Here is a 144,179-nt window from a genome sequence, read left to right on the forward strand (position 1 = left end):
CATTCTCACTAACTCCTGAGCTTGGCTCCAGAGTGGGGCCTGGTAACCCCTATCCGGACAAGGGCCAGTCCATCAGCATTCTTCTGAATGACACAGTCTGGCACCTGACCCAGGACCAGTTTGCCTTGGAGGACCCTACCAGGGGCAATATAGCTCCTGAGATCACTAAGACACACAAACCCCTCCACCATGATAAGGTGGTGTTTTATTGAGGAGGACTTTATCCATCCATCCATCCATCCATCCATCCATCCATCCATCCATCCATCCATCCATCCATCCATCCATCCATCCATCTTTTAGATGTTAGATTCAACTCACTGTCACTGTGCACACAAGGCACACAACGAAATGAGCGTTTCCGATCACTCATCCAGAGATGAGCATCTGCGGTCATGCAGCCAGAGACCGGCGCTACCGTTTGCCATCTATCCAGGGTCAGGACATAGGGGCAGCATCATAAGCAGAGAAGCACCTCCTCCAGCTCATCCTGGGGAACACTAAGGCGTTCTCAGGCCAGCCAAGAGAGGTAGTCTCTACAGCTTGTCCTGGCTGTACCCCAGCAAGGCGGAGAGGAGGCGACTTTATAATGTCAAATTTTTTTTTATGTTTTCCAGTCTGCAGTAGAACTGCAAACTGGAACAGAAATGGTTAATTTTCCTTCCACTTTTAACTTTTCTTCCATGACTTGCTCTGTGGTTTCAGAACACCAAAAATTCTCTCTCTCTTAAAAATAGTCTCTCTTGACCACACCACCTTTGATGCTTTATAATCTCACAAGATATCCCCCTATAAATGTACAACTTTAAGCTTGGAAATTAAGAGCATTTTCTCAGGCTATCACCCCTCTTTTTTTTCCTTTTTTTTTTAGTATTTTACCTAGAATTCTACTGGTGGCTTCATGATGTAGTGGTTAACACATTAACCTTACATGCAAAAGCTCCCCAATTTGAGACTGGGAAGAGACACAAACCCAGCCTCTGGAGTTCATGATGAGTCTAGTCTAGCCCCAAATAAATGGGAGGACTGTGTCAGGAAGGGCATCCAGTGTAAAAATGTGCTAAATCAAACATGTTGGATACATCTGCTGTGGCAGCCCTTTGGGAAATAAAGGGTCAGAAAGTACCTAGAATTGCTCTAATATAGGTCTGTAGCATAAAAACAAGGATTTGCCATTTGTCAAAGTGTTATTTGCTGAACTATTTTCTTGCAAACAAGCAAATGAATGTTTTCAGCCTTTGGTTCAATGTATTTTTAAAAAAGTCATACAAGGTGTTAATCACTGAGGTTGAGAAGCCCTAAAACAGGCTAAGCTCCAGGTGCATTTTTACTGATGAGACATTAAAGCCTTATTGATCCTATGAACACACTCTCACTAAACACTTATTCCCACAAATTATTCCTTTAAGCTGCTTCTCCTCATGTTTTTGATTTTTGTTTTGGTTTGGTTTTTTTTTGTCATGGTTATAAGTTTGCCGCCATCCTCCCAAGTCTCTAATGCCTCACAGAAAATCATCCATCATGCACAGACAAGCGAATTCACCCAAACACACACAGAAACACCACTGTGATGCTTAAGTATTGCCGAGGGAGAGCTCACGATACAAATGGCGGCTCCAAGCCCTGTTATGATGCCCCTGTTCCTGATTAATTGCTTTAATTTGCTCTTCCAGCTGCGGCACACAGACAGCACGAATGATTAATCATTCTCCTCCGAGTCTGACGACTGGTAGCACAAAGCTCAACAACCCACAGCTTCACAAGTGCACTGCTATAAAACTTTTTGTTTGCTTGCCCTAAATAAAATCATGCTGGCTCATGTCTAAAATGCTCTGTGGTGCTGGTAATCAATAGGAAACCATGAAGTGTCGACAGCAGATTGTTTGCACCAGCATCTAAAAGCTCCTTCTGTGGCTCTTCCTTCTTTTGAGGGAAATCACTGGCCCCCCCGAGGGAAGCAAAGTGCCGCCTGCTTGTTTGTTTACTTGGATAGAAGTACCCGCAGGCCTCAACAGAGCAAGGAAGGGTTTTTTTGTGTGGGACCCTCATATCTGTATCAGACACACAGGCCAAGGCTGGAGTGCAATGAGGGAGGCGAGGACAAAACAATGAAAAGGCCTTCAGTGAGGCTGGCCTGAGTGATGACACTTGCTGTTCAGGGACTTGACAGTCTTGGTCTGCAGAGAGCAAAGCCTTTCAGACAGTTTTACAACACATAAGGAGCTCCTCTCAGATATCCTTTACAACCTCAATTTCACTGCTCTGCACTGCATTGAGGAGCAGGTTTGGTTTTCCTGCAGGTGATTTTCGTCTGTCTGGCATCAAAACAATGAAAAAAATTCTCCTACTTTGTGTTGTTTCAGGGATTTTTCACAGCATCTGAGGGAGATAGGAAAGAATCTGCCTTTGCGGACAAAGTCATATTCTATATATGTAAATATGAGGTATGAGGGACAACTTTTTATATATGGGGAACACGTGACAGACACAAAAGGTTTTTTCCTCATGTTTTCCTATGAACCAAAAAAAAAAAAAAGATGCAGAGTGTGACGAGGTTATTTTTCACATTTATCTGCTGCGAAAGTAATTTTCTGATAGCGCAACCATTTTGAAGCCAGTTTGGGTTACACTGGTGTGATGTGGCGATGTCTCCACTGCACACACACTGAAATTTCAAAAGTAAGGAAGGAGACATCCTGCACATCCAGCAGTTAAACCTTTCAAATGGACAGTGTTTCTATTATCATGGATTGTAAAAAAGGATTTAAAAAAAAAATACCATCAGATGCATATAATTGTTATAATGTGTATCTGATGGATAAATGATTACACTGTTGTGCAAAAGTTTTGAGTCACCCCTCATTTTGCTATTTTTACTTCCAAGGATGAGTGATGAATTCAAATGGGAAAGTTTTGGTTCAAATTGTCAGCATGTACGGAGGAGGTCAGGAGAGAGGTGCAACAGTGAGTGTCTACAGCCATCTGTAAAACATGGTGGAGGCTCTGTCATGGTTTGGGGCTGCATTTCAGCCAGTGGTGTTGGGAATCTTGTCAAAATTGATGAAATTATGAATGCAGAAAAGCACCTTCAGATTTTGATCCACAGTTTCATTTTTCAGCAATGACAACAACCTCAAACATACTGCCAGTGCAGTAAAATCATACCTCGATAGAAAAAACACACAGTGCAACACTGTCAGTCGTGGATTGGCCTCCCACAGCTCAGACCTCAACATTATCGAATTAGTGTGTCTTTGTAGATGTTTCAATAAATCGCTGCACCTACTTCCCATTTTTCTAGCAAACATAAAGAAGTGAGGGGTAGATCAAAATTTATTTGTATTTAATGTTTCTTTTATGTAATATATTTATAATGTATTAATAAGAAAAGTCAGGCTTTGACCTGATGAGGACTGAAATGACCCCCACTCAAAACAATGTCTGTTGTAAATAGCTATTTTGGAAAGATTAAATAAGTTAAGATGGTGTAATTTTACTGTTCTTAAGTGAATTTATTTATTTAATTTTTTTTTTTTGGGGGGGGGGGGGGGGGGGGGGCACTGTGTGTGTGTTGCTTACATTTGTTTAAAATTAACTGCAATCTCCAGAATTACTACAACTGCTTTCACAGATAAACAGCTAAATGACTAATCCATACAAACAGTGTCGTGCTGTAAATAATCATCCAAGTGGGTGACACCGAAATTACTGCCAATAAGAGTGAGTCACCTGAAGCATTTTCTTGTCTTACAAACACATCAGCACTCTGAGTCTCTTGGGCTGCTCGTATCTTCTCTTCATGAAATCATCATCAGATGTTACGAGGCAAACAGGAGGCTGGTTTTGATGAAAAAGCTCCTCAGCTGAGCTGCTCAGCAGCTTGCATAGGCAGCTGTTGTGATGTGGACTGAAGGTGAATAAAACCAAAGGTTATGGTGTGAAGCAGCATGGGCCTAAATCCAGCTCAGTGCACCCTCTGACCTCTCATCTGAAAGTCCTGGTACACAATGTAGGGACCATCGAGCACAAAATAAGAGTTAATGTTTTAAAGAGGCAGTAAAACTATTACAAAATGCAAAGTTTCTGGCTGTGAAACTCAACATGCTGCTACAGCATGAATTTTAATTACAGATTTGGGAAACCAGGCCCACTCTGGTGGTATGCGATCATGTTGCTGTTATTTTGTTGTGACAGCTTCTGAGGAGGTCAGGGAGGCTGCTGGGAAAAGCTGGGCCTGCTGACAAAGGCAACATTGACTCTCTCAACCACAGAAATAAATCACGTCTTTTAATTGTGTTTAGAAGATGATAATAAACTGTGGCTGTTTACACTTAGATAGAAAGTGGGTTTATGGGTCTGCTTATTACAAAGACTGAAGCCAGGCTGCGTCCAAAGGTAAGTAAACCAACCAGCATCTTCAACACCTAACTCCATCAGAGTATGGCTAAAATCGTCCTTTCCTAATTTGTAAAGTTCATAACAATTTAAATTTGTAGTTTCACTGGTAAAATGTGTCTTCCTGGGAACAATGGATGGAGAGAAAGTACTTGTAGGAAAATGGTTGATACCGGATCTAACTCTAGTTCTATGAGTAAGGGTGTAGCTCCCTAATGGGCTCAGGGTTTGTTGGGAGTGATGGCAAGCCCTTGCCTCCACGTGTGCATTGTGGGACTGAGTTAATATGTTGAGTCTAGGTTTTTGGGCAATTGTGCACTTTTTTTTCTATCAATATGTGATTGAAGTGCAGACTTTCAGCTTTAATTCAAGAGGTATTGGGAAAAAATTGCATTAACTATTTAGGAATTAAAGTTATACAGAGTCCCTCATCTTCAGAGGCTCAAAAGTAAATGTACAAACAATTTGAAGTATAAGAATTGTTTTTAATACTTGGATGAAAAAACTTTGCAGCAAGTGACTTCCTGAAGTCTATAATCCATGGACATCACCAGATGTTGTGTTTCCTCCCTTGAGATGCTCTGCTATGACTTTACTCAGCCACCTTCAGTTGTTGCTTTTTTGTGGGTCTCTCTTCCTTCGGTTTTGTATTTCATAACTGAAAAGCTGCTCTGTTGGGCTGAGATCAGGCAACTGACTTGGACATTGAACAATATCCCATTTCTTTGCCTTGAGAAACTCTTGGGTTGCTTTTGCAGTATGTTTTGGGTCATTATTCATTTGCACTGTGAAGTGCTGTCTGATCAGTTTTCCAGTATTTGGCTGAATCTGAGAAGAGAGTGTAGAACTGTACACTTCACAGTTCATCCTGCTGCTTCTATCAGCAGTCACATCATCAATAAACACCAGTGACTGGGCTCCACTGACAGCTGTACATGCCCATACTATTACACCTACTCCATCATGTTAGACAGATAATGTGGTATGTTTCCGATCATGAGCCGTTTCTCTCCTTCTCCATACTTTTCTCTTCCCATCATTTTGGTACAAGTTCATCTTGGGTTCGTCTGTCAAAACCTTTTTCCAGAACTGTGCCAATGATGTTTTCTGGCAAAGTCTAATCTTGCCTTCTTGTTCTTGAGTGTAATCAGTGGATTTCACCTTGTTGTAAACTCTATTTCCATTCATGAAGGTATTTTTGACCATGTGACCTCAAGAGTGTTCTTGACTTGGTTAGATATGAAGTTGTTTTTCTTAACCATGGAAAAATATTCTTTTCATCCACTTCAGTCTTCTTCTGTGGTCTTTCAGGCCTTTTGGTGTTGCTGAGCTGCTCAGTGCAATAATGACCTCCCTCACTTGTGTCAACATCTCTTTGGACTTCATAATGAGAATTCCATTGAACAATTACAAGTTCAACACTTGAATTAAACTCCTGATATAAAATCCATTGAATTTGTCCAAAAAAACAAACAAAAAAAAGCATGACATTAGTGAACACTGTGTCATTGCCACAATTAGCCTTTGACACTTGAATAGTTTAAAGCTTATTTTAAACGCAGATAAATCCAAGCTGATGTTGCTCTCCAATTCAAAGGCTAAGTCATCTGATGATCCAGCAATCACTTTTCAAGGCATTCAAATTGAACAGGTATTTCAGTATAAATATATTAGGTTTTATAATTGATGATTTCCTTTGCACCACATATTGAGCAACTTGTTAGAAGACTCAAATTAAAGTTGGGTTTTTATTTGAGAGTCAAGTCTTGCCTCTCCTTCGAGGCAAAAAAGCTTCTTGTTGCAGCTACTTTTATGCCAGTACTAGACTATGGTGATGTCTTATACATGCGTGCATCTTTTCAGTGGTTACAGTCACTGGACTCTGTCTACCATGGAGGTCTGCCTTTCATCACCAGTTTTAAAACCTTGACACATCTCTGTGTGTTGTGTGGCCCTCCTTGTCCACCCACAGACTAAATCACTGGTATATTCTCATATACAAGGCTGTTGTGGGTGTGCTCCTTTCTTATCTTTTATCATACATCCATCAGACATCCACAGGAGGATACTATCTTCGCTCCCATGACTATAGCTTTATTGGCAGTACCTAAAGTCTGGACAGAGCTTGGGAAAAAATCATTTCAGTTTGATGATCCATCTTCATGGAATAAATTACAAACTGATCTGAATCTGAAGGAGCTGGTCTCATTAAATGCTGTTAAGACCATTTTAAAAAACTCTGAGGTACAGATGTCTGGTTGTAAGTGTCTTAACTGATAGGATATTCTGGTTAAATACAGATTTTTTCATTTTCAAGTCTAATGATTTTAAGGGTCTTTCCGTCAGTAGAACCTCAGATTTAAGAGGAACAATGGGGTTTTCGTCCTGGTCGTGGAACGCTGAACCAGCTTTTTATCCTTTTGAGGATATTCGAGTGCCCGTGAGAGTTTGCCCATCCAATCTACATGTGCTTTGTGGGCTTGGAGAAGGCATTTGACTGCATCCCTCGGGGTGTCCTGTGGGAGGCCCTGCGGGAGTATGGGGTATCTGGCTTGTTGTTGTGGGCCATTCAGACCCTGTATAACCACTGTGAGAGCTTGGTCCGTATAGACGGCAATAAGTCAGACTTGTTTTCTGTGGGTGTTGGACTTCGCCAGGGTTGCCCTTTGTCACCGATTCTGTTCATAATTTTTATGGACAGAATTTCTAGGCATAGCCAAGTGGCGGAAGGCTTCTGCCTTGGTGGCCTCAGAATCTCGTCTCTGCTCTTTGCGGATGATGCGGTCCTGTTGGCTTCATCAGGTGGTGGCCTCAAGCTCTCAGTGGAACGGTTAGCAGCCGAGTGTGAAGCGGCTGGCATGAGAATCAGCACCTCTAAGTCTGAGGCCATGGTCCTCAGCCGGAATAGGGTGGAGTGCCCACTCCAGCTCAGGGACGAGTTGCTGCCCCAGGTGGAGGCATTCAAGTATCTCGAGGTCTTGTTCACGAGTGACAGGAGACAGGAACGGGAGATTGACAGACGGATCGGTGCAGCGTCTGCAGTGATGTAGACGCTGCACCAATCTGTCGTGGTGAAGAGGGAGCTGAGCGTAAAAGTGAAGTTTTTGATTTACTGGTCGATCTACATCCCTACTATCACCTATGGTCACAAGCTCTGGGTAGTGACTGAAAGAATAAGATTGCGAATACAAGCGGAAGAAATGAGCTGGGGTGGCTGGCCTCTCCCTTAGAGATAGGGTGAGGAGTGCAGCCATTCGGGAGGGGCTCAAAATAGAGCCGCTGCTCCTTCACATTGAAAGGAGCCAGTTGAGGTGGCTGGGGCATCTGACTAGTATTCCTCCTGAGCGCCTCTTGGGTGAGGTGTTCCGGGTATGTCCCACTGGGAGGAGGCCCCGGGGCAGACCCAGGACACGCTGGAGAGATTATATCTCTCAGCTGGCCTGGGAAGGCCTTGGGGTTCCTCCGGATGAGCTGGTGGAGGTGGCTGGGGAGAGGGAGGTCTGGGCTTCTTGGCTTGGGCTGCTGCCCCCGTGACCCGGCCCCACCCAGACAAGCGGAAGATGATGGATGGATGGATGGGATGATTTTAATTCACTTCTCTCTTAACTGTTGTTGTATATGTTTGTTTTTATGTATATTGCCCAGTCTTGGCCAGGACTCCCTTGTAAAAGAGATTTTAAATCTCAGTTGGATTTTCCTGGTAAAATAAAGTTAAAAATTAAAAAAAAATAAAAAGGATTTAAAATCCACTATGTTGTGTACAGAGGCAAAACTACAAAAAAGTGTCATTATCCAAACATCTATGGACCTAACTGCATGTAATGTGCACAAGATAAGAACAGGTTTGTACAAGACCAAAAACATTACAGTAAAAACCATCTTTCATAGCTTAACTCTAACCTCTGGTCAAACACAAATGAGTTACAACAATCCACTGTGAAGATGCAGCTTCAAGGGAGAGGTCTGCATGTGGCCTTTAAATGAGAAGTTAATGAAACACATTAGTAAAGCAAACATATAAACACACAACACATATAAAGAAGAAAACTCAAATCTCCACCAGTTGTACAGGGGACAGCAGTGAGCTGCCGTCTTTAGTCTGATGTGTGACGGATGGATGCAGTTATCGTGTCATCAGCAGCTGTTTAAACCAAAAAGAAGTTCTGCCACAATCACTGATGTGTTTACTAGTTACCCTTCTTGCTGGTTTTGAGCTTTATTCCCTCCCGTATAACCTACTATTGTTCCATTTATTTCTGTCTGAGTGAACAGTCATGCTGAACCTGTCGGTGTAAACACTGATCTAAAGATGCTGGATATGTGGGGCCGCTGGGTCCCTGCTGAATCCTCAGACGGAGGCTGTGCTACTGCTGCTGCCGCCGCCAGGAGACCTGTTGTAAAAGACTGCAGAGACTATAAATAGCTCAGCCCGTCTTTCTCACAGGCACCACCCACCACATAACCCATGTGACAGAGCAGCAGCACAGAGTAAAACAGTACAGCACTGCTGCACACTGTGCCACATTTTAAATCAGTTCTCTGGTAACCTACTCACTGCTGATTGATGCAATACTGACTCACTGAGAGAGAAGTGGAACAACATGTACTGATGGAGGGCTCTTCAAAGAGAAGGGCTGCTTTAATGAAATCTCTTAGTCTGTAGAGTAAGTGTAACATGTTTTTTTTTGTGTGAATTTAAGTGTCCTTTTGCAGCTTTATTGCCATGGTAACTACTAATGCTGACAATAATAAGTGACTCAATGTGTTATCTGTAACAGTAATGTTGAGCAACTTTTAAGAGGTTTAAAGACTTTTGGAAAGTCCTTTAATGTGCATCAGTCATCAACGGCGTGTTTTTTCTGTCTGTGTTCTCAATGAAATCGGCCTCCAGGACATTTTTAATTAAAGTGGAGGTCACCAAAGCGTGCAGACAGACAGAAGAGTCACTTTTCTCACACACCTTTTTAAGATATCTAGAAACATATTTTGCACACCTGATGAAAACATCTTTATGCACACTGTCCTTTGATCTACAATGCTGCTGCTTTTCTGCCCTAATTGTGTTCACCACATTTGATTGATCCTCAGATGTCACGTGTCACAATCTGCAGTTCCTCAGTCTGTTGTTGTTGTTGCTCAATAACCTCAGCTTATGAGATTTACAGACCTACAAAAGGATTACTGCCGTTTTGGGCCCTGAGTCCTGCAGGTTTACAGTCTCTGCTGACAGTAAACAAAGCACACCTGCGGCCGCTCTCTACCCAACTGCAGCTGTGACTGTCACAGAGGGGTGATGCATTTCTGTGGCACACCTGCACAGTTTAAAATTATATGAATGGGTGAATTACACTCAGATTAGGTACATCTCACTAGCACTGGAGGGTTTTTTTTGGTGGGGTGTTGCCTTCAGAGCTGCCTTAATTTTTAATGGCACAGATTCAACAAGGTGCTGGAAACTTTCCTGAGATTTTTGGTGCATACTGACGTGACAGCATTGAACAGTCGCCGCAGATTTGTCGGCTGCACATCCATGATGTCAATCTCCCGTTCTATCACATCCCAAAGGTGCTCTGTTGGGTTAGGATCTGGTGTCATTTGAGCACAGTGAACTCACTGTCATGTTCAAGAAACCAGTTTGCCATGATGTGCCATGGTGTGGCATCCTGGTGGAAGCAGCCATTAGAATATGGGTACACTGTGGTTATTAAGGGATGGACATGGTCACCCCAAAGTATCAAGAAAATATCCCCTACACTTTAACACTATCACCAGCAGCCTGAACTGTTGAAGCAGGGTGGCTCCATTCTTTCACGCTGTTTACACCAAATTCTGACCCTACCATCTGAATGTTGCGAGACTCATCAGACCATACAACTTGTTTCCAATCTTCGGTTGTCTCACTTTGATGAGCCCGTGTGAACTGTAGTCTCAGTTTTCTGACAGGAGCAGCACCTGGTGTGGTCTTCTGCTGCTGGAGCCCATCTGCTTCAAGGTCCGACGTGTTGTGTGTTCAGAGATGCTCTTCTGCATATCCTGGTTGAGTGACCGTTGCCTTCCTATCAGCTTGAAACAATCTGGCCATTCTCCTCTGACCTCTGGTATCAACAAGGTATTTTCTCCCAGAGAACTGCAGCTCACTTGATTTTTTTTTTTTCCTTCATACCATTCTCTGTAAACCCTAGAAATGGTTGTGGGAGAATCCCAGCAGATCAGTCATTTCTGAAATAGCCTGACCAATAACGGTGCAATGTTCAAAATCACCTTTCTTCCTCATTCTGAACTTCACGTCATCTTCACCATGTCTACATACCTAAATGCATCAAGTTGCTGATTAGAACTGGTGTACCTGATAAAACAGTCGCTGTATGTTTGCAACTGAAGTAACTTCTAATTTTAACTCTGGTGTTGTGATTAAAAGATGCAAGTAGGGTTTCTAACTAAGACATCACCACCAGGGGTTAATAATGATCTGCTGCCATGAGGTGTTGACTGTATTTTCTGTGTTTCTGCCTCAGCAGCTGTATTGCAGTTAGGAGCATTTAAGGCTCTCATCAGGAGACACATTTGATCCTGGAGCAGCCCAGATTAGGGATTTATGTAATCTCAGCACAGTGGTTTTAGATTACACTGATTCATTTACTCACAAGTCCCACAGCGCCTCCAACCATATCTCTGTGTGGGGGGAGGGTGCGGTGTGTCCCGATTCATTTGCAGTTCTCTCTCTTTTGCCTCTCATTGGACAACATTTTAGTGGAAGATAAACGCTAACAAAGCACTTGAATCTGCTCGAGTCGATCCTTTTACTGGAAAAGAATCCCCAGCACTCCCTTCCCCAAAAAAAAGAAAATCAATTAGGTGCATTAGGATTTGATCTAACGCACATAAAGGGGTTACTGCTGCTGCAAAAGATAGTTATTGAGCCTACACCCACTTCACTCTCCCGCCTCCTGCTCTCACGCACATAAGGATTCTATTGTTTGCACTGTCTCCATCCCATCTCCACCAGTTATTCATTTACTTCTTGGAAATCAAGATTTGTCTAATGAGTGCCACATTATCAGGTAAAAGGATTAATGGCGCAATGACTGAAGCAATTCATCAATACAAATTTTTATGCAACCAACTTTTTCCAAGAATAATAATGAAGATTTTCAGAGGAAAACTAAAAAACAGTGCTCATATACATGCTGAATGATCTGAAAATAGCTCCCCACTTTGTTTTCGTCTCAGATCAAGGAAAGCATGAAGAAGACGCAGTCACGCTATGGTCTGTATTAATGAGCTGAAATATTTATTTTTAAAAACTGAAAAAATAAAAACAAACCCACCAACATAGTTTTAGTATATCATACAAAGACATATTTCAATGTTGCTATGTGAGTATCTGTTTCTCTTTGACTACAGTGTGAGGCAGTTTGAAAGGCTGGCTGAGATGGTAGGACTAAACAGACACGAACCGTAGAGACAAAGAGAGAAAGGTTAATTTAAAAAAAAAAAAAAAAAAAGTATTTGGGCAAAAATTTAAAACCAAACGTCAGTCAAGGTGCGATCGATTCATCTTTCAAGACACTAGAAAAATCCACGAAAAGTTAATGCTCCCTTCTTTAATGGAGTTTTTTTTGTGTGTGTGTTTTGTTGTCATTTAATAGTCCCAACTTCTAATGAAATTTCTACCAGATGTTTTTCCAGGTGTGGAAGAAGTGACAGACTACAACTAAAATAATTTTAGTACAAAGACTTGGACTCAACAGCACTGCAAATAATACTCGCTGTTTGTTTTTTTTAAGGGTGGTTTCAGCTTAAGAATTATTGGCAAATACTATTTGACCAGCAGCTGTTAAATACCCAGTGTCACAACCTTATAGAGATACGCAGCTGAAGCAGAGCGTCCAAACTAAGTATGTTAAGACACAGGGAAAGACGAACCCCAAGAGTCATCGAACAGAAAGAGGGTTGAAAATAAATGCCTGCTCGTCTCATGTTTCCCCACGAAGGCTGACCGTGCCTTTTCTCAGAGTCCAGACAGCTCATCGGGTTCAGCAGGAAGTTAAGAAACTATTAGTTACTGGGGGGGGTCCTTGAGTGCACCGTTTCATTTCAATTAAACTGAATCCTCACTTGGAGATTAAAAGAAAAGCAAAATATTATTTCCAACAACAGAAGGCTTGTAGTTTATGTACACAGCTACTTGGTCTTTAGGAAGCTATTAAAAACACTGCAGTCTGCGTACTTCAGCGTCCCCTGTGACCCCAGCACTGCAGTCCATCAGTCAGCAAAGGATTCGGGAAAACAGCAGTCAGTCCCGCTGGCAGGGTCACGTGATAAATCCAGGTCCATCTAAAGGTTTGCGCAGTGGAGTGGCCTCAAGTCCTCATCTAAGTTTGATTTCAAAAGGTCAAACTCATATGGATATTGCTTCTTCTGCAGAATTATCTGATCTCCAGGAACAGAAGACATGTTTACAGCTTGTGATGAAACAACAGAGGGTCTCCAACTTCACTGAACCGTGCCAGAGCTGAACCGAGGAGCAAACCTTGTGTTAATGAACAGAAGAAGACATCAGAGCGAGCTCTATATAAAACAGAGGACTGCCTCTCGCTACCCTGTTCCCCAGTTTAAGCAGTAAAAGAGAAAATCTGAAAAATGAAACCCATATTATTAGTGTTTTGAGCAAACCTACTCATCTAAACCTTCCCCCCGATGAACAGCTACCTCCAACGATGTAGCATGAGGTAGTCGGCAGTCTCAAAGTTCACAGGGAGAAGACTGTTGTTTCTTGTGTGCTACTTTGCTGTTCTGATAATAATCTCTGACCCATCTGCACATGGATAGTTGTGAGAGTTTCCAAGAGAGCGGCTGTTAAAATAAAAAAAAAAAAAAAAAACAACAGACAAAAAAAGCACAGGGGTGTGTGGGTGCTTAAGTTAACAGTCACGGTCATTACAATGGTGAGGAGGTGAAAGGCAGAAAGTCCAGCGAAGCGGCCACTTCAGGCAGCCTGGACTCAATAAGGTGATACCTCACAGTGAGAAAAGAACAGGAAGAAACCAGGGAGGGAAGAGAACATCCGACAGATGAAGAGCAGCTCAGGCTCCCGCGGCTTTACACGCTCAGGGCACAGAACAAAAACATCTGTTTTAGTAGGAGAGTATGCACGCCATCTATGTTACAGAGACACCCCCCCCCTGCTGCTCAGCGTTTGGCCCTTGTGCAGTGCATCCTGTGGATGTCTAGAGTAGGACTTGTGCTTGCGGCGCGCCGCTTTTGAAAACCAGGAAGGGGAAAAACGATAATAAATACTCGGCAGAGCAGGGAGAGACCTTGTTGCTGTGTTTCGCCGACAGTCTTGGAGGAGCAGCGAGGGGACATGAGGCAGTGAAGCTGGGCTGCAGGTCGTCTTTCACTCCGCTCCTTGTGTGCATTTGTTCATCCCTCTGATACCACCCCCTCCCCCCTATCGCTAAGCCCTTGGTGCTGTCCTTTATGGAAGCTTCTGGACATGGGTGAAGAAGCGTGTTTAGAAAAGAAGCACCTTTTCATTTGGCTTAGATAACAAACAATTTAAAAAAAAAAATAAAATTAAACAAACAAGGGAGAAACAGGTTGAAAAGTGTGTCTATAAATAGAAAGAGGCAGACAGAAGCCAGTCTTCAGGCTGAGGAGGGGGATGACACTGGCAGCGGGTCTCAACCTGTGCCTGCGGAGAAAGAGGAGGAGAAATATTTTTATCCGTTTTGTTGCAATTTTCAAGTATGCATGAATCTTAACGTGGCTGCCCTTTGTCCCCACCCTCCTCTTCCTCGCCCCAGCCCTCTGCTACTCCGGCCAGTTCGTAATGCTTCTTCCTCAGCTCGCCGAGACGCTCTCGCTCCTTCTGCAGACGAGCCTCCAGCTCCAGAACCAGAACCTGAGGAAACCCAGACACATTCAGAGGACTGTCGCTTTTTCATTTTGTCATTCTTCCCTCATAAATCCTGGAAAAGGCCTTTCACTGCACAACAACTGATGATATATTCAATTTAAAAACTATGTAATGCAGACAAAGCTACCAACGGGTCATAGCATGTCATGTCATAGCATGAATGTAGCAGCCAGTTGTCATAAGATGCTACTTTTTATATACAGCTGGTTTAGGTCTTCTCAAACATGGAAAATCAAACTGTCATCCAGGCTAAATTACATCAGAGCAGTAAATACTCTTGCATCTTATAAACTGTTACTTAAACAAGGCTGACTTAGACTAAAAAAAACACACTGGATAATCTTCAAATAGGAGCCCAGTGTGCATTTCCAACAATGAGCCGTGTGCGTGTGAGAGAAGGTCCACACCTTCCAGTGTTTTTGTTTCAGTGTGGGTGAAGCCGAGCCACAACACAGACTCAAGTGTTCACGGGAACTTCAGCTTCACTGAGGATGAAAAATGAACCTTCAGAGTCTCGTAACAATCAGCGCCTGCCCAAACCGCTCGCTCCTAAAATAAGACTCCCTGATTTTGTGGGCCAAAGGGGAGAGACTATTTTTATTCTACGCCCGATGAAAGGCACCTTGTGAGAAGTTTCTTGGATGAAGTTACAGTCACCTCTTGAATTAATTAAGACTCGCAGTGCAACCATTTGCTGCTTACCTGTGCATCCATTTCTTGTCGTTTGATCTGGGTGAGAGTCATGCTGGAGAAGTCCATAGTATCTAGAAAGACGACCATACATTAGTCCAGGTAACTTTTCTGATAGGAGGGATGCAGGAAATTAAAAAAAAGTAAAAAATGATGTGCTGCTCTCACCAGTCTCTTCAATCTGGGATTTCCCAGACTTGGTGGAGGCAACGACGGCTGCAGTGGCCTGTGTGACGCCTCGGGATGCGTGCTGCAGACGGTGCAGGTTGGTGCTGTCTTTGTCTGCTTTTACCTGGAGAAGAAGAGCAGCAAAATGCAAGACATGAAATCTTTAACAAGGTTCAACTGCTTTGTACCTCTTTTCCCTGCTCCCTGCTAATGCCAAACATCTCAGTTGTAAGTCTTTAGCCATTTCAGCATAAAATGTCTCTATTTAGTCATCCCTTTTAAGATCAGGATTCAAGAAAGTATAATATACTGCTGGGGGTGTGGCATATTGCTCACCTTGGAGGCAGCCACTAGCTGTGCTGTGCTGGCAGCAATTTCGTGTGAACACACCATAAGCTCTTCAAACTTCCCTTTTCCCTGAACCACCAGGTCAGCAGCATCCCTGCAAAGACAATACAGTGCAAAACAAACTCAAGGGAAGCTCTTCTTCTAATATAAAAGTTAAGAAGAAGCAGAAAGAAACCATCTCTTTTCTGCTGCGTATCCAGATCTGTGTCATGAGATGCCCAGACCTCTCTCTCTCTCTCCCTGGCCACAACCTCCAGCTCATCGAGGGAACACCAAGGCATTCCCAAGCCAGCTGAGAGATATAATCTCTCCAGCGTGTCCTGGGTCTGCACTGGGGCCTCCTCCCGGTAAGACATTCCCAGGACACCTCACCTAGGAGGTTCCCAGGATGCCTGAACCACCTCAACTGGCTCCTTTTGATATTGAGGAGTAGCAGCTCTGCTCTGAACCCCTCCTGAATGACCAACCTCCTTGCCCTAATTTAAAGGGAGAACCCAGACACCCTTCGGAGGAAGCTCAATTGAGCCCTTTGCATCTGCGATTTCATCCTTTCTGTCACTACCCAGAGGTCCTGGCCGTGGGTGAGGGTAGGAGCATCAGCAGCTTCCCCTTCACGCTCAGAAAGAAACTAAAGATTTATAAATGACCTCACATGTCTCAAAGATTTCCTGCTTTTGTTTGTTTCATTAATTTAAGATTCAGAGTAAACACTCTGCTTTCCCATCACTTTTCCACTGCAAACTTTTTGGATAAGCACTTTAATACTCTGCTGTGAGGAAGAGCCACTGAGGAGACGAAGGCTACCTACACCATGACTGTAGCGCCCCATCCCACCGCTTTGGAGGCAGAGATCAGGCCCTCGGTCCAGCGTGAGTTCTTGGCATAAAATTCCTTCATGGAGGCTGCCCCCTAGTGGACAGATAGAAAACAATGGAATATATGCAGCATGTTACACGATGACACACTTTTTAATAAACACAGTAGTTAATAATTATTTTCATTTCCCATTAACCAGCCAGCTACAGTTAATTAACTGTTTGGTCTGTAACACATTAGAAAATACTTGTTTTAAGGTTCATAACATTCTGCAGAGGTTAGATGTTGGATTTAGTTAAAGCACGCTAATGCAAAAACAGATAACATTAACATAAAGCCGCCGTATAATTCACCCTTCCACTCTCCACGATGTCCCTTTGCAGCTCTTTGGAAGACAAAACAAGTTCCTTGATCGCCTGCATGAGCTCCGTGCAGGAGGCCAGGATCCTGCAGAGGGCGACAGAACAGAGGACACAGACACTTGACTGCAGCTCTGCAGCTGATGTAACCCTGAGGAAGGGCAGAGCATCATGAGGTGTACCTGCAAATATCTTGAACGCAACTTGTTCTAGTCTGGACTCCATAGCTTGTGGCAAGAGTTAATGCATGACCGATGCGCCATTAACCTAAATCCTCCGTGCAGTTTTTCATTTTTGTTTTACCTGCAGTAGTTGTTTGTTTCTTTTCATAATTATCTCCCACAGCAGTTACAGAAAAAAAACACTCAGAACACACTTTTTTTTTTTTTTTACATGAATAATTCAGTGGGAGGGATGGGAGAAAGTTTAATTGGCTTAATTTGCACACAAAGAGAATCACTAACACAGTCCGCATGAATAGCAAATAAGTTTGTCCTTATATTTTAAAAATAAAAAGGTACAAAAATAATCATTTCTAACACGTACACTAACAACTGAGTAATAATTTACCGTGAACTGATATCCCAGTTGCTTGGATTTGTGTGCACGCAACAAACGACCCCGACGGCTGTTTGTTGTGTCTGTTCTTTTTGCCCCGGAGCATCGTCATAAACTATTACAGTGAAGGGGTTTATTTGCACTGTGTTAATGGGGCTAAAACTACAGAATACTGCAGAATTTTCCCGTTCGCATCAAATACAACTGCCACACTGGCTTCAAACTTTGCTTTGAAAAAAAGTTTGTGACTGAATTAATGAAATTCTTCACACATCAGCACTCAGCGTGTGACTATCTGAAGCTGCACTGATGTAACGTGGTTGATGAAAAGTGTCTCCACTTCATTTCCTCAGATTTCACCCATCAGAATACATTTCCAGACAAATAACCGGAGGGTTTCTCTCTGTGTTATTTATTCAAAATGAGATGGAGGAATTCTGCGAGTTCTCCAGTCTTTGAGGAATAATTGTTCTTGCATTGAAGGAGTTTCTTCTACAATTTAAAAGCAACTTGCTGCTATGCAGAAGAGAGAAACCAAAAGAAAAAAGCCACTGGAAGTTAAAAAAAAAGTTTGAGGTTGAAGTTTGTTTCCACTTAGGGGGAAATGTGGCTTTGTTGTCTGTGTGATGTTTGGTAGATGTAGATCAATTCTTCAGTGCATGGAGCATGCAGCAGCAGAGTGACTGTGTCGGACTCACTACTGGAAATACGGTGTATGCTTTAGGAGAGGGGTGCTGCCTGGTGAGAGCGTCCAGAAGCCAGAGCATAACACCCACTAACTCACTTTAAGGCAGCTCACTTGGACATTACATGACTCTGACCTAACGATTTGATCATTTAAAGACCGCTCAATGTCCAATCTGGCTGAGATTTAGACTCTTGCATGTGTGAAACTGCTTTAAAACACAGATTTATCCAGTGTTTGGATTTTTGGAAGATGTTAAACTCCACATTAAGACATTTTCTCCTGCATTTAACTAAAAATGATGCTATAGGATGAAGTTAATCTGCTCCATTTCCCAAGCCCCAATCTGTGTTTTACCTCTCGTTGACCTCCATCTTGATTCCTGTATCAACTGCTCGAGACTTGTTGAGCATTTCCTGTCAAAATACACAGAGAAATGGGAGGGGGGGGCTTTGAAGTTAATACTGCTGCAAAGTCAAACAGGGGACAATATTTTCACACTGCACAAACATCTGCTGTCTGATAACCACAGCCAGAAAACACACAAACACACTTATGCACCTCTATCCTGGCAGCTGCTGATTCCACAGCAGCAGAAGTGGCAGCCATTTCCTGCTCCACGAGGTCTCCCAGCTCCCCCTGCTGCAGCTCCAAACCCCGAGGACGCAGTTTCTGAAACAGTGAAAGAACAGGATCGACTGAAAGGGAGAACGGCATCAAATATTTACGTTATAGTCTAACTTAATTAGCAAAAAAAAAAAAAAAAGCATCAGCAAACAGCAGCTCTGGGGACAGAGTGACTCTTTAACTCTACAAACATTAGTATGTATGAAATACAGACCTCTGCGGTGGCCAGGACGGCCTCCAGAGCTGCCTTCAGCTTGCTGTTGTCCGCTGCAGCGAGGCTGTCCTGCTGTTTCATCTGTCCCAGGAGAGCCAAAGCTTCAGCCCCGCACACCTTCACACTCTCTGACAGGGCTGACACACACACACACACACACACACACACACACACACACACACACACACACACACACACACACACACACACACACACACACACACACACACAGGGACAGGAAGGATGCATGTGCTATCACTGAAATAACTGATAATAAATATGCAAAACATACAGCAAACATGCAGATGGATGGGTACTGAAAGTATTTGAGTTATCAGATTTGAAACTCTGATGAATTCTGATCTCTGAAACAGCCACTCTGATGGGAGGAAGCAAACTGTAACTCTGCAGCAGCCGACTGCCAGATGACTGGCTGTACAAAGGGTCCAGCAATGTATGGAAAAACACACAGAGTCAAAGCAAAGTGCTCCTCATTGATCCTTAGACTCTACAGACTGCGGCTTTGACCCAGTGTTTATTTTTTGGTTGCAATAATATGACTGCTGGCCAGACCTCCATTATATTTGGCCATGTTTAGACTTGCCATCTCCCAAGAGGGCAAAAACATTACATCTGCATGAAGTCAGCACTTTTGTTCTATTCAGGCATGTTTTGGTTCACATTCTGTATTGAAAACATGACTAAAGAACTATTTCTGGTTGCAATGTGAACGCCCTGGAAGGGCATTCAGTCATACACTCACCAGTCACTTTATTAGGTACATCTGTTCAACTGCAAGTTAATGCAGTCTAAGCAGCCAGTCACATAGGCATTGTCGAGATGACCTGCTGAAGTTCAACCCGAGCATCAGAATGGAGAAGAAAGGTGATTTAAGTGTCTTTGAACAGACGGGCTGCTCTGAGTATTTCAGAAACTGCTGATCAACTTGGATTTTCCCACACAACCCAATCTCTAGGGTTTACAGAGAATGGTCCAAAAAAGGAAATTATTCAGTGAGCAGCAGTTCTCTGGGGGAAAATGCCTTGTTGATCCCAGAGGTCAGAGTAGAATGGCCAGTTTGCTTTGAGCTGACAGGAAGGCAACGGTAACTCAAATAACCACCCATAAGAACCAAAGTACGCAGAACAGCATCTCTGGGTCACAATTTGGTGTAAACAACATGCAAACATGGATCCATCCTGCTTTGCATCAACAGTGCAATCTGCTGGTGGTGTAATGGTGGGAGTGGTACTAAGGGGCCAAAGTGTGCCGAGCATCATGTCATGAAGCTCAAATAATCTGAAACTGGTTTCTTGAACACGACAATGAGTTCACTGCACTCAAACAGCCTCCGCAGTCACCAGACTTCAATCCAACAGAGCACCTTTGGGATGCGTTGGAACGTGAGATTCTAATCTGCAGCAACTGTGTGATGCTGTCATGTCAATATGGACCAAAATCTCTGAGGAATGTTTCCAGCACCTTGTTGAATCTGTGCCACAAAGAATGAAAGCAGCTCTGAAGGCAAAAGGACATTCAACCCCGTATTAGCAAGGTGTAACTAATGAAGTGACCATGAGTGTAAATCAGGATGTAAAAATCTTGATAAATTGATATCATGAGAGAAAAGACACTGTTATCCATTCATCTCTCACTCTCTGTGTAAATCTCTCTGACTACAAACTTACCGTCAGCCTGCTCCACAGGCACCATGTGGGAGGTGGCACTGCCCTGAACTACGGTGTCACCCACCAGGTGGCCACACTGGGTCACTGCTCGTACTAGCTCAGACACACCTGCACAAAACAGCAGGGGGGGGGAACAGTAAAAATGATTCCAAATATTCAGCAGCATTTATTAAAACAGCAATTACACCATGTGTCAATCTTGCTTTAAAAGATAACAATAACAATACAGCTGTTTTTACTCTTCACATTCTGATTTCCTCTCACCTGTGTTGTCAGCCAAGAAGGCCACTCTGGTAGAATTTAATCTCTCCATACAGTCTAAAGAGGCCTGACATCTGGATGCAAGGTAGTCTGCAGAGACGGAGCGACATATGTTATGAGAGCATGCACATGAAAATGACTACACCCGGGGCTAATTATCATCCCATCCCATCACTGCACTGCATAGAATCCAGACAGGGTCTGACCCGCAGAGCTGGTGCAGCTGATGTGTGCCGGGTCGTCTATCTGAGCCAGAGAGTCCCGGATGATCTTCTCTGCCTCCTCCACGGCTCCTTGCAAGCTGGACCAACGAGCCGCCACCAACTGGCTCTCTAACGCCTGCTCCCTGCTCTCCTGTGGACAAACACACACGGTCAAACATACGCACACACATCGCGCTCCTATTTCTCTGTCTCTGCTTGACTTAAAGCAGCTATAATTAAGAGTTAATGAGGAAGATAATGTAATTCTTCACCTTCTCATTGAGTTGATTTTGCAGGGTTTCTGCCGTCTTCACCCTGCCCTCCCTCTCCGTCACCAGTGAGCTTTGGACCCTCTCTAGCTCCTCCCCCCGGACCACAAGCTCTGCCTCCACCTTCGTCAAGGACTGAACCAGCTCGGCTTTCTCAGACTCCAGTGTGGCCAGCTGAGTGCTGAGCACCTCGCTCGACTGCATCGAAGAAGAAAAACATGGAGGGATTTAAAAAAAAAAGAAAACAATGAAGAAAGAGGATTGTTAACAACAGACGGAAATGATTTTGGTGGTTAGGATAATTCATAGCTGTCAGGAAGTGCTCTGACCTCAAAATAAAAAAAAACACTTTATCTTTAGTCACTGACTATAACCATGCCCTCTCAGACTGCAGAGCTTTGGGTTGAGGTCGACCTTACAATGAAGAAACTCTGGGAATTTGTGGTTTTGCAATTTAGCTACAAACAAAAAGTAGTACAGTTACATCGTTGTGTCTTTGGTGGAGAGTAGCAGAATTTGGGGCGAGCGGCTAGACCTCTTATTTGCAGGTAGATAATAAAGTGTAAAGCCCAAAAAGATGAAAGACTTACAGCCTGTGTGCCAGCAGGTCCGACAGACAGAGGAGGAAATGAAAAAGAAACGGGATTGTTAAGCTTTTCGTGCTGCAGCAGCCAGTGAAAGCTGCACATTGGAAAAATGTGACAAGAGCGATAAAATGTGGGCTGTGTGAACGAAGAGGGCTAGAGAGAGAGAGAGAGAGATGGAGGAGGACAGAAAGAGTGACAGAGCCGATAAGTAGAAGTTGCAAAAAATAGGACGTCGGGAGTGGGAGGCTGAGAGACGGATGAAAGGTACAGGGAACAGAGCATGTGCAGAGAAACGTCTGAAATTGGACACAGGGAGCTATAATCAATCAGTGTAGTCGTCAGAGATATCTGAGGGCTAACTGCATGATTCAGGGCTTATTAAACTCATTCTCCAGTTATGAATATTCCTGCAAATGATCTTGTTTAGCTACAGCTTTTTACACAAAAACATCCATAGATAAGATCCTGGAATGAAATGCTTCACTAATGTAAGGGACTAAATATCTGTATTTACATAAGCAGCTCAGATTTGTACAGGATTCTTACTGCCCCCCCACCCCCAGAAAGTTTCTAAATGACTCAGCAATGGCAAAAACAAACCGAGAGGCAGTTAAGAAAAGGAAGGAAAAAAAAAAAAGCTTTGCTACTGTTTAAATAATTTCTCCACTCTGAAAACCAATTTATTCAATCACTGATGTCAAACAAACGAATTAGCATATCAATTCTGTCAGAAGCTTCGGTTTGAGTGCCTGAAACGATTCGTGTGCAAGAACAGTCGGTGACTAAGAGGGGAGCTGACATGAAAAAGCAGCAGTGAAACGGAGGGCGTGACAGTGCGGATGATGGACGGGGACTGAGTGTGTTTTTAATGGAGCGCCATTGTGGCAGAAAATGAAAACAGTCATTTAATTTTTGACGGAAAGCTCAGAGTCAGGATCCAGGATCTGTTGTTAGCATTTCAAAGTGTGACTTAGTCTTTGCTCTTGTTCTTAATACTGACAACAGCTGCAAAAGTCTTGAGCCGCTCCAAATTTCTTTCTCAAGATGATCCCACACCGCTTCAGTAATATTGAGGTCCGAGGCTCTGGGGTAAAACCACACAATGGAAAACTATCCAGGGGTGTTTTTATTGTACTGACAGAGAGTTTAGGGTCATTTTAATGCTGAAAAATGAAGCTGTTGCCAATCTGATGGTACTTCCATCAAAGATTTCCAACACCACTGGCTGATGAGGCTTCAGTGAACAGTAGATGGATCAGCTGAAGATGCAGATACATCTCTCAGGTCCTGTGTCGGGTCTTTGCTAGATTTTTTTTTCCCTATTTCCTAAGAACATGACTTTCAGATACTGTTCAGCTGCTAAGTTTTTTTTTTTTTTGGGCTGCTGCTTCTTTTGTCCTGCAACAGGCTGACAATTTAAAACAGGTTTTCTGCCATCAGACTTTATCCAGAATTAAATCCGTAAAGACCATCCAGGTCGTTAATCTTTTTGCACACTCTTGTATCAGCTGGCATTTTTTAAAATGACGTAATGTTGAAGGGTGGTGGTGGTGGTGGTTTATAAATTAGTTCTGTAACTTTTCACAACAACTCTGGGATCTAGATTTAAGATCTGTGTGTAAAAGGAGAGAGAGAGAGAGAGACCTGCTGCGATGAGGCCATGGTGGTCTTCAGAGAGTCCAGCTCTGCCCGGCTTGAGACTAGCTCTCTCTGGAGCTCCTGAAGCTGCTCGAGCTGCTCCCGCTCCTGAGCAAGTAAAGTTCAAATTAAACTTTAGACATTTATTTTTTTTTTTAAAAAGCCTGTACGATGACTTTGCAGCTGCACAGTCACTGTGCAGTGGCCAGAAAAATCCAATCTTTACCCCCACTATGCAAATCATTTGGATTGAAACCACCTAGCTGACAGCACAATGCCAACTTTCCATACATGTTAGGCAGTGATAACCAAAAGGGATCTCACTCTCACCTGTCTGTCTGCAGCCTCCTGAGTGCCCTTCACCTTCTCCTGCATCTCTTTCCTCACTGCCTCCACTTCATCCTGTGCTGCCCGAGCTACCGTCATTTGCCGGGTCACCTCTGCGTTCTGCACACACAAAAACACACCCACAGATGCAGACACACAAAGAAACAACACCATAATTAGAACAGTGCGTGCTTTGATTCTGAGCTGGGGGGGGGGGGGGGGGGGGGGCATAAAACCACAACAGGAAAACCGATTGTGGGCTAACTTGGTACAAGCAACCCAGAGGGCGATCTCATGAAGTACAATGTCTCACCTTTCTCAGCAGGTCTGCATGGCTCTGAACCAGCTCAGTGTACTTCTCCTTCAGTTTGGTGTAACGCTGCTCGTTGGCCTGAGCTTTTCCTGGTAAAAGATATATGAACACACAAACGCGGCAGGTGAAACAACAATTATGACCATCAAATCACTGCTACAGTAAAGGGCTGCTTTTAAAATTTCTGTACAACTTTTCACATTATCCTTTTTCATTTCAGAAGCTTGTTCATGATTAAATTAGATTAGACAATGTGTCCAAGTTCTGCCTAACTTCCGCGCAGTATAAATGAAACCTTACTCTCAATCTCTGTGAGGCTCCGCTGCTCCTTCTCCGTGTCCTCCCTGACCCTCCGCAGGTCGTCCAGCTCCGCCTTCAGGAACTCGCTCTCTCCTACAGCCTGCAGCCTCAGGTGGCTCTGCTCCGCGAGCTCCGCCTCCAGCTCGCTGACCCGACCCCGCAGAGCCTGACACAACCGACCACTCTGGAGACGGACAGGAGAACAGAAGGAAACAGGAGAAAAGGTCACTCGTTTCTGTAGAGGCCATACAGATAACATTCAAAAGGAAAAAAATGCTCTTGTTTTTACCTCCAGTCTGAACGACTCCAGCTCTTCTTTGAGGGCTTGGATCTCCCTCGTCAGCTGTTCGATCAGTCTGTCTCTGATGAGATAATTAATAATTAATTATTTCTTTCTCCACATCGGCATTTAGCACTGCTGCCCCTAAGCTTGAATGTGCGTTTCCTCCTGCAGCCCAAAGACATGCTGGTCAGGTTAGTTGGTGTGAAAGCCAAAGTGTGTAGCTTTCGGTTTCTCCACATTAGCCCTGTCCACAGTGCAACCTGCCTTTCACCTATGACAGCTGGCATAGCCTCCAGCTAACCCCCCCACCCCCACCCCAGGACCCTGAACTGGATAAGCAGTTTAGATGAACGCATGGGCGGACGGTGTTGCTGTCATTAACGTCAAATCAAAAACATAATAAAAATGAAAAACATATTTTGGTAGTCTGGATATTTTTCCATCTTACAAGATTGTTAACATGAGAAAAACTTTGGCTATTAGGGGTGTGACAGCACACGTGTTTGAAATGGCCGCATCTTAGTGAGTTCATCTCTGCTGCTGTACATGAAGCCTCGGGAATTATATATTTAAACGATTATGCCACCCATAACCACAGCAGACAAATGCCTTTATGCTCCTGTGATGATGCTCACTTGTCATCTTTGCGCATGCCGTTCTGACTGTTGAAGTTGAATGGGTCGATAGCAGCCGAGGTGCCAAACAGGTCGTCAAATTTGGTCTCCAAAGGAGCCTGAAAAGGATAAATTACACAAATCAAATGAAAAATACAAAGCTGAAATATTTAGCAATTTTTTTCACTTTAATGGTCCTTTTCGAAGAAATGTAACCCTAACCCCTATTAATCTCCTAATAAACTTTATACTGATGTATCTCAACATTAGAATATTGTGGGAAAAGTTCATAACTTTTTTTTTTTTATTTAATTTAATCTAATTCATCTCTTCTATATTCATAAAGTGAAATATTTCACATCTTTTGTGTTTTAGTTTTGATAATTGTGACAGCTCATGAAAATCAGAAATGCAGCATCTCGAATTACTAGAATATTAAATTCAAGTTTGTGTAAATTACAATTCATGCTATGTCTGTGGTAGGAAACGGTGCATGAGCAGAGGGGATGACCGCAGCCCTGAGAGCACTGTCAAAAAAAAAAAAAGTCAACTGAAGAACTTTAGAGAGCTTTACAAGGAACGGACTGAGGCTGGAGTCAGAGCATCAAAAGCCACCACACACAGGAAAGCTGCAACTGTTGCATTCCTAATATCAAACCACTCCTGAACCAGAGGCCAGCATCTTACCTGGGCTGACAGGAACTGAGCTCTTCCTCTGTGGTCTAAAGTCCTCTTTTCAGATGAAAGTAAATGATGCATTTCATTTGTAAATCAATGGCCGAGAGTGTGGAGGAACAGTGGAAAGGCACAGAATCCAAGGTGCTTGCAGCCCAGTGTGAGCACCTGACCACAGTGACAAAACCACTATCTAATGGTTTATTGAATGCGTTATTAGTTTGCTTGACTGGCCAGAAAACTCACCTGACTTCAACTCAGAATCTATGGGTGCTGTCAAGAGGAAGACACGAAACGTCTTCTCCAAATATACAGACAAGCTGAAGGCTTCTATCAAAGCAGCCTGGGCCTCGTTAACACCCGAGCACTGCCACGAGCTGATCACCTCCATTCCACACCATACTGATACAGTAATTCATGCCAAAGTACTAACTGAACTCATGAAATATTCTAATAATTGAGACACTGGATTTCTGGTTTATGTGAGCATCAACATAATTAACACTATAAATATAAAGTAGATGTACAGAGTGGCATTACTTGGATGCAAGATAAAAGACGCACATTTAAATGTAATGCAGCTCAGTATGCGACTACCACTTAAACAAAAAAAAAAAATGTAGATGATGAGGCAGAACAGTCGCACTGGATCGCTTTTGAGTTCACAGGTGTTCCTAATAATTTGGTCTGTGAGCATATAAAACAGAAAGCCAGCCAGCTACACAAACATATGGGCTGCATTTAAGAGGAGACCACTCAGAGACATTTGTCTCGTGTAGTTACCGGCAGCACGGGGACGTCCGTGTCCACCAGGTCGTCTGTTTCCACTACATGCTCTGACTCTGGGGACGATGACTCGGCGGGGATCACGACCACGGGGCTGATGTGCTCTGACAGAGCAGACGCACGCAGGAAGTTGGGAGGGTTCTGCAACAATCAGAAAGCAGAAGATTATTCATTGTGTTATTTCAAAGCTGTATGGAAGTGTATCTTTCTGGTTTAGACACACATCCAACACAGATTTGAACAGTGAAATCCTTTCTCCTACATTTTCATGAAAACATGTCATTCGTTGACCTCCAAGTCAAGATTTTAATGTCTATGGCAAGTTGTCAAACGAGATGTGCTCCAACAAGAAAGATAAAAAGCTTTGAACCGAAACTTTAAAAGTTGAGGCTTAGGTGCGGCTTGAATGCGGTCAGTCCTCACCTCAGGCAACTGTGGGATTTGAATCAGCCTCTTAAAATACTGCAGGTTACTGGAGCGATAAAACAGACTCTTTAGCCTGAAACCAAGAAGAGGAGAGATATGAAAATGAAAAAGAGGAAGAGAGAAACTCTTACTAAGAAGAGCAGACAGTGCAGAAAGGTCTGACACTAAAAATTCATTCAGCATGGTAATAAGAGTTCACTCAGAGAAACTGTGACTGCATGACTGTGTGTGTGACTGCAAGTGAACTTCATACTTCTTAAACTGTTCCTGGAAGCGATCTCTGTGGCCCTGGAGAGTGTCAGCTGGAAGGCCTGCGAGCACACACAAAACATAAACACCTCAGCCCGAGGAGAAGTGCTCAGGAATTACAGTCAGGTAGATACGGGATACTCTGACACGTCTGAATGCACACACATATGGAAGGATTTGATGAAGAACATTTCAAAGTTGGAAATTTCCAAAACATCTACCTTTCCAGACCGTAAGAAAAGGCTTTTTGAAACTGAGCTGCTGGTTAAAAGTTTTTCCAGCGAGGCTTCAAAAGGTTTCATGAGCCTGAGGGGTCTGAGAAATTATTCAATCCAGAGAAGAGAAAATCATCACTGAATCTCTGAAGATAACTCTCAGAGACTTTAAATATTCACATGTCTGAGGAGTATTAAGAGCTAAAAGTAAAGCTAGAAACTCTACAGCTAATTCCAGTACGGCTCAGGAGACAGTGGGCTTCATCCAAAGTGAGACTTTGTGGCTTTTACCAATAAGAGTACATGGTCATGCTACAGTATTGATTGGGCTGTGATTTTTGAGCCACCCAGAGTTCGTACAGTTCTAAGAAACTTGAAAGTCAACATCTGTTGTGACCACCTTTATTCTTCGACACAACCTGAACTCTCTTTGGCAGCTTTCTTGTAATTTCTTTAAGGAGTCTTCGGGATTTTTTTGTCCTGTTTCTTAAGGAGATGTCTTTCAGATACTTAAGCACACTCTGCACACCATGCTGAGATATGTCAAGTTTTAATAGCCTTTTAGGAATCACACTGTTGGTGCAAAAATAATTTCTTTGCCAGTCAAGCTGAGTTACCTTTGGCATTTTTCACAGATTCGACTAAAGAAATGAGAATAAATTATGTGTTTTTGTGACAGGCTGCTAATAAAGTGCCTAAAGATACAAATTTAAAATTGGTTCTTTGCTAAGTTGTCTGTTGTATGCATCTTGAGTTAGGTGGCTTATTATGCTTGAATGATTCATAGGTAAGTAGCTTAACAAACAAAAACATTCCTCTGAAAATGGTCAGAAAAAGCAACCAATGTCCAAAGGAAAAGTCTGCAGAACTGCTGCTCAAGATGGTTTTAAAAATTGCCCAGTAACTTCAGAAATATTCAAAAAGTGCACAATATTTGCATTTAGTAACAAAAAAAAAAACACTGAGCACTGCTGTTCTTATTAAGCCTGTAGCAGTGTGTTTAACCGGCAGTGGTGTGTGTGACTCACAGGAGTGCAGCTTAAACAGCAGCTTGACGGTGTAGTCATACAGGTGGCTGCAGTCAAGGATAACTTGGATGAGGGGAGCCAGACGGCACTGACCCGCCGCCGTCACCGACACCGACCGAGACATGTCTAGAGAGCTGAATACTGTGAGGAGGGAGAGACAGTCAGTAAATGCAGTCCCAAAAATCAATACACACACACAGACACAGACACACACGTGATTATTACTGCAAACAGAGGGAGACTCATCAATCATACATTTTTCATGACTCAATCAGCTCGTGCTGCTGCACTCTTCATTTTACAGTCTCTGCCACAATTAAGTCAGTGTATGAGAGCAACACACCTCTCACTTTCTTTAAACAAAACCAAAATTAAAAAAAAAAAAATTAAAAAGGCAGGAAAAAGGTTTAAAATGGCTCAGGGAGGGAGCAGCAACCTGAACACTAACAAGATTGTGTGACTCGCTCTCTGCCTCCATCATTACGCCCCTTCTTTCATTTCCCCGCTGCCCTGCTCACAATATCCCCAAAGTCAGTCGCTGAGAGCCTCTGTGCAAGGCAGAGGTGTGGTTTCCTGCTCCGCCACAGTGCACACACATACAAGCACCTAAAGGTCTGGCCTCTTCACCCCCCACATGACGTGATGCTTTTAGAATCTAACAGACCGCAGGAGGAAGCTGACGACAGCTTAGAGATTTGGGTGCGAGGCGCTCAGCCAGCAAACTAAATTTGTCATTTGACAAAGAGCGATATGTCATCAAAGTAATGCAGAGATATGGTTTAGCCATACAGCTCTGTTTCTCTAAAAGGAGGGGGGGGGGGGGGGGGGGGGGGGGATGAGGAGCAAGAGGAGGCGAAAGTGGAGGTGTGGGTGGTAGGGGTTTGATAACATCACCAGGATGCTGAATGAAGGCCATGATAAATAGATAGCAGAATGTAATTTCCTCTTGATCATTCACAAATGGAGGCACACAGCCTTCCCGGCATTTCTTCCGAGCTCCCGGTCACATCGCAGCGGTCTATTTTTAGCTCGACCCACACTTCAAGAGACATTAACCTGCCATGACTCACCCAGACAACAACGCGACTAAAGTACAACATGAATCCACTAACAGCCTGGCAGTCAATTGAATCAGAAGAGGTGGAGCTCCGACGTAACATCTGATGTCATCAGTCCACATCTCTGTGCCTGTGCGTCATAATGTAGAGACCTCATATCATTCAGACTGCGTCTTCCTGTCTGTGAAAGTGTGAACTCGGGTGCATTCATCTGTGTGTGACAGTGTTAATGTGCATGGGCTCAGAGAAGCACAGCTGGCCGCTCAGTCAGACCAGAATAACTTACCACCCAGGAAGAGGGTGAGCTCACACTCCAGGTAGTCAAACATTTCTACAGTCAGCTGGAAGCTAGAGGAGAGCAGAGACACACAGGTCTGTTTTTAATATATCACAGTAGCTCAAAAGTAAAATCACAGAGTGTAAAGCTAGGTACACATCATGGGAGTTTGGGCTGACCAACATGAAAGAACTGCTTTGAAATCATTGAGATCCATGAACTGACAGGTTTCTATGGATTGTAGGCTCTTTACCCTTAAATATACAAAGTGACGACTATTGTTGTGAATTAGTGCTGCATATATGACAATCTTGTAACCAAAGGTAGCCTGTGACCAAAATTGAGACAGTGTCAGAAAATTAGGATAACCTTCGCCCAATATGGCAGCTGCTACGAACTACCTGACCCAACCTGACTGAAGCAAAATGCTGTGGCGGGACCTTAAGAGAGACAAACCTCAATGAATTGAAGTAACACTGTAAAGAAAAGTGGGTTAAAATTGCTCCAAAATGATGTGAGACTGATAAAGTCACACTGAAAACAGTTCAAGTTTTGCTGCTAAAGGTGGTTCTAGAAACTAGAATCATGGAGATGCAGCAGGAATGACGCACTGCCTGACACTGAATGGCTCCATTATGCAACCCCCCCCCCCCCCCCCCCCCCCCAAAAAAAAAAAAAACAAAAAACAGAAGGGAATAAATTGTGCTAAATAAAATGTTTGCTGTGTTTATATGCCGTCTTTTATGTCTTTCTTTTGCCCATGTTTATTAAATCCATGTGGCTTCCAGTAAACTAATAAGATAACGGAAACCTCTCTCTGTGTCCGTGAGATGGCTGACACTGATATAAATGCCTCATATTACATCACTGGCAAATCTAACAATTTTAATTTTTCCACATACAGATGAGTGTTTTCCAGTTCTTTTTTCCCCTCAGACTCAATGATACAGATTCCTTCCAGCATTTTAATTGGCTAAAAAATGTTTAAAGCAAGTCAAATAACAAATTTGAGAATAGATTCAAAGCACTGTAAGGCAATTTAAGTGAGAGAAAAAAATAAAATAAAATATACTTTTGTTACACAATTCTTTTGAATGTATCTAAGTTTTCTCAAACTTGTGCTCTTTGGGAAAATCTAAAAAAAAACAAAACAAAACAAAAAAGCAAAAAACTTTACAGTCCACACTAAAGCCCAAATCTGCAGGAGCTCACTCTGGTTTGTCCTGAAGAACTACAGATTAAAAAAAACACACACACACACACACACACACACACACACACACACACACACACACACACACACACACACACACACACACACACACACACACAAAAAACTAACATATGACCTACTAGCAAAGTAGTGAGGAAGTCGATATTTCATTTAGTGTGTGATGGAAATCTAAATATATAAAGATCATTGGAAACCTGTTTCAACAGGCTAGTGCCCGGCCCCCCCACACTGCCAGAGTAGCACAGGCCTTTCTGGATGAGGAGCCTATCCAGACACTTCCTTGGCCAGCATTTATTCCCCAAGTCTTCTATTGACAAATGACCGCTACATGTTGGGTCAATGTGTTCACCAGAGGCAGCCGCAATCAGTAACCACTGCACAGCTGCAGGCTGCACTCGTCCAGGAATGGAGAGCAATTCCTCAACAACATCCGGGCACTCGTGCAGTCCATGCACGGATGGGTGACTGCTTGCATCACATCCAGAGGAGGCTACAGTATATCTCGTATTGAACATTTTCTGTGCACATATATTATAGTGTTGGTCTATAACATCTTGTTTTTTTCTTTTGCTTTTGTTTTTTGACTAGTACATGTCAAAGTAAAGAACGAACACCACGAACAGCCTCATTATTCATGTCTGCCTGTCGGGTAATGACTGACGTGTTTTGCATTTCACACTTTCGCGCCACAAAGCTGAGAAGAAAGCAACGCTGGGACCTGGCCAGCACAGCAGTCCTGCCTGCGCAACAAAAACAATACGAGCAGCCAAACCAGCGGCCCGCCACACTCACAAGTTGTTGACGTCGTTCTCTCCCGCCTCGTCGAGCTGTCTGTTTGACATCTGAAGGTTCCCTGGAAAACGAGGGTTCTGGAAAAGAAGACAAAAGGAAACCAAACTTGAAACCTAAATTTCAGAAGTTTGTCTGAGACTGGATTACGCTTCTATACCAGAAGAATCTGCTGTGCTATTGAAAATAGGATTTAGTAATTAGCATGAGTGCAAAGTCAAAAGCTTTACTTTGAAATGCCTCCCCCCTTGAGTATTTCACCCTACTCCGTACTTCCACTCTACTAGTTTTACTTCATTTTAATACTTGTTATGGAATCACAGCAGCCCCAAAACCTAAAATGTCAGCTGAAAAAAAAAAACAGGAGTCTGCATATACTGATCCATTATTAATAGAAACAACTGATCAGAGCAGCTCCCACCACTGCTGATCCAGATTTTTACATTTTTTAAATTTTAGATGAAACCCTTTGGATGCCTGCAGTAAATTTGTTTGATTTTTTCAGACTTTGTCCTTGTTGATCACCGTATCAAACAGGTTGTTGATGTCTGCTCCAAAAGCTTAGCAGTAAAACCCAAGCAAACTCTTATAAACCTTGTTACCTACTGCCTGAAGGGTTAACTACTCACCAACACCTTTTAAAGCAATGCCATCTCTTCACGAAGATGTCTTTATACTGAATATTTTACACATAATGTGATTTTGTTAAGGAAATAATCCAAAAAAGGAAGAAACTGTGCCTTATATTCTACTAATATGGATGCATGGTGCACATGTTTATTAGTTTAATATTTTTTCTAGCTTGATTGTACTGAACAGGTGCTGATTGTTCATTAACTGACCTTTAAGGAGTGTATGCCTGAAACTCAACCTGCATGTTGGTGTATGATCATATAACAATACATTAAAAAAAGGGGGGGAAATAATAGCAGACCAAAAGATTAATATGCCAAAGTGTCACATTAGTTTTTTGAATACCCTCAAACTCGGCACCCCCCCCCAAAACTTCCTGTCTTCATCAGAGCAACAGCTACCCACACCTTCTGGGACAGCATCCACACTGTTTTCCGGTCCCTCCTTAACTCTGCTCAGATGTCTCATAAAAAAATAATAATAATAATAAAAAAAGGTAGATTACAGATTCTTGAGAGGCCGTTAATGTAAAAGCTGGAATTTTCTCTGAAGCCACCCGCAGAGACCTGCTGGCACTAAAAGGAGAGTCTGAGACAAAGATAATGAGAGACGAGGGAGAGTGGCGATGGGTTTTATAGGTCAGGCCAACTCACTTTGATGTGAAACTCCATTTTGGTGATGAGCAGTTTGAGGTAGATGCTGCACAGCTTCCCATAGCCTTCACTCAGGTGACCCTGATGTAAGACAGAAGAGCAGGTGAAGAAACATCAAGGAAACAAAGGCGAAACAGCTTCCTCATGTCCGTCCTACTGAAGGACATGTGGAAGCGGCAAAGTCACTCTCATAGAATATGGGTGGATGCCATAAACCAGTTGAAAGCGTCCTTGCTCTGCTAGGGAGGAAAAAATAGAATAGCTCTAGCTATTTGATCAACTGCTCCTTTTTACTTGAGCCTGGGAGTGAGGGTGGTAATGACTTAACAGGAAAGAGATGGGCCACAACCTCTGTCACACTGACCATGCTTCCTGTATCCCCCTCCCTAGTGACATCAGCAAAAACTGAGTTAGTATAACAAGGAATATCTTAGCCCTCCACCCCAGTCACTGTTGCTTAAGACACAACTGAGAAGCATCTCTTGAGATCTGCGGCTAAATGTATTGCAGTTGAAGCATGCTTACACTTGCATTTCATCAGCGGTCTTGGCATTAATAATATGAAGAGAAATGTGCTCACTCAGATCAGATGGTTCCCAGCACTTTCCTTCCACACCCCATTCAGATGGACTCAACACTGCTTCATCAACACTACATTACATTTATGCATATGTTATGTGTGTGTTTCCAGCTTTACATTCAGGATTTATTCAGCTTAACATTTATTGCCTATTGCTGGCATATTGTCTCGATCATTTAAATATTGACTTACTATTTAAACCAATCATCCACTACTTTAAAGAGCCGTGACTCCATAGACAGCTACTCATTACATTTAGTGACCATCTTTAATGGTTATTCATTATGTTCAGTTAGCAGGCAAAATCTCGAAATAGATATTTTAACCATTATACTTTCTTTTGGTTGTCAATGGTTAACAAAGTGCAGTACCAACAACAATGGCACTCAAACCTATTCAGGTCCAAAAATTATTTAATGTTTCCATGTACCCCGAGACTCCTACAGAAACACCCAGAGAGCAGACTTTGGAGTCTTTAGAGTATAAATACAAATATCATTAAATTTTAATATTGTTTCAACATCTTTTTAGAGGACATTTCTCCAACAGACGTTACTGACTGTGCCATGAAGTCTAAACAGGTGCAAGCATATATTCCCCAAACCAGACAGACATCAGCTTCAGTGACATTAATGTTTCATGAGGGTGGTAGATGATGCAACATGAGCTCATGTGGCTTTTCTCCATTATGTCTGTCACTCCACTGTGATGGCAGCAGGCTAACAACACATAATGATGACTATAACCTATGGACAAGATACAAGAAATCAGCAAAAATTGCTGCTGTATATGTTGAACTACTAGAATGATCATTTTAAAGAGTCGCTGCCTGCCTGGGCAGCTTGTTAATGCTTTTTCAGTAAGTACAGTTTGTGCCTTCAATGCTTCACCTGGCCTGAGGTTCAGCATTGTTTCAGACTTTCAGACTTCAGATAGTTTATTCCATGTGAACTCTGGTGTGCCAACACCTTGTAAATGTAGCCTATCTTAGCTCTGTATGTTTAACAACTCTGCCGCCTATTTATTTTTACAACTGTGTGATTGTTTCGGTGGCTTTCTTGGTCTCTCAACATGACTTTAAAAGGAAAATTATGTACTTTGAAAGTGCTGTTCAGCTCTGCAGCGATTCAGTCCCCAGGAAGCGTCGCTGCTAAGAAGCTACTGCCGCCATAAATTACTTGACAAGATTTACTTTGTTCATTTACCGAGCACCTCTACAGTACCCTGCACTTCTGCACACACTCCAATTGCGATGCCAAAATAAAAGGGTCACCACAGCGGATGGCTCCGCATATTGGATTTGGCAGATTTCTATGCCGGATGCCCATCCTGATGCAACCCCAGAGGGATTTGTGTCTCCACCCAGCCTCAAACTGAGGATCTTTCACATGCCAGGCAAACATGTAAACCACTACACTGTGGAGCCACTGTAAATAGTACAGGACTAACAGACCACCTCAGGTTATACTGACATAACTGACTACATTAAATGGTTTGATTTGCTCCTCCTGTGTTCACTTCTGATTCATGAAAATATGTTTCGTTCATATTATAGTTCAGTTGATTTTTAGCGTTACAGTAAAAAAAGAAAAAAAAAATTAGTCATGAGTAAGGAAGATTAAATGTGACATATGGTCATATTCCCTAGACTTGTGACTGCATGAGATGATTTAATGTATGACATAATCATTCTTGTGGCCTTACCCACATCCTGCTCATATCAGTTAAATCAGCCTTGTTCCTCATCGAGTCCTTTATCACCTGAAGGAACAACAGCAGAAACAAAGAGAAGACACAAAGCAGGAAAAACCTTAATATAGAGTATATGAAGACACGAATATGATCATTCTCCAAACTTGAATTGCACAGTTTTTCAAACAATTCCAAGAAGCAGACAAAGTTTTTGACACCATATATATATATATATATATATATATATATATATATATATATATATATATATATATGAGAGGAAATGGTCACATTGTAAACGTTTACGTACGTTTGGATGCCCGTCCCGCAGCAGCTTGTGGAAGACGTGGCAGAACTTCCAGCAGAGCACGGCGTTGCTGGAGAGAGGAAGCCGGTTGACTGCTGCCCAGAAGGTGTGGGCACCTTTCTCATGATGAGTCCCCAAGATGCAAGGTGAGAGCGGCAGTCAAGGACCCCTCTGCCTTACAGCGTTTGTGTGGTGGGAGCCTGGCTGATGTACAGTTCATCATCACACTCTCTTTGTCTTTGGCCTCTAATTTCTTTTTGCGTCTGCAAATTATGTTTTTCTTTCTCTATATATTTATTTAAGAAGTATTTACCAATCTTAATACAGAAAAACTCAGGTTTCAAATCTGATCTGATCTGTTTTGTCTCCTTTCCGCATTTTTTTTTTTTTGAAATCTCCTTTTGAAATCTGAGACCTTTACTTAGCTCTGTCTCTCTGCAGGATTTTAAAAATCACTGTTTGGTGCTTTCAAGGCTGTCAGATAAAAACAGAAATAGGACCGTCTGCAGCGTCTGTCTAGTTTTCTGTTTGCTTTCACACATGACTAAATTAGCTCTGCAGCAGGGCCGCGTGCAGGAGATGAGGTTATACCATGTTTGTTGTTTTGCACTAACACAGTCCTCCAGCTACGGAAGGAAGGTTCTCCGCACACAATGAAGTCAAAATAAATGTACAACTTCTCCTCAAACACACACACACACACACACACACACACACACACACACACACACAGATAATGTTAGGATATTCCTGGCATGCTTCTCTTTGACAGCGACCTCCTGTGTGTTGATGGCCTTATTGATGCTGACAGCCTGTGAAGAGGAGTAAAGAAAGGGCAGAAGAGAAGAGAAACAGAGGAAATATATCAGCCCACAACTTTTTACTCACAGTTTACAAAAAAAAAAAAAAAAAAAAACCCATCAGGTGTCAAGTGTTTCATTTTATAACCTGACATCCTTCCACCTTTCAGAAAGTTGCCGTTTCCCTTTTCTAACCACCTGGGGAATGTGAAGCAGCCAAAGTTTTTTTTATAACGCGCTGATTGACCCATTTTCTGCAGAGTTGGTATTCAAGGCAGCAGCTGAGAGGCCTCCTCTTTGCTGTTGAGATCTGCAGCCTCTCAGGCTGAAAAGACACATGCCGTCAAATCTGAGCGCAGAGCACAGTCGGTAACTTGAATTGCAAACGTGTGACGGAGTGTGTAAGAGGGCTGAGACGGTGCAGGTGTTTCTTATGCTCCTGTTTGTGGCTAATTCACAGAAATCATTAATTATAAAGAATAGAAAACAAACATGCGCAGAGGATTGACAGAAAGCCACCACTGAACCAGGCCCTTTTGAAGCCAGCAGACTGAGCTCACATGTTCAAGGGAGCTATTCTTGAGCAAGCACAGTTTACACTGAGACTGTAACCAGACAGACTTGATGAGATGGCACCAGCAACTACACATGTGCTGATAGACAGGGGAGTATCTGTCTGCGCTGTGGAATGTTGGCCAGCCTGAATCTGAACCCCCTCCAACTCCAGCTCATATTTTAAGCATCATCAGACCTGAAACACTAGGAAAAAGTCCCGACTTTTAATTTCTGTTACAATCGCAATGTTTTACCCAGTGTGACCCCATCACCAGGCTGAAAATGCTACCAACAGTAGTTTGGACAAATCTAAAATTAGTTAGTTACTTCAGATTTGTCTGTTTTGTGGGGTTTTCTGATTGTGCTATCAAACATTTTTACCTACAGGAGGTACTCAAGACACTCTCTCTCTCAATCTCAAACTTTCCTTTTGATAAAGCTCGTGGTTCAGGCTGGCTTAAGTGAGCCAGGCCCATCCTTTAGTTATGCTGCTATAGGCCCAGGTTGCTGGGGGACCTCCCATTTTCCATGCGATTCTTTGCTAAGGCAGCATGTCAATTACTTTTTGTGCTCTCTTTCTCTCCATGTGTGGCCTACCTTTCTGCAGATTCTGCAGCTACTGACCCACCAAAGTAGCAAATGCATCTCAAATGATCATCTTCTCTCTCTCCGCTTCGCCCCACATTTGAGGCAGAAGCCACCCATCCCAAGAGCGGCTCTGTTTGGGGTTTTGTTTCAGGTAAAAGGGAGCTTCTCCCTCTTGACTCTAACTTTCTATACAGGACACAGTTTCTTTCTCTGTATCAGTGTAAGGTCACCCATACAATATTATGCTCCAAGATAACTAATATTATGAACTGCTGCAAAATTAATAAAGTGCTATTTCAATTAAAACATGCATTAAAAAAAAAAACCCAAATATTTAGTAGAACAAACTGAGTCTACAGCATGCTAGCATGCAAATAATAAATATGAGGAAAAATTCTTCATTCATCCCATTTTTGGAAAATTCTTTTGTTACAGCCGTTGAAATTAATAACATAAGCAAATGTAAAAGCAGTTACAGACATAATCATACTTTAACACAGGAACTCCTCATACGCAATCAGGAGTTGACAACCAAACCTCATCTATATCTGGCATCATGATGTCATTGCACTGCCTAGCAACCAACTACCAATGGGCTAAAATGACCCATTTGTAATGTTTATGCACCTGTAACACTTTATAAAAGCGTGGCATCATTTTAATTTCATGCCAACAACATCTGATTTACAGGCACAAAACCTGGATTAGGCGTCTTATATTATGAAGTCATCATGTGGCCCAGCAACCCCTAAAAACAGATCAAACAATGCTGTAACATGGGCACCTATGAGTAATAGTAATAAAAGTAAAATGAATAATAACTGCCGTCTCTTCCAGACAGATATATTGCATGGACTGATAGCATGTGGTATCAAACATTTCCAACATCTGTCCTCATTTTCATTATTTTTGTTTTGCTGATCAAAATTAAACACAGATTACAGATCGGGTCTGAGTGGAATGGCATTAGTTTAGGAACCTGCTCAGAAATCAGAATGTTGAAGTTATCAGCCAGAAATTAAAACCAGAAACTGAGACGATCACCTGATGACGGCGCCAGGGGAAAAGTTGCTAGCCCGCTGGCATTTTGGATTTGGGCTATAAAACGGTCTGACTCAGAATACAGGAGTCTATCCCAGCTGCCGTAGGGCGAGAGGCAGGGTACACCCCAGACAGGTCGCCAGCCTGTCGCAGGGATATCACAGAGAGACAGTCAAACCTAACCACATGTTTTTGGACTGTGGGAGGAAGCCGAAGTACCCGGAGGGAACCCACGCAGATACGGAGAACATGCAAACTCCACACAGAAAAGTCCTGGCCAGACGGTAGATTCAAACCGAGGACCTTCTTGCTGTGAGGCAACAGCTCACTTCCTTTGGAGATGTTTTTCATTTTCGAGTAAATTACACTCCACCCCTCGCCGGTGCAGACTCGGCTGACACAACGTGAGTCATAACTGGTTTTGTGCAATCCCATTCACTATCACAAAAATCTTCACGAATTCAGCGGCGCTTTCTGCGATGTGGAAACAGACCCTGTAAGAACAGTGGAGTTCCTCTTTCGTGTAGCGTCTGGAGACCACAGATATGCGGACATTTACTGATAAGCTGTTTAAAGTCTGTTGAAGAATTTCATACATATTTCACTAAAGATTAAAAAAAAAAAAAAAAACACAACAGAGATCACCACATTTATTTGGATTCATCCTCTGGGGACCATGAATATCTATACAGTCCAATATAAGGGGTGGCTGTGTCTCAGTAGAGCAGGTCATCTACTAATCAGAAGGTTAGTGGTTTGAGCCCTGGCTCTCCAAGTCTGCATGTACAAGTACCCTTGGGCAAGATACCGATAAGCCCTCCAGAGTGTGTGTGAAGCACCAGTATGAATGTGTGTGAATGGGTGAACGAGGCTGGTAGTGAGAAAGGGCTATATTGGTACAGTCTAATTACAGCCCATTTATCCTATTTCAATTTGGACTGACAGAAATTTGCATCCACAGACGGATGCTGCGAGAAAGGCTCAAAGGACCACTAGCTCTCGTGTGAAAGCTTTTATGATGGTTGAAGGCTGTGTCAGGCAGTCAGCCAGAAAAATGTACAAGTACAAATAAAGATGAAAATAAACTAAAAACATCCAGGCACACATTGCCCGAGAGTTTGAGCCGTTTCAGACGGTCTTTAAAACAAGGTGCTCCGAAGCAGCATCTGGCTGGCATTACACACGAGGGAAAAATAAAACCGGGAAAGTTCTACATCCCAACCACTGACTCAAACAGAGCCCGAAATGCCAGTCTTCCATACACACAGCCAAACAGGATAGCCTATCCTGTCGCTATCGTTTGCAGGGCATCTCAAACACAGAGAGAACGAGGGGGGCCGGGGGGTCAGCAGAGGACGGGAGGCCTGTTTCATAATCTCACTTCCCACAGATGTTCTGAGAGTGCTCCTCCTCTTCCAGTATGTGAGCCGTCGGGACTGGAAGTTTACCGTGAGGAATCGTTGGAGGAGGAGCAGACCAGAAGGAGGAGGAAGAGGAGGAGGACTGGGGAAGAGAATGAGGCAGGGACGAAGGCGAGAGGAAAGGGGAAATGATCTGGGAGCAGGAATTTCTGTCGAGTCTCTCTAGATTAGCAAACAAGTGTACTACAAGAGTGATGGGAAATTTTAAGATTACACTCTTCTGTGTGTGACCTGACCTTGCTGAATGAAAGGCTCCATAATGTCTTATTCTGTCTTTGCGTAATCTTTCAGATGTACCACATGTTAATGTTTGAGTTATCTATTACACGATGTTCAGACAGCATCCTGTGTCCGTGGCAAATAGATAACTAGCCTCTATAAATATTCAAGGTTTACAATCCCCTCTCAATCAAAAAAACAAAACAAAACAAAAACATGCAACCTGCTGCAATTTGCAAAAGTAAATAAAACTCAAAGACAGCCTAGTTGTGTGCACTTTGATTTATTTCAGATTTCTACAACACTACCAGGTGTCATATACTGCTGAGAACAAAAAAAGTCTGAGAGTGTCATCGAGAAAATATTTTCTTTAAAACCATAATCCCATTTAAAAACACAGCCTCAAACAAAAACATGAAGCTGGGATTGAAGAAAAAAAAAAAAATGTGGCTCTGCCTTGTCATATCAACAGCAAACAATAGACTGCCTCCTCCACACACGCCCTCACTCTGAGTGACATGTCATCAACAGCTCGAGCAAGCGGGGACACATGAGTTTAGTGTTGGGAGAAATCTAATTTATGAGTTCAATTCAGTCACAGGAGCGATTCAGTGATTATGAGAAGACGGGAGGAATTCAGGAGCCGGCTGCTGTTTCCACACCATCCACCCTCTGTGCTCAGGTTGTAATCCTGTCGATGGCAAAAAGGCACCGCTGTGCGTCATAAACACGGATGGTGTTCAACAAACATGAGCACCAGCATCGCAACCTGAGCCAGGACCCTGGCTCCACGTGTAAAGGTCAAACACAGTGGGGGTCTTATGCAATCCTGCCCAGGCTTCTGTGATTAAGCCCTAAGCTGTTTTCACGCATGAAATTGGGAAAATGTTGGGATTATCAGATCTGGACATTAGCCCAAGTTGTCTTTTCTCACATGTAGCACACAGTAGCACATAGTCCTCATTAGTCACCTTCTCACATCAGCTCTGTTTCATTTAGGTGAGGGTGTAGCCCGTGCAGAGCGTGCTACATGATGACCATTCGTGGCTGTTCTCACATCACAACCCGACTTTTTTACTAACGAGCCGGCAGGTTAAAGACCTGCGTCAGATGTTTACATTCTGACACGCAACGCTGGATAAGATCTAGAAAAGTCCAGAGCTGCAGTGTGTGTGTGTGAAAAGGCCCCCAGGGCCTGCTTCTTCTGACAGAGGTTTTTTTTTTCATTTAAATAAAACAACCTTGAAGATTCTGGTAGTTGTGAGCTTTTATACATCAGTGAATAGTGTTACCGGCAGAGTATCATTTACATTCACAAAAAGAGACTCCATGCAGCTGAAAAACCCAGATTTCTTGCACCACCTGAGGCTAATAGAAAGCTCCCAGAAAGGCTGTCAATGATGGAGCACATTCAGTTTTGCTTATATGTGAAATAAACAGGAAACCTTTTTTTTTATACAGAAACATTTAGCATTAACTTTTTATTTACCCTCTTTCCAATTGTAAGCCTTAAAAAGGTACAGTCAGTCGTTTTCTGAGCTTATTTAAAAAAAAAAAAAAAGAATACTGTACTCATAAATATACACTGACAGTGTATAAAGTGTGTAATTTTGCCTTCCATAAAATTGATGCAGTCTCATAAACTCTGATTTAATCAATGAAGAATAAATAGGAGTGGGCGCTCGTTTGTGGAAGCCAGCATGTTCCACCACCATCTTGAACACAGTGACTGAGATCGACATCCCCGCTCCGCCTAATCGTGTTTTCATGTATGTGGCTGAAGACCGGCCACATACATGAAAACAGCAGCGTTTACAGACAGAAAAGTTCAGGATGTCCTCAACAACTGACCTCAGTATCGCTGTCATTGGTCAGAAGCGAGCTTCACTGACTCATCGACTCGTATCAGACTCCTTTCGAGTTTTACAGCCTCCTCTGGGGTAAGTAAACATTGACGCTTCTCACCCGACAATGACAGATGAGGTAAACAGCGGACCAGCAGCCTACACAACAGGGAAAAACTCCGGCGCCACTTTGCTATCTGAATGCACTCACTACAGATGAACGGCAGCTAGAAAGTTTGAGGGGTAAAAACGTACAATTCAGCAAACTATTTGACACTATTTTTTCCTCGTTTATTCCTAAGTGTTGATGATATTCAAATATGTTAAAATATAGCTTCTTTTTTTTTTTTTTTTTTTTTTTTACACAAACATTAGTAGAAACATGCTGGCTGTCCACAGTCATTATGGGGCACAGTCTAAATGTAATGTTTTTGATCTCTCATGGCTGACTAAAACATGTTTGTCCTACAGGAGCCACCGTAGATGAGATTGTGCCCACAAATTGGGAGGCGTAAGAAAACAGGACTCAGTTGACTGAAGACGGCTTGTGGACGTTTCTCTTGAGCAGCCACTTAATTTGGGGTGGCTGTAGCTCAGTAGGTAGAGCAGGTCACCTACTGATCAGAAGGTCAGTGGTTCAATTCCTGGCTACTGCTGGCTGCATGCCAATGTATCCTTGGGCAAGATACTTAACCCCAAGTTGCTCTCCGACCATTCTGTTGGAGTATGAATGTGAGTGAATGTTACATAATTAAAAAAGCACTTAGCTTAGTTAATTAATCATGGAAGTGCTTGTATGAATGAGTGTGCATGGGTAAATGTAAAAACGTGTTGTATAAGCGCTTTGAGTGCTCATATCTGAGTAGAAAAGCGCTATATAAGAACTAGTCCATTTACCATTTACCATTAATGTTTTAATGTTTTATATTATGGGTATTTTATACTGATTATTGCTGTGACTTATATTGTTGCATTTACAGTATTTTGAGATGTTTTTGAGTTCATATGGCTTCTATTTTGGCCAGGTCTCCCTTTTAAAAGAGATTGCAATCTCAATGGGTCTTCCTGGTAAAATAAAGGTAATTATAATAATAAGAAGAATAATCTGCAATTCTCTGATATTTAATATGGAAGTCCAGAGTTTGAATGCAATCTGTAGACTCTTGCAGCATTTTTATTTTTAAACAGAACTCATATTTCCAAAAACTAAATTCAGAGTACAGCTTAGCCCAAAAGATGATGTCTACACTTCAGCCACATCTGCCTTATATTAGTAATGAGGGAAGTGACTTTTGTGCCATTTCCTGTCACGGTCACTGGCTGTTAATCTGTCAAAACACTGAAATGGTGACACTGTCATGTCATCTGTGTGGGAGTTCACACAGCCTTTAGGAAATGAGGCTTTGAGTTAAAACATCAGCTGGTGCTGGGCGTTAGTGTCACATTTAGCTCACAATATTTTTAATGCTGCATCGATTAAATTCACTTTGCTCTTCCTTTTCTCTCCATCACACGCACAAGAAAAAAAAAAAAAAAAAAAAAAAAATCAAGGGATGATTGAGCAAAGGCCAGTACAACTGGTTCCCACATGAGGATGACCCAATTAGCCAACAGTGAGACTTTGTACTTTGTGTTAGTGTTGAATGAGAGTGCCAGCTGCCTAGAACTCCTGGCATTGGCCGAGGCAGCTTGCCGGCATCAATAAATCAACGGCCTATTAGCCCCTCACAGTGCAGCCACTCTGACCAGCTGACAAAGTCAAATGACGAGCAATTAAATCACAGGTAAGAAGAAAGTGATCAGAAGGCCAAAGAGCAAAGATCCACCTCGAGGGAGTCTTTAAATTGGGGAACCTCCGTCACTGCATCCGCGGAGGGGGGGGGGGGCAGCATCCTTTGCGCTTCCCTTTTCCACACTGAACCAAAGCGTTATAACAAGCCCTCAATCAATTACTTGCCAGCGCGGCACAGAAATCCTTTCTGCTTCTTGGTATCTACAGAAACATCTTCTTTTCCACAGACTTGCTTTCAAACAAAGTGTTATTGATACAGTGTTGAAAGCATGTGAAGTTCGGCCTGGCAAGCCCCAATCAGCTCTTCTGTGGAAAGTGCAGCATTGATATGCTGATCGTAGTCTGGCTGTGTCCACTGAAGGCCCAGTGCACAGCGCTCAGGGGGAGAAAGAGAGGAAGCATCTTCTGCCTGCTAAATGAAACGACCCTCACTCAGCGACTCCCGTCCCCATCCTCCGCCTCGCTTCAGCGTGAGACTAAAGCATTCTTGGCAATTTGGTTCCCATGTCAGTCCTGGAGACATGTCATCTTCTGGTCACTTCATGACGGTGGCCGAGAAAAGACAGTGCTCTTGGATATTTCTGTCTCTGCCGCGCTGTCGCACATTTCATTTCAACATTAGTGCTGAGAATAACTCAAAGCCAGTGATGTTCAATCATGAGAAAATGACTGTGGAAAACCTCAGCAGGGCCAAATGAGAAGGGGCAGAGTAAATTCGGCAACTCTTGTCCTCACTGGATTTAAAAGCGTCGTGGGTTGAGGAGGCATCCTTAGTATGGGAGTGGAGCAATTAATCTTAGTTACAGTACTATGATTATCTGACACCAGTTATTTAGGTGTGGACAGAGGACGGAGCTGGGAGCACTCATGACAGACCATAGTGTCTGCTTAAGCTTCACCCATGTTTCCAATGATCCTGACTCTGGCACGATATCCACTGTTGCCTTTGGTCCTAAAAGTCTTTTTTTTTTGTTTGTTTTTTTTTTTTAATTAGAGCAGAGCTAAGAAGCAGCACCACCTTAAAGATGGAGTTTAAGAATGTATTTAAAAGCTGTATGTTGTCCCAATCCTTTTGCAATATTTCCTTCCTTTAATTCAACCTCTAAGCAAACCCAACAGAGGACAAGAACCCAGAATCTACATCTGCCACTTTCCCCAAGCAACACAGCAGACATAAAAACTGCTGTTCTCACTTTGGAGCTACCAGTATAAATGAATCACGATTCAGACGCCAGCGACAGGGGCTGGAGCCGCTGCTGAGACCTGTCCAGCTATTCTACTATAAAAGGGTAAACAGCCATGGGATGGAGGAAGGAATGAAAACAGGAAACACGCAGGCTGTGAATGCAGCAGCACTGTTAATGCTGAGGTGAGGCAGAGGAGGCACGGTCATTGTGGCTGACGCTCTCCGGGGGGGTGGGGGGTTGCGGGGGCAGGCGCTCAGTCAGGCTTCCTGTCTTGGCACACCCTGCACTGCCCATTTCCTGCCTGCCTGCTGAAAAATGCCCAAATCCACTGCATCCCCGCCTTCAGCTAAAACCTTGCTCAGTCAAGCCAGACAGGGAGCAGCTCAGACTGAACACTTCACTCTGTCTCCGTTTCCTGCCAGATCCCTCCAGGTGTCTTTGTGTGAATACACTCAGACCTTTAGGAATACTGATAATTAAAATCAGTGATATAAATGCTAATGAATGATCTAAAACAACAACAAACAGGATCAAACGCTCTTGTGCAAAAGTCATGAGCCACCCCTCATTTTTATCCCATCTGGCAAATTTATACATAATTTATGTCACATACTTTAAGCCAGTTAATGCTGACATTTACTTTATGACTTTTTAAACATTTTGTTTTTAAGTCTCTGGGGAGTTTTTAAAATGTATTTATTTTTGGTAGTTTGTGTCCTCGACAGGTAACAACTGCATCTGCTGCTGACAGTTTTAAAACTATAGTAAAGTCAAACAGTAAAGTCGTGGGCTAGTAAATGAAACCGATGAGCTGACAGAAGTGAAGGGGAAGTGCAGATTTGGAGATAAGTTTTTGTGGGTTTGTCCTTATAAGAAACCCCTGTTACATACACATATAATTTGATCCAATTGTTTAATCCAAAAATACAGATTACGGCAAGTTTAAAGTTTGCATGCAGCAGTATGATGCAGTGATGTGTAAACACCTTTTTTTGTAAATCATCATTTGGACTATACCTCCAGTCAGCATGGTTCTTGTGCAGCTGGTACGTGACTTCAGGTTTCACTGACTAAAAATACCCACCTGTTTTAGTAAAAATACAACTCCCCTCACGGTTCAATACGCACAACCAAAAACTGTAAGCTAGCCCTACCATGGTGCATTTCACACAAACAAGCAGCCTCCACAAAAGGTCACAACAGCATGAAATAACACTTTTTACAAATCCATTCAAAACTTGGATAATAACTGGAAAAGCATTTTTGGCTCAGACATTTTTCCAAGTGCGACTCCACCCGACCGAAAAGGTCACTGCTCTGAACAGAGCCCTCTGTGTTGCTTGTTTCAGGACCATTTTATGTGTTGCATCGGACATGAAAATTGGCTCCCGTGCAACGGTCCCTCCACGGCTCTCGAAATTCAGCCCAGCTTGCACTGAAGCAAGGAAGGTATTGTGCGCTTGGGTGTACACGCAAGGAAAGACGGAAATTACAAACCCATGCGTGTCACACAGGTGTCACCGGAGGCACTGGGGAAGTGCGCATATTGATCTGCACCATTATCAACCCAGTGAGCTGAATCTGGAATGCAATTTACAATTTTGTCATTGAGTGAAGGTGGAACCAGCCATCAGCCTGGTAAGGACATGTCAGTCATGTGCAGGCCTCTGAGGGTGTAAATGGGAGTTTGTTTTCCACTGAATGCACCGAGTATCCACTGTCCCAATAATAACAGGGCATTTGGTGATGCAGATGAGCCCAGTGGGATGACGCGGTCTCATAAGAGCCTATTAAAAAACATGCAAACATACAGCTCCGGGATGTTAGGGGAGTGTGATCTAACAGCACTGGGCTTCTGTCGCTGAGGGCAAAGGTGGAGGGCAACAGCTGGTAAAGTCACACATACGCTGAAGGCCAGGCTCCAGCATAATTAAGCTCTCAGTTCTCTTCATCCCCATGGCAGGTTTATGAGCCCCTGCTAAACTGCTCACCAGCCCTCTGTGAAAACGTGTCAGCTACTCAGCTCAACTTCCTCGAGGCTGGTGACATCATGAAGACGCATCATAAAAGCCACATCTGCGCACCTCAGCTCAGCCCACCTGCTCACAATGCATGAGCATCGCAGTGTTCGTTTGTGTGGGTGTGTTTAACCTGAAGAAGGTGACTTATGCAGAGATTTAACACCAATTATTAAATATCCTCAAGCAAAAACATTTACATTTGTTCAAGAAATCTTTCTACCAAAACTTTAAAAATTAGGCACAGATTACATCACCTAATCAATAATACGAAAGAGTGACATTATCTGTGATGTGTTGTTTACTTTTTCCAATCCCCGAAGGGTTAATGGGAATGTCAATGGGAATAAATCACTAAATCAGTTAATAAATATCAAAATAGATGACAAATGATTAATAATTTCCGCTCTAGTCACACAATTAACTGTGTTTTTAAGACTCTTCTGATAATTAAAGCTAATAAATTTGCCATTTTTTGATGTTATCAGAAAAAAAAAGTTTGACCCTCAGCAACAATGGGACATTTATTCAACTGCTTGTCAACACAAATTTCTAATCAGCATTAGGCATGTAGACATGGTCAAGATGAACTGCTGAAGTTGAAACTGAACATCAGAATGGAGAAGAAAGGTGATTTAAGTGATTTTGAATGCAGCATGGTTGTTGGTCTGAGTATGTCAGAAACTGTTGATCTGCTGGGATTTTCCCCACATAACCATCTCTAGGTTTTACAGAGAATGGTCTGAAAAAGAGAAAATATCCAGTGGGCAGCAGCTCTCTGGCTGAAAATGTCAATGTCAGAGGAGAATGGCCAGACTGCTTCTAGCTGAGGTGACAGTAACTCAGATAACTACTGTTATAACCAGGATATGCAGAAGAGCATCTCTAAATTCAGAACATTCGGATGCAGCAGAAGAGCACACCAGGTGTCACTCCTGTCAGCTAAGAACAGGAAATTGAGGCTTGGGCTCTTAAAAATTGGACAACAGCAGACTGGAAAAACGTTTTCAGATCTGATGAGTCTCGATTTCTTTTCTTTTTTTTTGCGTTTTTAGCCACAGCTGCTTTTGTAGACAGTGGAGAGAGACAGGAACTGGGGGAAAGACAGAGGGGAAGACACACGGGCAAATTGGCGACGGGCTGGGATGCAAACCCGCGCCACCCGCACCACAACATGGCATGTGCACGTGGTCGCCGGCCTCACCACCAAGCCACCCAGGCGCCCATGAGTCTCGATTTCTGCTGCAATATTCAGACGGTAGGGTCAGAATTTGGTGTAAACATGTATGCATGGATCCATTGTGCCATGTATCAACTGTTCAGGCTGCCGTTGGGGGTGTGGGGGATATTTTCTCTGTACACATTGGGCTCATTAGTACCAACTGAGTATTGTTGCCGACTGTGTTCACCCCTTTATAACCACAGTGCAATGATCTTCTGATGGCTGCTTCCAGCAGGATAACACACCATGTCACAAAGCTCAGATAATCTTAAACTGGTTTCTTGGACATGACAATGAGATCAGTGTACTCAAATGCCTTCCACAGTCACCAGCTTAAGGAGATTCGTATCATGGATGTGAAGCAACTGTGTGATACCATCATGTCAACATGAACTAAAATCTCTGAGGTTGCTGAATCTGTGCCATGAAGAATCAGGGCAGTTCTGAAGGCAAAAGGAGGTCCAACCTGGTATAAGCAAGGTGTACCCAATAAAGTGGCCAGTGAGTGTATATTCATCTGAAGAATAAAAGCTGATATTTCTATAACTTCATCAGAAATTTTACTCCCTAACTCTACCGTGCATCACCACATTAGCTATAGTGGCAACGTACAGTCTGCAGACTGGGAGTCTCATTTATCTTGAATTTGTTTTCATACCACTACATGCCAAAGAACCACAACACAGTGGACAATAATATGCAGAAAATCCTTGCGGGGAATACATTACACTTTCCCACTATTTTTTTTAAGGGGTTCATCTAAAATAACCTGTTAAATGCAACTGAATGATGATCCACTAGGAGACTTTCCATCACTACACCTACACCATGTCTGCAGTGTGTGTGCCCTGACTGACTTCATGTAGGCAGCTGAGTTTTTTCCACCCTCACAACTGAGAGAGTGATTTTCCTGTTCAGGTTATCACGAGCCCATGAGGATCTGGTGCATCTTTACACCATCAACTCTCTCTGTGCTTATTGTTCTTTCAGATGTTTCCTCAACAAACCTCTCAACAGTCTCACCTGGTTGAGGATTACTGGAGAGTGGACTCTGGCTGGGGTTTCACCAGACACCCTCCCCCACTTCTATACAAAGGCTAAAAGTGCAACCCCTCCATCCATCCGTGCTGGCTGTGAAAGGACCTCTGTGACATCATTCACATCACTCTGAGTTAAAGGAAGGTGAGCAGATAAAATGTGGAATTGACTCCACATCCACAAACAGTTTTTAAACTCATCTGCTTGTGATGAAAATGGCCAAAAATCTCAGTGGACTTTAAATTCACACTTGTTGCCACCTGTCCGTTGACTGCACACTGACACACTCAGTCTTGCTTTTAGGTTTGTCTCCACATGGGGTGTCAGCAAGATCCCATAACTGACATTTATGGCACATTTAAAGTATGCCTGCAGAACTTTTTCCACTAACCTGCACAAGGAGACTGACAGAGTAGACATTTGCAGGTCTCAGAAGCACAATATTTTAAAGCCATATGTGTCAGTGCTTTCCTTTTCTTACAGCTCTTGCACTAGAAATTTAAACTGTCCACAGAGTAGGCTACATTAAAAAGAAACGTGTTCTCAGGCTCTTATTCTCACCATTTCCCAACTAAATGCAGCTCTTCTTCCACTCAGCAGACCCCCCCCCCCACCACCACCACCACCACCCCTCCCTTCCCCCTTCAAGGACCCTACGACCCCAGTTTGCAAACCACTGGAATAAACACCGGAGACCTCCAAGCCTTCACAACAAAACCCAAACTTCCCACGGCCACTCTGAGCTGCTATGTAACGGCAGACAGCAAGCCCCTGCTTGCACTGAGGCTAACTTGCATGTATTCACCCTGGTGTGCGTGTTCAGGAGGACTTCTTGGACACCACCCCCCACCTCCACAAAAACATGCAAACCCGTGTATCTGTTGCTTTCTCCCCCCCCCCCACCAGGCCTTAGCTTAAATAAAGAAAACCTAAACGGGACTTACGATTTTGCTCAGATCCATGATCGTCCTTTCAAGACGGCGAGCGGAGATCCTCGGAGCCGAAGAGGGCTCTGCTGGCTCTATCCTAACACGCAGTAATTAGTAACGGGGAAGCGACGGAGGCAACGAATGCATTTGGGAGGAGAAGGGGGAAGGTGGAGAGGGCCGTTAGCTCAACATGTGTCCAGATTTGGTATTAAAATGCTCCTCTATTCTTCCTTCCTTCCTTCCGCACCCCGTCTCCTTTTCTCTGCGAGAACTACGTGATCTCTAATCGGCGAGGACTTCCAGCATCCGACCCGGCGAGGAGCTGAAGCTGTCTGGGAGGAAAAACCCGGAGGACTACCGCTGACAATAGGCGCTCATTTCACCGCTGCTTCACTTTAAAAAAAACAAACCCACCCTGCTCATATGAATCAGCCCACATAGCTGCAAACACCGAGACAGTGGGCTACCTTTATTTTGCAAATAGCCCGCTCTCTTGTTAGACAATAGTAGCATGGAGCCTGCAGAGTGGGATGGCTCAAACACGGTGGTTTTCAAGCTGGGGTCCGGGGAACCGCCGGGGGTCCTAACAAAAAAGAGGGGGAGAGTGGGGGGGTGCAAGGAGACTCCAGGAAATGAGAAAACGGCACAACTTGCACTGTCTCCCTTCACTAGTAGGAGTAACAAATGATCACCTGATCTCAGCTGCAGCAGGAGACAAAAGACCATCTACCCCCCCCGGTTAAAGCATCATCTTCCTCAGTTTGATGATCAGGTCATTTGCAAGAAAAGGTGTGGGAACAACAACAAACAATGCATGTGCACTTACATGTAACCAAAATCACAAACGGTTGTAGAAAAAAAAAAAAAAAAAACATATTAGGAAACATGGCATTATACTGTAGAGCCACTACTGTGACAATATTTCCATCTGTTCCCATTAGTAGTGAAGCCTTTTTCTTTGACTGCAATGATGGTGAGGCCTGGAAAAAAAGAGCAACTTTCAGAGATGAAAAAGTGGGAAAACAGCTCAGCTTCCACCAGGAGAGCAATCCTGGGTAACTGATGCCCCCATCTGGCGTCTCTGAGAGTTATTCTGTGTTTGTGTCAGTCTGGGGGGATTTGAGCCTTATAAGAGTTTACAGTTTTGCCACATTTCTCTACATACATTGCCTAAATGTTGCACACTATTGCTGTTACACTACAACACACGCTACACTTTATTTTAATTTATTAGATTTTGTATATTGTATAGTTCTTAAATTACACTGCATCTTCCCTTCCTAGCTTTGTATTTGTATATTGTATTGTATACTGAATATATTGTATAGCATTTAAGTTGAATTATATGACACTGTATAGTACTAGAGAGACACCATCAACCAGAATCAAATTCCTTGTGTGTGTAAACATACTTGGCCAAAATAAACCTGATTCTGATTCTGAAATGACAGAAAAATGTCATTCTGACGTGACATAGGAAGTAAAATACAGGTGTTACTAATCCCATGAATTAAGGCTATGCACCAAACCAGTTTCTCTTATAAAAACAGCAATAAGCCAAAACTTTTTTTTAAGAGGTTCATCTAAAATAACCTGTTAAATGCAACTGAATGATGATCCACTAGGAGACTTTCCATCACTACACCTACACCATGTCTGCAGAACCATGCCCACACCTGACTAACTCCATGTGGGCAGCTGAGTTTTTTTCCCCTTCACAACAGAGAGCGATTTTCCTGTTCAGGTTCTCACGAGCCCATGAGGATCTGGTGCATCTTTACTGTGCTTATTGTTCTTTCAGATGTTTCCTCCACAAACCTCTCAACAGTCTCACCTGGTTGAGGATTACTAGAGAGTGGACTCTGGCTGGGGTTTCATCAAACACGCTACCCCACTTCTATACAAAGGCTAAAAGTGCAACCCCTCCATCCATCCATCCATCCATCCCGAAGGTGCTCTGTTGGATTGAGATCTGGTGACTGTGGGGGCCATTTGACTACAGTGAACTAATTGTCCTGTTTAAGATGATCTGAGTTTTGTGACATGTCACAATGTCACAATAATGGAAGGATCAATGCATTCAAGTTGTTCACACCAATTTCTGACCTAAACATCTGAATGTCACAGCAGAAATCAAGACTCAGTAGGCCAGATGTTTTTTTCCCAATCTTCCGTTGTCCAATTTTGGTGAGCCTGTGTGAACTGTAGTCTCGGTTTCCTATTCTTAGCTGACAGGAGTGGCACCTGGTGTGGTCTTCTGCTGCTGTAGCCCATCTGCTTCAAGGTCTGACATGTTGTGCATTCACAGATGCTCTTCTGCATACCTTGGTTTTAACAAGTGGTTATTTGAGTTACTGTTTCCTTCCTATCAACTTGAAACAGTCTGGCCATTCTCCTCTGACCTCTGACATCATCAAGGTATTTTCACCCAGAGAACTGCCGCTATACATAGCTACGTGCATCGAGTTGCTGCCATTTGATTGGTTCATTAGATAGTTGCATTAACAAACTGTTGCACAGGTGTACCTAATGAAGTGGTTGGTAAGTGTATATAAACAGCCTATTTTTCAACTTCAATTCATATTTTGGGAACAAGTGTGCACTCAGCCACAGTCGTACAAAGTGTCAGTTTGATGCCAATAACTAGATTGTATATGTGCATCTAATAAACTGGCCAGTGTGTGCATGATACTGTGCACTTAGTCTCTTATCAACATGTAATACCATTAGGGAGGCATCTGATTGGTCCCTAATTCATTTTGCTTCATAACAACAACAACACAAAAACATCCAGCCAGAGTCATAAAGAACAATCTTCAGTGAAAAGAAGCACAGTGCAGGCCCCACAGAGCCCTGCTCCCAACATCAACGAGTCAGTCTGGGATTACATGACAGAAGACCAGGAAACAGCCAATAAACCCACAAGATCCATTTTTAAATCCAGGCCAGGCTTTCAATCACAGGGCATCAGCTGACCAACCATGGCCAGGACAGGACAGCCACGATAATCAATATGTTACTCATTAGTCTACTGGGTGTGCGCATTATACCTCCAGGCTGTCTAAAAAAAAATGCCGGCTATTTTCCACTAAGTCTCTTCACTTCCTGGTACGGCGTGGGCCCTTCGCCGAGCATTTCTCACATACAGGAGTCCCACTCTGTCTCTGCCTTCATTTTCACTCAGCAACACTCCTCTCCATTTTATACAGTCTGACCTGCATTAAAAGACATCTCTCTGAGTTTCAGTCATTGCCTTACCTTAGGCGTATGAAGTAGGTGTTTTGTCAAATAAATCAGATGGGGGATAGAACTGCTGACTAAGTGCAGTTCAATAAGGGCAGGCTGGTTTGTGCTGTCAGCATACATCATGTGCCATCTTTTCTCCTACATTATCCTGTTCCATAAACCTCCCACAGTCCACTTCAGCCATGATGTCACTTTGCACCTTCCATACTAAGGTGAAGGACAAAAAGTAAAGGTTTGACTAGCCTGCTGATTATTTGTGTTAAGCTTACTAATCAGACTCCTTCACATAAGAATCACATGATACAGTCCAAATGCCTTTTAATAAATATCTTCTTTCACAAGTCTTTTTTTTTTTTTAGTTCTGTCAAAAAAAAAAAAAAGTCAGTTAATATATAGGAAGTAAAAATGTGTATTATCTCTTTTCAAGCAGGTGTAGCATGGAAGAAATAGTTGAGAGTTCTTTGGAGTTGCAAAACCAAAAAACAGTCAGGGGTTAAAGTCCTCTAAATTACTCTTCTTTGTGTTACGACACAACACTTCCTGGAATAACTGTCCTGAGCGGGAAAAAAAAAATCCCTACATAGAGTGGCTGTTTATTAAAATTCAGGAGTTTGTGGTGCGTTGCATTTATTGCCAAAGTCATATATATTTAACTAGAAACTTATTTGATTTCAGTGAAATTCAAAATGGACTGAAAAAAAAAAAATGTAACAGCATTTGTCACTCGTTCACAATAACGCATTGTGACTCATGCGCTATTAACGAAACAGGAGACTGGAGCCTACCACCCACATCTTCATCATGTGTACGTATTCTTGGAGCAGTAACCTGGGAGATTTTTAAGCACATCAATTCAGAGGGGCGTACTATGAAGTGAGATCAATGGGTTATCGAGCTAAGCTTTCGGTGTCACCGGGGCAACATATGCTCAACACACAATCCAGGTGGGAGCAGGTTATGGTCCAAGGTTTGGTTTAAAATCATGCTAGAAATCAGCAGCACTCAGCATTAAAATAAATATATTAACTCGAGCTAAAATGTTTCATTTTACGACTCTGTGTGATTAATAATTTTCTGCAGCATTATTTTCGTCTTATTTGGCAACAGTGTGACAATTTTACTGCTACATTTTTTTTGAGGTTCTTTTTAAATTTTTGTTACCATTTTATCATCATTATCATCTGCTAATGCTGCTGACTGGAGTATGCGGCACTCATAGGGTCCACTTTGTGCAGAATAAGAGTCGTATAACGCGCGGAACGCCCTTTTTTATGTGAGTGACGCACAGAACCTGAAGCAGAAAACACGGCTTAACAGAGAAAGATGATAATCACTGTCAACACGTCATCTCGGACTGGGGTTTTAGGTTTTGTCAAGCTAGCTAATGCCAATAAAGCCTGACTTTGTTGAACTTTCTTCAGGTTCACAGAGAATTTTCAGCCTCAGACATTTAGGCCCAGTTTCCCGTACAGGGATTAAGTCTAATCCTGGACTAAATATTTTTTCCTATTGTCGTCTTCATTGACTTTTTCCTTTTAGTCTAGGACCATGCTTAATCCATGAACGGGAAACCGGCCACTTGTCTATAGGAGACCTTTGTTATTGTGTCAGCCATAAATAAGCTTTCATTTTCATTCTGACACCTGGCATGTGAGTTGGCATGGTGAGCATTAGTGCTGGACCTTTATTGAGGCTTTATTGTTGTTCTCCTGATAATATTATGTAATTTAAGCAATTAACCAAACATGAGGAAGAATTGACAATGTCATTTTATTTAATTTTTTTCCAGAAGAAGAAGATCATATTTCAACCATATCATTGCCTCAGTGCAGAATGTTTTTATCGCATATCCGGACAGTGTTGCATTACCTGACCATTAAAAATTAGACAGCTCAAGCTGAAGCGGGCCAATTTCCACACCACGCTCTTCCACCAATGATGTAGTTTTCAGTCTGACTTCTGACCTCTGCTGCGACTGAAACAAACAAACACTCCGTCCCAGCCTTCCCCCTTTTCACTTTACTGTGCCGTAAAACACAGAAGGAAACTCCAAAACAACCTGTAACTCAGAGCCATTGTTAATGCCACCAGAAACTCATCGGTGCACTTTGTTCCACTTACTAACCTGTCACTCACGTCCAGCTCTATTATTCCACGCAGTCAGTGCAATGAGGCCACAAACCACCACCTGCTGTTTCTGCTGCTTCAGTGCTTTTAATGGTCTCGCTTTCATGCTTGTCTGCGCGTATGCCACATGCATGCGGATATCCCTCGATAACTTCCCGTGCATTTTGAATTGCAGGAAGTCAAAAAAAAAGGCACGCAGGACTCAAGACAATGAGGAGCTGAGGGGAGGAGAAGGAGGCAAAGACAAAAGACAAGGGAGAAAGAGAAGCAGGAAGACAGTGATTTAAAAAACAAATGCCTGTCTACAGCCACCCCTGCTGAGTCCTGCTTGTGCCCAAGGGCCATGATCTTGGGCCTTCCCTGAATTCCAAAGCTGCTATAACACCAAACTGCATTAAAAAAAAGTCTGCAGGCCTAGGAAAGAGGACTTGTGTATTAGAGCAGGTTATTTACTCCCTAGAAATAAACCCAGTATTGCTCAGGCTCTACTAAAAAAGTAGCTCAAGGTAACAGCTAAGTGATGCAAACGTCCAGCTTCTATTACTCCAAATACCAGGAATAGGATTGCAAACTTAACCAAATCAACCTTCACACTGGCAGTTCGGTTTGACTGAAAATAAAGGAAACAGTAGTGTACACAGCCCAATCAACAGTCAAACATGCATGCACTTTAATATTCAGATACAAACAGGAGTGCCCTCAGTACAGACAATTAGAGGGGAAGGAGGAGGCAGGCAGACAGTCTGATTTTAAGGCCTTCATTATGCAACATGCGTACAATGTGGTGTCACTCAGTGGCTCACTCTGCATAACCCAACTGAGGAGCTGGTGGCCCAGAAATGTTCCTCAAGCACTAATTATGGTTCCTATTGGTCCATAGATTACTACCTACACCAGCTTTCAAAGGAAAAACCTCTTCTGGCCTCTGGGAGCTCAGAGACTTAGAGCTGGCATCTTGGATATTTTGGAGCCTCAAGATAAAAGATTTTAAAAATGCATACTGGTGTTCATCTTGTCATTTACTCGCTTGTTTTCCCCACAGCTTTGAGAATACCACTCAACTCAAACCAAAACACAGAATGATGTTTCAGACGAACTCCCCGGAGATTTAATCCGCCTAAACTCTAAATGAAAGAGTCAGCTGCTGTTATGAGGCTAAACATGTCATTAAAAGTGCCATGTGGTATCAGGTTGCCCTGGTTCGTGCTTTTTATAACTCTGAGTGGACATGATAGAGAGGATTTTGCACACAACAGAAGAGATAGGGCAGGAAGTTCTCAGGATGAGTGCGGTTTGAAATCCACAAAATTCATTCACGTAAAAAAAAAAAAAAAAAAGAAAAAAAAGAAGCAGCTTTTAATTTATGCCTGAACTTGTCTAAATTAACAGCAGATGATTATGGAGTCATTTTTTAAGATGTTGTTTAACTCACTGATTCCCAGCCAGGGTAACAAGTACCCCTTGGGGTTCCTTCTGCAATAGAAAGGGGTTACATGGCTGGATAAATTCAACTAGTCTGGAAAAAACAGAAGTTCTCATTTAATTAAATAGCTGAGTGGATCAGTGCAGAATTTAGCTGAAGGGTTAAATGTCAGTTTAAAGTAATGGATAAGCTGTAGAAAATGGACAGAAAAATCAATCCGTGAGGGTCAAATGGTGAATAAATGGTTGCTAACAATTGGAAATAGCTGTATGGCTAACAATTGAAATTTTAAGCCTGTTGCATGAACAAACTGCTGAACCTGCTAACAGTTTGAGCAGCACTTAAATGTATGTTAGCCAACAGTGTGGATAAACCACTGAAAGTATTTGCTAAATATAACAGCGAGCTAAAAATATGAAAAGGCTTTTACATTATTTAACTAAAATTATGGCTAGTTAAACTTTTAGCCAACATTATGATAAAAGCATGGATAAACCGTTGAGATTGTTAGCTATAGTGCTGTGCAAAAGTCTTGAGTCACCCCTCATTTCTTTATATTTTGCTTCCAAGCAGCCAGACTTGCTTGTAATTTTTTTTTTTTTAAAAGTGCTCTTGAGCAACAGTTCTCCAGGCTTTCTGAAGGTCGTTCAAAGGTTTCGTTGGACATCGGCTGCTTTTTCACTCATTTTCAGTCCAGTCCTTGTAGCTGACCATTTTAACATGTGAATGATTCAAGCATTAAAAAAAAGGGGCATAACACAACAGATGAACCAATTTAAATTGTATCTTTAGGCACTTTGTTACTTGCAGCCTGTCGTAAAAACATGTCATTTGTTCACAATTATTTAGTTGAATCTATGAAAATCCCATAAGATAACAGTTTGACTGGCATAAAATAGTAATTTAATTTTGTCCAAAGAGCGATTAGCCAGAAACTTGACATATCTCACAGTGGCCTGCAGTGTGCCCTTAAAAACTGTGGGGAAACTGGACGAGTGGAGGACAAAAGAAGACGTGGAAGGCCTACAAAACTATCTACAGCAGATGAACAGGACCTGAAAGTCATGCCTGTAAGAAACATGAAAAATGCAGCAAAGAGCTGATACAGTATATGAGAGATGCCTCTGGCCCTTCAGTTGATCTATCTGCTGTTCACTGAAGCCTCATCAGAAATGGTCTCAGTGCAAGGGTGGCTGTCAAGAAGCCATTCTTACGGAAAGGAAACGGGGAAAGGCTGAAGTACATTACAGTACACATTACATGTGAACTGGACTAAAAATCAGTGGCAACAGGTCTGATGGGAGTGATGAATCCAAATTTGTCATGGTTTGGGGCTGCATTTCAGCAGCCCCAAACAGAGAACAGAACAAAAGGCAGCCAACAGCCAAAGAAGAGCTTTGAATGTCCTTCAAGAAGCCTGGAGAACTCTTCCTGAAGACTACTAAAAGAAATTACAAGAAAGCTGCCAAAGAGAGTTCAGGCTGTGTTGAAGAATAGAAGGTGGTCACACCAAATATTGACTTTCAAGCTTGTTAGAACTGTACAGGCTCCGGTTTTGCCTTATATACTGCGGACGATTCTTTTTGATACACACTGCATAACGAAATGAGGGGTGGCTCCAGACTTTTGCACAGTACTGTATATTATGGATAAACTAATGAAAAATGTTGCCAAACGTAGATACAATTCTCCAGTTTCTCTGTGAAATGAAGCTTTACATTTAACATGGGCTCATTAGTACAAACATCAAGGGTTTCCCCAAGTGCACTGCCTGCTGGGAAAAGCTGGTGAAGAGAAATAGAAATATCCAAGTCAAGGCAGGCGGAGAAATACGGCAGGCAGACTGTTGGTTTTCCATAGAGGTGAAAGCCAGCCACCCAGCAGATTTAGGCAGCTTTAGAGCACAACAGATCAGATGAGATTATCTCTCGTTGATCCGCTGTAAAGCAGACAGCAGATTCATTGATTCCTGCACCTCCTGCTGCAGCTCTGGATCCTGAATCCAAACTCAAAACTCACAGCTTTACAGGGCGGAAACTGACACCCTTACTATGAAAACAGATGAGAGCGTCACGCTTCAGGCTAGTCACTGCTGACAACAGATCAAACTTGGGCTTGTTAAAGCTTGCCTGAATATTTTCACCCTCCTTAATGGCAGATACATTAGAGCGGGACAAAAATACTTTTCTGCTCAGACACATTTCCTTTCCCTTCAGTTTCCTCGGAAGCTGGAGAAACTATGTGCATGTATTATGTTGCGATGCTGGCACCTTCCAGAGGATGTGACCTCAGGAGCCTGACAGTGGCCCAGTGACCAGGCTTGGCTCGAGATGCACAAGACTACGCATGCGTCTCTCCCCAACTCTAATCCATGCTGCTGCTGCTGCCGTGATGGGTTGGGGTGGGGGGGGTCAAACTGGCTGAGACCATCTAGAAGCAGTGAGGTCAAATACCTGCTGTGCACATTTAGGCTGAGTTGACTGTACTGTCCGATTTTAGCAGCAGCAGCAGCGGCTGTGGATGGGAAAAGCATGTTGCGGCACTACCATGCTGCCTTGATTCATCTGACCTACTTTCTCCCCCCTTCCCTCTCCTGTGCCTGGTCTGGGGTGAGGGGAGGGGAGACCACCAGGCAGGAAGCAGAGGGCTCCATAGCATAACAGTAGCGTGCATCTATTATATTATATTATATTACATTATATTGCTGACGCAACATTCATTATTCATTAGCTGCCATGAAAACTAAACACAAGAATGGAACAGATATCATCTATCCATCATCATCATCATCATCATTCCTGGTCCTACCTTGACTGTAGGTCTGCACTTTGCATACATGATACATCTCCACTGAGGCCCCTCATGTGTGTACTTAATGCAGCAGATAGGCTAAACAGCAGAGTTATCTGAATTCAAAAGGCCACTGACCCACATTTCAACAGCTCTTTTGTTGTACAGTGGGCTCATTTGTATCTGCTGATCTCAGACAGACGTGTGGGAAAGAGGCAACAATGTGAATCAAAAGCATGCACAGGGTAGGCCTGATTGAACTGTCACATAATGAGTCATGTAAAAATAAAGGAAAATCTGGCTCCTGTGTCATTTCTTCTCTCACGTCAGATAATTCTTTTTTTTTAATTACAATGCTTTTTAGTTTAAGCTGACGCGACTTTTTAAACCTCCCACCAGCGGCATAAAGCGGCTCTCAGCCCGGACCTCCATCCCACGCTGTCGGCAGAATGATGTTGTTATATGATTGACCTCCTGAGATCCCTACCTGCACTCTCTCAAAGTTTTCCCTCTCCAGCTCCAGGCTGTTGGCCCCTCCAGTCCGTCGGATCACTTTGGGGATAGCGTTGGGGACTTGCTGCATGGAGCTTTTTACTCGATCCATTGTCGTCTGTGACAGAAGCGAGGAGGAAGAAAAACACAGCAGCGAAAGAAAGAAAGGATTTTAGCTTATTAACAGGCTCCAGTGAACTAAACTCCGAAACTGCGCTAACTATGGCGGGCAGCCGTCCATGCTGCGCTGCTGGACCCGTCGCCCCCCGTTCACAGGAGCATTTGGCCTCTGCGTCCACCACCCCACCAGGCAATGACAGAAGCAGCCTGTACCGCACCAGCGTAAAGTCCGCACAGGGTCAACAAGAAGCGCTTACTTCCGCTTTCACTTTTCAAAGTAAAGTTTCCAAATTACCACATTCCAGAGAGAACGTAAATTACACGTGATGTGGTGCAGGGAAATAAATTCAGCTGTTACATGTGTTTAAAATCACAAATAGTGCAGGGAATACAGCCTTTTTGCGTGACGATACACTCACAGGCCACTTTATTAGATACACATTTCTGCCAAGATTTTTACCTGCTTTAGCAGGTAAAAATTTCATGGCACAAATTCAACAAGGTGCTGGAAACATTCCCAGGTCATTTTTGATCCATGTTGACATGATAGCCTCACACAGTTGCTGCAGATTTGTCAGCTGCACATGATGGGAATCTCCCGTTTCATCACATCCCAAAGCTGCTCTATAGGATTTAGATCTGGTGACTGTGGAGACCATTTGAGTACAGTGAACTCATTGTCATTTTCAAGAAACCAGTTTGAGATTATTTGAGCTTTGTGACATGGTGCATTATCCTGCTGGAAGCAGCCATCAGAAGATGTGTACGCTGTGATCATAAAGGGATGGACATGGTTAGCAACAATACTCAGGTAGGCTGTGGTGTTTAAATAACGCTCAGTTGGTACTAAGGGCCCCAAAGTCTGCTAAGACAATATACCCCACACTATTGCACCACCAGCAGCCTGAGCTGTTGATACAAGGCAGGATGTGTCCGTGCTTTCATGTTATTTATACTAAATTGTGACCCTACCATCCGAACATCACAGAAAAAAAAAAAAAAAAAATCAAGATTCATCACACCAGGCAACGTATTTCCAGTCTTCTGTTGCCCAAGTTTGATGAGCCTTTGTAAATTGTTGCCTCAGTTTCCTGTTCTTAGCTGACAGGAGTGGCACTCTACTGCATCACAGATGCTCTTCTGCATACCTTGGTTGTGGCTGTAACAAGTGGTTATTTGATTTATTGTTGCCTTCCTATTAGCTTGAAACAGTCTGGTCATTTGCCTCTGACCTCTCATCAAGGCATTTTCACCCAGAGAACTGCCACTCACTGGATATTTTCTCTTTTTTTTCTGGCCATTCTCTGTAAACCTTAGAGATGGTTGTGTGAGAAAATGCCAGTAGATCAGCAGCTTCTGAAATATGAAGACCAGCCTGTCTGGCACCAACAACCATGCCACAATCAGAGTCACTTAAATCACGTTTCTTAACCAGTCTGATGATCGGTTTGAACTTCAGCAGGTCCTCTTGACCATGACTACATTTTAAATGCACTGAGTTGCTGCCATGTGATTAGATGATTAGATACATTAACAAGCCGAACAAGCATACCTAATGAAGTGACCAGTGAGTGTACATGATCAAATATCTTTTAGTTGTACTTTTCAAAATTGATATTTCTTCAGCCACTGACTTGTCATGTTTGTGCTTTTAAGAAACATTAAAGAAAATTAAATATAAAGCATGTCAATAAACTGCATACCCCCCCCCCCCCCCCCCCCCCCCCTCGGTGTGTTCCACACCCCTGGATCATAACATCTTTGAGAAAACTGATGGCTATCCAGGGTGATGTGTGCAAATAAATGCACAAAATCCACCTAACTCACAGTGTCTGTCATCGACGCTGTACGCTAAACTCGCAACCTCTGTGAAATGAAAAGCCATTAATTACAAAGTCTCCACAGGAAGCTGCTGCTGTTGCAGGTACCCTGACACCTTTCAGCTGCATGCTGAGCTGTTATTTGTATATTTCCTCTAGTAACGGCCTCCAGACTCCTCCCAGTGCTGTCAGCCACTGGCTGAAGCTCCAGCAGGGCCCGCCCACGCCGTCAGTATGTTGACCTTTTTCTTTTTCTGTGGCCTTCACCAGATCCAGCTGTCTGATCATGTTCTGTCAGATAGATAAACAAGATCTACAAGAATATACCAAATATGCTGATTCTGGAAACATCAGCCACAGTAATATTCAGTCCTGGCTGAGACTTAGACACACTGATTTTTCATCATTGGAATTTTTTTTTTTCCCTTTTCTAGGGCGCACCTACTTTATTGTAACTATCTCAGTCACTGGTCTAATATGATCGGAAAAGGGCTTTAATCTTTTTGTGTTCATTCTTTTTTTTAATTATACAATTATTTGTGGCAAATTAAAAATAGTACCAGTCCTTAAATGTTTGAATGCAAAGTGTTACATGCCATGAACTCTGCAGGAGATGAAGAACGAGATTCATCGCTGTACGCTGCACCACCTTCCAATTAAAGAGTGATACCGAATGCTGCTAATAGAGCCTCACAAAAACCCTGGCCTGTGCCTGCTTCTGTACTATCTGGAGAATAAAAGCAAGCAAAGGATAATTTCCTTTTAGCAACTGCTGCTATCTCACCAATAAATCAACAGGCTGCCAACCTTTGCTCTGAGTCCCTGAGGGCCAGGAGGAGGAGGAGGTCTGCTTTGCTTAATGCTGCCCTCTGTTGGGCACACATATACAAAGGCGATAACCCAGTTCACAAAAATACAGCAAAATAAATATAAAAGCAAGGAAAATAGTTTTAGGTGATATGAACTTAATTATTGACTGCAGTAAATCCCCTCCAGACAATCACAAGATAGTTTTGTTGTGGTCCTCCTGAGAGCATTTTAAAGTAGGAAGGAAGAAACCATGTTCTGCTGGACAAGTCTGTATGTGTGTTTGCTTTATTTGTAATTTGGCCTATTAAGTGTTTGGTCCTCAAACAATTATGTAAAGAAAATCATCTGAGAAATTTAGCTGTATCATTTCTATATATTTTGCTAGGAAAACGGGAAATAAGTGCAACGATTTATTGAAACATCTGCGAACAGATGTGGAAATACAGCATGTAAGGCAAAAGCAGAGTTTGTGCAATTCTAAAGAGCTTGAAAGTCAATATTTGAACTCTCTTTGGCAGCTTTCTTGTAACTTCTTTAAGTAGTCTTCAGGAATAGTTCTCCAAGCTTCTTGAAGGACATTCAAAGCTCTTCTTTGGATGCTGGCTGCCATTTCTTATGTTGCCAATCAGATGGTATTGCACGGTGGATAAAAATCTGATGGTACTTTTCTGCGTTCATAATTCCATCAGTTTTGACAAGACCTCCAACACCATTGGCTGAAATGCAGCTCCAAACCATGACAGAGCCTCCACCATGTTTTACAGATGGCTGTAGACACTCACCTCTGACCTCTTCCATACATCCTGACGACATACTCCATCACACCTGTTACCACTGATTTTCAGTCCAGTTCTTGTGTAATTTAGCATGCCTCAGCCTTTTCTCCCTGTTTTCCTTCCTTGAGAATGACTTCTTGACAGCCACTCTTCCACTGAGGACATTTCCGATGAGGCTTCAGTGAACAGTAGATGTCTCAGGGCCTGTGTCCTTCACTTGTTCGACTCAATTTTTTTAAGGACACACAATGTCGAGAAATGCCAAGGTTCTGGCAAATAACTCTTTAGGAATCACATGGTTGGTGAAAGACCTTCAGAAAACCTGTGAGTGTGTGTGTGTGGGGGGGTTGTTGGGTTTATTTTTTAGAACACCATGATTTTATGTGAAAACACAATCTGGATGGAAACAAAGCTTCACATGTCTCACATGTCTCAGAAAATGCAGTAAAAAGTGCAATATTGCTTCATTTTACAGCCTTCAAAACTGTAAATAAGTACAGAATTTGAATAAATAGCAAATCAAATAGAAACTTTCAGTGAAGTCAAAGGGGGTGAATAAGTATAAAATGAAGAAAATGAAACCAAATATCTTTACAGCAGATTATATATAGTTTGACCACAGGGTGTAAAGTGAAGCTAAAAAAAATAGAGAGGAAAAAAATGTGACGAAGGAATCTCGCGAGATTACCAGTGTAACGGAGGACTGGGGCTTGGTCTTGAAGTTTTCAGATGCATCTGTAGATGAATCATAACAGCATCAAGATGTCGGGACGATCAGGCCGCGCTGAAACGCGAAGTCGGGCTAAAGACGACATTAAAAAGGTCTTAGCGGCCATCGAGAAAGTGCGCAAATGGTATGTAAGCGGTCTGAGGAGGGGGGGAGAGCACAATATGGAGGGAAATGTATTAGTAGACCGAAGCCCGATATCTGCTGCGTCGCACAACAAACTTCAGTCGGAAAAGTTAGATGATTGACGGAGCTGCCGACCAACCCGTGCCCCTGTTTGACAGTGGGGGCGGGGCTAGCTGAGTTTTTCCGCCGAGAGCTGTCAATATGGCTTCAGCCTGACATGCGGCGCGGCGCTAATTCAGACGCCTGTCCCGTTAGTCACGTAACAGTGTAATTAATAAACACCTGCGGACATTTTCCTTGTGGTTTAAACACTCCTGTACTGTGGGCGAAGGCTGTTAGTGGGCATGTTGTGATATGTGTGCAGCTGTCCATTGTCTGCTGTGGAAAGAGAGGGACGTGAGCGCGTATACTGTGTGTCATGATAGAGATTAATGCTGTGAAAGCAGATGGCATCATTAGACGTATGCTGACCTCCTCTCTGAAATTAATCAAACTAATTATATCCCCAGGGAGAAGAAATGGGTGACAGTTGGAGACACATCTTTACGCATATTCAAGTGGGTGCCAGTAACAGAAACAAAGCAGGTGTGGGCCCTTGTCATGTATAGCTTATTTTTTTTAATCTTTTTGTTTCCGCCTCTTGAATTGAACAGTGCCTTTCCATTGTCAGATCTATCGCACCAAATCCACCAGTGGGGAAGTTAGAGGCTTGAAAGACGTGGTCCTGGAGAACACTAACTCTTTACTGGATTTTACTGGTATGTTTAAAATAAATAAATAAGATTTGTTTTATCTTTAATTATGCCTGAATGAGACACAGGCAAAAATATTTTATGAATAAACTAGTCACAGTGCTGTGCAAAAGTATTGAGCCACCCCTCACTTCTTTGTATTTTGCTTCCAAGCAGCCAGACTTTGTTGTAATTTTTTTTTTTTAAAGTGCTCTTGAGCAATAGTTCTCCAGGCTTTCTGGAGGTCTTTCAGAGTTTTTCTTTGGACATTGGCTGTTTTTTTTTTTTCACACCTTTTCAGTCCAGTGGAATCAGAATTCAGGGGAATATTTTGTTTGTTAAGCCACTTAACACTGACCTATTCAAGCATGATGAAGGCACCTAATTGAAGATAAACCAGCGTTGTGTCTACACATAACAGGCAACTTAGCAAATAACCAATTTTAAATCTTTAGGCATTTTTGCTAGCAGCCTGTCACCTAACATATCATTTGTTCTCATTTCTTTAGTGGAATTAGTAGAAAATACCAAAGATTAATTTGACAGGTATAAAATTTTTACACCAACAAGATGATTCCCAAAGTGCTATTACCTGAAAATTCTGTGTGCACGCTTAAAGAAATTTGAGCAAACTGGACAAACGGAGGACAAAAGAAGGAGTTGCAGGCCTAAAAACAGCAGATGAACAGTATCTGAAAGTCATGTATTTAGGAAACACACAAAAAACGTCCTGACACATGTTGGAGGAGGTCAGGAGAGAGGTACAATAGCCATGTGTAAAACACACTGGAGGCTCTGTCATGGTTTGGGGGCAACTATTCAGCCAGTGGTGTTGGGGATCTTGTTAAAATTGATCAAATTGTGAAAACAAAAGTACCATCGGATTTAAAATCACCATGCAATACCATCTGGAAAGTATCTGATTGGAAACAGCTTCATTTTTCAGCATGGCAATGATCCCAAACACACTGCCAATGCAGTAAAAGCATACCTGGATAGAAGAACACACAGTGGAGCACTATCAGTCATGGACTCCTCCTCAGAGCCCGGACCTCAGCATTACTGAAGCAGTGTGGGATCATCTTGACAGAGAACAAACGGCAGCCGACATCCAAAGAAGAGCTTTGAATGTCCTTCAATAAGCCTGTTCCTGTGTTGAAAATAAAGGTCATACCAAGTATTGACTTTCAAGCTCATTAGAATTGCACAAACTCTGTTTTTGCCTTACATACTGTATTTCCATGTATGTTTGCACATGTTTCAATGAATCACTGTAACCTGATGATCTGTGCCTCAGATGAAAACAGCAACCAGAGTTTTCTGTCGGATGTTTATCAGCCTAAAATGGACAACAGCAGCAGCACTTCCAGCTCACAGCAGGTCAGCCCTCCACATAGCTCTAGCCTGCGCACTGAAGACTCTCAGCCTCCAATGCTCGGCCAGGAGAGCGTGGACGGTATGTGCATGATGCTCTCTGAATCACATTTTTTTTTTTTACACTTTTAGTGCTGCCATTTCTGACAAGGTAAAAACCATAGGTACTATAGTCTGTGGAAGTTAATTTACATATATGACATCACTTATAGTTGTGAAAGCTTCAGTATAATGAAGATATAATTCCTTGTCTGCTTGATAATGCAGAGCCAGTTCACTCAGGACAGGAGGGCACAGATGAGCCACCTACTCTCATCAAAGAGGACCTTCTTTCATCAGGAACTGTTAGACAGAGCACCCCAGACACCCAGGTTTACTCTGTTTGAATAAGTTTGAGGAAGACCAAACGCCTAAAATAATTGCAAACTAATTAAATATGTTTCGTTTCATTGAACAGGAGGAACTGGATGAATCAGGAGCGCCTCCTTTAAAGAAGATTTGCACAGGAGAGAATGCTGTTCTGAGATAGCTTATTTATGATCATTTTTGTCAAAATGCACACAAAACATGTCCTCAGTTGTTGTGAGATTAGCAAAGCTTTGACAGTTATTCTGGCTCTCTTCACATATTTGTGCAAATATTGCCCATTTTAATTTCAGCTTATAATAAAATGTGTTTCATCTGCTGAATCTTTTTTTTTTCCCCACTTTTAGTGATATTTGAAATCTTGTTGTGTTTTGTTTTTCCTTTTGAAAGGTATAGGGAGCATTTTGAACTGTATTTTGCGGGCCTTGTGTATTTTCATTCAATTGCTTTAAATGTCTGTTTTTTTCTGGCAGCTGCAGCTTAAATTTTGCATGTTTCCATATACTGTTGCTTTATTTGGAAGGTTTACCGGTGATTTTGAAAAGGTGTTTATATGTGAAGCTTTATGCAAATTGCTGTTTTAGATGTGCCATTGTGTATTAAATACAATGCCCTCCTTTAACAGAGCTTCTTCTGGCTTATCACATGCAAGAATACATTTCCCTTTTTTTAAAAAAAATATCTATATATATAATTTGCCCATGTTTGTAACTGAAAACATTTTGTAAATCATAATAAATGCAACTGTTCATTTTAACTCACCGATGTATGGTTTGGAGATGGTGACTCTAACAAAAAGAAAGTAGGGATATGCTCAGATTTTCATTGGGAGTGAGCAGAATGGACAGGATCAGAGAGACAGCTCAGGCTGAGTGGTTTAGAGACAGAAAGGCAAAGCTGAAATGGACAAATGATGCTAAATGTGGAGCTGCCAGGCAGAAGGAAAAGCAGAAGACCACAGAGGTTCATTAATGTAGCGAAGGAAGACATGCAGAGGATTGGTGTCACAAAGGAGGGTGTTAGGGATAGGGTGAGATGAAGCAGCTGAAAGAAGAAGAAGCTGCTGGAAGTTAGTGTTTATTCACCAAAAGGAATCCCAGTATTGGGTAACCTATTGTTTAATGAGCATATTCAAAATGGAGTCCAGACAATGGGTTTAAAAATTAATTTGACAGTTGAAGGATAAGATAATTCCTCGTTAGATATCAACAAATGATTCTCGAGTCTATTGAAACATGATTTAAGAGCGCTGATTTGAATGGGTTATATCATTTTTATTGTCATCAGCTGACCCCCTTGCCTCCGATTTATATTGTGTGAGGGCGTGGTTTATTGTAAGCGGCTACCGCCCCCCTCCACCAGTGACTGACAATAGACAGGACAAATCGACGAATGAGAGACCAGCATGCTAATTTGACGCTGGCGCTTCAGCAAGACATCCAATGGGAGTGGAGAGAGGGCGGGACATGCGTGCGACGCTGCTTGCTACCGGGGAAACGGAGTTCTAAGGGTATGAGGCACAGTGCCGGTGGACTGAAAACTCCCGCCATTTCGACAGGGAATTAACCTCCTCTTAGCTGATTCGGGTTACTCTCTCGCAACGCTTTGCTCACGCTGTTATCTGACGCCGAGAAGCTTCAGCAGTGCGAGTATGCAGGCCTGATTTGCGAATATTTGGTTGGGACCGTACAACGCGCCAGACCTGCCGCTGACTGGGCTCTTACTGTGGCCGCGAGTTTCATTTTGGTGTGGTTCGCATCCCTTTCGCGTCCATCCGAAGGAGCTTAAGTTCAACAACTGTTCACGGGGACACGTCTGCTATCGTCAGTTAACGTCAGTCTGACACCACTTCCAGAAGAACGGAGGATGGTGCCATGAGGCCGACGGCGAGAAGCGGCGCAGTGTTATTGTTTTGCAACGAGATAATCCAGCCTGCTAGCTAAGTCAGCTAGCTGCTACACGCCGAGAGCCGGGCCTGCCGGCGGTAACGTGAGACGCGCTATCTTTCGGCTCTGACATTTTGAGTATTTGGATACATGCAAAGGACACACTATTGTATGTTATTGTGCTAGTTTGTTGCTAGAATATCCATTTTTGCCTTCGGCACTCGTGCCGTCTCTGGATTTGAAATGGCACCGCTTTTGGGCCGGAAACCGTACCCGCTGGCTAAGCCACTAGCCGAGCCACCAGGCCCGGGAGAGGAGGTCTACATCATTGAGCACACCAAGGAGGCCTTCAGGAACAAAGAGTATCCTTTAACGTGATGCTGGTGCTCAGTCTCGACTTATCGAGCCAGCCGGTATGCTGGATAGCGGGCTTTGTCTACGTGGTTAGCTGGATTGATGCCCCCACAGTCACGCGTAGAGGGCTGTAAAGCTGGCTAAAGCACGGAATTTAATGTTACCTGACATTTCTCCCCTGATAAGGGTTTCCCCGCATGTACACGGTTTACTCTGGGTGACAGGCTTGCTAGCTAACGTTTTTGGTAACTAACTAATTTTGTTCGTCAGTTAGCTGTTTAATTAACATAGCTAAATATATGACTTTAAGCGGCACATAACTGTAGAGAAGGGCTAAATGGCGTCTTTCACTTTCATCTTTTACGGCTCCGCTGGCAATGCTAACAGGGTGAGCTAGCCAGTTGCTAACGTTAGGTATCCCATTATGTCACAATAGCTCAGTCTGACGCCGCTCCTCGGCTGGTAATGTGTTAGCTGGTAATGCTAGCATACAAGCTTCTCAGAGTTCGTTTCGCTTTAGCTGTCTTTTGTATTTCGGGCTGACTGACAGCTAGTCACTGATTTGACAGCATTTTTTGTTAGCTGGGTTTCTTCTGTTATCACAGTTGTTAAAACGCTTTAAGCTCTTAAAAGTTAACACCTGTCAGGGAGGTTATGAAGCCTGTTGTGGCTGAAAGTGGTCATATGGATAGGTGCTGATGATATTTAGTTTTATGCTGGTGTCTTAGACACAAGAACCTGTTTTTATTGTTTGAATAAAGCTTCGTGAAACAGTACGCTTTCACACAGTCCCATCTATGGAAATTTGACTGGGTATGCTGTTAGTGCCCGTGGAAATATACTATACACTATCACACAGTGGTTTTATTCAACTGATCTTTGATTTTCTTTTAAATCATTATTTTTTTTTCTCATTCCTAACCCTTTCCTTGTCCAGTATGACCATTCACTGAAGGTTTGTTTTGAAATGTGTGTTTATGCTGGGTGTCGCCTTGACCCCTCATTTCTCATCAGTGACACTAAATGTCATGACACAATTTGAGTGATTTGCAGCTTAGTTGTTGTGTAAACAGAAAACTGAATATGGGAGTGGTTTATATTTGTATTATGTAACTTCCTTGACTGAATGTATACAGAGAGTATGAGGCCCGCTTGCAGAGGTATAATGAACGGATCTGGACATGTAAGAGCACTGGAAGCAACCAGCTCACACACAAAGAGGCATGGGAGGAGGAACAAGAAGTCACCGAACTGTTAGTATTACATCCACAATTTTGCATGTGCACATTTATAATTCCATGTTAACTTGTTAACTAATATCTTGGTCTACTACCTACTAATTACAGCCCACACAGAGTATGGAGCTTTTGTAAAGGCTGTTTTGAGTGAAAAATACATAGATTTAATTCTTTAGGTGCTATGCTTTGCATTAAAATGTCCAATAAAACCTTGGTTTGCATAAACCTCTGACTGTATAAAGCAGAGATACTTATGTGGAAGCACTGTGCCCAAAAAAAAAAAAAAAATACAGAGTAGCCACTTAATAGAAGTTCCCTGGTATAAACAAAGAAGAGAAACATACAACCCCAGTGAAGGTCACAAGGCTTACTGCTTTGCTATGATTGGATAAATCTGTTGCTCCTCCTCTCAGTCTATTTAGAGGGTGTGTGACTGAGTCATCCTTGAATCTGCAAGGGCTCGATGAGTTCCCTTATCCTGAGCTGCAAATGGAAGAACCTGTTGAGAATAGTAAAATAGTTCAATGGATCTCTTTCAGTTCACTTGTCTCCAGCCTGGTGTGCACATATGGATGGATTGGTATGTGCTTTTTAGCAACCGGGAGGAGAATAAAGAAAAATAACTGGTCCAAAGAGATGTCGCAGCTGAGATTGGGCAGAGCAGTGCTCAGTTGCCCAGAGCTGAAGTCACTCAGGATCATGAGCTGTATTTAAGCTCTCATTATATCAGCCAAGAAAAACTACTCCCCCTACTGGCCGCCCTTGGTCCTTTGTTGCTTTGTCATTTGATTCCAGTCGCTTCAAAGGATCCATCCATCTAGTTTCTTCTGCTTATTCCAGTTCGGGGTCAAGATCTGGCTGGAGTCTGACCCAACTATCACAGGGTGATTTCTGCCCTGCATAAATCCAAGCAAAGTAAAAGAAATGGTGATGAACAAACTACTGTGCACTGCAACGGGGCTGCAAGACAGTTTCACATTTATCTTTTTACAAACTAATCACTGATCATGTTGTGTGTGCAGGCTTCAAGAAGAGTATCCCACGTGGTTTGAGAAACCAGTCCTCCAGATGGTCCACCACAACACAGTATCTTTAGACAAACTGGTTGAGATGGCCTGGGTGGAAATCCTCACCAAATATGCTGTGGGTGAAGAGTGTGACTTCCTGGTCAGTTAAAAATATTTATTTTTGACTTTTTTTTTTTTTTTTAATTTCTAAACTTTTCTGTAACATCGATCTTATACCTCCAGTATTTTTTAACTGAAGCTATGATATTAAAAGCAATAATATGTAAAGTTTGCCTCATGTAATGTCAACTCTTAATACTCACCTATAGTGGCAGTGCAGTGTTAGGCAGTTGTTCATTTGGTGTATTCAGACTCATTATTTCTTGGCTTCAGGTGGGGAAGGACAAAACTTTGCGAGTGAAGGTGGTAAAGATCCACCCCTTAGAAAGCCCAGAGGGTGAGCCGGGGGAAAAGAAACTTGAAGGCGCTTGTGACTCTCCATCCAGCGACAAGGAGAACACAAGCCAGGAAAACCAGAAGAAGGAGCCTCCTCCCCGAGAGGAGAGCAGGAGGGAGAGTTTGAGTGAGTACCAGTCAGTGCAATAATTAGTTTTAAGAGGCGTAGTCTTGTAGTGTGGATAAAACTAAGAACAGGTGGTAAATGTTGCTTGATTAAGCAGGGGCAAAACTGTTTATGCAATATTTGTTCAGAAAGTTGAGTTTTTGTTTTGTTTTTGTTTTTTTAAATATGAGCTTTTTGGCTTGTTCTTAGGTGATAGAGCACGACGTTCCCCAAGGAAACTACCCACTGCCATGAAAGAAGAGAGGAAGAAATGGGCAATGCCTAAATTTCTTCCTCATAAGTACGATGTAAAGCTCATCAATGAGGACAAGGTTTGTTTATGACCTCATCACTCAAGAAATGGTGTATAGAGTTTTGCCCAATACCAGAGATAATTTAATGTGTACTATTTTTGCACTATAAATTATTGCACATTGGGTTAATGTACTTTTGGTCATAGACTTGGTGATTTTTGAAAGAACCTGACTCTAAATTCCCAACTGGCTTGTGCCATAGGTGATCTGTGATGTCCCAGCAGACAGTCTTTATAGAACAGAACGCCCTCCAACCAAGGAGATCATGCGCTACTTCATCAGACACTATGCTCTGAGGCTGGGCATGGGAGAAAGCGCTCCCTGGGTGGTTGAAGATGAGCTGGTGAAAAAATTTAACCTTCCCAGCAAATTTAACGACTTTCTTCTCGATCCACACAAAGTAAGCTTACTCATTTCCTTTTGTTGCTTATTACGTAATTCCATTTTTAAGTGTTGCATGTTCGTGACTAAACTGCTTACGTGCATGTCAAGTTTTTGGCAGAGAATCCCTCCACGAAGCGTAAGAGCTTGTCATCTCCAGAGGGTAAACCTAGCAAGAAGCTTAAGACTGCTGACACTCCAGGAGAGGATTCGGGTAATGAGAAGGGAGAGAAGAAAAAGAAGAAAGATGCTTTAGGCATGCCCCTTAGTCCCACTATCTGGGGCCACATGCAGGTTAGCCAGCTTGTATATACATTTTGAAATCTGTTGATCTAATTTATGAGGGATCCCTTAATCATCAAAGTTTTGCTTAAAGGGTTCTTGTTTTGTATTTCAGAAAATAAAAATGAATGGTTCTCCGCTCAAGGTAAAAAACTCAGGAACTCCTAAGAAAGACGGTAAAGGCTCAGCTCCCTCCACTCCGAAGCCTGGCAAAAAGTCGGGAGAGAAAAAAGAAGGAAAGAAAAATGGAAAGACTGGTGAGAAGAAGCTCAGTGTTCTCAAAGCCTCCAAAAAGGATGGTAAAGCTGGTGCTAAGGCGCCAAAGATGAAGCAGATGACTCTGCTGCATCTGGCTAAGAGCAGCCCTGCAGGGAGCCCTAAGAAGAGAGCCCGTAGTTCTGGCATGGGTACGCCGAAACTTGGGAAGCCACTGCACCCTATGGCTCTCCACCTCCTTCGTTACTACAAGGAGAACAAGGGAAAAGAGGATAAGAAGAACTCCCTCTCCTCCCTTATCTCAAAAGCTGCCAAGACATTGTCCCCAGATGATCGTGGCCGTCTGCCAGAGGAGCTGAGGGAGCTAGTACAGAAACGCTGGGAGCTTCTGGAGCAGAAGAAGCGATGGGCAGCCATGAGTGAAGAGGAAAGGAAAGAGGAGATGAAGAAGAGGCGTGAAGAACTCAAAGAGAAGCTAAGAGAAAAGGCCAAGGAGAGACGAGAGAAGGAGATGCTGGGCCGCCGTGAACAGTCGCGTAGATATGAGGATCAAGAAATTGAAGGCGGCAAACCTCTGCCGGCATTCAAGCTTGTGGACATGCCTGAGGGGTTGCCCAATACATTGTTTGGGAATGTGGCCATGGTCGTGGACTTCCTTCACTGCTACGCAGGATTGCTGATGCCAAATGACCAGTATCCCATCACAGCAGTGGCTCTGATGGAAGCACTGGCCGGGGAACGGTCTGGCTTCCTCTACCTAAACCGCGTGCTGGTAGTGCTGCTCCAGACGTTACTGCAGGATGAGCTGGCTGAAGGTTACAGTGAGCTCGACATGCCCTTATCTGAAATTCCTCTTACTATGCACGCTGCATCAGAGTTGGCACGGTTGTGCCTGCGACCATGTGATGCTCACGGTGAGGAAAGCGGCCAGGGCTCAGAAGACTCTGGGGCCATGGGTGGCTTTGACGATGTGGTGACCAGTGAGTTCCTGGAGAAGCTTGAAACAACCGAGGTGTTTGAGCTGAGCCCCGAGGAGAAGGTCAACCTGTTAGTGGCACTGTGCCACCGCATCCTCATGACATACTCTGTGGAAGACCATGTTGATGCAATGCAGCAGCGGTCAGCCGAGCTGTGGAAGGAGCGGTTGGCAATGCTTAAAGAAGCCAATGACCGCAAGAGAGCTGAGAAGAAGCGGCGGAAGGAGATGGAGAGCAAAGGTAGGAGGGATCACGAGTTTTATTTGTCTTGATATATAGCTATGACTTAAATGTACACTTCAGATACTGTTTGGCTTTTCTCCAATGTTGATTGTGTTATCTTTTTTTCTTTTAACATAAGTATAATTGTCTACCTTATATCCTGGGAATTGTCAGGGAAAGCAGATACATCCTTGAACTTAGTGTTGTAGTTGAGCTCAAAATAAAGGTTAAGTTCAAAAATGTGAGAGGAGCCACCCAAAAGTAGGGGGCCAACAGACTAAAAGCAAGGTAGCTACAGACCTTGTAAATACCTATACAACATACAACCAGTATATTGACACTTTTTTTCTGGGGGTTAAAGGTGATAAGAAAAAAGAGGCTTCTTCTAAGAAGGAGGTCAAGAAAGAAGTAAAGGTTGAGCCGGAGCCAGAGGACATGATCAGCTCAGTGAAGAGCCGGCGACTGATGGCCATGCAGGCCAAGAAGGAGAAGGAGGAGCTGGACAGACAGAATAAAGGTACAGTTTGTAGCAGGGACTGGAGCAATTCAATTTAAATTGTGCTGTCTTTGAAGAACATAAGCTTGTCATTTCACCACATTAAGTGAAGATATGTTGTGTGAGATGTGTTCTGGTACAGAGTTGCTCCAACAGTAATCTTTAAAAAAAAAAAAACAAACAAAAAAAAAACAATCAGTGGCATTTGGTGTAAAGCCGGATCAATAATTATCATTTTGACTCATATTTTATTTTTTGTAATTGCATTATTCCTCTCCAGAGCGCATGGAGAAGGAGGCTGAAGAGGAGCGGATGCGTAAACAGAGGGCGGCTGCAGAGAGGGCCTTTCAGGATGGAATAACCAAAGCAAAACAAGTGATGCGCAGAACTCCTCTGGGTACCGACAGAAACCACAACAGGTTGGTGATGAACACGAGTGGTTAAAGACACAGATGAGCCAAAACATCCCGTCTGCTCACAGATGACACAAAGAATTTTGATTGTCTTGTAATATATAGGGATATATTGTATAGTAAGTGAGCAGGCTGTATAGATAAATGAATAGGGTGTCTGTGAATAATACCACAGGGAGCCTTTTAGATGTTTCAGAGTCCTAGACTTGGCAAGTCGGGTGTGATTGTGTTGACGGTTAAAGGACCAATGGTATATTAACAGGAAATACTTTAACCATTGAAAATTCTAACCATCTGTAATGGTTTTTGTCCAGGTACTGGCTTTTCTCTGACGTGGTTCCTGGTCTGTACATCGAGAAAGGCTGGGTGCATGAAAGCATTGACTACAGCTTTACCCCTCCGCCAGAGGACAAACCAGCTGAGCCCGAGGCCGAGGAGGAGGATGGCGGCGAGGCAGTCTCTGCTCCTGATTCACAAGGTATACTAGCTAAAAGTACGTTTTCAAAAAATGTTTGGTTTCTTTGACTCTAATGAAGTGAATATTTTTAATTACTCACAAGCTTGATGTAACCCCCTCGCTAAAAGTTTCCTCCACTTCCTTGTGTCTGGTTTGGTTTGCTGTGTGTGCAGGCTTGTGTTGCACATTATTAGTAGTTAATGTGTGTGTTTTGAGACATAAGGTTTTCACATACAGCTTTATGTTGCGATACTAAGCAATTGTTATGTTGCAGGAACTGAAAAGGATGATGGGAGTGTAGATGGTGCTGTTTGTGAAGGAGCCCAGCAGGGGGCAGCACCAGATGTTTGTATAGAAACTACTGTTCCCAAACAGGGACAGAATCTTTGGTAAGTGTCTACCCCTCTCTCTAGTTTCCTGTTTTACTTTCACTTGATTAATTTCATCCTATTTTTCACTTAATCTTCTCTTCATTTTAACTTTTTTGCCTCCAATTGCAGGTTCATATGTGATAATCCAGCTGAGCTGGAGCAACTGGTGGAGGCTCTTCATCCTCAGGGAGTCAGAGAGAGTGAACTAAAGACAAATGTACAAAGCAGGTGAAGGCAGTATTAGACATCATTTTAACTCGCGTAAAACTATCCAGTCTGCAGTCTTACCACATCTCAGCACCCCTGCTTTGCTTTCCGGTAGTTTCTACCTTTTTAATTTATAAGGACGCATTTGTGACAATGTAATGTCAAATGTCCCCTCATTGTTTTAGATATCAGGAAATCGTCCACTCCATCCATTTGACCCGAAAAGCAAGACTGGGCCTCAGGACCTGTGATGGCTACACAGAGCTGCTCAAATATCTGCGAAGTGACATTCAGGAAATAGCCTCGCGCCTCCACAAGGGAGGCCTAGGTTACCTGGATGACAACGTGGACATTGAAGATAAGGTGACTGGTTTTACAAAATGACACTTCTCAGTCTTTAGTGAAAATCTGCTTAAAATCTAATATGGCACAGTATGTACTCAGCGTTCATTCTTATCAGGCAGTGAGCATAAAATATGATGATGTGGTGGTTTATTAGACAGATGCTTTGAAATCATCTGCTGTGTGCTGTCAGATGTTAAACTGCCTTATCTGTCTTTGCAAGCACTGTAATTGTATTTTTTAATATGAAGCACCCAGTGCTTTTATTATTCAGTGAAGTTTGGGTACATTAATGCTCATGTATATCTGCGTTTTGAATTGTAATTCTTTGCTTCATGATCCTTTCTTTACAGCTGAAAGACACGGAGAGCTTGAAAGACTTTGGTGAGTGCATCATCACTATTCAGGCCTGTGTAATCAAGAAGTTCCTGCAGGGGTTCATGGCCCCTAAGCAGAAGAAGAAGAAGAAGCAAGGAGGAGAGGAAAGCAGCAAAGCTGAAGAGGTGGATGAGGAGAAGAGGCTGGCAGAAGAGGCCAGGGTAAGAGAAAAGAGATGAAATGTTAACACGCTTTATCAAAAACATTTTACCCAGTTAATTTGATATTAACCTGCTTTAGAGTGTTATGAATGGAGTCTGTTAACCTCTGTGCAATATCTTTTCCTCCTTAGGTAGCAACAGCGGTTGAGAAGTGGAAGACCGCTATCAGAGATGCCCAGACCTTTTCCCGCATGCATGTGCTGCTGGGAATGTTGGACGCTTGCATAAAATGGGACATGTCTGCTGAGAATGCTCGCTGCAAAGTCTGTCGCAGGAAAGGTTAGAAGTGTTTTTCACACTCCACTCCACTCTGTGCGAGTGAATGCATGTCAGCAGTTATTTGCAGCTTATGGGAGCATTATTAAGATAGGAAGATATTCTCACTGTAATTATGTGCAGTTCAGATATCAGAGAGGACAGTCACAAACAGTGCTTGTTTGATTCCATATTTGCTGGATTGTTGTGGCATTCATTTTCATGTAGACCCAGTGAAGGTTGGGTCCTGTTTGAGTGAAGTAATTTTACACTTGCCAAATGATGTTCTGCTCGTCTAGTGCTCAGGGAGAACCCATCTGTGCTGAGATTGGAGGAGTCTAGACCCAGATCGTGGCAGGTCAACAACTGCAGGTTCACAGCACATCAGACTAGTAATGTCAGGCAGGTCTACATACTGAGCCGACCGCTCCGCAGGTCAACAGGTGAACATGTAGTGATAAGATGGCAGTAAAGATGTGAAGATCAGGAATAGTGAGAGTGGGGTGCAAAAATGTGGGGCTACTAAGTTCAGAAAAATTTAGTATGAAGCAAGCATCTTATGGTTTATACTGATCTCTTCCAGGTGATGATGAGAAGCTTATCCTTTGTGATGAGTGCAACAAGGCCTTCCACTTGTTCTGCCTTCGACCGGCCCTTTACCGGGTCCCCAATGGAGAGTGGCTGTGCCCAGCCTGCCAGCCCACTGTGGCCAGACGTGGCTCCCGCGTGAGGTAACCGTCCTCCACTGTTTGTATAAATTGATATATTGCAGCAGCGCCTCACTTACACATTATAAAATATTTAATTTATTTAATGTTCTAGCTTTTATGTTTGTATTACCAGACATTTCTTGTAGATTTACATTTTTTTTTCCCCTTTGTAAACGTGACAAAGTCTCTCAGAAATTAACGTAGATAAAAAAAAGTGGAAAAATTTGCACATGACACGTAAACTTTACACCTTATAAACCAATGGATATCAAACTGTGCTTAGCCCCAATCACTCATGCAATCCAATCTGTCATTCACTGACTAACAGCAGGTTAACACAGTGAATTCAGTCTAAAAAACAGATATCTAACAAAATAAACAATGTACCATGTGATCAGTAATCACACACCCCACTGATAATGTGTGGAAGCTGTGTATAGTGAAAGGAGAGCCCCCTTTCAGAAGAGGCTCGGTGCTCTACAAACGGCAGCTCCACCTCCAGTGTCACTGAAACCCATTTACGTGTCTGCCTTTTACTTTCTGAGTTATCTTTAAAGGTGAACTTTCCATTGCAGGAACTACAAGCAAGACTCAGACGAGGAAGACGATGAGGAGGACTCTGAAGAGGAGGACTCTGAAGAAGAGGAAGAGGACGAAGAAGAGAATGACTACAAAGCCATGGGACACAGCTGTGAGTATCTTACTCTGAAAATCAGGACCAGGTTTCACAAAATTTTAACTTGATAACCAAGCTCATTTCCACGAGTAAAGAGGTGATGGGGAATCCCGCCGAATTTTTAGTTTATTCAAGTTGTCATTAAAAAAAAAAATTCTATACCTTTTAATCATTGTTATGAATACATTAACAGTCCAAAAAAGATCATTTTAAGGATTTAAGACCCAAGTTGGTTTTGGAAATAGGGGGTCCTTGGTGTTGAAGGTTGAGAATGGGAGGAATGCTGATGAGGAATTTCAGCCGTTGTCCTCTTTGTGTCTCCATTGTCTGTGTGTGATGTAGCACAGCTCAGGTCTGGACCTGGCTTTGAAGCTTTGAATGTGTCACTGTGGCTTCACTCAGAGTATGTGGCAGGATGATCCCTTCTGTCAGTTCAGGCCTGCATGTCAAGGATAATGATTCAGAAGTTTCAACAGAAGTGTGGGCGCTCCTAAGAGCTGGTTATCTTTCTCATTTCAAGCGTGAGGCTCCCGACAGGCTAATGATCAAGTCGTGGTGGCCTGGGAATGGTTCGAGTCACATGTTAAAATGTCAATAACACAACAATTAGGCAGGGATTGATTTCATGGGAAGAACTGTAGCATGTACATATTAATTTCTACTTTCCTTTTCTTTTTTCTTGTCACACCCATCACTACTTTCATCGTCCACAGTGAGACCAAGGAAGAAAAATAAGCAGTCTGCGTCGCGGCAGAAAAGCTCAAAAAGTAAATCCAAGAAGTCGACCTCTTCTAGCAATCAGAGCAGCAAGCAGAGAACAGGCCCCAGCAGCCCTGCAGACATCGATGAACTGGTAAGGAGTTGACTGAGGGCTTAGAATAGATCGGTTTTGTTGTTTTTGTCCTAAAATTATTGTTTTTGTGTGTGTGGTCTCTGCAGGTGCGACAGAGCTCCCAGACAGGAGTGCGCAGGCAGGCGCTGGAGCTGGAGAGGTGTGAAGAAATCCTCAAGAAGCTGATGAAATTTCGCTACAGCTGGCCTTTCAGGTGAGTAAAACAGTACAAGTATGTCACGCAGGAGCCCCTTTGACTCCCGAGCAACCATAAACGGACAGGAATAGCTTTCAACTATTAGCTACAGACACCATAAGGACAAGAGAATTGGGCCACACCTCTTGATCTTTGAATTCCAGTGTTTTCAGTCTCATTGCCACAGGTCTATAAAATCCAGCAGGTAGCCATGCAGTGTGCTTTTGCATTTGTGAAAGAGTGGTTCATTCCTAAAGGGCTCAGTGAATTCAGATGTGGTGCTATAACAGTCAGTTTTCCCCTGGAAAACTCATCAATGTTCTGCTGACTCGGTTCTAAACCTGTTCTGGCATGAACATCAGCACAAAAAAAAAAAAAAACTGCTTGGAGCTTCATGGTATGAGTTTTCATCACCGAGCAGTTCCTGCTTAAGGTATTTAAATTTAAAAAAAACAAACAAAAATTTTTTTAGATATAGAGAGAGATGTATAGATATAAAAATAAAAAAATGTAATGTCAACGATTAAATTAGTTGACGTTTTGGCTGCCAGTAAATGACATAAATGCATAAGGATGAACATTCCTGACCCTCCCAAAAATGTCAGCTAACAAGCTGAACTGCTCTTCTGCTGAGTTTGTTTACTGCTGTAACGAAAGCAATATAGTAACAGGAACTACTGCACTAAACGTGATGGATAGCCTTCAGGGAGCTGATCAAACATGTTGAAGAGATAAGATAGCTGGAGGACATATTCATCACTTTGACTCGTGTCACACTAAAAGCTACTTTTGGCTGCTCCCTTATTCCCAAGAGATCGCCACAGTGGATAGCTTTTCATGTTTGATTTGGCAGATTGTTACGCTGGATCTTCTTCCTGATGCAACCCCAGAGGGATTTGTGTCTGTCTCCAATAAATGTCTTCCAGGATTTAAACTGCAGACCATATTGCAGTCATATTCCATGTAAAATTTTAACATCTTTAATAAGAATGACAAATGTGTCTTGACTTTTATAAAACATGAAACATATTATGATTCTGAGTCTTCAGTCTAACACTCATCACATGTGCTTAACCCCCTTTCAGGGAGCCTGTTTCCCCAGAGGAGGCAGAGGACTACCTGGATATTATCTCTCAGCCCATGGATTTCCAGACGATGCTAGGGAAGTTCAGCCAGGGCTCGTACCGCCACGCCCAGGATTTCCTGGAAGATGTGAAACTGGTCTTCTCCAATGCTGAGGAGTACAACCAGCAGGGCAGCACCGTGCTCTCCTGTATGGTCAAGACGGAGCAGACTTTCACTGAGCTGCTCCAGAAGCTGCTTCCTAGCCTCAGCTACATCCGGCGACGTTCACGCAAGCGTGTCAGCCAAGCTCCTGCAACATCTGAGGAGGAAGAGGAGGAGGAAGAAGATGATGATGATGATGATGAGGAGGAAGAAGAAGAAGAGGAGCCCAAGAAGAAGATGACGAATGGAAAATCACATACAAAGAAAACCAGAAATGGCCAGAGACAGAAGGATGACAGCGAAAGCGAGGAGGAGGAGGATGACGAGGATGATGATGAGGAGGAGGATGATGATGAAGAAGAGGGGGGAGAGGAGGAGGAGGAGGATGATGATGATGATTATAATGATGATGGCAGGAGGAGAAGTAAGAGGACCTCTGCCACCTCAGGCAGGAAGGATTACAGGGAGCAGGATAGCGACGGCGAGCGAGAAACACGGAGAACTCGTAAGCGTGGGGGCCGGGGTGACAGCGGGGCGGTGAGCAGCGACGAGGACCGCTCCAGCCAGCAACGACATTCCAAGAGACAGAAACGCTCGTGAAATCCAGGGTGCTGTTCTGCTGTTTTGGGGGTTTTTTTGTCTCTTTGCTTTAAAAATTTCTGTCCCGCTCCTCTGAAGAGTGACCACGAGCTTTTCATCTCCTCCTCCCCCCACAGCCAGCGGGACCTAATCCTCAGAAGGACTTTTTTTTTTTTTTTTGTGTTAATAAGTCTATGCTCATATTTTGGAAAAACAAGAGAAGAAAACTGATTTATATTTGTAACATGTTTAATATTGGTGTTTTTTTTTGTTTGTTTTTTTTTTCCCACAACCAAGAAAAATGAGACATTTGTGATAATCGAGAAATCCTCATAGCTCTTCAGACTCTTCGATTTAAAGTCGACAACCTCACACAAGTGTAATTTGACTTAAATATTGCTTTTTATCCTCTCCAAACATGAGTGAAGTGTAATCCGAGGTCTTGTCTTCACTCTTCGCACTTAATCGAGACGTGACTTTACTGGTGTGCTTCAGGATGAGTCCAACTGGCTCTTTGTCCCACCAAACATCTGTGACGAGTCACTGACTGTAACAGGTTGTGTTGATGTGTCTGAAACCCTCTAGAAGTTTGCTGGTTGCTGTCACTTGTAAATTGCTCTTACTATGAAACATCTCTCTACCACCTTTGGTTAATTCCAAGTTAATAGATAAACACAATAGGATTTTACTAGATGTAGTATATCTATATATATATATATTTTTTTTTTTTTTTTTTTTCCCCCTCCCAGCCCAGGTTTAAATTTATTGGGTTGAGACTGCAGATCACGAGCCCTTTTCAGACGCAAGATGCTGGCTTCCTTAATCTTAGTGACAACACTCTGTCATTAAGACACAAGTCACTTTTCAGGCTTCAGAGCCACAGGACATATGTAATATGTGCAGAACATTTGTGGCTCACGTGGTAACCACAGACAGTTTAAAACGATGCATGTAGCTACCATGATGTCACCCACTGGTTTGCGTAATCCCGTTAGGAAACCTCAAGATGAACGTTTTCATCATCTTAGTTGTGGCGAGCAAGGGGTGGATCTCACTGTGAAACCACATGCTCACTGGCTAATGGTTTGTCAATCACAAGACAGGAGAAAGATCTGGGTGCTAAGAAGCCATCAGGTTGAAGGTAAGGAGCTCGTGTCTGAAAGGGGCTTTTTCTGACCCGTCACTTTAGTGGTAAAACGAAGCAGGTTTCATCCCAGCTTTTGGTGCCAAGGTGTTATCAGGGACGGCCTCTCTCTCTCTGCGCTTGTAGAACTGTCTGACCTTTTCCTCCTCTTTAGTGCCCTGCCACTTTAAAGGAACCGGTACCTCAAATGATCCGTCAGTTTGCACTCCTCCTGTGTAAAGTACACTTAATATGCCAGCAGCTGCAGGACCATACTATATTGAAATAATGTGCATAAACATTTGTAAACCGTGTTTAAAACAGCAGATGTGATGTTTGTTTAAAAAAAAAAAAAAAGGGGGCATTTTTTTTTTAAACTTTGATATTTTTTGCACTTTTTATTTGGTATTGTAAATAATAAATAGTTGGTTACACCCAGGAAATTGCAAGGTTTAAACAGGGCTCTCAGAGCATGTCATGAGTTTTTACTTATCGTATAATCACAGCAAAAATGATCCGTTTGACATTTTTTTTAACACACAGTGAGCCCAGTGGCTCAGCTACATTGAATTAGTAACTCAGACTTGGGTTAAAGCAGCTCTTCTAAGGAAATCAAAGGTTTTCCAGCACATTTCCTGGTGTAGTCACCAGGTGGCGCTCTATACCTGCACTTTTATTACTCTTGCCAGCATTTTCCAAGTACTTCAGTCAGTGGTGCTAGCTGAACTGTTGTACCACCTGCCTCACTGCAGGGGCGCTTCATAGTGCTGGTATATTTTAGCTCTTAGTGTGCAGAAAACCATGTGTAGCTCTTTGGTTGCCTGCCAGCAATGTGTATATATATTACCTGTATACTGATGTGGCAGTGGCTGGTTTGCCCTCTTCTGTCTGTACTGTGCTGTGCTGTTTGCCTGTGTTTTACTAGTGCTGTTATCATCAAGACTTTCCTGATTTTTTTCACCCACTGATTGTTTTGATCCCCTGTATTACTTTTCTTTAAATTCAGCTTTCTTCCTGACACGATTATCAGCTGTTTAAAATGTTTGTAAAAATTGACATTTCAACGAACGAGCAAACTGCCCTTCTCAAAATGAGATCTGACTGTAAATGCTTTCTTTATACTTGGAGCAACTGCTAAATCCTTTTACACTTCCTTTTTTATATATATATTTATAGTCTCAAAAGCTGTGTTTGGGCAAGTTCTGAGGATTCACTTGTAAAGAATTTCCAATAAAGGCTATGGATGAAGACCGCAGTTCTCCCTGTTTTATTTGTGCCGAGCTGATGAGGCCAACATCACTGCTGTCTGTGATTTAAAGGGGGGGGGGGCTAGCCTAGCCTAGCCTTGACAAGCAAGTTATATCCACTTTATAATAAAATGTCAAATAATTGTCTTATGCTGTGATGTTGGTTCATTTCTCAGAACATCTGAATCTGTGTAGAAGACAAATTATTTGCAAACAGGATGTTGAAGCCAAAGCTGTCGTACTGGAGGATAAATGGCTTCATTATTCACAGAAGGATGAGCAACTTGGACTGAAACTGTTCCATGAAAACACTGTGGAAAAAGGTGAAGCTGTCTGGTTGGGTTTGGATGTTCTCATCATAGAACTGAATCAATTATTCTGACCACTTTATTAGGCACACCTGCTCATCAAACGATCAGCCAATCGCATGGCAGCAATTCAGTGTATTTAGGCATGTAGACATGGCCAAGGTGACCTGTTGATGTTCAAACTGAGCATCAGAATGGGGAAGAAAGGTGATTTAAGGGATATTCAATGTCGCATGGCTGTTGGTGCCAGGTGGGCTGGCCTGAGTATTTCAGAAGCTGCTGATCTGCTGGGATTTTTCTGCACAGCCATCTCTAAGGTTTACAGAGAATGGTCTGAAAAAGAGACAATATCCAGTGAGCGGCAGTTCTCTGGGTGAAAATACCTTGTTGATGTCAGAGGAGAATGGCCAGACTGCTTATAGATGATAGGAAGGCAACAGAAATTCAAATAACCACTTGTTACAGCCAAGGTATGCAGAGGAACATATCAAACCTTGAAGCAGATTACCTACAGCAGCAGAAGACCACACCAGGTGCCACTCCTGTCTGCTAAGAACAGCAAACTGGGGCTACAGTTCATACAGGCTCACCAAAGACTGGATTGTCTTGCCTTGTATCAGTGGTGTAGAGGATATTATCTAGACACATTCTGGACCCCTGAGTACCAAATGATCATCATTTAAACTCCCTTAATAACCACATTGTACCCATCTTCTGATGGCTGCTTCCAGCAGGATAACGCACCATGTTACAAAGCTCAGATCATCTCAAACTGGTTTCTTGAACATGACAATGAGTTCACTGTACTCAAATGGTCTCCAGTCACCATATCCAAATCTAACAGAGCACCTTGGGATGTGGTGGAGCAGGAGATTCAGATCATTGATGTGCAGCCAACTCTGTGATGCTGTCATGCCAACATGGACCAAAAACCTCTGGGGGATGTTTGCAGCACCTTGTTGAATTAAGGCAGCTCTGAAGGTAAAAGGCTGTCCAACCCAGTGCTAGCAACATGTACCTAATAAAATGGCTGGCTTGTGCAACTTTAACTAAATGCTTTCAATTTTTTTTTTAACTGTGTGCAATAATTTCTGAATAATCTGAGAAACGTTACTGCAAAAATGCAGCGTGGCAGCAGTCTGAGCCAGGTTCCCCCAGGAAAGGTGTGTGCAGGTAACAGCGATGATCCCACAGTTAAAACAGCCAAACTGAGGTGTCTGTGTGTGCACACGTGTGTATGTGTGATGTATGTGGCAGAGAAGAGTGCAAGGAGGACAGCAGGACCTGATGAAATATTTAGGAGTGAAGTGGTGACAGCCTGTGAGCCATCTGTAATTTGGCAACAGGTGTAGAGGCTAAGATGGATCAGAGTAAAGGTCAGAGATGTGAAAAGTCAGTGGAAACGTAGCACTTGATTAGTGGCAGGGTTCAGGCATGGCGGCAGCTGCATTCAGCTATAATAAACCTAAAGTGATCTTTCACTTTGGTATGTTTTATTACACTTTTGAGTTACTCCCCATATAAATATTACAAAAAAAAAAATCCCCTAATCAATACATAAGGATTTCATGTTAACACTGACTTAACTTTCACAAAATAACGCAACACCAAAACAGAGTACATACTTTAAATGAACTTCTAATGAACTCTGAGAAGTAGATCACTTTGATTTTAGGAGTCTCACTGTCTTCGTGACACAGCCTTGATATATTAATGTTTTAGGAGTTTTGTGGATCTATCGCTTTCTGTCCAAGCTTGTGAAACGCGAAGTATTTGTCATTCCTCACACAGTCCATCCTACGCACTGAAGCATGCATTAATCACCCAACTTTCACTCCCCTGTTGAGGTCAGACCAGTTAATGACTGCACACATTGGCATGTACCACTGAAAATGTTTTACAGGTAGCTCAGCAGGGATAAAAGGTTAGCAGTCCTTTATGATGACTCATTATGCAGCGGCTATATCGTGCTTATGGCCTTGTCCCATGTTACACATTAGGCACTGCTAGGGACACAGCTCTTGGCAATGTCAGTCTGTCTGCTGTGTTGGTTCAGACTGAAGTGTCTCAACAAGTATTGATGGATTGTGATGAAATTTGAGAATCTTGGGATGAAATATTTCATCATGACCCGTTTTATCCGAATGATATGTGGGCAGTTTGGCATCTGGCATTAATGGGAAATAGGAGTTAGCCTATTAATTAGACCAGAATTTGATGTGTTGGTGGCACTGTCTCCTGTTCTTTCCCCTATATCATGGCCATACACCAGCTGCTAAAATGTGGGTTTGCATAAACAAAGGACAAAAATGGGGTTTCTGTAGCCTCTGGCATTCTGTAAAATACATGCATGTACAGTAGTATGCTATACTTGAGACCACACTTTAGGGGGCCAGATTATAGCATTTATTAATTATTTACCCTGTGTGTTATTTGTGTTGCTTTCTGTTGTGATCCTGGGTCAGTTGTGGACTTTCAAACTCGTCTTTGTCTTTGTCTGATCTTAGTTAAATATTTTTTGCAGTTTAGAGTTTTATTCCTTATTTTAGTTCAGCGGAAACCAGAAAATTCTATCAGAAATGAAAACCGAGAAAAAGCACTTAAAGAATGGTTGAAAATTCAGTGTGTTTTAGCGACTGTAATGCGCACAGGTCTGCCTCCATAAACATGCATAAGAAGACGCAGTTGCCCCATAATAAAAAAGCAGCTGAACTGAACCACACAATTTAACTGTGAGGTAGCGGAGCTAACAAAATGTAGCTTAGGCGTAAGTTCAATAAGGAAGATCTATTTTCACTCCTCTATCTGCTTTCCTGGGTATTTGGTTGCAAGTTTATTCTTAATAGTTTATTCACATCATTCCATGCTGTCAAACCCAAAGCTGATGTCATTACTCTAGTCCAATCATCTTTCTGCCCGCGTTATTCAGGCCAATCAGTCTCCACTTTGTATACTTTAAATCTCACTGCTTACCTGTCATTCTTCCTTGCAGACTCATTCGTGCAACCCACCTCCTCCCCATCTCCACCTCATCCAAATTACTCAGTGCACCATCCAAGCCTCCATCTTTACCTTCACCACCACCTCAGCCCTCCCTTTAGCCCCGCCTCTGTGGGAGACTGATTCCCCCCCCCCCTTTAGTTTGGTTGATTTCCCGAGGTACATTTTTTTTTAAAAGAATTTGTCAATTTCCATGTTTCTTCTTTTTTTTTTTTTGCACCTAGTACTGCCCAAATTCCTGCTACTTTAACATGCCTTTTAAAACTTTCCGGTGCCAAACAACATCTGCCTTTTATACAGGGTCACGGCACGACATTCTCCTGTTTGAGCTGCTTTTTCCCCTCTTGGTGGATGACGTCGGAGGAATTTTTTTACTTTAAATGACTGTGAGCATGTTGTGCTGTTTTATGACTTAATGCGTGGTGTGGAATGTGGAAAAACTTCCTTACATAATGTGGATTTGCTCTCCTTAATTCAATCTGTTTGGATGCATTAACCTCCCCTTGTTGACTCCACATTTATATTTCATACACAGAGACACACACATGCACATACAACTCGATAAAAGCCCAAACAGTAGCAGCAGGTGATCTCTCAGGCCAAAAAGCAAACACTGGCCTTGTGCAGGCTTGTGCACCTTTGAGCTCTGTGCAAACTGAGTGTAACGGTGTATCACGGGCCCATTGACACAGCGTGTGGATGTGGCCGAGCAGAGTGGAGCAACCCACCCAGCAAATATTTACCTCAGGTCCAAGTTAGAGCAGAGGGCATGTGGCAAGAGGGGAACAAGTGTGTTTGTTGCTCTCATTCCACCAGACAAGAAATGACTTCACTGGGACCACATAACAGGACAGCTGAGGGCCTGGATGGTTAAATGTGATACTAGCTAATGTCACAGTGCTTCAATCATTCATAAAGCTGCTGCAATACTTTAACTTTTACTTACTGTACTTGTCATATTTATTTCCTCCTTCATTTGTTCTTTTCTTTATGAGTTTTTATTTAATTGTAAAAGTTTAGTTTGTTCTTTACTTTGGGACCTTATGGAAACAACTGTATTAAACTGTATTAAAGGAAGCTAATAGAGATCTAAAAAAAAATAATAGGACAGAGTCTTACTAAAATTATTAGACTGGACTTCAGTTCAGTAACTCATGTTAGCTGATGTGAAGCCTGGCAGCTATTCACTTCAGTTCAATTTTATTTGTATAGTATCAGTTCACAACAACAGCTGTTTCAACAGTGCTTTATATCATACATTAGACAGAGAACTCTGACAGTCATATGATCCCCTGTGAGAAAGCACTCGGCACCAGTGGAGAGAAAGAACTCCCTTTAAACAGGAAGAAACCTCCTGCCTGTGACAGCATCTGCCCGAGGCTCACCTGAGCCTCAACTTCAAGCCTTAATACTGTGTTAACAGGTGAGTTATACACAAATTCACACCATGCACGGCTGCCACAAAGGGAGAAATAATCTATAAATATTTTCATGTCTGTTGAAGAGCTGACATACAGTGAAGTGAGAAGCAGTGCAGCAACAAGATTTATTACTTGTACTTTCTCTGTGAATTTCTTTGGATACTTATTTCATTTTATTAGAATTTTTCTCTGACTGCTGTGTGAAAGGAGTCTGGTAAAATACCAGTTTCAATACACTGTATAAAACCCCTGCATTTATTTACATGTATGCATTACAATAAAACTACTTCTAAATAATTTGAGGATTACCTAGGCAACCAGAGTTTCAAATGTCCTCTAGCGACCATCTGCAATGTGACGCCCACTGAGTGAATTGCTTCCTGTGTGGATGCAGATTAAAACTGGGCAGTAAAACATGGGGGTTTATGAAGACTGACTCTCTTGGCCATCCCTGGAACTACAGTCGTGAAAAACTAAGTACACCCCATGATTCAGACTCCAGAATACTTTGGCATGCAGAGGAGTTCATGGTCGACTCAGTGACTGCAAGGTGCCCGGGTCCTGTGGCTGTAAAACAAGTAAAAATCATCACTCCCCCATTACACACCTGACAGGTGGTATGAGGTGTTTGTGCTGATATGCTGTTTAGTTTTCACCAAATTTGGCGTTGTGCATTATGACCAAACATCACCACTTTGGTTTTGTCTGTCCAAAGGACATTGTTCCAGAAGTCCTGTTTTTTCTTCAGGTGCAGTTTCACAAACCTAAGCTGTGCTGCAGTGTTCTTTTTAAAGAGAAGAGTTTCTCTCCTGGCAACCCATCCAAACAAGTCATGCTTATCCAGTCTTTTTTTCTAATTGTGCTGTCATGAACTTTACCATTTAACACACCTGCAGAGTCTTTCTGCAGTTTCTCTGAGCATTGCACAGTCTGACATTGGTGTGAATTTGCTGGGACCTCAACTCCTGGGAAGACCAATGTGTCCTCCGATCCGAATGACAATATCAGTCGCTTGTTCCAAAAAGATCTATATGAGCATTTCCAAAATAAGTGCTCCTACATGTGACTTTGTGTGTCATGTCACTCACATCAACATGTAATGTGTCTGTAGCTCAGGAGGTAGAGCAAGTCACCTAAAGGGGTAAAATACTAAATGGGCAGAATACTGAAGTGCTTGTATGAATGGGTGTGAATGAGGTAAGTATGGTAGAAAAGTGCTATAAGAACCAGTCAATTTAAGGTTTAAGCTTTTCCTGTGGCATCTAATGCCATTTAGTCCCCATGGACTTTTCAGAAATCTGAGAAAATCCATATTTATGGATTTCTTCAGGATTTGCTGGAGAAAACCAAACACATTATTCACATGCCCTTCATGTACAACTGCTAGAGGTTGCTTAATTTTATTTTAAAGCTGGTGTTTCTTAGGCTTCAAAAGATACGTTCATTATTATAAAGATGACAAAATAAAAGGAAGCGTTTAGGAACATAACAAATACAGATGCTTCCCTAGAGGGCACAAGAAAGGGTGAATAGATTAGTACATAAAATAATTCAAATCATGTGTATTGGTCTTTGCAGTCACTCGAGGCTTGTGACTGTTTTTGAGCTGCGCATCTGTACCTTTAGCAGCTGTCACTGTAAGAATCTTTCTCAAAATCTTTGTACATTTGGAACATATCCTCAGCTTAAGATGAAGTTATACAGAGGCCTACTTGCTGCATTTTTGACACCTGTCCCACCGGTGCCATCACAGCGAGTCAGACTCTTACTGCTGGAGCAGACACCGAAGGTAGTTTTGAGCTGTGAGTGTAAACTCGATTTGTGTCATATCATGCCACACTTCAGAATGAGCTCAGTCAATAATCTATCAGGCTGGCAGCTGCAGGAATGCACACAGAGAAAATGAGGACAAGCAGGGGGGGGGGGGGGGAATCCTGACAGGCTGCCAGAACAGAAAGAAGTGAAGTAACATAATCATTCACAGAGCATGAAGGTGTCTCGAAAATTGAGCGTGAAAACCAACTCACATGACCGCAGCAGCGACATGCCCTAAATTTCTCTTTCCCTTCTGCTTTAAGTGCAAGTACAAATGATTATTAATGCATTATTCACAAAACAGAGCCTTCTCCCCCAATTTTTTTCTCCACTGATGTGCGTCTTCTCCCTTTGATGATATAACCAAAGTAAGAGGGGAGAAAAGTGAGAGAGTACAGAGACGGAGAAGTTCAGAGGATGGCTTTTTCTCTTGGGAATGCAGCGCTCTCATCCCAAAGGGAATCCTGCACTCTTCTGAAACAGTCTGAGTCTTCCTGTAGACCAAACAGCCGCATTTACATATCACTCACATAACCCCTCTGCCATGACTGCAACAAATGCCAACACCATCAAGTGCTTATATCCTCTGGCTGGCTTTTCATGACACAGGTAAATGCTGCTATATTGCTGCTCACATCACTTCTTCCTCTTTCTTTATCAGAAATATTTTCATTTAAGATTCACATCATCACACAAATATGAAAAATGTTAAAGGCAATTTGAAAAGGGACTGCAGAGAATAACCGTAGAATCACCCAGTGAGTTCTTTGAACTCGGGGATTCAGATATGGCAGCAGCAACAATTGGATGAGCGCGCTACAGGGAAGATGAAAGGCAGTCAAACTTGTAGACGTAATAAGTGGGCTGAGGCCTTTCATGATTCATACTGAGGCTTCATCTTACTGTTCAGGCGAGCCAGTGATTCCAAATGTTGAATAGGCTTATATATATCGGTGGGTTCTTTGCAGGCTTAGCAGTGGATGATATAAAGCCAGTTAACTTCCTCCCACTGTTTTCAGCAGGCACAGAGACACATGCACTGACACAGAGCTTACCCCTAAATTATATTTTTTTACCTTTGGCTTTTTAAAAAAGTATGTGTTTTTAGTTTTTTTTTTTTTTTTTTTTTTTGTAATAAATGGCATTTTATTGTTACCACCCTCATATCTGTGATTCAAATGCAGAGCTACAGGTACAAGGCAAGCGCAGCTTAGCCTACCATAAAGACTGAAAGAGAGGGAACACACTCACAAACTTGTTTTTCCATGTTGGATTTCATACGAGTTTAAAAAAATGAAATATAATGTGTTAATTAGTGACCTTTAGAGGTGCTAGCTGAAGGATTTTGTTACCTTTGGACAGAGCTAGGCTATTTGTTTCCATGTTTCCAGTTTTTATGCACAGCTAAACCCGGCTCTGTCAAACTGAAAAATAAGAAAAATGGACATTTGATAGAGAAGGTCAGCTAGGAAACCAGGGGGCAAGGACAGTATTACAATACACTGTATATTGAGATTTTACTAACTACATGAAATCGTTAAGTTGTCCACCATTTTGGACATGTGCTAAGAAACAAGCCTAGAAACTGGTCTGCAACCATCTGGCACCTGCTGGTAACTAATGAAAAATAAGTATTCCCTGACTGGTTGGCAAAAACCTTGCGATTGCTTTACTTGATAGCAAATTTCACAGTTGCCTGTAGTCTGCATGGAAGACGCCGACACGTCTACACGCACTTGCTAGCTACAAGAAACAGAGAACATTTGCCTTCAAAGTAAAAGTTATTTCTTGTAAAAATGTATTGGTTGCAATGGTAAAGTACTGTTTCCAGTTTGTAGTAGTTCAGATAGTAGTTAGCGAGTGTTTGCACTGTGATGTCACCCACTGGTTGGTGAAATCCCGTTACGAAGCCTCGAGCTGTCCCCATGTTGGCATTTTTAAAGCTGCATGTGACGGAAGAGGGGCAGATCTGACTGTGAAACCGCACTCTTAAGGCCTTTACACTCTGATATACCTGCATACCTGTGCGCCCTTTGAGCTATGAGCTCACATGCTGCATGAAGAATAGTTGAGACCAAAAAATCTTTTTAATGCACAAAACATTTGGATGAATTTTACGTATCTGGTGTGTAAAGGCCTTTAGAATGACCATAATTTATAAAATAGATTTAATGACCAACATAACTTGGAAAGACTTCCTGAGCCCGTAAACTTGTCAGGAAAGTGTTTGCTTTAGTTCACGATCCCTTTTTGTTTTTTGCAACCAAAGGAATCCCCCCTGGTGGCCTTTATAAGAATGCAGGTTGAGGGTAAACCTGGAAGCAGCGTCCATTTTTAATACTGTATTGTATCGCTCACTTTTGGCACCAGCCTCAAGTGGCCGTTCAATGAATGTAACTGTTGTGGACAATCGTTGGCTTCATTTTTTATAATCTCTGGAGGTTGCTGCTTGCTGTAACCAATGTTACAAATGTTCCAGCCAAATTATGAATGACATGCATAGATGGGATACAATAAACTCTTTGTTGCTGTGGCTCTCCAAGAACAAAAGATTTTTATGTTTTATTTATTTATTTGTTATGTGGGCAGAGCTACACCTTACTTATGGATGCTGCATTGGTTGTGTCATGCGCCAACTGTGACATCACCACAGTCCGGTCACCGTTTATACTGTTGCTGAGAGTCCATCATACTCACTCCAGTATTTACCTGAATAATAGGTGATGCCATTCAGACCCCCCCCCCCCCCCCCCCCCCCCCCCCCCCCAAAAAAAAAGAAGCATCAGTGCTGTCATAGGAGTAGACTAAATCAAAACTGGAAGCAAAGAAGTAACTGAGTTTTTTCTTTTTTCTCCAGAAAATCTCTTCCTTTCAAGCTGTTACAGCATCTCCCCTCTGTATAATTTGGGAATCTCTGAGCCCCTTCACTGATATACCATTGAAATGGTACTTAAAAACCAACACAATCATACACTCGTGTCTTCAGCAGGTTGCAAAAATCAAAATGTGCAGAAATGACATCAAAGAGTAGCTTGTTACATCACCTTTTGCATAAGCAGCCACTCGCGAGGGCAACAACACCGAGTATAAATGGGCCTTCAGGCTAAGCTGAATGACTGCAGATGGTCACTAAATGCCTGCTGTACAAGATATCGCTCTGCCAATCTACCTCTTGGCAAGAAGGCAAATGAGTTTTTGCAAGTTGCTCTAAAATTACAGTATATTTTCATGTCTCTGATGAGCAGAGCAGGAAAACACATAAATCCGTTTTCCTCCCTGTGAGGGAATTGAAATTGTAATCCAATTATAGAAAAGAATAGCTGTAGAATAATTTCCTGCTACCCCAGATCAGCTCGTATTGGATTTTTTTTTTTTGTATCTATCTTTTCTCTTATGATCAGATCCATCTAAAGTTACATGGTGGCCTTGCTGCTGTCACAGCTAATGCTCCTTTGGAGTGTGCATATGCCAAGTGAGAGGGATGTCAGTAATAAATAGATTAAAGTGTGTAATGGCCCAATAACCACCCCTGCACTTCTCCACCATGCACGGTTGATTCACTTAAAAAAAACGTCTGCAGCTGTTGGTGCTGACCTAAGTTCAGATTTTTGGTTCAGTAAGCAACTGAAAGTGGTTATGTAGTGTGTCTTTGTATAAAAGCAGAACGACAGAAATGACAAAAGACAACAAACTGCTTTAAAAAAATGTGCATTTCAATGTTTAAAAAGTGTAAAAGTGCACATGAATGCAAAACGGGTGTCCTTTGTGTTTGTGTGTTCATCTGTGCCAAAGTGTATAAGTGTACCAAGTGTGCTTGTGTGTTATAGGAAGCAGTCACAGGGCTGCTGACGGCTCCATAAAGGAGCCTTTGAATGCCTTGGCTCTGGTAAATTTGTAGCAGATGTGGGGGGAAAGAATATCCACCCAGGTTGAGTGGCCCTTCACTGCGAAGGCGACAGGAGTCCAATCCAGGGTAGGCAGACGGACGGGAGACAGGAGCCAGGAGACACACACTCAAACACACACACACACACACACACACACACATGTTGGGTGAACTCCAATCAGCCAGGAGGGAACTCTGCATGGCACTAAGCAGTAGACTGGAGTATTTCTTTGAACCACTCTGGCGCTTAAATTGAAAATAATTCTCACTCTTATTCCTGACAGAAAGAAAAAAAAAAAGGTTGAGTTCCTTGTGTTGCTCTCTGGGCACGTTTTCCATTCGAGCGTACAAGTTAACTCCAGGTGTGTGCTTAAGGGATGGCCTCCACACACACTGGATCAACCCTCCTTGTTCCCTCTGGACCCAGGGAGTCTAGAGCGCTCCGAGGCCAGGCTTTATGCCACCTTTCCTGGCTCTGACTGACGCCAGAGGACTGGTGGGGGGAGACTGGCGCCTCACCGCCAATTAACATCCTCTCACACTGAGAGCACGGCCAGGTAACACATGATAGGTCTGAGTCTTTCAGGCAAAGAGCTGGGCAGACAGTCAGGTGGGGTGACACTCATTAGCTTATCCATGTGCTGGACATCTGTCAGTGATACGATCCGAGGCAAGTGTTTCTTTCAGACGGTGAAAGGCCCAGCAAGAAAGCGAGCGGGATAATGTTTGAGAGGATCCTAACAATGGATACTAAGGCTGTTTTACAGTTAGAAAATATAATTTGACAAATATAAGATGAAAAGAAGAGCTGGTAATGCAATGTGCCAGGGAACAGTCCAACGTAAACCCCCAGTAAAGAATTTTGCTCCATTTTTGTGGAAATGAATGTAAATTACTGTGTATTTAAGTGCTGTAACCTCAGCTGAAAGGCAGCATGGACGGTAAGTGTCACGACAAAAGATTACAGAGTCTGAGAACTAATAACATAAAAAACAGAAACACAATTTGGACAGAGAAATCTAAAACTGCTCCCTGCACCGAGTCAGCAAATCCAGCCCCGACTTTAATTAAAAGTAGTCTGGAACATTTATCACATGGGGGCACTGAAGCTCATTCACACAGTTTCTGCCTCCTACACAGGCAATTACAACTGATAGATGGAAGGCTTAGCTTTATTACCTGCATTTCTATAAACAAGGTGTACATACAATGAGCTTTTTTTAGCGATGAGGGATTCCATGTGCCAGCTCGTAAATGAGGCCCCAGCACTTTGTATCCGGAGGCAATTGGTAAACACAACATGAGCTCAGTCTTGCTCCTAAACTGCTGCTACGACTGTGACCACAATGCAAAAGCTGTGAGATGTTATGAAGATGTCCCTTTTAAGCATAAAAATGCAAAACAGGATGTATGAATGCTGGGAATTACCCTGCAGCTTTCTTCCTCTTTCTGGGTGAAGAATGGTTCTTGTTTCCCCTTTAGTCGGTTGACAGAAGTGATCTTACATGCAAGGGTGCTTCTGGAAACCCAGACCCCAGAGAGTAAGCAGATTTCTCTGTAAGCAATACGCCCGTCTCAGTGCGTAAGGGCAATGGGCACTTTGTCTGTAACTCAGGCTGTTCCATCTGACTGCAACTGAAAACAAACAGCAAGAGAGGAAATTTCACACCCTGGGCACCTCCTGAGCAGATAAATCCTCTACATCTCTCTGTCACTGTTCTTTCTTCTTGTCTTTGCATTTGTTTATTTTCTGACATCTGCTTGTCTTCCTTTAGTCAGTGCTATTCTCTTTTCATTCTGCATGCAGATGAACCTTGGGGGACAGAGTAAACTGGGGTGGTTGGCCGGCGGGCATCGCTTTCACTTTTAATTAAAACTTCACACCCAAATAAATGTAGCAGAGCATCACACCCACTCATATCGCCCTATGAAAAAAGCCCACCGGGGCCAGATGTTTGCCTTAGCAAGGATAAATATCTAAGTGGCAGCTTTCTCTGTAACGGAATCTGCTCCCTCTGTCGTTTTGTCGGATTAGCTGGGGTAAGGAAAACACGAGGATCGTGTTCCGTACGTTTCCCAGTCGCTGGCTGTTCAGCATAAACACTATGAGTGCTTGGCCTCCCTCATATCCGCCTCCTCAGCTCCTCCACCTCTCTCCTTGGCCCCTGGGGTTCTAGCCCAGGGTTTGTTTTAGTAGGATAGCCCCAGAAGAGTGTTTGGTTGTGTTGTGTGTCGCACTGGGTGAATGTTTGATTATGTTAAGCGTTACACAGTGCGGGTGTGCATGAGCAGAAAGGCGGGAGATGTTAATCCCTCTCTGCTTTGTCCTCTGCTGCACAGTCTTTGCAAGACGCTTCACAGTGAAACTTCGGAGGAATTCACGAAGCCGCCGCTCTGAGAGGAGCTCTGAGGGTCTCCTAGTTGTGCACACATTAATAAGATGGCTACTTGGATATGCACAGAAAGAAAGGATGTATCAAGAACACTTCAGTGTGCCCATGCTATTCAAAGTCATTCATTTAGCGGCCATGCTTACATCATGCTTACACCATTTCCTCTTAGATAAATTCCAAGGAAAGGCACAAAATAATAAGTGAATTATTAAAATTGCATAGTTTGGGGTTTTTACCCTGTGTGTCATGTTTAAGTTTTACTTTCTGTATTTGTCTGGTTCCCGCCAGTTGGATCACCTGCCTGTGTGTACATTTATGTCACACACTCACACAACTTTAATACGCAGTCACCGACTAGGGGGTTAAATATAACTGGAAAATTTACTCAAAAGCCGTTTCACGCACAAGTGTGGACTTTTCATTAGTCAGTTAAGCAGCTAAAAAGTTGGTAGCTAATTAAAAGTGTAACGTTTGCATTCGGAAGCTGTTTCAGCTTAACATGCGGTCAAGGAAGCTCTTGCAGCAGGGAAGACAGACTACCTCAGGCTGCAAAAAACAAATCCATCAGCGATAGCAGGCACACTGGTAGTTTGGTACATTTGCAGAGGAAAGAAACACATTGGTGAGCTTAACAATGTAAAAAAAAAAAAAAAGGCTCTGATAGTGACTGTACTGGTGGATGATCACAGGATCCTTTCCAAGACAAACCTACTTTAGAACATAAAGCCAAGTCAAGGACATTCTCCATGTGGAAGGCAAATCATTTTCCTACTCTGTTCATCACAAGGTGCAAGAACAGAAAAAATAGATTAGACTTTGCCAAGACATAAAAAAACAAAAAAACAGACCAGCTCTGGAACAGCATTCTTTGAACTGAACCAAAAATCAAGCTCAACCTGCATGAGAATGATGGGATGTATGCTTAGGAGCAGGCTTGGAGCTGTCCTCTGTAAAACACACTGGAGGTAGTGTGATGTACCGGCATGCACAGCTTCCAATGGCACTGGGTCACTTGTGTTTATTAGTGTTTTGACAGAAGACTGAAGTAATGAGTTGCGATGTCTACAGAGCTTTACTTACAGCTCAGATTCTGTCAAATGCAGAGAAATTGATTGGACCGTGCAGATAAACACTAACTCAAAATATACAGAGAAAGAAATGTAGGAGTTTTTAAAGGTAAAGAGGGAATATTATGTAACGGCCCAGTCAAAATTATCACAACATAACTGAGCTGCATTACACTTGCTGAAGAGAGCTGAAGTAAAACCTGGCAAAGCATCACAAAGAAGAAAACTCATTCTTTGTTGAGATCCGTAGGTTCCAGACTTCACCACTCATCAAATAACTTGAATATATATATGTGTCCTAAATTATCCACACACAGCTTTACTGGCGCTGGGCATAACACATTATAAATCACATTACTTTTTTCTGTAATGGATGCACTTTAACTACCATACACTGCTTTGCCTGGCTGTTGTTATGAGGTCTTCTGCTCCCCTGTCTGAGATCTTCAGTCCCCCTGTGGTTCAGCTGTTGGACTGTCTGCTCCTAGCTGCTTTGTTTTTACCTTGGCTTTAGATTTTTGTACCTGCTTTTGCTGCTTTGATTTACCTTTTACTGAACAGTGCAGGATTTCTGTGAGTCTTTACCATTTTTTTTTTTAAATTAAGCCTCACAACCTGGCATCATGCGCACTTTACATCTTTATTTTGAGTCTTTCTTTGAACTTTAATAAACAAAACACTACCAACAAGTTTTGTCTGCCCAGTTCTCGGTTCATTATGATGGTGATGTGGTGCTGTAGTTTTAGTCAATCTCATGCTGACCTGCTTCCATAAAAACCATCAGCTGTGTATTAACACACAACTGAAGTCTGCAAATGCATGCACTACCCCCTGAGTACAGACCTTTAAAAAAAAAAGAACAAAAAAAAGATCTTTTCATGGAATTTGCCAAAAGAAAATAAACACAGAATATCACCAACATTGTTAAGTTCTGTATTTGAGACCTCCATATATGTGGTGGTTTGTGAGGGGATTTTCTTTGGCAATTAATGATGCACACATTTCTAATGAGTAAGCCTTCTTCACTCTGTTTGGCTGTATTTTTGAAACCAGGCTGTGGCGCACAGCACCTGGCCCAGTTGGGTTCTGGTTTGGGGCTATAGACTGGCCCCACTAATGGGCACTTGAGCCCTCCCCACTCCCCCCACATCCGCCTAGTACCATGTTCCACTTAATGAGGCTCTAGCCAGGGCTGTAAACAAGCCCAGATGCAACCCCAAAACACACACAGGAAATGTCTCATGACCATAACAACACAAGGATCCTGCCAGCTCATGCATGATGGGGTGTGAACAGGAAGGCTGATCCTTGCAGGTTTTCTCCCTCTCTCCTCCACAGGCAGTTATTATCCTGAGGGAAAAGGCCGCATGTGGTACTGCTGCTGTAGCCCTTGGTCTGCGTGCCAAATCCTCACCAGCCGCCAAGATCATCACAGACCGTTGCCTCACTCCTTTTCCACAGCCTACAGTTACAGTATGTACACAAACCACAGTTTATTCAGCACTGTGTTGGACCTGGCATGACAGCTTTGACACGCCACAATAGGAACAATGTCTTATACAACAGGGTTTTTCTTTTACTTGTAGGGGGTTGAGACCTTGACAAAAGGTCCAGTGTTGGAGTGAGTGTGGCCCCAGCTGGTTCCTTTTACTATGCAGACTGGCTAATGTACAGTGATCAGCCTGAGTCAACAGTGCTGGCTAGAAAAGGGCTTAATTGATGATAGGAAAGTTTTTGGATACATGTGTTTGAACTGCCTCAAATTGTCCTATTCAATAAATTCACTTTTTATTTACAGAATACAAATAATCCTGGGCAACCAGAGCGGATACTTACATAATGTGCCGAACGCAAAGGTTAATTAACACACTCATTCTTGCAAACAAAGAACAGAAACAAGGCTAAAAAACCGTTCCCACTGGTGTTAAATCGAGGACTCCCTCCCATCCCCACCCCCCGCTTTCCACACATCCACAATAACAAGCACCATTCACGGAGCCTCTCTTTAATTAGCCAATTAAGTCTGGTGGAGTAAAATCACCCCTCTGTTTGATGTTCTCCACTCATTTGTGCTAATTTTAAAGCAATAATTCAACATTTCTTATATAGCTTCAGTCTGAGCCTTGGATGTATAGCTTCTTCCTACTGCTAGTTACCTTAGCATAAAGACTGGAAACTGAGGACAAGCATCATAAAGAAGCTTGCTAAATAACATTTTATATATCATATTTATTTATAAATATATATATATTTTATTATTAGGTGCATAGAACCTCTCTTGAAACTGCAGCCTGTCTTTAAACTAAAGTTATTTCTCCTTCTTTCTAGTACCTGACCATTTTCAGAGGAATGCTTTTTGTTTGTTAAGCCATTTAACACGGGCCTGTGAATCATTCAAGCATTAAAAGGCATCTAACTCAAGGGATGAACCAGTGTCGTGTCTACACATGACAAACAACTTACCAAAGAAACTATTTTAAATTGTATCTTTGGGCACTTTGTTATTAGCAGCCTGTTGCAAAAATGCATTATATGTTCAAGTTTCTTTAGTTGAATCTATGAAAAATATCAAAAATAATGTAATTTGACAGACATACAATACCAATAAATTGATTTCTCTTTGAGCTATTAGTGGAAAACTTGGCATATCCTTTTAAAAAAAAGTGGAAGACAAAGGAAGAAATGCCAGGCCTGAAAACTATCAGCAGATGAACAGTGTCTGAAAGTAATTTCCTTAAGAAACAGGAAAAAATGCAGCAAAGACCTGACACAGATCCTGAGAGATGCATCTGACCATCTGCTGTTCACTGAAGTCTCATCAGAAATGGTCTCAGTGGAAGGGTGGCTTACAAGAAACCATTCTTAAGGAAGGAAAACAGCGAGAAAAGGCTGAGCTATGCCAGATTACACAAGAAGTGGACTGAACCTCAGTGGCTACAGGTCTGATGGATGCAGTGTGTACTGAAGAGGTGAATATAAAACATGGTGGAGGCTCCGTCATGGTTTGGGGCTGCGTTTCAGCCAGTGGTTTTGGAGATCTTGTCAAAATTGATGGAATTATGAATGCAGAAAAATACCATCAGATTTTGATCCACCATGTATAGCATACATGCACATACAGAGGCAAGGGAACACTATGAGTCATGGATTGGCCTCCCCAGAGCGCGGACCTCAACATTATTGAAGCAGTGTGGGACCATCTTGACAGAGAACTGAACAAAAGGCAGCAAACATCCAAAGAAGAGCTTTGAATGTCCTTCAAGAAGCCTGGAGGACAATTCCTGAAGACTACTTAAAGAAATTGCAAGAAAACTTCCTGAAAGAGTTCAGGCAGTGTTGAAGAATAAAGGTGTCATGTAATGCTGCAGCAGGCAAGGAAGAGGACCCCACTGCAGGATACGCACACAGGTAGCACACAGCAGGACAGAAGGCAGCATGGGGTGGGGGTGGGGGTGGGGGGGGGGGGGGGGGGGGGGTGGAAACAGCTGGGAACACAGGTGAACCAAATTACACTGATTAGACAAGGGGAAACAAAAGTGAACACAATGCACAGGGACCAGATGACTATCAAAATAAAACAGGAAGTCAGATGGGGGAACAAAGATGCAGACTGGACACTGAACACCTGGAAACACAAGGAACTAGACAATCAAAACATAACTAAACCCCACAACAAAAGAAACCCAGAACAGACAAAATAAAGCAAAAACAAAACACACTGGGTCAAAAGGACTCTGGACCATGACAAAAGGTGGTCATACCAAATACTGACTTTCAAGATTTTTTAGAATTGTACAAACTCTGTTTTTGCCTTTATGTACTGTATGTTTCCATGTATGTTTGGACATGTTTCAATAAATTACTGCACCTATTTCCCATTTTTCTCACAAAATAGAAAAAAAAAATGAAGGGTTCTTGAAGACATGTGTTAGAGTGTTAGTGATTAGTTAACTCATTAATTGCAGCATTCAGATATGAGGATGGTACTAAGTGTCTCCTCAGTTTGAACAAGAAAATAAATACACTGTTGAACTAAAACTGTTTTTATCAAAAACAAAACAACAAAAACAGCAGTCACGTGGCTTTGCATACAAGACTTTATGCTCAGTCTATAAAGGTAGCCTGTCAGTCCTCTCCCCTCACTCCCTGCAAAGATGTAACTGTCCCAGATCAAGACTGACTCATTGTGTTTTATACAGTTCATTGGCCTCCTTTGTCTTTGCAACAGTTCAGTGACTGACAGCAGGTATAAGCGATTACAGGCAGCATTAGAGCCATCAGTGCTGCAGTGCCAGTTTTGCAGAGCACTCATCATCTTAAAACGCCATGAATCAAAACAGTCAATATGAAACAGAACTAATTAAAACATAAAAAAAAAGAGAGAAAGAGAGGAAAAAAGGCAAACAAGAACAAACTTCAAAACTCCAAATCAAAGAGTGTGAATGCAACGGAGAATAGCAGATCCTTACTGAGCCCGGGGCTGGGGTGGGAGGGGAAGATCAGTGGGTGGGGGTGTGGTGTGCCTCCTTTCTCAGAACACAGAGCCGAGGGGTGAGCCTTTGATGGCGGAGCGTGACATGAGCACATTTAGGATGGGGGTGCAGCAGTAGCAGCGGTGTGACAGCAGACACACTTTGCCAGACGACCGAGCTCTAGATCTGAGCGGTTCTGATCCATTTTGGTACCCAGTGACAGGAAATCTGTGTCAACATTGTGACTTCCATCAACTGTCCTGCTTTGACTGACCCACCGGAGCTGTTCCACTTGTTTTCAAAAGCTAGACTCGAGAGTTGAAAGATGTTAAGTTCTCGTTTCCCGGCATTAAGCAGAGGGGCGCAGCTTTGAATGCTGAATGTAACCCGCTGTTGTTGTTCCTTTAGTTACTGAGTCAATGACACAAACAGTCCACAGGGGTTTAAAGATGTTCAGGAGGGCCAGAGCAGGTTTCAGGGCCGAGCTTAGACTCCCACATCCTGTCCATTTCCACTCCCTCCCTTTAGAGTGCTTTTAAAAGCCGTCCTCGCGTTGGTTTGTGTTCTTTGTTGATGCTTTTTTCACATTTTTTTTCGTCCTTTGTAACTCCTGCTCCCTCTCTTTTTCTCTGGGGAGAGACTCTTTGGTACAAGAGATTAGAGCGGGTGCTGCCTAGCAACTGAATAAAAATGGCAGCTACAAAAGGGGTGCTCTCACTCTCCAACGTCTGACCTACATAATCCCAAGCCTCTGATCGTGCAACATAACAACATGATGAAAGGCCTGCTGTGATTTAACCCTCAAACAAATACTTGCCATGGCTGACCCCCTCGCTCAAAGAGCGATCTCGCTTACTGCAGAACGCCAAAGGGTGACTTCTGAAATCTTGACGGTGCCTAATTAGAAAGGAAGAAGAGGCTGCAAACGCTATTGGAAATGAGATGAATGTATTTGAGGAGATGGCAGCAGAGTGGCAAAGGAGATTAACAGTGATCACAGCAATGCTGTTGGCTTCAGAGAGCGAGAGCGAGCGGTGGAACCTCCCTCTGTTCACTGATTCATCTCTCCTTCAGCCACAGGCAGACGGAGCACAGGAATGAGTACAGAGGGATGAGAAAGCTTTACTTCTCTGTCTTCTGCTTATTGATCAAAGGACATGAAAAAACAACAAAAAAAAAGATACAGCAAAAAGCTGGAAACTTTTTCTTCAAACTTTCACTTCCTGTAAAGTGCTCCTACGCTAATCTGTGCCTCTCACGTTTTTATTCGTTTTGACCTGTATGTACTTTTGACATCTTTAACTTCATTCGTCCCAGTGTAATTTACAATAAAGCTGTTTCTGCACAACTTTTCTAGGCAGTGCCTAGAGAACCAACATGTCTTCATCCCAGAGAGTCAGTGTTTTCTCACAAAGTGTCTTTTGGTGCTGGTGCCTTGAATATTGGCCCAGCTCTGGAGACCTGTGGAACAAATGGTGGTTTTATACACCAGGAGATTGTGCTTCCTGTTTGTGAAAACCACTATATAAATAAGCTTTAGTTACTATTAACTGCTTCCACCCAGACCCTCACAGACTTGAAACAGAAATTCAGAAATATCTCCACAAATAGTGATGTAAATGCTCCACTTTGGCTCATGGACGCTGTAGCTGCTGCACCCTCATCTTGAAATCCTTAATGGCATTCTGTCTTTGCAGATCTAGCACTGTTTTCACACGTGATCTCTGGAAATCTCAATTCAGGTCAGAGGGTGTGTTTTGTTAGATGTAACACCGAGCAAGAGATGGTCGTGCTGCAAATACTCTATTAGTGCGTTGTATTTGAAGTCGGAATTTCCAAGTTCCCAAGGGAATATTCAACTGGAATGCCCCCTAAAGTCAAATTTCCAACTCAACCCAGCCAACCCTGACCTAACTATCCAAGATGGCGACTGTGAACGTAATCAGTAGTAAAACTTTTAATTGGTACTGCCACTGTTGCGTATTTGTGACTTGCTAAACAAACCATATGCAGAGCACTGACCATACTATCCATGAAGGTACAGCAGTGCTGTTTTTAAGTGCAAAAGGCATTGCACTTTATTATTTAGTGATTTAAGAATGCTCTACCTTGGACAGGAGCAAAACAAAACCTGTTTTTCCTAGCTTTTCCGACTTTACTCAACTCAGAAGAGCCGTTACTCCCAGATCCAACATCTGACTTCCAAGGCAAATAGAATACAGCATATGTCCTTTAGGTGAGGGAGGTGGGATGCAGGACAACTAATGAATTCACTGGACTGCTACAGGTGGTGGTGACATGGTGGTATGGTGCTTAGCACCATCGCCTCACAGCTAGGTTTGAATCCACCGTTCGACTGGGGCCTTACAGTGTAGAGGATGTTCTCCCTGTGTCTGCATGGGTTCTCTCAGGTACTCCAGCTTCCTCATATTAGATTAATTGGTGGCTCTAAATTGCCCATAGGTGTGAATGTGAGAGTGAACGGTTGTCTGTCTCCCTGTTAGCCTTGCAATAGATTGGCGACCTGTCCAGGGTGTACCCCGCCTCTTGCCCTATAACAGCTGGGATAGGCTCCGGCACAACCACGACAGTAAATTAGGTAAGCAGAAGAAAATGGATGGATGGATACTGCAGGTGGTGCTAATTTCTGTAACTGGACAGACTTACACAGACTTTGCTCTAGGAAGCTGTGAGATTAAAGACCATTTGGTGTCCGGTCTGACATTTACGATGTTATATGCACCATTGTCAGGTAATGCCTTGAAAAGTTCAGCCATTCAATAAGAAAACAGGGCAAAAAAAAATTAAGTAAAATGTCATTTTAGTGGTTTCCAAGTGCGTGAAAGGTGTGTTTACAGCCTGTGGTGTGTTCACTCCTCATGGTCTTTAGTATCAGTGAATGAAGACCACAATAAGGGCATTATTTGTTAGGATTATTATACTTTTTTTAAAATATATTTTTCTCACCTTGAACTCTACTCAGTCACTGTTGCTTATTATATTTAACTCCTCTCATATGTGGGAGTGAACCTAAGCAAAACTTTTCTTTCTTTAATTTGCCATCTTAATAACGCCACAAACGGGCGGACCTGCTCACAAGCTGCGTTGCAGAAGAGGAGCAGATAGCGCCGCTACTGTTGTTACGTCTGTGTGTTCATGTGTTGGTTCATTGAAGTTTAACCCCTTAACTGGCAAGGGCCCGGTGACGGGCCGTTTGTAGTCCCTTTTATATGGCAGGCTAGACCCTCCCATTTTTATTGACACGTCATTCGGCCAATCATGTAACTGGCTGCACCAAATCACCTGACAAAGCTACGTGACGCCCTCTGAGTATTATTGGCTCTGGGAAACCCATTTCTTAACATGATTGGCCGAATGAGGTGTCAGTCAAAATGGGCGGGTCTAGCCTGCCATATAAATGCACTTCATTCGGCCCGCGGACGAGACGCAGCCGATTAATAGGCTATGAAATGGGTTGTTCAGAGCCAATAATGACCAGAAGGCGTTATGTAGTTTTTGTCAGGTGATTTTTTTGCTGCCAGTTAAGGGGTTAAATGTTGATTTGAGTCCCTTTTGGATGATGTTTAATTCATAGTTCATTCTGATTTTAATTCAAAGGAACACTTCTTCCTGTTCATGTCTCTACCCTCGTTAGATGAAGATGAAAGAATGAAGACTGAAGGTACGTGTCCTTGAGCTCACATCAAGCACCGTTACAGTTGAGACTGTATCCACTGAGTAATAAATATCAGGTCAGTCTGATATGGATATTTAATATTTGACTTGCTAAAACTGACCAAACCTTCTGAAAATATGAGTCTTTTAAATACAAATGAACTGTCTTTCCTTTAATCTAGTGAGGCAGATGGACTTTTTTCCTTACCAGTGTGGTTGTTAGATGGCAGCACTGAAAATATTGATGAGAACTTGGACAAGCAACGGTTGGAGTTGATCCTTAAATTAATCTCAAACATAACGGGTAATTGGAGATGGACTTCCAATACCTGTATACAAACCCACGCTAGATGTATGCATGGCTGTTGATTACATGGTCTGCGCTACTTTTGAAAGTCTAAAACAATGAGCAACCCTCTGTGCTCCCAAGCAGGCGTTTCATCTCTCAGTCTGTGTGCTTTCATTTCAGCGGCTGGATAAATGGTGCAGAAAACTTCAGCTGTTCCGTCTCTTCTGCTGCCGCTTGACAATGAATCCTCATTTCAACAAAAAGTCACCATCAAACTCGCCTCAGAGGTCACCGCGCAAGCTGTGATATCTGCGTACGTGTGCAGTTGTGTGTGTGATTTTTGTGCGTGTACTGGGCGTCTGATTGGAGTCCGGTTGCGAGGAGTGGTGAGCTGTGTGAACTTTGGTGCTCTCTGACTGCCGCATTTTCATGGAAAGCATCTCTTTTGGGGCCTGCAGGTTTTCAATGCGCTCATTTACACATCAAAACAGCACAGGAAAGGGATAGTGCTCAAGGGGGGTGAGGGACTGCAGAAGGAGGGAGGGCAGGGTAATGAAGGATGCTTTATTTTCTCTTTTTACCCTCAGGGGTGGGCAGGGTTTTAAGTCTATGAGGGAGGCGTATTGATGCCATAATGATCGCCTTTAATCAGACCCATGACCAGATGGAGGGATTTCTCCTCAGCAGACAAAAACATAGTGTCAGCAGCTAAAGCGGGATAACCGCTGAGGTGTTTTTACGCCTTTTAATCGAAAACAAATTGTACAAATCCTGGATAAACAGACCACTACTGTGTCCCATTAGAATCAATAAATACACTGTAAAGCTTCCAGTGAACACAATGAAAAATTTCTGAGAAACCTATGAATAAAAGTGTTGCCTTTTCTGGGAGTAGTCTCACTTTTGGCCCAGACAAACTTGCTGCTCAGTGCGACTGACTCTGACACTATTTAACCTCCTGAGCCAGAAGAGAAGAAAAACAGCGCGGAGCCTCAGCCAAACTAAATCTTTCGAGCGAGACCGGGCTTACTTACTCCTGAAATTGGACATTACTGGAGATGGGGTGGGGTCTTCTTCAAAACAAGCTCGGTGCTGATTGGCTGGCGCTCCTCCAGCACTGCAGACCTCAGGTGTGTGTGCGTGTGTGCATGTATGTATGTGTGTGTGTGTGTGTGTGTGTGTGTGTGTGTGTGTGTGTGTGTGTGTGTGTGTGTGTGTGTCTGAAGGCAAGGTGTTCCCGGCAGCCACATCTCTGGCGCCAAAAGAACCACAGCTCAAACAAACTCTGTTTTTGGAATGAACGTTTCTTTCTTTCGTGCCTCTATCTGAAGCACTGTGCTGTGTGATTCCTTTCCTCTGTGAAAGAAAGGCTAAAAATAGCTGTCAGTGACCTGGAAATGTAGTGATAGACTTCATACTTGTGGAAAAGAAACACAGCAAAGACATCCTGCTGCTGTTGCTGACCCTTTTTTTAAAAAAACAAAACAAACAAATTTTGTTATTCAACACTACATGGAAAAATAATTTATAAAAAAAAAATAAAATACAGAGGAAGAAACACAAACTTGCCCTCAGTGCTTAACCCTCTGCAGCTCCTATCTAATCAGAGCAGCTCAGCGCAGGTGGGACAGGCTGGTTTGTGTCTCACACGGCAAGTGTTTGGCCTCTCTGGGTCATGTCACTGGAGTGTAAACTGGGGAGGAAGCACGTGCCCCCCCCCCCCCCCCATTCAGACGCTCATGAACTGGAACATGTGGCTGAAACACCACCAGCCGAGTCTCTGGCCGTGAGCGCTCTCCAAGCAAAACACCCCTTTTTAATAGTTAAATGTGATCCACACAGTGTCAGAGTCCAGGACTCGCAGCGCTCGCCCGCCAAAACCATGGACAACATCTACAATGGCTGAGTAATGAAAACAAAAGAGGGGAGGATATTGGTAGTTAACCCACATCTTATTCCAAAGAAGGAAGGAATAATTTAAGTTAACTCATGCATTGCACAAATCCGCACAACACCACACCAAGTGGAAATGTGGCTAATTTACTACCTAGACATAATGTGCCTTTCATTTAAAATGCAGTGCATTTCATAACTGAATGGTGGCACAAGCTGTAGTATATCCTTATTAACTCAGCCGAAATGCAAAAGCAGTGGAAAAAAAAAAACGAAAACAAAACAACTTTAAATATCCCGGGATGTTAGCGAACACACGGCTGCTTCACCCAGCTGACGTCCCAGTAATGTAATGAAAACAAGCTCCCGGTCATCACAATTTTTCCAAGCTATCACTCCCACGAGCTGCTGCTGCTGGTGGTGACACAGCACACAGTTACACGCAGACATAATAAACGTCACTGCTGTCAAACACTAATTTCCACATGACTTGCAGTGTGTGGTTGCAATTTACGTTGGTGCTTAAACTGTTAAAGTCCCGTAAGGTAAAAGCTATTTATTTTCACTTTTTATGGACCATGTGAGGAGATGGTAGCGCTTATGCACAGTAAAAATCAAGTTTATTAGGAGAAGTTAGCTGCAAAGACCAACTTAAAGTATTTATTCAATGAAAAATAATGCTATGCATACTTTTTCTCTGAATCAGCCAGTGATTATTTATACCTTGTGGCAGTTTGTGAGGGTACATTGTTTCTTCAGCCAAACAAAACGCACTGCTTAGCGGAATTCCGTAATCCATATCAGAAACGCAGCCTCCAAGAGTCACAAACCGCATATAAAGTCGAATATTAAGTTAATAATCCATCTACTCAATGAGCAACCACAATTTTGGCTGCATGCGCTAAGCTTCAATCTGTCAGTGAAACCATGCAATAAGGCTGAAATCCACTTCAGGTCTGTCCTCTCACATCAAAGTGCTGAGTGTTTGCACGAGGATCAAATAGAGCAGCGAGAGGGCAACAACAGCGATTCTGCGGAAGGATTAAAACAGCCATTAATTAAATATATTCCTCTGATGATGCAAACATTAATACTTGCCACGCTTTGTCACTCTATTCATCAGCAATTCTCTTTGAGGATTATTGTCGGGGACGCCTCTGGGATGTAGCCTGCGCTTTGGAAGACAACGCATGCGGCAGCAGTCCTGCTGTAAAAAAAAATGTTTGGATCCCAGAAGAAGGAAAGCAGGAAAAGCTGGGAGATCTATTTGTCACCACTAAAACTGATTTAAGATTGTTGAAACTGTTAAATGGTCATTAAGACAGACTCTGGCAGATATCAAAATAAGAAGAAGGCAAGAAAGTTGAATTCCACAAATTTATTATCCTTCAAAAGGCCAGAACCAGAGGTCTTAGAAAAGGCACTTAAATTTCCCATGACCTTTTATTAAGTGTATCTAAACAACAAATCCTGTAAGAGCCAAGGTGAAACTTAAATTAAATATATTTACAATAAATAACACATTTATACAGATTTATACAGTTAATCATGCCACTTTCAGGGAGAATACGCTAATATTTCCCAACATACCTCCCCTACAAGTCTCTTTTCTGTCTTTGCAACACTGGGCATGTCTACTGCACAGAACACTATGAACAGGAACATATGGGTAGCAATACTGAGCGTTTCCCTTTGTGGACTGAATACTGTTTATAGTTTCTCATGGTGTACCTTTGTCTCCCTTGGCAGCAGCACAGAAGTAAGTGACAGTTCGATTCAACGCCTCATCTTCATATTAAGTCTTTTAGCAGCTCCTTACACAGGGCAAAGATGTGTGTGTGTTTGTGTGTGTGTGTGTGTGCATGTGTGCTCAGTCTCAGACATGTGTGGGGTTGTCTGAGTGCAGGTCAGTCTTGGCCATGTGCAGAACCACAGCAGGAGATTTGTAGTGGCAGTGTGTGCTGCCGCAGCTGACGCCGCTGCAGGGTTTCCTACTACTAGTCCTGTCTGCCAGCTTCCTGCTGCACAGGCCCTGCCAGGTCTGCAGGGTCTTGGAGCTCCACACCCACACCCCGCTTGTGATGCCGACCACCAGCGACATGAAGATCTTCAGCATGAACACGGCCACCGTGGGCACAGACGTCTGAAGCGAGCAGTCGTTGCTGTGACCGCTGAAGGACCCGCACTTCATCTGCAGCCCCCTCAGCTTCCAGTAGTCCATGTTGAGCCTCTCGTAGAAGTAGCAGACTATGACGCAGGTGGCCGGTACTGTGTAGAGGATGGAGTAGATGCCGATTTTCACCATGAGTTTCTCCAGCTTCTCCGTGTTGGTGCCCTCTGTCTTCATCACTTTCCGGATGTGGAAGAGAGCCACAAAGCCTGTGAGAATGAAGGATGTGCCGATGATCAGGTAGCACGACAGAGGGATCAGGACGAAGCCCGTGAGGGCACCTGAGTCCATGCTTCCTACATAGCACAGACCCGTTAGTTCATCTCCAGCCACTTTCCTCATAGTGAGGATGATGATAGTCTTGAGGGCAGGGATGCCCCAAGCAGCCATGTGGAAGTAGTTGCTGTGGGCTTCGATAGCCTCGTGACCCCACTTCTTGCCTGCAGCTAGGAACCAGGTGAGGGTGAGAATGACCCACCAGATAGAGGAGGCCATGCCAAAGTAGTAGAGGATGAGGAAGACGATGGTGCAGCCGGTGGACTCCAGCCCCTCCTGGATGATGTACAGCTCGCCGTGCTCACGGTCACAGGCGATGTTCTCAGGCCCGGCCACTGAGCGGATGATGAAGGCCAGAGAGTAGACGTTGTAACACATGGAGAGGAAGATAATGGGCCGCTCAGGGTACTGGAAGCGGTGAGGCTCCAACAAGAATGTCAGCACGGTGAAAGCAGTGGAGATGAAGCACAGGATGGACCACACAGTCATCCAAATGAAAGCAAAGTCTTTGTCCTGCCTGGACCAGAAGACGTCCACAGCAGGGGAGCAGCGTGGGGCACATGACTGGCTCTTCTCCACAAACTGGAACTTGTCTGGGTTCTCACAGGAGTCCACGCCGCCCGGCGTGCGGCTGCTGCCTGTGCCCGGCTGCCTGGGGCGAGGGGGCACTGGAAGCATGCCTTCGCCTTTCTTCCCCTCCGTCCTGGTTTCATTCTCGGGGGCCTCCATGCACAGAGCGTTGGGGTCGTTTCTGGTGGGCAGCTTTTCGCAAGCAAGAGACTGCGGCCAGGTGTAGCTGAATTTCTTCATGACGGGGGCACACTTCTCCCTGGCCTGCTCGCACATGGGTCTGCATGCTGGGATGGAGGTGGACACTTTGTCCGTGCACATGGGGGCGTAGAGGGAGCAGAGGAAGAAGCGGAGGTGCACATCGCAACCGTAAGCCACCAGGGGGGCAAACTCTTGCAGTTTGATGGCAGCCTCGTTCTGATCGTCGTGGTCCATGAAGTTGGGCATCCGGGTCAGGTTGTAGCCGATCCCCTGGCACATGGGGATCACGATGGGCTCGCACTTGGCCGGTCCGTCACGCTCCAGGTCGTAGGAACCAATCTCAAAGCTGGAGCCCGAAATCACCAGCAGACACCACAAAAAAATCACCACCTTCAACGGACAACCGTCCATACCCATTGTTTTAGCCAAAAGAAAAACAAAAAAACAAACGAGCTCTGTCTTTTAGAAATAATCATGAAAGAGTAAAATAAATAAATAAAGCACGGGGTCCCCGCTATTTCCCCATGTCGACTGCAGGTCGAAATTCAGCCAGCTCTCCGTCAGAAAAACCCCGGCCGCGTATTCAAAGCGGCTCTCTGTTATTATTTAGTCTTGAATTAAAGCGGTTACTCCCACAGCCAGCCGAGATAAAGGTCCGTAACTAAAACGTGACAGTCAGAAACTTCGATACACAATGGAGGAAAGAAAAAAAATCATAAAATCAAACACCGGGGAGCTGAGCGTAAATCCTCAAACTGACCAAAAAACAAAAAAAAAAAAAAAAAAAAAAAAAAGAAAAAGAAAAAGAGGCAGCGATCACACTGGCTGTTTGCGCCGTTTCGCCTCGGCTGTTTGTCAGCTCCGGCTCTTCGTCCTCCGCTTTCAGGCTCGACACTGAAGTTTGAAAGCCGCTCGGTGGGACTTCAGTCAGGGAGAGGCAGAGAGGAGGAGGAGGAGGAGACGGAGGAGGGTGGGCGCTCCGTAACGCTCACATTTCAGCCCGAGCGCTACACAAGGACAATTATCAGACAGATGCTGGAGGATGGTCAAATACCTCTGACATTTCTGCCCTGAATAGTATGCCTACCCTTTCAGGCGCTTTGCTTTGCTTGGATAAATGCTGCAATGCCACAACGAATATAGTCGTTTGCACATGCAAGTGAAAATGACTGATGTTTGATCAGTTAAATGAAAAACGGGCTCCACTTATTTTATAGCTTTCACACAAAAACACACTGTAGGGCAGCAGTTACAGTTTACAAAAGCAAAATAAAATAAAAAAAATCTCTGAAACGCTGGAAGAGATATGATAATAAAAATAGCATGCAGAGAGTCACCTTTGAATTTAAGTCTTAGTAAGTAATGAGGATCTTGTGGGTTTTTGCAGGAGGCTTGCTATTCCAGATGTCTGAAAACCAAAAAAAGAAATACTGCAATGTGAAAATACATAAAAGGTATTCATGCCGTCAGTTATTCTTTAGCAAAGTGCCAAGCGAACCTGCAGAGGGCCCCTACCTGGGACTGAGAGCGCTGCTTTGTTGCCCTTGTAGATTAATTAAATGCAACATTTAACATTTTTAATTCAATAGGAAGCTGCGTAACAGAGCAAAGGGTGCCAGGTTTAGACAAAGGAAGCTTTAGATTTTGGTAAAAGCTCAGGTGTAACACCAAGGCCCTTCAGTATTAGATTAATTTTGGGAACAAATTAGCACTCAGTTAATACTTGCAGCACAGAACTTATTGGCCAGCCTGCTTCCCTTTGGTCCACTTTTAATTACTGTCTTTTCTAAAAGTATTGCTTTTACAGCAGGTACTTTTACTTATAAGCAGTTGGTTAGTATTAAATATTCATAAAAAAATAGTACTGCAGATGGTGAATAACAGGTGGTAGAACTTTACTTTGTAGTGTTAAATTGATAAATTTACAGTGTAACAGGTTTTTATGGCATATGGTAGGATTTATCTGCAGTGTAACTATAGATGTCAAATGAGTGTAGCATGAAATGCAAGATTTCCCTCTAAAATGCATTCAAATGAGCATGTGAGCTAAATAAAATGCAGACCAAGCAGTCAGATATGAAAACAAATGGCGCTGGAATGATTGGTTTCTGTTAATAAGTAGTTGTGAGGACTCTGTAAAAGTGAAAAATGTGAGACAGCAACTTCCCCCTCTGGATCCCTAATAAGGAACCTGCTACTACTGCTCCTCAGAGTTTATTTTTCTCCAGCGGAGTTGTAGAAAATCACCCGTTCCTATGGTAAAACGATAGTCCCAGTGGCGTTTCACTGTTGCTGACTCACAAATTACTCTGTCACCATTTCTGCTAATGTGTTCAGGCAATATAATGTGAAACTTTATTGAGCTCCACGGGCCAGTTTCTATAAAAGCAAAGCAGTTCTGCAGCTGGTGGGGATTTAATTTAATTTAATTTAATTTTTTGCTGCCTTGCTAAAGGATACTTCAGAAGGGGCAGGTGCTTGAATGCAGACCAGTTGAGGGATCTAAAAACACAAGACCCATGCATACTCAGAACACATAAACAGGATAATTTCATGGGCACGATGAGACGAGACAAAGCCGAGCACAGAATCAGGCATAACAGGCAATAAATGAATGCAGTGGCGATTGTGCAGAGCAGGCTATTGTTTCCATCTAGTGGCTGAATGGGAAGAGCTTGCAGCTCCACAGCTGTCGCACTGAGCATTTGATCTTTTCTCAAACAGGGCTGGAACTCAAGGATTCTGGCCCCTCGCCCTGCGGGACTGAATGGGTTGTCAACTGCATACTGTCTCTATTAGCCCCTGTGTTAAAAGTCTGTCTGCTGCAGCTAGATGTGTACACGTCTGGCCCTGCCTCTTTCCGAAGGGTAACATTTAGGCCCAGTGCACAAAAGGTTAAATGCACTGACAAATAAGAACGATGCTCTGGAATTGAAATTCATGGAATATTCTTATTTGCCTCAGTAGAGCAGATAAGACTTATATGAGATACCACTCCCATATCTAATGTTAAATAAAGGGCTGCCACCAGCAGCTGGTAGCTTAGCATCATGACAAAATAAAAATCCTCCACCAGCATTGCTCCCTCATTAACACATTAAATTCTCTCTCTCTTTCTCTGCTTAAGCTATACAAAAACTGAAAAAGTAAGCCATGCTTGCTGAGGCCAAAACAGAATCTTGCAGCTGTGAGCTTTGCTTAAAACTCATATGTGCAGCTCTAATCTCAACAGTTAACATATTTTTTTTAAAAATGTAACCAAGAAGCAACCTCCAGGCTGAGAAATGAAGACTTGGAAGTGCCAAAAAACTGCAGGTTCTTGAAATTTTTGCAAATCTCGCATTTTACTTGTACTTGTAAGCAGCAGGTGTCTCAGCCTGTGCAATGCACACACCCTGTTTACGAAAGCAGCACCCTCTCATCTAAATATGGTAACTTCTGTCCATGTTTTAAAAAGGTTGTGGTTAAACCACTGCGGTCCAGAAACAAAATTTCACCTTTGACCAGAATGTCAATGTTATAGCAGCTCATCCAGCCCACAATGCATCAAAGTTCACAGGGTATTGTAATTTGTGAAGTGCTGAAAGAAAGTCACAAGTTTTCTTGTCACTGGTTTGCTGTATAAAAGATATGTCATTGCACTGATCATATTACTCATGTCAGCGTAATGGTTAAGTACGGCGCAGCCATGTCTTCCTAATGTGGGAGGGCCACTCGCTCCATCATCATGCCCAATAAGATCATGATCATCCCCATCTGAAAGTGAAATGAAAAAGTGCTCGTTAAAAAGCAAAAAAAACAAAACACATTTGTGATCTTAACCCTGTGCACAGTTTGGGTGGAGACCCTTCAGGGGATCACCTGTGTGCAAGGTTCACTAAAATCTGAGCGATACTTTAGGAGGAGTAGAGATTCTTGGGAATTGTGGGCACCTTCCTGTGTCATGAGCTCGTCGGTTCTTCAAGCTAAAAAATAATTGTTGTGGGGTTAACTTAAAATTACTTACTTAGCACTGATTAGCACAGGGGTGGGCAATTAATTTTCCCAAGGGGCCACATGGGAAACTGGGACTCTTGCAGGAGGCTGCACCAATGCGCTGAACTCAATTCTGCTCAGTGTTAATTTGATGCCTTTATAAACTGTTACTGGTTAGAGCAGATGTTACAGTTTGGCCATAATTGGGAAAATTAATTGCCTACCCCTGAATTAGCAGGTAAGTGTGTCTGTGTGATGCACTCATATAGTGTATGGCTGCTATTTGCTGGCATTAACTCAGCACTCCACCCTCTCATCTGAAAATGGTGATTTCTAGTATCCAGAAAGCCAAAATTTCACTGGCTACAATGCAGAACTTGAGGCTTCAAAACGGTAGTCCCAGTGGATGAATTACTGTGGCCATATGCATCTTTTAGAAATGGTATGTGGCTATAAGTGTAAGATTTCTTATGAAGCATTGGAGAGAGACAGAAAAGCTGTTTACTACCATAACCAAAACAAACAAACAAAAAAAAAAACACCCAAACCCCTCAAATCTAGTTTTTATACTTTTAAAACTAGTTTTTCTACAGCTTTATACAATAAGCTTTAGTACTGAAGCACTGCTTTAGCACTGCTTCTGTTTCTTTCCTGTCTAATGCCAGCTAAGGGAGTGACTTCAACCCTCTCTAAACAGTAAAGCAAAATTTCCCCTGAGTTTCAAACTATTTCTATAAGATAACTGCAAAGTCCAATATTTTCATCTTGTCCAGTGAAGTGTGAAAAATCTGCAGCTCAAACGCTGCACTTTGTAGTATCAGACATATTTTACCTTTGGTTTATGAAAGGAAATTTACTCCTGTGCTTTCTAGATGACAAATCAGGCTAGAAGAAGGCTTTATCAGATCTGGCTTCAGGTAGGAAAAAAATAAAGGCTCCAGCTTCAAATTAAGCCTGATCGAGCGGGGGAGGAAATACATTCCAGACTCTGAGATGATATCTTATTGTACGTCAGCACCGAGGCCTCGGTGAATCAAACAGAGAAGCTTTGACTGAAGTTCCATTACCACTCTCCACTTTAACGTTTTTTTAAGTTCACACTTCAAAGACAGTGGGTCATTGGAGAGGGCCAGACTGAAGCCTGAGTATGCCCTCAGAAGGCCTCAGATTATTGTTGGAGAGATTTCTCTCTCTAGGCTAAGCAACACATATCAGGATGCATTAGCAGGCCTATACAAGGCACAAAGCCTCTTATGGTGGGAGCACTGGTGGATCAAGGTTTACCTCTTGAAGTAGTCTGGATTATAGTTAACCGGCCCTCAGTCTACATCACTCAAGCTTGGCCTTTTTTAAAAAAAAAAAAAAAAAAAAAGGAATGAGAAAATTGATGCTGCCCTCATGTATAGTACTCTTAGCTTAGTTTTGCAAATGCAAACTAGATATAAGATATCAAACAAATGCAAGCATTGCTGTGGGAAGTTTTAGAGGAGCTGGTAGGTGAATTTTGAATTAATATCGGTTGTTTTTCTGAAATAACTCACAAAAACTCATTGTCTTTATATGCGGCTATTCCTGGTGTTTTCTTGTCAGGCTTTGTTTCTATTTGTCAAACAAAGGTACATCACAGTGTACCGCGTGAGTGCTCTCGGGACGGTGTGCTTGTGCTGCACTGGGATTTGCTCAACAGAGTAGCAAGCTGTTTATGCACGGCACAAAAGCATTGGAAATGATGTGTTTCAGAGCACAGTTGTATGTGATGGACCTATTAGAGTCAGTAAAAGATTGGAGTCAGATACAGCATCTTGCAGCACTTAGAAGATGTTAGAAAGCTCAATTTCAGGGTGCAGAGTTCCACTGCTGGGGGCTGCTTAACTTTAAATTGTAGCTTTTTTGGTTTTGCAGTCTGTGATCGCTAACCATGTGACATTAACTTGTCTGCCATTTTGGACATGTGACAATAAAATGAATAAAGGCCCAGTCACACAGGCCTAGAGACTGGTCTGCGACCATCTAGCAACCACTAGTCGTGGACCAGTTGGTAAAAACTTCCTTGCAATTACTTTGGCTGCTGGTGTATTGCTGTGGTTGCCACTAGTTTGCATGGAAGACGCTGACTTGTCTGCTAACACTGGCTAGCTACTCTCCCAGAGCTGTAGTAAAAGTTGAAAAAGTGTGTTTCAATCCAGGAAATGAAGACTGTTTGCCTTGAAAATTAAAGTTGTGCCTCAGCACTGCAGCCATTTCAAAAGGTACAACTTTTCCTCAGCTTGTAGTTAGCAAGTGTTCAAGACAAACTACAGGTGACTGTGGCAACTTGCTAGCAACCAAACCAATCAGAAGGAGGTTTTTGGTGCCCCTTCTTTGCAACCAATTTCATCCAGCAAAAGCCAGTGACCTCGAGGAACAACTATTTACCAGTTAGAGAATACACATTCCTCCCTAGTTGGTTGCATCACATCCAGTATGGCAGACAACTCTCGAGCAGAGTGCATGTGATGTCGCTTGTGAAAGTAATTTTTCTTTAGCTTTTAGCATTTATAGCTTCACACTTCCCTTCTGAGGGTTACCACATGCCTCAGATCCAACGACCCTGATCCCTTAAGGGTGTTCACATAGGAAGCAGCTAACAGCAACCATAGATAGTTGATGGTGTTCAGTGACTTCAAGTGATGACGGGCAAAATAGACACCAGTTATGAGAAGTGGGCAGATCCACAAGGTAAACTTTTCTCAACTTAAAGGCGAGCAGTTGAAGCGACTACAATGAGTGAAGAATGATGCTGACTAACATATGACAGGGTGGTAAATACAGTAGATTGAGGGTTACTTTAGCACCTGATTTGTGTCGCACATTGCTTTGTAGCTGTCAGCTGATTGTTGATTATACTTTCTGTGTCTGCGACTCATCATATGGTGAGAGCGAGAGTCTGTGTGGATGTCCGTGTATCTGCCTGTGTTTTTGTCTTTACAGTGTTCCAACCAAACATATGCACCAGGCGGAGGACTTTAAGCAGCCTTCAAAGAAGTACAACAGGAATGTGACTAATTTCACCTGGTGACAGCCGGCAACTTTGAGCAACAAGTCTCCAACCAGTCGGGGAATACACTTTCCCTCTCAGGCAATGTGTGCATGACGTCATATATGAAACCTGTAAGTCCTTTTATATTATATATTTTTATAACATCGAGCACACGAACTATGGGGGCATTTCTATGTGATGACAGTCTTGGACTTTGTTCTGTAACAAGGGGCTAACCCTAATGTAGACTTTCTGCTAGGCAAAGCTAACCGGCTCTAGCCCTGTGTTTAACAGAAAAATGGAAAATAAGAGTAAAATTAATCTTCTTGTTAACTCTCAGCAAGGAAGTCCATTTCTTAAAGTGTGTTTTGAGTGAACCGCATCTTAAAGAAAACAGCTGTTTAAAAAAACACTGCTGCAGCTAGCCTGGCTCTCTAAAGGGTGATTAATGGTTTCTGTGACTGTGTGGCTATTTAAAATTATATCTCAGGACATTACTGAGCCAGAAATAGTTTTCTAAACGGATGTCGCTTTATTCTTACTGCAGAGTGCTATTAATTGTCTCAACTAACTCTTGGCACCAATAAGAAGAGTGTGATGCAACTTGCTGGGTTAATTTACAAATTAACAAATGAGTCTGAGTTTGGCTGTTGGTCCTCTTTGGTGTTCCTTCTGCGACTTCCATAAAGAATAGATGGCATTGTGCCGCTGATTAGCCTAGGAGCCACACGGTCTGACCGCACTGCTGCTGTGTGTCCTGGCCCCTACAATAGGATACTGTTGTGCTTTCTTTGTATGTTTTTATTTCTTCTAATCGTGTTATTCCTTCCTGACCTGAACACAGAACGGGAATAGAATCGGAATATGTAGAACTGAGTTGCTGGCTTGCAGTTGATTTGTTTTAAGAAGCTCAATGCTATTTACTTTGCTATTTGGTGGAAATGGGTATACGCTACTTATACCCCCCTTTGCCTGCTCATAATACTGCCGTATGTCAAGTCTTTGTATGTCTGTGTAATAACAAGCCTCCACAAAGAACCCCCATCTTTTATTTCACGCATTCATCAGGCGATCTGCTGGAGTGTTGGCCTTGTAATTACTACCTCTCACTTATTGGTTATCATATATCAGGCACAAAGCTATAAACAACCTGTGGAGAACAATGGGAGAGCCTTGCCACAGCCCGGCATGTCATTACTATCCCAGAGACACGGGCTGTCTGAGATTGTTATGGGTGTAATAAGAGACACCTCACATGTAAAGCAATACATCTGGATGAGTGCAGTGCCATTGACAGGGAGTATAATAGCAAATTGTTAAGGCCTGGATCTTGTAATTATCTCTTTGTTCATGTTGTGTAGTACTAATCTGTAATTTATGCCGGACTGAGGGGGAAAAGGCAGGCAGAGGAGACGAGTGAAAGTCAGCATCAGCTGGAGCCGTCTTGTTTTGTAATCACAACTGCAGAGTTTTGACATCTGCATTCGCTTCTTTTCGAATCCTCCTTTTGAAACAGTCATTTGCTGTAATGAGAGGACAGTGTGCACAAAATGTCTCAGTTTCACTGTTATGCAATTTTATGTAGTGCTATTAGGTGACTGAGTGAATGGGCCTGATTCTTCACCTCAGTCCATCTGCGTTCCTCATCCTCTTCTGTTTTGAAATAAGATAATGTCCTTTACAGCCTGTGGCAGGTAGCATGAATGACACTGCTGCCATATCCTCTGAATGTCAGCATTATTGGAATTAAATAAGCAGATAATTGAGCTGTTTCACAATCACAAGATTGTGACTGTGAGCCAAGTTCTCTTGAAATGCATTTATAGGAACACATTTTAATATAAATGCATCTAAGATACCGCTAAGTCTTATGTTCACACTTGGAAAACGTCAGTGCAGGCTGCATCTGAAATGCCAGCATGGATGTTAGAATCACTTGTTTCTTTTTTACAGCTATTTGTGAAATTTTCCATTTAAATGTCTTATATTACCTTCTTCTTCTTCTCGTGCCTTACAAACAGCAAATCTGTGCCATCCTACAGTAGAAACAGAGCACCACACTTTATAGTATAAACTCATATTTGCTTCCTGCAGCTGCTGTCCTTCCAAAACTGGTGTTCAACCCTTAAGCAAATAATTTGTTTAAACACTGATTATAGAAACTGTGTTATCTTACTACAACTGACTACATGCAACACTGTGGCAGTGTTGCCAACTCTTTTTTCAAGGGCAGTGGGTACTTGTTACTAAAAACGTTTCCACAAGTTGGCTCTTATAAATAGGATATATTTTCTACAGTCCCCTGTTTAGAGTAAGAGGGGCCTACCCCTGAAGAGCACAAGCAGTTCAAATCAAGATAACACCGCAAGGGTTATGGCTAGTATGTGACTGGCTTGCCAAACTGAAAGGTTGGGTTTAGGCATAAGCTTAACACTGGTTATGTTTAGGTGTGAGCCTTGAGATGTTTAAGTTTGTGTGCAAAGTTGGAAGTCATTATGTTTAGACTTAAATTTGAGATGCTTAAAGTTCTAGTGCAGATCTTGGAGGATCTTTTCTCTGTATCTAAAGCTGCCGTAATGAAAGGTCATTTGTTATTTTTTACTTGTTGTTACCTCACTTACTCTTCTTGGTGTTCTTCACTCGCCACGTTGGTAATCTCTATACACAGATACCTGCATAAGAATATTCATAATCTGTAAGCAATGCAGAAGATTTGAGATTTTCTGGTCTGTTTGTAGTCCAGTTTTAACCGGAGTTATACAGAGTAGTATTGTTTGAGTAAACAATTGGTGTCCATGCAGAGAGCAGAAGAGACACTGCATCTGCTGAAATGCCATCTCAAAATCATCACCCACTGCCTGCTGATGACAATTTAGATTTTGAAAATGTATCTGCATTATAATCAAAGATTGGATGAAAGAACAGGAAGTCTTGAATCTGATATCACGGCTACAATGGAAGCTCTAAAAAGTTGGCCACTGCTTCTAGGGGCAGACTACCTGACAGGTTCCCAGACTGCGTTATCATCACCTGCCTGCACACCTGTCCCACATTGCTCTGTTTTTATACCAGCCCACCATCATGTCAAAAAGCCACTCTGTCAGTTTGGTATTTGACTGTCCAACTGTTTCCTGTTTGGTCTCATTTGCTTTGCTTTATCTGTTGCATTGTTTTAAATCAAAACCAGCGCTGTGTCTAACTACATACATGCATACATATACTTGCTATTTTCATTCAAAACTGTGCTGACATTGATAAGTACAGTCATGTGAAAAAGAAAGATTATACTGACTAGTATAACTTTGCTCTACAAGCTACCGAATCATGGGATGTACTTAGTTTTTCACAGGACTGTATGACTAAATGTACTCACCAGAGTACCAAAGTACCAAATGGTGTTCTCATAGTGCTCAAAAAAGTTGACGTGATGTACACTTTGCACCATCTATGGTCACCATCACGGCTAGTTTGTGGAATGGAGAGACCACCAAACAATTTTCAGCCAGTAGGAGGAGGATACTTTTACAAGACAGCTGCCGCCAAACAGTGGCATAGTTGTCAAACACAGTTTTGTGTTCATGCGTATTCAGTGCAGAAGAATTTAGTATTAAATATGTGGTGGAAGGCTCAACAAGGCTCTTTTGTGAGCAGCATGTTGCAGTAAAGCTTCGCAGCATTTATTTCCTGTAAATGTCATCAGATACACGTCATATACTTTCTGAGAGACTCATGAAAGTCTCTATATTGAGACAAAATGCATGCATCCATATCTGCCTGTGCATTGGGTACGAACAATTGTCACAACAAGTGAATGAAGCCAAAGAAAAACAAAGTAATTATGCATAAAAAACACCCGCTGTAAATCAAAACATATGTAAATGTTGTTGGTCTTGCGAAATAAAGTCACTGACCTGAGAAATATTGACTAGTCCTTGTCAAAGTGGGCAAACTGGAACAGTAAAAAGCTACATATGTTGCACATTATGTTTAAAGAGAGTCTTGACTACATGTCCAGCATCTTTTACTGGGTTTTGTAGCTGATCAAATGGAAAAATGTAAAAAATATATAAATTCTTTTTACTGATTTGTTCATAAAAACACAAGCTTCCCATGATCTAAATATATTTTTTACTTAAAAACCACAGAAACAGTGAAATAGCACGATTATAATAGTTATAACAACAGCCAGCTGTGCTCTGAACCATCCCACCCCAACCGTGACCTAAGTTCAAAACGACCCCTGTGGGAAAGAAGTTCGTAGGTTTACAGCTCTGCAGCTGAGTCATTAAGAAATATAAAAATAGATACAAGTACAAAAATATACAACCATTCTGATTAGCATCCTTAAACATCCTGAAACAATGTCCTAATTAGTTTTTTTTCTTTTTTTTTGGATGAACATATAAATATTTAGTTTGAATTATATTAAAACAAATGTTTCAGGCACAGGATGTTTATCCATGCTTGAGAGATCACAAAGGCTCTCTCAGATTCAGCAGGACACACACAGCCACCATAAATGTGCCAACAAGAGCAAAACATTTTTAAGATATTTCAAAATAAATTGGGCCTGTATATTCACAGCACTGCAGCCATTTCAAAAAGTACAGAGGGATTTGTGAAAGTATCAACATTCTCCCAAAAGTTTGTATTAGCTAAGAAGAATGAGATGGATTATAGTCTTCTGTCCTTCAGCTCTGTCAAACACATGAAATAAACTTATGATTCACTGATGTCTGCATGCAATATATGTGTGTGTGTGTGTGTGTGTGTGTGTGTGTGTGTGTGTGTGTGTGTGTGTGTGTGTGTGTGTGTGTGTGTGTGTGTGTGTGTGTGTGTGTGTGTGTTTGCACAGGAAGGCTAATGCTGAATGGCTCAATTTGCAAACAGTGAAAAGTCTCTGCTTTGTTTTTAAAGGCTGGAGTTTCTGGGCATACACTTGGACACTCTCAGATGTCCTTGGGGAGCAATGCAGTTGAAAGCAAAACTAGTGCATGGTCATACAATTGTAGTGGAGAGGGGTGGGGGGTGGGGTGGGGTGTTTTGAATGGCTAAGGATTTGCACAGGGGGAAAGAAGGGTTAGAGGATTTAGGAATGTTTCAAGATAAAGTTTTTAGGGGAGGTGAGCCAAAACAATGATGTTATTGAGATTGTTAGAATTTCTGTGGGAGGACAGGAGGAAGAACAATGCCAGTTTGCCACAGTTGTATAACAGGAGATGAAGGTATATTATTCTTCTTTCCCAGAATATGAACGCTCTAAAGGCATCCTGCTTGGGGACTGATTGTGTTTCACTATGGGTCGTAGTGCAGCTAGTGACCGACTTTAGGCTGTCAGCCAGCCCAGCATGGAAAGACTAAAAATGGACTGAGGGGTGGTGGGGTGAGCAAGGTTAAAGGAACAAGAAGCATATCTGACTTGAAATAACACATGCAGTTGCTGTTTATTTTGTCAGGGGCCGTCAATCTGATTCAGAAACTGTGCTTACAGAATGAACAATTCAGATATGTTCATTTTTTAAGTTCATAAAGGCTCAAATATATACATACACCTCCACTAATATTTGATTAAATGCCCATTCGACTGGATACTTTTGGTAGCCATCAACCACCTTCTGGCATAATTCTCGCTGGCTATTTGGCCACTCTTCTTGGAAGAATTGGTAGAGTTTATTTAAATTGGTTGGTTTCCTGGCACAGACCTGGCTTTTAACCCCTTAACACTGGGCCATCGCCGCCAATACACGTACCTGTTAACAGCCTTTAACAGTCTTTAACACAGAGCGTATCAATGCCGACATATCTGTGTAAGCGCATTACTGTAATTATGTGACAATTTGTCCCACTGGAAAAATTCAAACAGTTCCTGAAAGCTGAGAAATTGCACTTTACACCTAACATAGGGTCATCTGCGAATGGCGGGACATTTGAAAATAAAGGGCACATATCATCCTTTAAAGTCCGTCCTTTTAATATGTAAATCATATACTTGTGGTCTATAGTAAGTAAAACTGCAATGCTTTGGTCTGAATTCCTCATTATTGTAGCTCTACAGACCCCTCTTTTGATGTGCGTCTTAGAGCAGCTCATTTTGGTGCGGGCTCTTTAAATATGAATGAGACATTTCACACCTTGCCCCCCCTCCAGGTTGCAGAACGTTCCACTCCACCCCGTTCGTCCATTTTTGTAGTTTGATAGTAGCAATACAATTATCTAGAGAAACAGGCACTTCGAAGAGGCTCTGATGCCGGGGGCGATATAAGGAATCATGTGGGTTATACACACCCAACAACTGAACATTTTGACTTGTCTACTTGCAACTTCGGCATAACTGAACTTGGACTACATTATCACTGCCAGAAAAAAATGGTGAATTCACGAAATCGGTATCCATGTCCTTGTTTAGCAGATCCACAGCAAATACTGTGACATAACAGGAAAGAAAATGTAACAGAGAATAGAGAAAACTGAACAGGCTGAAAATTATGACCCAAAAAGAATATAAAGATATCTACGCAGCACCGGGACCGAATGCACTTAAATTTTCTGCACTCCTACACACTCAAAGTACACAACAAAATGTATTTAAGGGCTAAAAGAGTAGATTTTGCGTGATATGTCTCCTTTAAAGTCCACAAATTTTCATCAGGGTTTAGGTCAGGGCTTTGGGAAGGCCACTCCAGCAGCTATATGTTAGCCCATTTTATTCATTCTAAAATCAGTTTTGATGTGTGTTTGGGATCATTGTCCTGTTGGCGCACCCAGCCATGTCCAAGTTTCAACCATCTAGCTGCTGATTTGAGATGAAGTTGAAGAGTTTGGAGGCAGTCCTCCTCCTTCATTATTCCATCCACTTTGTGCAATCCACCAGTAGAGCATGATGCTACCACCACCACCATGCCTGAAAGCTGGTACAATGTTATTAGGTTTGAAAGCCTCACCTTTGCTCTTCCAAACATACCTCTTCTCATTGTGGACAAATAGCTCAATCTCTGACCATAAAATGTTTCTCCAGAAGATATTTGGCCCGTTCATGTGGGAAGCTAACCCTAACCCTTACATTTCAGTCGAGTTTGAAGGTGTCAATTTTGGAGCAGTGGCTTCCTTCTTGGTCGGCATCCTTTTAGTCCGTGGCAATGTAAAACTGGCTTCACTGTGGACAGTGACACTTGTGTTGCAGCTGTTTCCAGTTTATGGCAGGCTTTAGCCTGGGTGGTTCATGGGTTGTTCCCGAACATCTTAACAAATTTCCTCTCATCTGAGGGTGAGTTTGGGTCTTCTTCTAGACCTTGGCAACCTGATGACAAATCCAAATAACTTGCACTTATGCACAAATGTTTGAACTGCTCTTGGAATATGCAGTTGGTTCAAAATGGCTCAAAAAGACCTTCCCAGCTTGTGTAAATCTAGAATTCTCCTTATTAGATCTTCATTGAGTTCCTTGGGCTTTCCCATTGTTCTGAGTATTGGTCAATCAAAAGAATGCTGTTAAACAAATCCTTTTTATGCTCGCAGAAACTATGAGTTGTTGTCAATCAATATCACTAATGAGAAGATTATAGGCCTTGGCCTTGTCAAATTAACAGACACTGTAGAAACTTCAGCATTAAAAGATTTAAGTGAGTGTGTGTATATATTTGAGCCTGATGTGTACTTTTGACCCCGTGTGGATCAGAGAAAATACACTATTAATTCAAACTTGTGCACCCAATTCTTGTTTTTGTTTTTTTTTAAAACATCATTAAAGCTGTATGCTGTACAATCATTCCACTCTGGAAAAAGAACAGTTCAAAGAAATCATTAAAAGCCCCAAATTACCGTGACATTCATGGCCATGACGAGTGGATGAAAACTGTTTGAATATCAAAGTTATCATCATAGCATAATATTTACTGTATTAAAACAAGAATTCTATTAAAAGGAATGAATAAGCTCCCCAGAATGTCACTGTTTCAAATTCTTGTATAAAACAGAGGGCATGAAGATGCTTTGGACTGTTGTATTGTCATTTTTAAGGAAATCTGATCAATACTAAATAAATTATAAATATTAAACAAATAAATACTAAATCTAAATCTAAATAAGAATTAAATCTGACCTATTAATGTGATTATATGATTATAGTAACAGAATCTTTCCCCTCTGAATGGTGTAAACTGGTTCTGACACGTGATTAGTTCTGTTAGTATAACTAGTCCACCCGTCTGTAAAACCCTCCCCGGTGTTCAGGTTCAAGTCCTGGCCCCTGTGGCAGGCCCTCACATTTCTCCCTCCTCCTTTCCTTCTCAGTACTGATGGAAAACTAATAAAATACTGAAGGAGGGTGGATTGCTCGCTCTTCTTTGAAGGAAAAAAAAAATGAAGGGAAGGGATTATTTCTCACAGCTGTGCAGTCCTGAGGCCATTTCTAAGGAGCCGCCACCATAGAGGTCAGCTTTGTCACAGTCTCACACTAGCCCTTAAATCAATCACATGCCAAGGCTGTGAATAGCAGCCCAATAAGCTCAATTAACACTAAAATACTCCGAATCCGTGCCCCTCTGCCACCCGTCACCACCTCCTGGGTGAGGCCTCTCAGATCTCAGGACATGAGAAGATGCCGACATCTCTGACCCACCATAACTCCGGTCCAGCAGTGGCCCCACAGCCACGTACGGCCCCTATCAAGCTATAGCTGCATAACTTAAGCCTGCACTCACACACACAGCTTGGTGCCTATTTATACATCACATCCTGGCAACGCACAAAAGAAAACAAAACTCCTGCACTATCAGTGCATCCAGTGTTGCCCCCCTCTCAGTCCCCATCTGATGTCGGGGGGGACAGAGACATAGCTGCTTAGGATAGCTGAAAGATGGCTGCTTTAGATAGCTGGAGATACCAAAACAACCTGATTATGCATTTGGCTTGAGGAAGGAGTTGCTGATATTCCAATTGTATTCCCTGCATGTAATGCATTCCTGACCATGGAACTGTCTGTTGTGTTGCATTGTCAAATCATTATCGACATTGTTAGCTACAATAAAACAACAGGATGGTATGATTTAACTTTAACTGCCTGCGGTGTTTTGCGCACTGCTGTGAAACAAAAAGACAACCATCTTTATTTTGATGCTGATGAAACTAATATGTTAATCAAAAAAAAACCTCGCAACTAAACTGGAACATGAGGTAAGTAACATACCCAGAAGACCTCACAGAAGTACAGCTTTTGTTATGGTGAGTGAAGCAATTCATTTTGTCCAGCCTTCTTTTGTGAACGTAATATTATAACAACAGCTAAAAAGTACATCTTATAAGAATTATAAACAACTTTACCTCTGCATTTGGTGTTAAAGATGCTTTTCATTTTCCTGGTTTGAGCTCAATAAGAGCAAATTACCTCCAATTGGTGGGAATTTAAATTTTATATTTACCAAAAAAAGGCAAACACAAGATTAAGTAAACATCGAATGGCAAAAAATACACTCCAGAGATGAGGAAAAAGAAGACAGAAGATAATGAGCACACAGGTTTACTCTCTATCCTGGGAATAGAAGTTTGACAAAACAATATTAAAACTGGCTATTTAGGGAAAATAAATGGAATTGGTTTAGTTAACCATTTAAAGCCGGAACTATGAAATAATTGCTTATTGAACCTTATATATGATGCACTAGGCGTTAACGGGTGAAATGAGACTAATACAAAGGCTATATGTCCTGTCTGTGTAGCAGCTATAAGGATGCAGCCAAAAGGTAGTTTTCCAACTTTCAGATCACACACCCCACAATATTTTTATCAATCAATAACAAAAAACAAACAAATAAACAAACAAACTAACAGAAAACAATCAAACAAACTGAAGTTGAATTTTTTAGGCAGCATAGTAATCCTGGGTTTTAATCCACTGGCTTGCTGAGGCCACTCTGTTGGGAGTTTGCATGTTCTTTCCGTACCTGTGTGGGTTTCTCTCTGGATACTCTGGTGTATTCATACAGTCTGAAGACATGCGTGTTAGGTTAACTGGTGGATCCAAATTGATTGCCAGCATGAAGGTTTGTCTGCCACTCTGTGTTAGCGCTGTGATAGATTGGTAACCTGTCCAGGGTGTTCCCTGCTTTGCCACATCTAGGTTGGTCTTCAGCCCCTAATGCCCCCAAATTGGACAAGCCGTTAAGAGAATACATGGAAGTTGAATTTTTGTGAAATAAAGGTTACCTCATTATCGTTAGAAAATGGTCTGAGAATCAGCAGCTACAACTACATCTAGTTCGGATGCTCACGAGCCCATTGTTGGAGCTTTTGGTGGTGGATGGGGTCAGCATGGCCACCCTGTGATTGGTCTGCAGCTATGCAGCCCCATACACAACAAACTGTGATGCACTGTGTATTCTGACACCTTTCTACCAGAGCCAGCATCAACTTTTTCAGCAGTTTGAGCTACAGTAGCTCGTCTGGACCACAAGGGCCAGCCTTTGCTCCCTACCTGCATCAGTGAGCCTTAGCTGCCCATGCCCCTGTCACTGGTTCACCACTGTTCCTTCCTTGGACCACGTTTGATAGATACTGACCACTGCAGACCAGGAACAGACCACAATAACTGCAGTTTTGATGATCCTCTGACACAGTCTTCTAGTCATTTGGCTCTTGTCAAAATCACTCAAATCCTTACGCTTGCCCATTTTTCCTGCTTCTTACACATCAGCTTTGAGGACAAAATATTCACTTGCTTCCTAACATATCCCACTCACCCTAACAGGTGCTATGATGAAGAAATAATCAGTGTTATTGACTTCACCGGTCAGTGGTCATAATTTTATGCTTGATCGGTGTACATATGCAACAGGTTGTTTCAGGAATGCTTACATGGGGCTCTTCATAAACCCTTACATTGGTTGTTTTACATAGTAGGAGCAAACAATCTTTGAGGACTTGCTGGCATACAGCTATCCTTATGGTAAAAGGCTTCTCTAATGCATGCTTCCAACTCCAACAGTGGCACTGTTCTTTTAACTCGAGATAAACATATCTGAGCAAAATTCAGAGAGATATGGAAACAGCTAGAAAGTGAATCAAAGGTCAAAACAGTAGGTCTTGGATGCAAGTTTAGCAAAAATGTTGTTTTTTAAAACAAGACGTATTGGTAGTGTGCCTTTAACTATCTAATGGCATTTGTGGTTGATTTGAGGGACACCAAGTGACCAAACCAAACATTTTATCAGTGTATGGTGATTTACAGTCAGAGCTGACGGCTGGTGATCAGACCCAGGTCAGTGACTCAGCATGGTTCCCCCTCTCTTATCCTAATTACTGCCTTATCTCTGTTTTCTTAGTTGAGGAATCCTCCGACAGGGCACCAGGAAGTTTGATTCTCCAGGCTTTTTTTTTTTTTTTTAGATTAAGAGTACTTCAGAAGTGGATCAGTAGTGATCACACAATATGAGCCAAAAACTATATGCTGGGATTTAAAGTGAGTTTAAAATGAATTTGTTGTTCTCTACTTACTTAGGCACCACATTTAATCTGGTTGATCATCTTTAATCTCGTTAAGCTGCACATCCCGTTTCTCAGGGACTCTGTGTTGGGAAGTACAACATGTGCAGGCTAAATAGTCACAAGTCATATTTTAACACATGTTGACTCATTCTGTGCTGCAGCCAAGTGTGTAGATCCCGTCAGGGGGGAGGAGGGAGTTTGGGGCCCGTTATAATTATGATGATGAAGCACAAATCTCCTCTCAGTCACCTTACCATTTGCTGCATTGCAGTTTGATTGCAAGCTGTCAACTGAGCTCCAGCCGAACAAAGCGCAATGGAAAGACACCGCACAATGATGATGATGCACAAATACCTCCTCACCATTTGTCATGTTTTCATACGTTTGACCATTTCAATTACATGCTGTCAGCTGGGAGGGAGGGAAAGCTAGAGAGTGCATGTGAGACGGCGCAGATGCCAGAGAGAGTGCGAGTGACACATGTTGCACAGAGTGAGTGAGGGAGGACACATGGTGGGCCGGCAGAGAGCACAGGAAAGAGAGAAGGGGAAGGCAGACGTGCATGTGAGAGAAAGCTGGCAGCAGGGGGGGGGGGGGGTTATATAGAGTGGTTAGAGGACAAGCACAGGGATATCAACTATCTCTGACCCCACACCCACCCCTGTCTCATCTGCCCACCCTGTAGGCCTCTACCCTGGTACGTCAAATGAGTCCTATTATAACCTGTAGATGGATGAGAGAATCAGGTGGACTCTCCTCTGGAAACTGTCCACATCTGAAGGGTGAATGTATGTGTTAATGTTGGCGCACCAATGAGTGTGTGTGTGTGTGTGTTTGTGGAGGGATAAGACGCTGGCGTATGTCCATTTGCTCCAATGTATGTGCACAGGAATGTGTTCTAAGTCGTACTGATCTGCAGTGCTAATGTGCTATAAATGTTTTTATTTGATCTGTTTTGTTTGGTTGTTTTTTCGAGTTTAAAATTTTTTTTTTAAGGTATTAGTTTTTTCTCTTATCTGCACCATGGGACACGAGTGAACAGAATAAAGAAAAAGGATGAATAAGCTATGCTCATATACTGACAAGCCTTTAAGGCTATCCAAAAGTTTATAGAGGTATAGCACACTATCGAAAGTCAGCATGCTTTGGAAGTATCTCTACACTCTACACACTCAACTTAAACTGAGCCAATCTTCTTCCATAGTATGGATTTCAGGCAGGATGTGACCTGCTACTCCGTTACAGGAAGGGATCGACCTCTTATTCAGTGTTGTTTGTATATAACAGGGTGATGAAATAATAAAGGGAAGGAGGAGTGCTGCTTGGTTGTAGTAAATGCAGGATTAAAGAGACCGTTAGTGTTTGAACTCTCTGTCTGCTCTCTGTCACAGCATGTTAAATCTGATATCACTGCTCTTTTTTTTTTTTTTTTAATCACCAAATCATGATGGTTTCACACAAGTCTGTTTATGTTCTTGTTGATGTTTAAGAAAAAACTAAGCTGCATTAAAACACAGGGTGTTACCCAGAGAGGTCTGACACATTAATGATAATAGTAAACTTAAAAATGCTCACATAGGGTGCTGGCTTAACTCTCCGGGCTGAGCAGGTGATCCATATTCTGTAAGGCTATTGCAGAAATCAAGTCCACTCTGGGCCATTTGCTGTGTGTCTCCCCTTACTCTCTCCAAGTTGTCCTGCTTTAATGCAGAATCAAAAACCACTTGGTTAGTTGCACATTGCTAGGACTGAGTAGGACCTCCTTTTTGCCTTCAGAGCTGCTTTAATTCTTTATGGCACTGATTCAACAAGTTGCTGGAAACATTCCTCAGAGATTTTGGTCCATATCGACATGATCCATCATGTGAATTTCCCGTTCCACCACATCCCAAAGGTGCTCTGTTGGATTGAGATCTGGTGACTGCAGAGGCCATTTGAGTGCAGCGAACTCATTATCATGTTCAAGAAACTGGTTTGAGATGATCTGAGCTTTTGTGACATGGTGCGTCATCCTGGTGGAAGCAGCCATCAGAAGATGGGCACATTGTGGTCATAAAAGGATCGACACGGTCAGCAACAATGCTCAGGTAGGCTGTGGTGTTTAAATGATGCTCAGTTGGTACTTAGGAGCTCAAATACCAAGAAAATATCCCTGCTGGAGCCCATCTGTTTCAAAGTTTGATGTGTTGTGCATTTAAAGATGCTCTTCTGTATATCTTGGTTGTAACAAGTGGTTATTTGAGTTACTGTTGCTTTCTTGTCAGCTTTAAGCAGTCTGGCCATTCTCCTCTGACCTCTGGGATCACCAAGGTATTTTCACCCAGAGAACTGCTGCTCACTGGGTATTTTCTTTTTCAGACCATTCTCTGTAAACCCTAGAGATGGCTATACAGGAAAATCCCAGCAGATCAGCAGTTTCTAAAATGCCCAGACCAGCCTGTCTGCCACCAGCAACCATGCCACATTCAAAGTTGTTTAAATCACTTTTCTTCCCCATTCTGATGCTCAGTTTGTAATTCAGCAGATTGTTTTGACCGTGTCAACATGCCTAAAAGCATCAAATTACCTCCCTGTGATTAGATATTTGTGTTGTGTCTGTTCATATGTTCAGTTGAACAGGTGTACCTGATTAAGTGGCTCATTAATCTGGGAAATATTCTTTAGGCTCATTCAGGACAATAAACTCCAACTATGATAACAACAAATTTATGTAGATTTGAATTTCTTGGTTTCTACAAGTTGTTCTTTTTAATAATTACACAACACATACAGGTTGTCATTTAAATGTCTGGGGAGTTGAATGCGGCCATTCATTAAATTCAACATGACTGCCAATCGTTTGCAGGAACAGATGTTGATTTAAACATTTCCTAAACTCAGTATCATCATTTCTTCTCTTCTCCTCCCTTTGGTTGCTATAATCGCCCATGGTGTGCCATGAGGCCAGCGCCGAGCTGTAAACTAAACCTGTGGCAACACTGGACAGCTAATAGGCTCATCCATCATGGAGGAAATGAGACAGGGTCTCCCCCACACTCTCTCCCTCTCTCTACCCTCTCCTCTATGTCACTCAGCCAATTCTTGAGCCCAGACACACACACTTACTCACACACTTACAGGCAAATTTACTCCAAAGTTCTCCACCAGGGTATCCTTTCTTTATTATTCTTTAGTGAACAAGGGGGCCCTTCATAGTCAACGTAATTTATCCTGTGTCTCATTTGAAATAAAAAAGTTTAAACGAAGGAAACAGAGTGAGAAGGTCACTGTGGTTTAAAACCTCCAAGCCGCAGACCTTCCTGAACGTCCTGAATGTGGAACTGAGGCCAGAGGGTCATGAGGAGGCCCATTCAGTCCTAGCTCTGTTTGTCATGGCCCAAAACACAGAAATGTTTCTCAACCCTCGCATTCCTACAATCTGCGGCCTTCTTAATAATTTGCTTGTTTGTAGGGTCAGTATTTTTAAATTGCATGATGTAAAGAGAAAGTGATTGTGGATCAAACAGGACAGAAAATATTTATATTCTAAATATAACATCTAGACACTGCCTTGTGCATTGCAGCTGATACCTAAACTTTTAAATTATATATTATTACATGATGTTAGATAAACACTTAAGGCTAGATTACCAACAGAACAAATAAGGCATGTACTCATCTGAGGAGTCAAACTCAGTGCAGATTAATAAAAACTTGCACCACTGAACTTCATCTATGCCAGGTCTTTCATCCTCATGTCAGAATAAAGTTAGTTTTTGTGTGTGTGTGATCAGTTGTTGTTTCTTGCTGTGTGCATTCCCGTTAAGGGCGCAGTCAGCAGTTTTTATTTTTTTATTATTAGGTTTAAAAATTATTTTCTTTATAGCTGATATTTTGGTAGATATAATGTAAGATATCTGAACTTCATTACAAACTGATGTCCAAATTAACGTAAACCCGGAGAAACCCAAAGATGCTAACCGGGAACAGTTAATGAGGAAACTGGAACTTTTTTTTTTTTTTTTGCTTAAAAAATAAGTTTAGCCCTTACATAGTGACAAATCTGACTCATTTTGACATTTGAAAGCTGCAAAAATACACTCATTTTTATTCTCTTAACCTGAAATTTGATGAGCTTTCCTGAAGTGGCCCAAAATGCGCCATTGTACAAATTGCAACAAATCTTTGTACATGAGGCAGCTCCAGATCAGATTGGCCGCCCTCCATCTAATGGGATGGATTTTGACACCAGTGTTGGTCAAATCAAGGAAAATTATGGTTTTGGGGAATCTTGAAATGTTGTTCAAGGGGGGCCTTGACACTTAATACCACAATTGGCCGGGTTCCTGCAGAGACAGGCACCTGCTGGTCTTTGAAGCATCATGGGGAATCTTGAAACAGAGTAAAAAAGCAGAGGAGTGATCATATACGGTGTACATGAAGAAAAGAGGTCATACAGAGGTAAGAGGGTGTCTTGAGAAATGGTGCCTTGACACAGACATGAGATCTAAAATAAGGGAGTATGGTGGTGGAGTGGTTAGCAGTGTTGCCTCACACTGGGTTTCTCCCAGTACTGCGGGTTCCTCCCACAGTCCAAAGACATGCATATTGAGTTAATTGGTGATTCTAAATTGGCCATGGATATGAGGTAGATAAAGTACCTGAAGTGCATAGAATAAAGTGCTGTATGAATGTGTAGTTAAAAGTGCTTTGAGTGTTCAGTAAGTGGGTGTTCAGTAAGTACAAGATTTCCCACAATGTTAGAAAATGACCTAACAAGGAACAAATTGGAATCCGTTTATTCTGAGCTAAACTAACTGAGATTAAAACAGAGAGCAGAAGAGGGGTTGGGGTAGGGTCATAGGATTATAAGGACACCTGTGCTGCCATTTCAGTGAGTGCGGGAAACACGTGCAAATCCCCCAAACGCAAGGTTTCCTGCCACTGCTTTGAAAGCACAGACTAGTTTTTAATAAGCAAGTTTGTGCTCGAAGTGTTAATTAATATAGAATTCACATTGATACAAATAAAGGGTACCTATGAGGATTTTTTAATGTTACAAAGTGAGGACAGCGTTGTAATGGTCATACATGGTTATACAATAAATCCCAAAAGTTCTACCACAGAAGTTAACGATGGAGCTCAAATGTCAGTAGTGTTGCGATGGTAAACCCCCTCTCAGAGTTCTGAAGTTTTCTGTTGACAGAAAAAAAACAAACATTTATCCTCTTCTGAAAAATGAAAATAAATATTTCTGTGTACTTATGCAAAAAATGGGAAGAACTTAAACTTACATTTGATTTGTGTGGTGATTGGTTTACCATAGCCACATATTGCTCATGTAGACAAGTTACATACAGGTACACACGCGCGCGCACGTGCGCACGCACGCACGCACGCACGCACGCACGCACACACACACACACACACACACACACACACACACACACACACACACACACAGACCTTTTGATGGTAAAAGATGTCTTTTATTTGGTCCCAAGTCTTATACCCTGAAGTTTGTATATTTTCCCAAAAGGAGAAATGTCATTAAAAACTCCAGGTTCCCAAATTACTGTCACTCAAAGAGTTTCTTTCTCCTTCTCTCTCTCTCTCTCCCCATCTCCATTCACCTCTCCTCCTGCCAGCCCCGCAGTCTCCAACCCTTTCCTGCTTCCACCGCTACCAATGGGGGCTTTCTCTTGTTTCCTGGTGCTGGAGCTGCTGGATAAACACGCAAGCTCCCCCTCATATAAAGGCTCAATTCTTCTCCATCATGTTTTAAATATGGATACAAAGAGAAACTTGTATGATAATTTTTGGCACATGGTGGTGGGGGTCAGCGGGTGGGGTGTGTGTGCATAGAGGGTGTGGGGGCGTGTGTGGGGGGCAGGCTAGACAAAGTTCTGCCTTGTTCTGATACTTGTCTAAGATTTCAGGGTTTTTGTTTTATGCAAGACCAGACCAATGCCATCTGATGGCGTGAACTGCAGTTTGTGTTTAAACGTGCCCGAAAATGTGAGGTTGAACAAACGGTTGGCTCCCTTCAGTCGTAGGCTGATGTGATAAGCGTTGGCAGAGTGTGCTGCAGCATAAGGTAGCACTGTTATGGAATTTGGGTGGTGTGCGGAAACACTGAGCAGCCAGAAATTAAACAAAGACTTAATTGGAGAGCTCAGTTGAAGGAGATCAGCGCTCCTCTCTGAGGGTAGGTTGTCGGGGAGGCAGGCAGCTATCTTTCATCTTTGATTTTGTGATGCAGCAGTGGAAATGGAAAGAGAATCTGACTCCTGGGTTGGAACATGCCCGAAATGACACAGATACCCAAGATGATACCGATGGCCTGCTGATAGCCTGTGGATCACCTTACTACCCATGTGCCAGTTAGCACTGCAGCTGGGCAATAACGGGTCTCTGAGGAGAGTGACGTTACCCTCTGAGGTTACTTAGACAGCAACACGGCTTCCATTAATACAGCAAAGTAGTTCGAGGCTAAATAATATGAGAGCCAGTGGTGTATATTTTCTAATAAATACATTTTTACAAACTAACTCATGACTGCTTAATTGATAAATAGCAATGAAAGTCATGAACTAACAGTTTCAGGCTGTTCATAGAGGAAAAATCCTCTTTTATGATGGGCTTCATTTTCATTTTCAACTGGCTTTTTAGAAAGGAAATAAATTATAAAGGGTAATTATGCAACAATTTAGATTACATAATAATAAAAAGTGATTTGTTTCAAGGAGTCTTTAAAACCACAGCTTTTACAGCACTGCATGCAGTACAACATTGAAGCTTAATGTGTGGTGATTGTAGACAGCTGGTTAATGCTGCAGTCACACAAGGGAAAACAGTGGCTGGAGTTCACGACACGATCAAAATTACCTGCAATGAACTTGTGACCTTGTTGCCTTTGAAATGCTTGCCCCGAAAACAGGGACCAGATCTGCAACCACTCACAGTCAGTTTGCCGTCTTCAATACAAGTTTAATGAGTCAATACGGTGATAAAAGTAAGATAAGACAGAATCAGTCTGCTGTCAGTCTGCAATCAGTTTGTGATTGAAAGGGGTTAAGCTGGCAATTACATGCAGTCTGTTTTTGATAATGCAGCGATTCATTGTGATAGACTGACAAAAAGCACAAGTCTCTTGCTGCCTGTTGGAAATCTGTTGATGTCTACATACACAGAAATTCACATTAACTGCTTATATTTAGAGCCCAACCAGAGCCTCATAGATCTGAAATTCAGAAATTCCCCACTGATGCAGTTTACTGCAAATGATTTAACTGCAACATGGCATACGCACTCCAGCAACATTCCTTTATGTTGGAATATAACCAGGTTACACCAGCTGGCAACGAGTTGAGATGACTACCCTATTACAAAGACACACATTGCAAATGAGTTGCGCTCACTGGCACAGACTGTTTGCAATGAGTTGGCAGACGGTGATTATTTGCAAACCTTTGCCATTGTCTGAGAGTGTAATCAATCGACCGTGATTATTTGGAGACAGGTTGCCTCCGTATCAGGCGAACTGTCAATCACCTTGTGATCTAAAATGGTCACTATAACCACTTGCAATTGGTGGCCAAATGTAGAAAAAGTAATTCAATCACCAATATATCCTAGATGCAAGGAGGATCTTTGACCTATTTTTACTCCAGTGACTAAGCCATAAATAAAATCTTTAAAACACTGATGCAGAGGTGCCTGGATGTGACTCATTACTGGGTGAGTCACATTCATTCTGTGTGTGTGTTTCTGGCACACTTTGTATTTTGCACTCAGCGTAGAGCATAATTATCAAATGTCTTGTGGCCAGTGACGTTGCCTCATTACAGCCTCCTATGTGATGTAAGTTGGATGGCACATCTATGAGCATGGAGGGCAAATCAGAAACCCGATACAGTTTGGGGACTCTTAGTTGGAAGTTTCAACAATGAATCACGTGGTGAGGTTTTGTGAGGTCGGCCTGCTGCAGTGTCCTCCGACAGATTGCCTATCAGGGATGGGTGGATTGATAACAGTGGCATGGATATGTAGATACTCACAATCTACTTGGCTATTAAAAAAAAAAAGGACTGCCCATCCCTACCGTCTATCCTCTTATTTATAAGTATCAGCTGTTTACTGCAGAGTGAGGACTCTTTTTAAACAAATCACAAGAATGAATAATGTGCATTCGAAAGGATTTAAAATGGCTTTACACCAGTTACAACAAGAAAGTTCTACATGTGCCACATACCCTGCACTACCCTGCTGTCTATGATCACTCACCATTATCCAAGTACTGTAACGTACTGGTTAATGGTGAGCGATAAGAAAGATGCATCTGGCTTTTACGCTTTTAGGCAGGTCTTACTAGCTCATGTGCAGCCCTCAAACTGGGATAATTCTGGTAAGCTACTATATTCAGTGAGCATTCTGGATGAACAACCTAAGGCCAGCAGCAAGTTTTAAAAGTACTACAGTATGGATGAAATCATAACAAAGTACAGGACTTGCACGCTAACAGATCCATCTCAGTGTCACCTAAGCAAACTCCATCTGGTGATAAGGCCACAGAGATATGACAGGGTCATTTTGGTTGGCTCTCAGGAGCTGTTTTGCTGTGTATGTACAAGGTGGATTCAAAATTTGATGCTTATCAACAATGAAAATCAGGAGAAGGCAGCAACCAAACCATCAGATATGAGCTGGCTCCATTGGACGTGCGATTCTTGTGATAAAGTGGGATCAAGCACGATGAAACAGGGTGCGTGACTCCGGGAGTTGGCATAGTGTGGAAACAGCTGAATTCTCATTGAAAAAGTGAAAGAGATGTGATTTAATGAGAGATTAAAATGAGAGCAGTGCACTGTACAGTCAAGATTAAGAAATCCTGCCTGTGTTTGGGGCTTTTATATCCACTGCAGGATCATTGTTTTCAGCGTAGGTTATTATATTAGCACAGCAGTGAATATCTGTTCAGATGGAAATATATATTTTAATACATTATACTCTGGGTGTTTTACACTAGCGTGAGGGGATACCCACTGTATGATGATTGGCAGCCCTGTGCAGAGGTAATAAAGCAGCTCATTCTTCTGTCTGTCAGAACATAGAGCACGCATTCACCAGCAGCCAACGGACACAGCTCACTCTAGTTTGCTGAAGAGGACATATAAAAACCCTGTTTCTTTTGTAATCATCCCAAAAGCCTATTCAATATTTTAATCCTGTCTCACCTTACCCCCGTCTCTCAAAAATGAAAACTCCAGAAATCTGGAAAAACAACACATTAAGTTTACATTTGGCTAAGTCCTTTCCATTTTGACCTGTTCCAGTCAGAAAGTTTGTATTTTGTGGAATAGCTAAAAAAATCCACATCAAATGGCTATAATTACTCTTGCCTGGTTCAAAGGGAACTACTGACAGTTACAGTTGGATGATAAACTAGATTTCCAACCAGATAACTACAGAAAACCTTTATTCATGCATTATTCACTCTGGACTGTGGCTTTTTGGTATATAAAGCTAACAAACTCACCCTTTTCACCCTGATCTAACACTGAGGCGTGCTGTGAGATTAGAGGACTTACTCGGGTGAGGACGATGTAGATAAAGCACCCCTATGCCAAACTGTAGGACTAGAAAAACTGATCTCAGAGATAATAAAGATTTAAAATGCCGAAGTTTCGACCTGGTACTCTGACTCATAACAGCTGCCTCACTGCAGCGGGCCATGAAAGAAAAACCTTGAATGGATCTGACATATGGGGGAATGAGAGATACAGTTAGCAAAAAATAGCAGGAAGAAAAACAGACAAGGCTTTAGTGTTTCCAGTGCGACTCAACAGGATCCTCTGTTGTCTTTTTGGTAGCGTGAGCTCTCTAAACAAATGCACCGCATGACTTTTCTGAATAGTTTTTATTATTAAATGTAAGTTTTATTTTTGCCTATGTATGTGATGGTTACAAAGGTCTTGGTATCCACAAGAAATTAACAAAAATTTGAGGTTGGGGTTCCTTTCCTTTTATTTTGCCAGCTGCTGCTGGCTGCAGGATGATTTTATATTTATGTTTAGAGATATATAACTGTTATCAGTATTTTCATCTGTGTCCTGAGGGAAAAAAAATACTCCACCTGAAGTGCTGAAGCATCACTTTAATGATCTTTCATTTATAGCAAAATGTAGCCACGCAGTTCAACTAAAGAAATTCTTTAACTTTGTACAGATATTCACGTCCCCTTCACTGACACCATCTGGTCATCTTAACCTCTACTTTGGCAGCATGAAGGCAGTCAGAGACTGTGATGCAGCATCAACAACATGTAGTAGAATCAGTCTGTGGCCTACTCTTGCATGTGCTGTTGTTAGTCCATCAGTCAGCTGCAGACAAGAGTGGAGTACTAAGATACAAAGAGCTGAAATCGAGAGTTAAAAACGATGGATAGTGCTCACAGCAGCCATGTTTTTGGTTTTTATACTGTATTTTTTTTTCTACTTCTTCAATTCCTGGTGAACTCCACTGTCGCTTCCTTCCCTATTGTGCCCCACTTGTCAACCACTCAGTATTCGGCAGATGCGTAGGTCATCCGCATTTGGGCGATGTGCATCTGGGATTTGGGAGGACTGCATGTTCACAGTGGGTGAAACCCCCTCTCCTTATGGTCTCCGAATGTAAAACTTGCACACAGATGGATACATTTATGGGACCATAAATTACACTTTAGCAGGCTACATCCTGGGACATCGCTCTACTTAAGTAATCGTTAGCATGCTAGTACACTACGATTACTAACAAGGTTAACAGAGGGAGCAAAAGTTTCACATGTTCATCACTTAAGTAGAAGTACAGTTGTTTGTGTTAAAAAAATGGTTAAAGTTAAAGTCCTGATTCAGCTTCTTTACTCGAGTACATGTGAAAAAGTACAGGCTGTGAAATGTATTTTTAAAAGTATAAAGGTAAAAAAGAGGCTCTTTGTAGCACATTTCAGCTATCGCAGCTATTTTTGTGCAAATCTAACAGAACCTCATGTACTACGAATACAATAATAAGAAAAGAATATCAAAGGAATGCAAACTTTAATTAAATTCAAATTTTAATGAATGTCCTCAGTTTGAACATTTGTTATGTAGAACACAAGCAGAAAACAACAAAGGGAATAGAAAACAAGCTAGCTCTGTGTCATCAGGATCAAGTAGGATTCAGCAGGTGGGGAAAAACTAGGACTCACTTGGAAACTAGGAATCACTTAGAAGTAGTCACAATAATTCTATTGTGAGCTTCAGTGATTTTGTGTATATGGGCTATCAGCAACCTGTGCAGCTCTTTGTGGATTTAACTGAATTTAACAAGATATAAGCAGATGCTATGTGAACTATTGTGGCTGATTTCCAACCTCTAGATGGTATAAAGGTAGAATTTGGTGAGTGACTCTAATCAGCATAATCAGCTTAAATTTAAACTGATGTTTGCTAACCATGATGTAACCTAACACTGACCATGAACACCACAGCCACTCGGCCCCCAAACATTACCGTATTTTGCGGACCATAAGGTGCACGGCATTATAAGGCGCACTATCAATGAACGGGTCTATTTCATACATAGGGCCGCACCGGGTTATAAGGCGCATGATAAAAACATATGTAGAATGAAACAAAAGCGTCAGGTAAGTCTAAACTTTATTCAACTCATCATAATAACTCAGAATATTGTTCGGTTGTAACAAATACAGAAAAATACACTCACATTTAAATCATTTCAACTTTCACAAATCCATCAGATTCTTCATCTCAGTGTCTGAGTTGAACAGTTGGGCCGATTTCGGCATCAAGCATGCCGGGTTCCCTCTCATCATTATCAGAGTCAGTCTCGTTGTTGGTACTGTTTTGTTTTGGTTGCGGCACACAGCGCAATCATTTAATTGTTAATAAACGGACAACTTTTGCAGGCAATCTCTTGCCATCTTCTTCAACATCTTAGCAAGAGCTGACAATGTATTCTTTATTAATGAGGGGTAAGAACAAGTAATTTCTTCATTTTAAATATAAGCCCTTCTATAAATCGTGCACCTGTCTATTTACCGTATATAAGCAAAGAAAAAACATTAAAAAAAAAAAAGGAAATCCCTTTTGACTCAACACCGGAAACCTGAAAACTCCACTGTCACTGTGTTTTTGTGTACATACAGCACTCGTACTGCTCGTATGCTGTGGCATCGCGTGGACCTCTCTTTGCACCGAGGAGGACAGCACACACATCCCCGGACCTTGATTCATTCTTTAGCAACTTCTGAGACAGCCCACAGCGCGTTTTGTTACACAAAGTTGGCAAACAGTACCGGCTGCCGATCGCCAGCATAGGTGAAAATAGGCCAGGAACATGTAGAATAAAATCCATCATAGTTTTCTGCGGTTTACTGCATGCGGTTGCCATTTTTGGAACAATGCTTCCGCTTCTTGTTGAATTTATCTCTGGCAGCTTTGGCTGCTTTCCACACCCGCTGCGCTGCACTCACAGCTTGTTCCTGTCTAATATCGTCAGTAGAGTCATTTTGTGAATAGATGACGGACTATTTTAGAGAATTCAATGAGGCCTTCGAACTGATCCGCCAGACCTGAGGCCATACTGCTGCAGACCATGCAATGGTGCAGTGGTGTGGATGCCTCGGCCATCGGCGGTCAGACTGCAGGGCTAAACTGTTTGAAAAGCGTACGCTGGGTGTTACCCCCCTCCCCCCGTCGTACGCTTTGTACACTCTGGAAAATGTCGATATTTGTTAAGCGTCCCTTACCAAAGTCGCACTAAAACATTTTGACAGATTTTTGAGCCCAGTGTACCACATAAAATTGGTTCAAGGTCAGTAAGCACAACAAGAATTCATACATAACGCGCACCGGATTATAAGGCACACTGCCGATTTTTGAGAAAATTTAAGGATTTTAAGTGCGCCTTATAGTCCGAAAAATACAGTACTGCAAGCTAACCGGCGTAGCCTGCACTAAACTGCTCACTATTTTCATGCAACCTTTGAATAACACAAAATTATGATTCAATTTGTTTTTCAAAACATTTCACAGTATGAAAATACACAACTTCAGCAAAACATCGTGCATACATCCAATATCTAGTTATTCCACTCCTGTCCTCTCTTTCTTCCGTCTTTCTCCATCTCTGAGCGTGAACTTAATACACATTAATCTTTTTTTCTCTTCCTGGGAAGTAAAGCAGCACAGTTAACAGCACTGATCATTCTGGCTTACTGTAACCCCTGAGTATAGTGTAAGAAATGATACATAAATTATGTTTTTTTTTTGCCTGTGTCATCTCTACGTCAGTCATGTGCAGCAAGCACCAATGATGGATACACCAACAGGAGTGTCTCACATGTTGCTGTTCCGTCCATTTAGGTTCAAATCAGTCTGATGTTGGAAAGGTGCATGAAATAACCAGTAACTCCACTCAAATGTCTGAAATCTAAAGGAAAGCCTATTGTGAAAATGTCAAGAGTAGAAAGTAAAAAGATGTATGAAAAATTAATACTCAAGTAAAGTACAGATACCTGAAAACTCTACTTAAGGACAGTAATGAAGTATAAAGTATCTCATGGTAAATGTTATATTACCATTATTTCAAGCCTTACAGAGTTTGGCTGTAAGCCCTTCATTTATGTCATTTTTTTTTTATAGTGTAACATTTTTATAGTTGTGGACTACAGTGTTGAACAGAGCGCTG

General features: G+C 42.5%; 4 protein-coding genes across 9 annotated transcripts; 2 read left to right on the forward strand and 2 right to left on the reverse strand.

Annotated features, from left to right (window-relative positions):
- Window positions 1-11,665: 11,665 nt before the first annotated feature.
- On the reverse strand, window positions 11,666-60,920 carry hip1 (huntingtin interacting protein 1). 3 transcript variants are annotated; one of them, XM_030744477.1, is made up of 32 exons: window positions 60,595-60,920; window positions 36,616-36,679; window positions 35,871-36,013; window positions 35,573-35,629; window positions 33,289-33,369; window positions 32,006-32,082; window positions 29,989-30,050; window positions 28,645-28,785; window positions 27,406-27,463; window positions 27,150-27,225; window positions 26,724-26,867; window positions 25,287-25,384; window positions 24,658-24,730; window positions 24,369-24,552; window positions 24,069-24,157; window positions 23,759-23,875; window positions 23,435-23,536; window positions 21,794-21,796; window positions 21,207-21,401; window positions 20,938-21,085; window positions 20,735-20,821; window positions 20,471-20,578; window positions 18,783-18,919; window positions 18,503-18,613; window positions 18,299-18,357; window positions 16,693-16,786; window positions 16,332-16,432; window positions 15,512-15,617; window positions 15,176-15,299; window positions 15,020-15,081; window positions 14,185-14,302; window positions 11,666-14,092 (listed from the first exon to the last, which is right to left on the reverse strand). In XM_030744477.1, the coding sequence occupies exons 1-32, from the start codon at window positions 60,709-60,711 to the stop codon at window positions 14,082-14,084; spliced, it is 3,147 nt and encodes a 1,048-aa protein (XP_030600337.1). In that variant the 5' UTR covers window positions 60,712-60,920; the 3' UTR covers window positions 11,666-14,081. The 3 variants fall into 3 exon arrangements, with proteins under 3 accessions (XP_030600337.1, XP_030600339.1, XP_030600338.1); XM_030744479.1 differs by lacking the exon at window positions 60,595-60,920 and adding an exon at window positions 50,537-51,011; XM_030744478.1 differs by lacking the exon at window positions 21,794-21,796.
- A 3,896-nt stretch (window positions 60,921-64,816) lies between these two features.
- bcl7bb (BAF chromatin remodeling complex subunit BCL7B b) lies at window positions 64,817-68,206 on the forward strand. The gene is made up of 6 exons (XM_030744662.1): window positions 64,817-64,979; window positions 65,488-65,563; window positions 65,649-65,736; window positions 67,007-67,165; window positions 67,351-67,454; window positions 67,541-68,206. The coding sequence occupies exons 1-6, from the start codon at window positions 64,867-64,869 to the stop codon at window positions 67,610-67,612; spliced, it is 612 nt and encodes a 203-aa protein (XP_030600522.1). The 5' UTR covers window positions 64,817-64,866; the 3' UTR covers window positions 67,613-68,206.
- A 755-nt stretch (window positions 68,207-68,961) lies between these two features.
- Window positions 68,962-84,561, forward strand: baz1b (bromodomain adjacent to zinc finger domain, 1B). 4 transcript variants are annotated; one of them, XM_030743973.1, is made up of 22 exons: window positions 68,962-69,697; window positions 70,826-70,942; window positions 71,950-72,094; window positions 72,328-72,517; window positions 72,707-72,828; window positions 73,013-73,210; window positions 73,303-73,485; window positions 73,589-74,906; window positions 75,250-75,405; window positions 75,665-75,803; window positions 76,112-76,290; window positions 76,529-76,643; window positions 76,755-76,853; window positions 77,018-77,195; window positions 77,528-77,713; window positions 77,845-77,992; window positions 78,268-78,411; window positions 78,552-78,699; window positions 79,254-79,369; window positions 80,068-80,207; window positions 80,294-80,400; window positions 81,468-84,561. In XM_030743973.1, exons 1-22 carry the CDS (start codon window positions 69,579-69,581, stop codon window positions 82,207-82,209), a joined length of 4,989 nt encoding a protein of 1,662 aa, XP_030599833.1. In that variant the 5' UTR covers window positions 68,962-69,578; the 3' UTR covers window positions 82,210-84,561. The 4 variants fall into 4 exon arrangements, with proteins under 4 accessions (XP_030599833.1, XP_030599834.1, XP_030599835.1 ...); XM_030743974.1 differs by having other exon boundaries at window positions 76,112-76,275; XM_030743975.1 differs by lacking the exon at window positions 78,268-78,411.
- Window positions 84,562-110,140: 25,579 nt separating this feature from the next.
- On the reverse strand, window positions 110,141-112,750 carry fzd9b (frizzled class receptor 9b). The gene has a single exon (XM_030745309.1). The coding sequence runs from the start codon at window positions 112,409-112,411 to the stop codon at window positions 110,654-110,656; it is 1,758 nt and encodes a 585-aa protein (XP_030601169.1). The 5' UTR covers window positions 112,412-112,750; the 3' UTR covers window positions 110,141-110,653.
- Window positions 112,751-144,179: the final 31,429 nt, after the last annotated feature.

The sequence above is a fragment of the Archocentrus centrarchus genome, chromosome 13 (genome assembly GCF_007364275.1).
Source record: "Archocentrus centrarchus isolate MPI-CPG fArcCen1 chromosome 13, fArcCen1, whole genome shotgun sequence".
In the NCBI taxonomy this organism is placed as follows: Eukaryota; Metazoa; Chordata; class Actinopteri; order Cichliformes; family Cichlidae; genus Archocentrus; species Archocentrus centrarchus.

Coding starts and splice junctions, on each gene's coding strand:
- fzd9b (XM_030745309.1), bottom strand. CDS start 112,411: ATGGGTATGGACGGTTGTCCGTTGAAGGTGGTGATTTTTTTGTGGTGT.
- baz1b (XM_030743973.1), top strand. CDS start 69,579: ATGGCACCGCTTTTGGGCCGGAAACCGTACCCGCTGGCTAAGCCACTA. Junction 75,406..75,664: donor GCTGGACAGACAGAATAAAG/GTACAGTTTGTA, acceptor ATTCCTCTCCAG/AGCGCATGGAGAAGGAGGCT. Junction 78,412..78,551: donor ACCGCTCCGCAGGTCAACAG/GTGAACATGTAG, acceptor GATCTCTTCCAG/GTGATGATGAGAAGCTTATC.
- hip1 (XM_030744477.1), bottom strand. CDS start 60,711: ATGGATCGAGTAAAAAGCTCCATGCAGCAAGTCCCCAACGCTATCCCC. Junction 20,579..20,734: donor CTTCTTGGCTGACAACACAG/GTGAGAGGAAAT, acceptor TGTTTTGTGCAG/GTGTGTCTGAGCTAGTACGA. Junction 16,433..16,692: donor ACATCGTGGAGAGTGGAAGG/GTGAATTATACG, acceptor TCTGTCCACTAG/GGGGCAGCCTCCATGAAGGA.
- bcl7bb (XM_030744662.1), top strand. CDS start 64,867: ATGAATCATAACAGCATCAAGATGTCGGGACGATCAGGCCGCGCTGAA. Junction 65,737..67,006: donor CTCTTTACTGGATTTTACTG/GTATGTTTAAAA, acceptor TCTGTGCCTCAG/ATGAAAACAGCAACCAGAGT. Junction 67,166..67,350: donor CGGCCAGGAGAGCGTGGACG/GTATGTGCATGA, acceptor TTGATAATGCAG/AGCCAGTTCACTCAGGACAG.